The sequence below is a fragment of the Macaca thibetana genome, chromosome 2 (assembly GCF_024542745.1).
Source record: "Macaca thibetana thibetana isolate TM-01 chromosome 2, ASM2454274v1, whole genome shotgun sequence".
NCBI lineage: Eukaryota > Metazoa > Chordata > Mammalia > Primates > Cercopithecidae > Macaca > Macaca thibetana.
In genome coordinates this window covers 110958686-111102864 of record NC_065579.1, presented here as the reverse complement: position 1 = coordinate 111102864, position 144179 = coordinate 110958686, and the positions used below count along the sequence as shown (strand labels likewise).

Genomic DNA, 144179 nt, shown 5'->3' with positions numbered 1-144179 from the left:
AGTATATATTTTGTCATCTTATATATTTTAATCTATGTGTACATATGTATGTATGTGTGTGTATATATATATTTTGAGACAGAGTCTCAGTCTATCACCCAGGCTGGAGTGCAATGGCCCAATCTCAGCTCACTGCAACTTTCATCTCCTGGGTTCAAGCAATTCTCCTGCCTCAGTCTCCCAAGTAGCTGGGATTACAGGCACCTGCCACCACGCCCAGCTAATTTTTTGTATTTTTAGTGGAGATGGGGTTTTACCATGTTGGCCAGGCTGATCTCGAACTCCCGACCTCAAGTGATCCGTCTGCCTTGGCCTCCCAAAGTGCTGGGATTACAGGCTTGAGCCACCACGCCCAGCCTAATATATATTTAAATAGATTTATTGCAGACAGCATATAGACAGCATGTATATGAGTCTTGCCTTTTTTTTTTTTTTTTTTTTTTTTTTTTTTTGAGACGGAGTCTTGCTCTGTCACCAGGCTGGAGTGTAGTGGCATGATCTCGGCTCACTGCAACCTCTGGCTCCCTGGCTCAAGCGATTCTCCTGACTCAGCCTCCTGAGTTGCTGGGATTACAGGCACATGCCACCAGGCCCACCTAATTTTTGTATTTTTAGTAGAGACAGGGTTTCACCATGTTGGCCAGGATGGTCTCCATCTCCTGACCTTGTGATCTGCCCACTTTAGCCTCCCAAAGTGCTGGGATTACAAGCATGAACCACCGCGCCTGGCCTCTTGCTTTTTTTTCCCTAATGTAGCCTGACAGTCTCTTTCATTTGGAAACTTTATACCCTTTATGTTTAATGTAATTAATAATATAATTCATTTTAAGTCTGCCATCTTGTTAGTTGTTTTTTGTATGTTCCATTTGTTTTAGATTCCACTTTCTCTCTTTCCCAACTTTTTTGGGATTAATTACTTTTTTTTTGTTTTTTGAGACAAAGTCTCGTTCTGTCACCCAGCCTGGAGTACAGTGGCAAGGGAACCTCAGCCTCCCGGGTTCAAGTCATTCTCATGCCTCTGCCTCCCAAGTAGCTGGGATTACAGGCACATGCCACCGCGCCCGGCTATTTTTTATATTTTTAGTAGAGACAGCATTTCGCCATGTTGGCCAGCTGGTCTCCAACACCTGACCTCAAGTGATCTGCCTGCCTTGGCCTCCCAAAGTGCTGGGATTACAGGCGTGAGCCACTGCACCTGACCAGATTAAGTATTTTCTAATACTTAATCTATATATATATATATATATACACACACACACACACACACTTTCTAATACTTTATATATATATACTTAATCTAATACTTAATACTTAATTAAGTATTTTCTAATACTTAATCTGCCCTTTAGTAGTTACTCTCTTTGGGCTTTTTTGTTTTTTTTTTTGTTTGTTTAGTGTTTGTTCTTTAAATTATCACCATCTACCTTCAAATAATATCATACCGGCTGGGCGCGGTGGCTCATGCCAGTAATCCCAGCACTTTGGGAGGCCGAGGCAGGTGGATCATGAGGTCCAGAGTTCAAGAGCAACCTGGACAATATGGTGAAACCCCATCTCTACTGAAAATACAAACATTAGCCGGAAGTGGTGGCAGGCGCCTGTAATCCCAGCTACTTGGGAGGCTGAGGCAGGGAACTGCTTGAACCCAGGAGATGGAGATTGCAGTGAGCTGAGATGGCACCACTGCACTCCAGCCTGGGTGACAGAGTGAGACTCCATCTCAATAATAACAATAATAATAATATCATACCGTTTCATGTATAACGTAGAATCTTACACCAATATACTTCCATTTCCTTCACCCCTTTCTCTGTGGTAGTGTTGTTACACATGTGTCTTCTCATGTTTTAAGCTCCAAAATTTATTATTATTTTCACATAATAGAGATAGAGATATTTCTTTTAAAGAAATAAAGCAATTAGAAAAAATTGTTATATCTGTGAAAATATTTACCTTTTCTTTTTTTTTTTTTTTTTTTTGAGATGGAGTTTCACTCTTGTTGCCGAAGCCAAAGTACAATGGCACCATCTCGGCTCACTGCAACCTCCACCTCCCAGGTTCAAGCAATTCTCCTGCCTCAGCCTCTGGAGTGGCTGGGATTACAGGCATGCACCACCATGCCTGGCTAATTTTGTATTTTCAGTAGAGACACGGTTTCTCCATGTTGGTCAGGCTGGTCTCAAACTCCTGACCTCAGGTGATCTGCCCGCCTTGGCCTCTCAAAGTGCTGGGATTACAGGCGTGAGCCACTGCACCCAGCCGTATTTACCTTTTCTAGTACTCTTATTTCGTTTGTACAGAAAAAAGTTTCCATTTGGTATCATTTTATTTCAGTCTGAAGAACTTTCTTTGAACATTTTTTATATTGGAGATATATACTAACAATAAACCTCTCAGCTTTTATTTGAAAAATCTTTAATTTTGTTTTAATTTTTAAACAGTATTTTCACTGAAAATAGAGTTTTAATCTATAATTTTTTTTCTCTCAGCACTTTAGAGATATTACTTCATTGTCTTATGTTTTGCAGTTTCTAACCAGAAGCCTGAGAATAATTCTTATCTTTGTTCTTCTGTATGTAATGTGTATTTGGGGTTGAGAGGGGCCTGCATGTAAGATTGTATCTTAATCATTGGTTTTTAGTGATTTTAATTATGACATGCCTTGGTGAGGTTTGTATGTGTGAGAATTTTTTTTTTTTTTTTTTTTTTTTTTTTGAGACGGAGTCTCACTGTGTCTCCCAGGCTGGAGTGCAGTGGCGTGATCTCGGCTCACTGCAAGCTCCGCCTCCCGGGTTCACGCCATTCTCCCGCCTCAGCCTCCCAAGTAGCTGAGACTACAGGTGCCCGCCACCACGCCCGGCTAGTTTTTTGTATTTTTAGTAGAGACGGGGTTTCACCATGTTAGCCAGGATAGTCTCGATCTCCTGACCTCGTGATCCACCCGCCTCGGCCTCCCAAAGTGCTGGGATTACAGGCTTGAGCCACCGCGCCCGGCTGAGAATGTTTATCCTACTTGGCATTCAATGAATTTCTTGGGTTTCTGAGTTTGTGATTTCCATAAAATTTGCAAAACTATAAGCCAATATTTATTAAAATAGTTTTTTTGTACTATCCTTCCTTAAGAGACTCCAATTATGAATATGTTAGACCACTCCATATTTTTCCAGAAGTCAGTGAGGCTCTGTTCATTTGGTTAAAAAATATTTTTAACATTTGTGCTTCATTTTTAAAAACAGATTATATTGCTAGGTTCTTAAGTTTACTGATTTATGTTTTAGCAGTGTCTAATCTCAATACCTCCAGAGAAACTTCCATTTTCATTTGATAATATATTTTAATCTTTGGATATTCCATGTGTTGCTCTTTTGTAGTTTCATTTCTTTGCTCATGATATTCATATTTTCACTTAACTGTGTTTACACTCTTATAATAGTTATTTTAATATTTGTATCTGCTAGTTCCAGCATCCCTATCATTTCTGTCTGTTTTCGTTGATTGATTTTCTCTTGGTTATAAGCTAGCACTTTCTGGCTTCTTGGCATGTTTAGTAATATTTTATTAGATGCTGGACATTGTGAGCATCTGAATTTTGTTGCTGTTGTTATCTTAAGGATATTAGGCCTTTTTACTTTTGTTGAGCACCTTGATAAAAAAGAAGAATATTAGTCCGGCCATGGTGGTTTATGCCTATAATCCCAGCACTTTGGGAGGCCAGGAGGATCAGTTGAGCACAGGAGGTCAAGGCTGCAGTGGGCCATGAGTGCACCATCATACTGCAGTGGTGCAATCACAGCTGGAAACAAGAAGAGAAGAGAAAGAAGAGAAGAGAAGATCAGACTTTGTTATGGCAGGCAGGTAAGCTAATTATAGATTAGTTTGATACTTTCAAGGCCTATTTTAATTTTTGCTATGGCAAATATAGATTAGCCTTTACTCAAGGATTATTTCATCTAAGCATGATCCCCCTGAATATTTGTCACATGGCTCAGTTAATTATTGAAGACTTTCCATTGGTTATTCAGGACCTTGGCTAATTGAAGTTCTCACTTCTCCTCACCCAGTTTGAACACTGAGTATTATTCAGTTTACAATTCCCAGTCTTTATTTTCTCAGCCCTGTGAAGGTTTTACCTCACACATGCATGGTCAAGGGGACTTGCTATACAGTCTTCTGAAACTTTTTTTTTTTTTTTTTGAGGCGGAGTCTCGCTCTGTCGCCCAGGCTGGAGTGCTGTGGCGCGATCTCGGCTCACTGCAAGCTCCGCCTCCCGGGTTCCCGCCATTCTCCTGCCTCAGCCTCCCGAGTAGCTGGGACTACAGGCGCCGCCACCACGCCCGGCTAATTTTTTTGTATTTTTAGTGGAGACGGGGTTTCATTGTGTTAGCCAGGATGGTCTCGATCTCCTGACCTCGTGATCCGCCCGTCTCGGCCTCCCAAAGTGCTGGGATTACAGGCTTGAGCCACCGCGCCCGGCCATTCTGAAACTTTTTCTACAAAGCTTCCAATTCTCTAGAATTTTGCCTGGCAACTTTCAGTTACCTTCTGCTCCCCAAATCTTAGAGAGATTGCTCAGCTTCACTTGCATTCCCCTCCCTGCATCCACAACCTCGAAATTGCCTTCAGACAAAATTCTGGTGTGGTTTTAGGGTTTACCTTCTTGTTGCCTTTCTTTTAGGGATTACGATCTACACTGCCTATTGTCTGATTTCTGAATATAGTTGTTTAGAGTATTTTGGCCAGTTTTCTAGTTGTTTATGGGGGATCAGTAAGACTGGAAGCAGGAGTCTCAAAGTCATTTTTTAAATTTCTGTTTTAAAATGTAACAGCTCTGTATACAAACAATGGAATATTATTCAGCCTTAAAAAGAAATCCTGACATATGATACAACATAGATGAACCTTGAGGACGTTATGCTAAGTGAAATAAGCCAATCACAAAAAGGCAAATACTATATGATTCCATTTCTATGAGCTACTTAGAGTAGTCAAATTTATAAAGACAGGAAGTAGAGTGATGGTTACTAAGTACTGCGGGGAGAGGGGAATGGGGAGCTGTTCTTTAATTGGTATAGAGTTTCAGTTTTGCAATATGAAAAGAGGATAGATTATTTGTACAACAGTGTGAATATGCTTAACACTATTGGACTGTATGCTTGTTTTCTCCCATATATATTCTGCTTATGTAGACTGTATACTTAAAATGGTTGAAGCCAGGTGCAGTGGCTCACGCCTGTAATTCCAGCACTTTGGGAGGCCAAGGTGGGCATATCACCTGAGCTCAGGAGTTTGAGACCAGCCTGGCCAACATGGTGAACGTGCCTCTATGAAAAATACAAAAATTAGCCAGCCAGAGAATCACTTGAACCCAGGAGGCAGAGGTTGCAGTGAGCCTAGATTGCACCACTGCACTCCAGCCTGGGCGACAGAGTGAGACTCCGTCTGAAAAAAAAAAGGTCGAGATGGCAAATTTTCTGTTATGTATTTTACAATTTTTTTTAAAAAAACAGCTAACAGTGTTCCAGTGATTTTACATTACACTTAATCTGTGCAACAACCTCTTAAGATGTAGGTGTAATCATTTTATTTTGTTTGTTTTGAGACATGGTCTTGCCCTATTATACAGTGTGTGGTGCAGTGACATGACCATAGCTCACTCTAGCCTTGAACTCCTGGGCTCAAGCAATCCTCCTGCCTCAGCCTCCCGAGTAGCTAGAATTGCAGGCATGCACCTCCATGCCCAGCTAATTTTTAATTTTTTTGTAGAGATAGGGTCTTGTTTTGTTGCCCAGGTTGGTCTTGAACTCCTGACCTCAAAGGATTCTCCCCCTTTGGCCTCCCAAAGCACTAAGATTGCAGGTGTGAACCACTGCAGGTGCTGGCCTAGGTGCCATTTTCTTTTTTTATTTCCGAGATGGAGTCTCGCTCTGTCGCCCAGGCTGGAGTGCAGTGCTGTGATCTCTGTTCACTGCAACTTCTGCCTCACAGGTTCCAGCAATTCTCCCGCCTCAGCCTCCCGAGTAGCTGGGACTACAGGTGCCCACCACCACGCCCAGCTATTTTTTTTTAATTTTTTAGTAGAGATGGGGTTTCACCATATTGGCCAGGCTGGTCTCGAACTCCTGACCTTGTGATCCACCCACCTCAGCCTCCCAAAGTGCCGGGATTACAGGTGGGAGTCACCACACCCTGCTGGTGCAATTATTATCTCAATTTTACAGATGAGAAAACTCAAGACACATAGTTACAACATATATATGTTGTAACTGTTATTATAAATATATATACACATGCTTAAACAACTATAAAATATGTGTGTATATGTGTGTGTGTGTATATATATATATATATATATGCATATATATGCATGCTTTTATAAATGCGGTCTCACTATGTTGCCCAGGCAGGACTCCTAACTCCTGGGCTTAGGTGATCCTCCCACCTCAGCCTCCCCAGTGGCTGGGACTACAGGCATGGGCCACCACACCTGCAGTGACAACATATTTTTTAAAAGAATCCCATTGTACCTTAAATCATGACTCTTTGTAAAAGAGTTGGAAAACCACCAGGCAGATGACCCCACTAAGACATTGTGGCTCATCTTTATTCCCTCTTGTCATTGCCCCGGGTCCTATCCATCTAAGAGCCTTCCACAGTCTTTGAACTCTGGGAAGAATTCTGTCCTGCCTAAATATAAGTATGATAATACTGTAATTCCACAACTACTATGAGATTGTAGTTGTGGAACTACAGAACTCTCCTGGGGAATATTTTTTAACTGCTGTTAGGTAATACAGAAAAGCTGCTAGGGTTTTGAAAACTGCTTAGTGAAGTTTTGCTGCCCTCTGCTGGAATTAAGCTGTATGCTCTTGAACGTCTGGTTTTCAACAGAAGGATTATAAAGCATTTAGTATGCAGTGTTAGAATTTCATGGAGGTGTCTCAGGCATTCTGCAAGGGTCTGGCACAATTTTTTTTTTTTTTTTTTTGAGACAGACTATCATGTTGTTGCCCAGTGTGGAGTGCAGTGGCAAGATCTCAGTTGACTACAACCTCCGCCTCCTGGGTTCAAGGGATTACAGGCATGCGCCATGATGCCTGGCTATATTTTGTATTTTTAGTAGAGACAAGGTTTCACCATGTTGGCCAGGCTGGTCTCGAACTCCTCACCTCAGGTGATCCGCCCGCCTTGGCCTCCCAAGTCCTGGAATTACTGGTGTGAGCCACTATGCCCAGCCCAAATTTTATATTCTAAACGTATTTAAACTATTTTCACAATAAAAACAACATTGTGTCTTTAAATGTTACATATCTTAGTTTGACATACCAGATATTGCCAGAATCTAGTCTTGGAATGGAAAGGGAAAACCTTCCTAAGCCAACCATTCACTCTTCTTATCTGTTCTTATATGTTTGTGTTCCATCACTCCATTTCAAGCCCTGTGGCCTTCCACTAAACCATTTCAATAAGGAAAACACTTATAATGTTTTATAGGTGATGTGATTTTTAGCTTGAAAATTGTTAACTATTGTAAGGTCCTCCGCATCTGAATTATGAATTGGAAGTGTTTATATCCCTTATTTGGCTTTTTTAAAACACCTGTAATTCTAGCACTTTGGGAGGCCAAGCTGGGTGAATCGCTTGAGCTCAGGAGTTCAAGATTAACCTGGGCAACATAGTGAAACCCCATCTCTACAGAAAATACAAAAATTAGCTGGGTGCGGTGGTATGCACCTGTAGTTCCAGCTACCTGGGAGGCTGAAGTGGGAGGGTTGCTTAAGCCCAGGGGCCAGAGGTTTCAGTGAGCCTAGATCTTGCCACTGCACTCCAGCCTGAGAGACAGTGTCTCAAAAACAAAACAAAACAAAAACAAAAACAATTAAACACCTTGGTGCGGTGGCTCACGCCTGTAATACCAGCACTTGAGAGGTGAGGTGGGCAGATCACGAGGTCAGGAGATTGAGGCCATCCTCGCCAACATGGTGAAATCCCATCTCTACTAAAAATACGAAAAAATTAGCTGGGCATGGTGGCGCATGTCTGTAATCCCAGCTACTTGGGAGGTTGAGGCAGGAGAATCACTTGAACCTGGGAGGCAGAGGTTCAGTGAGCCAAGATCGAGCCACTGCACTCCAGCCTGGGCAACAGAGTGAGACTCCATCTCAAAACAACAACAACAACAACAAAAACACATAACAAAACACCTGGCATCATCATTTTATGGTTTATTATTTGGTCCTTTCAGAAAATTATAAATTACTAACATGTTTAAAAAAGGAATGTGGTGGGGCGTGGGGGAAAAATGGCAGCGTCCTTTAGTAACTGTGATTACTAATACTTTAGTAAAACCCATCTCTTTACTTCTTTCCTTCTTCTATGAAATTCTCTCACACTGTAGTGCAACCTCAGTTTGTATCTAGGCTGACAACTACCAAGGATGGAGAAGTTCTAAGCCATCCTTTCCTAGATTTCTGCAACAATGTCCTCACTAGTTTTGTTGACTCCAATCCACCTAAAATTCACCTTCTATAACAAGAACCACAATGCTCACACCTATAATAAAGCACTTTAGAATACCAAGTTGGGAGGACTGCTTGAGCCCAGGGGTTCGAGACCAGCCTGACAACACAGGTAGACCCCTGTCTCTGCAAAAAATAAGAAAATTAGCTGGGTGTGGTGGCACACACCTGTGGTCCCAGCTACTTGGGGCTGAGGTAGGAGGATAGCTTGGGCCCTGGAAATTTAGGCTGCAGTGAGCTGTGATTGTGCCACTGCACTCCAGCCTGGGTGACAGAGTGAGACCCTAAGAAAGAAAGGAAGAAAGAAAGAAGGAAGGAAAGAAGGAAGGAAAGGAAGGAAAGAAAGAAAAAGAAAGGAAAGGAAGAGAAAGAAAAAAGGAAAGAGAGAAAGAAATGAAAAGTTAAAAACAACAAAGAAACTCAGAATGATCTGTCTAAAATGCATGACTGATTGGGTCAGCTTCTACCTAAAATCCTTAACTTCTTATATTTTGCATCAGGATTAAATCCAAATCCCTTAACATGGCATATGTTCTCTGATTCAGCTAGAGCCTTCAGAGGAGCCTGCCTCTCCACTTGCTGCCTCATCCTGTATACCACAACAGCCAACTGTGCTTCCCTGCTGCAGAAATCTTTTTGTTTCTCACATTGGTATCTGTTCTTTTTTCCCCTCACTGTTTCTCTACCTGGAATTCCACTCATGCCACTTCCCTTCCTCCTCATCTCTGACATTCACTGACTCAGCTAGTCTCTACAAGATAGTCTTCATCTCTTCTGCTAGTGTATTTATAAGCAAGAACTGTGTCTTATGTTTTATTACCTGGGTCAGATATAGTTCTTTCTTTTTTTTTTTTTTTTTTGAGACGGAGTCTCACTCTGTTGCCCAGGCTGGAATGCAGTGGCGCGATCTCCACTCACTGCAAGCTCTGCCTCCTGGGTTTACGCCATTCTCCTGCCAGCCTCCTCTGTACTGGGACTATAGGCGCCCGCCACCACGCCCGGCTGATTTTTTTGTATTTTTAGTAGAGACGGGCTTTCACCGTGTTAGCCAGGATGGTCTCGATCTCCTGACCTCGTGATCCGCCCATCTTGGCCTCCCAAAGTGCTGGGATTACAGGCGTGAACCACTGCGCCCGGCCCCAGATATAGTTCTTAGCAAACACAAATTGTTCAAGAACTGATTGCTGGCCGGGCGCGGTGGCTCAAGCCTGTAATCCCAGCACTTTGGGAGGCCGAGACGGGCGGATCACGAGGTCAGGAGTTCGAGACCATCCTGGCTAACACGGTGAAACCCCGTCTCTACTAAAAAATACAAAAAACTAGCCGGGCGAGGTGGCGGGCGCCTGTAGTCCCGGCTACTCGGGAGGCTGAGGCAGGAGAATGGCGTAAAAACCCGGGAGGCAGAGCTTGCAGTGAGCCGAGATCCGGCCACTGCACTCCAGCCTGGGTGACACAGCGAGACTCCGTCTCAAAAAAAAAAAAAAAAAAAAAAAAAAGAACTGATTGCTAAGTAATTGCAGGTGTTTACTAAGTGGGTGCCAGTGATGTCAATGTAGTACGCTCCAAATTATCAGTGTCTCAGCATGAGGGTATGAGGCATTCTCCTGTCTTTTGAATGTCCTAGGTAATTGTAGACAGACTGTGGTTAAAGGTGCTTGAGGCATTGAGGCAGAACTGTATGCTATTATGTCTTTTGGGTTTTTTTTTTTGTTGTTTTTTTGAGACAGAGTCTCACTCTGTTGCCCAGGCTGGAGTGCAGTGGCGTGATCTTGCAACCTCTCAAGGCTCACTGCAACCTCTGCCTCCCAGGTTCAACCAATTCTTCTGCCTCAGCCTCCTAGGTAGCTGGGATTACAGGCACACACCACCACTTCCAGCTAATTTTTGTATTTTTAGTAGAGACAGGGATTTCACCACGTTGGTCAGGCTTCTCGAACTCCTGACCTTGTGATCTGCCTGCCTTGGCCTCCCAAAGTGCTGGGATTACAGGCATAAGCCTCTGCGCCTGGCCTCTTACATTTAAAAGAAAGTAAAACTTGCATTTGACCCCATTTCAAACTCCTTTAGGTAAGAAATAGATGTCTTAGTCTGTTTGGGATGCTATAACAGAGTACCATATGCTGGTGGCTTATAAACAACAAACACTTATTTCTCACAGTTCTAGAGGGTGGGAAGTTTGACATCAAGTCACCGGCAGATGCAGTGTCTGGTGAGGACCCACTCCCTCATTCATGGACAGCCATCTTTCCACTGTGTCCTCACATGGCTGAAGGGGTAAAGGGGCTCTCTGAGGTCTGTTTTATAAAGACGCTAATCCCATGCATGAGGGCGCCACCCTCATGACCTAGTTACCTCCCAAAGGTCCTACTTCTTTATCTGACAATTATCAAGGATGGTGAAGTCCTAAGAGTTTCAACATATGAATTTGGGTGGGACATAAACATTTAGTCTGTAGCACTAGGGAAGTGGAATTTTGCTTATTATCAGGCTGGGCATGGTGGCTCACACCTGGAATCCCAGCACTTTGGGAGGCCAAGGTAGGCAGATCACTTGAACCCAGGAGTTCCAGACCAGCCTAGGCAACATGGCAAAATCCCATCTCTACAAAAAATACAAATTAGCCCTGGTGGTGGTGCATGCCTGTGGTCCCAGCTACTCGGGAGGCTGAGGTGGGAGGATCACCTCAGCCTGAGACGTCAAGGCTGTAGTGAGCTGTGATCTCACCACTGCTCTCTAGCCTGGGCAAAAAAAAAAAAAAAAAAAAAGTATATACACACACACACACACTCACATATATATACACACACACATACTCACATGTGTCACATATATAGTGTCTTTATACTTATTTAGTATAAGAGATCTGGAACAACTTTGACAAAATTAAATATCTTACATTGCTTGTTCTATTTCTAGTAAACAGAAATTCAACAAAGCGCTATAGGACCTATAATAACAGATTGATTAAGAGAGTGAAGAGTTCTTGAGCACTGAAAGAAAGAAGAGCATTGGCCGGGTGCAGTGGCTCACGCCTGTAATCCCAGCACTTTGGGAGGCCGAGGCAGGTGGATCACCTGAGGTCAGGAGTTCGAGACCAGCCTGGCCAACACAGTGAAACCCCATCTCTACTAAAAATACAAAAATCAGCTGGGCGTGGTGGCACACACCTGTAGTCTCAGCCTTGGGAGGCTGAGGCAGGAGAATCACTTGAACCCAAGAGGCGGAGGTTGCAGTGAGCTGAGATTGCGCCATAGAACTCCAGCTTGGGTGACAAGAGGGAAACTCGGTCAAAAAAAAGAAAAGAAGGAAGGAAGGAAGGAAGGAAGGAAGGAAGGAGGGAAGGAAAGAAGGAGAGCATTATCTGGTGAGTGTTAACTACTCAACATCTCTAACAGGAATGTGGATAAGCATCTTCTAAAGGAATTACGGATTTATACTATTTCAATACTATTTTTATCAAGAAAATGTGTATGAATAGTATTTTATTTTTAATATGTATTTTGAGTTGTTGCTAAGTAAAGCAAAACTGATTTTTTGAACCATTATTATCATATATTCTGTCTCTAGAGCAACTCAGATTCTCAAGAGAATGGACTAATCACCAAATGGCACAAACGGCTAGTAGAATTCCTCTAGATAAGTAACTGAACACCACATTTTCTTCAATTAGATAAATGTCTGGTGTTACGTTTCTATAATTTATGTAAATTGCAACCATAGACCTACCAATTACCCTATTTAAACTTGGCTGGTTCCCCAAAGATTTCTTAGGAAAAAACTTATAACAATTAATTGCCTATCTTTTCAGAGCCACTGGGCCAGGGGGTAGGGGGAGGGGAGGGTACTGAAACTTGAACTCATATTTTTTGTAAAGCTCTATTTTTGAGAATCTCTTTTAACTAGGAATGTTTTACATTAAATGAAAAAATAATTAGGAAAAAATATTTTTTTCACTTGGGAGTATTATGGGGAAGGCATTTAAGGCCAAACCATTATCTAATTTTTTGTTTCAAAGAGTTGAAATGGAATTTTTTGGGGAAAAGAATCTGGAATATTTAATGTTGCTGAGTCACTGGACTTTAGGTTTAATGTTCTTTTTGAAGAGGGTTAATATTAATTAACTCTAATACAAATCATTAAAATATAAAAATCAGGAAAACAGCCAGGTGTGGTAGCTCACGCCCGTAATTCCAGCACTTTGGGAGGCCAAGGCGGGTGAGATCATATGAGGTCGGGAGTTCGAGACCAGCCTGACCAACACAGAGAAACCCCTGTCTCTACTAAAAATACAAAATTAGCCAGGTGTGGTGGCGCATGCCTGTAATCCTAGTTACTCTGGGGGCTGAGGCAGGAGAATCGCTTGAACCCGCGAGGTGGAGGTTGCAGGGAGCTGAGATGGCACCATTGCACTCCAGACTGGGCAACAGGAGCGAAACTCCATCTCAAAACAAACAAACAAGTCAGGAAAAGACACAGCCAGCACTTTTACATATTCACATCATGGCTGGATACAGACATGCATAAGGTGTAGGGTCCAATGTCAATTGCTGGTGCTTTAATTGACCCAGGCCATATCCCATTGTAATATTTGCATTATCTTGCTATTATTGTATTGGTCAAATTTAGAATTTTTTCTTTTCTTTTTTTGGTGGGGGCAGGTGGAGAGAAAACAGGAAATGATTTATTCAGTTCTTTCTACACAATTAACGTAAATTTAAGTACTACTTGCCTGTCAACTTCCTGTATTATATACTTGAGAAAGAATTTTCCCCAAGTTATTAGTGGAACACTATATCAACTTCCTTTAAAAAAAAAAAAACCAAAAAACAAAAAACAGTTTTAGGCTGGGCATGGTGGTTCACACCTGTAAGTAAGCCCAGCACTTTGGGTGGCTGAGGTGGGAGGATCACTTGAGGCTAGGAGTTGAAGTTTGCAGTGAGCTATGATCATGCCAGCCTGGGCTACAGAGCAAGACTCTGTCTCAAAAAAGTTAAATAAATTTAAAAAATTAAAATAAATAAAAAACCAGTTTTAAATCTTTTGGTAATTCATAAATGTCAGCACATTACCCGTCAGACATGAAAAAAAAAAGTTTCATTGATATAATTCATGCACCACACAAATTCACTGACTTGAAGCATACAATTCAATTGTCTTTAAGATAATCACAGAATTATGCAACTATCACTACAATTAATTTTAGAACATTCTCATCACCTTAAAAAGAGCCTATACCCTTTAGCTATCTCCCCAAATTCCCTCATTACCCTAGCCGTAGGAAACCACTGATCTAATTTCTGTCTGTATTGATTTCCCTGTTCTGGACATTTCCTATAAACCGAATCATACCATATACAGCATTCTGTGACTGACTTCTTTTTCTTAGCATAATGTTTTCAAGGTTCATCCATGTTGCAGGATGTATCAGTTCTTCATTCCTTTTTATGGACAAATAATATTTCATTGTATGAATATAAGATATTTTATCTCTTCATATGTTGATGGATTTTTGCTAATTACTCTTAAAATCAGCATTTTGTAGCACCAACCATATAGCAGAAGGTCATGTCAAAATTTTTTTTATTACCAGGCTTTTATGGACTGGGAGAAAATGTCCCAAATTAAGTCTGAATACCTTTCTGGTACTACGAAGCACCAAATAATAAAAACAATAACCTGAATCATGTGATTTAAAAGGGAAGCAGCTCTCAATTTAGTTATTGGTCAGCCAAAGAAATTGGATGACTTGATTACTTCTGTCTGCCCAGAAATCATCTACAAATCTGTAGGAGCTATGAGAAATGAGTGAAGAAACTTGTGTTTTTAAGGGAGTTGGTGGGAATATTCCTATTCACTCAGAAAAATAAAAGGACAAAACAAGGGAGAGAAATGATACATAGATGAATGATTAAAGTGCCCAGTGGTGTAACTTTGTAATTTTTCTTGATTTCCATTGAGAGTCTTGATTAACAAAGTAGCCATCCCAGAGACCTACAAGCAAGTAGAATTGGGGTAGTTGTAAGGGTTTGCAATTAAATTTAGGAGGCAAATCTGAGTTCTGTTCCATCACCTATTGGTGATGTTTCCTTGAGCAAGGCAGTTAAGTTACCATTTCCTCATCTGACAAATGTAACAATGTTTTTCTGACAATGCTGGGACGATTAAATGAGGCAATGGGTATGGAAGCATCAGAAAACAAATAGGGTCAGGATGGATCTACTTGTTTACAGCTATAACCTGGAAGCCCAGCTTAGGGCCTGGTAGCAGGTTGAGAGAATAAGTGAAGCATTTGGTAAATTGCAAGGTGTTATTTACATGTTCTCTCTGTATTGTTACTTCTTTTCCTCCAACTTGTTCACTGTCTTCCAAATTGAGTGCTGAGATGGATTATCTTAAAAATATGAAGTTCCAGACAACTTTCTTTTGGCCTCTTTTATCATAAAAACATAGAATCGAAGACACTTTTAATTTGAAAATTTTTTTTTTCACACATTCCACCTACGTTTGCACTTTTGTAGTGTACCACTTCCTCTTGAGCATTTTTTTTTCCTTTTTGTGTAACTTGGATTGTTGGCACCAGCCTCCTTCTTACTTACAGAACTCCACCAACCACAACGTGAAGTTAGTATAAATCTAGGTCTTTGTTCAGATGACAATGGCAGTGGTGTAAATGACTCTATGACTACGTCTATACTGGCCAGTCAGCTGATAGAAGACAACCATCACTTCAAATTGTCAAATCCTATTGATTTCAACTAGTCTTGAATTTGGCAAATTGAAGCTCATCTATCTTCTCAAATGCAGTAAAAAACACCTGGAACTTGTATAAATCATGTAACAGGCATTTACAGATGCACTCTAATTTATATTTTGGATAAATACAGATTTCCATATAATGGATTCAGTTTGCTTAAAGCAAGATATACCAGTAAACATTTAATGGGGATAAATCCAAATCACATTATGTGAGACATCAGCAATTTTCCTGCCAGAGAATATCAGATAGTCACTTTATCCTCAGGAGTCAAAAACATATTTATTTATTTAGTTTTTGAGACAGAGTCTAGCTCTGTCGTCCAGGCTGGAGTGCAGTGGCGTGATCTCAGCTCACTGCAAGTTCCGCCTCTCGGGTTCATGCCATTCTCCTGCTTTAGCCTCCCAAGTAGCTGGGACTACAGGCGCCTGCCACCACACCAGGCTTTTTTTTTTTTTTTTTTTTTGTATTTTTAGTAGAGACGGGGTTTCACCCCTGGATCTCCTGACCTCGTGATCCAAAGTGCTGAGATTACAGGCATGAGCCACAAAGCCCAGCCCAAAAACATATTTAGTAAACACCTACTGTGTTTCAGGCACTATGGTGAGCCCTGGGGATAGCACGGTAAGCAAAACCCAGACATTGACCCTCAGTCCATGGAATGGCACAGAGTCTAGTGAGAGAGACAGATTTAATTAAATAGTCCCACAAATGAGGGAGTAATTACAAATTGAGGAAATTGGGAGGTAAATGGTCTGAGTCAAAAGGAGCAAAATTCTGTAAGAGCATCCAATGGGGAACCCGACCTAGAAAGGGGGTAGATTATGAAGGAAGTTCACACAAGGAAGTGAAGCTTCAGCCAAAGGAAGTGCAGCTTCAGCCAAAGGAAGTGCAGGAGCTTACTGGAACTGCAGAAGAGGGTGGCACGGGGAAAAATAACATCCCATACAGGGCAAATATCATGTGCCGAGGTCGATTGCATGGCCAGGGAGTTTGGCAAGCGTGCCAGACATAGGAAGCACCAAGGAGGAGCTTAGGGAAGTGAAGTGCAAGATGGAAAGGCAGGTAAAGGTCAGAATCAGTAAGGCTCCATGGCCCACATAAAGAATTCTTATTTTTGTCCCTGGAATAATGAGAAATTTTTGTTTTTGTTTGTTTAATTGAAGAATAACACCATACAATAAAATGCAACTCTAAGCATGCAGTTCAATGAATACTTATATGTTTATGCCCCGTCTGTATAACTACCACCCAGATCAAAATACAAAGCATTTCCATCATTCCAGAAAGTTCCTTCATGTCCCCTTTGAGTCAATTACCTACCACCCCCACCCCCACAAGGGAACCACAATTCTTTTATTACCATAGATTATTTTTGTCTGTCCTTGAACATCATGTAAATGGAATCATACAGTATGTCTTTCATTTAACATTATGTCTATGAGATTAATCCATGGCATTGCATGTAATAAAGTCTTAGAAGTATTTCACTCAGAAATGAAACAAAACTTAAGTGACAGCTCTTGACTTCTGGGTTTAGCTGAGGTTTGTGGTTACCAGAGTCAGCTGTGTTGGTGAGAGGATACTTGCTTCTTGTTCGTTGCTAACTATATTCTTATTTTCAATTGAATTTCTCCCTTTTGCTGCTTGTCCTCATTGCATGGAAGTTTTTCTTCCAGTCACTAACCATGAATCAACTTCAACACAGTTTCTTGCCAAACTAAGTGGGTCTTTCTCAGGCTTCCCTAGGACACACCCAAGAAATATTTGCTCAATGAGTAACCAGACAAGCCCTTTGGGGAAAGAGGATGACTCCTTGGAAGTCATCGATATATGGAAGGAATGACAATTTCACATTTTTTAATGCATCTGAACGGATAATGGAGTTGTAACCTTGTAATATTTTCTTCATCCATAAAATGAATCAAACTAATTAATCTCTAAGATCCTTAAAGTTCTATGAATTAGATGCTAGTGGTACTTTTTTGTTGACTGGACTTTATTATCTTTACTACTGTCTTTTAATGGAAATGTTAAAAAACAAAAAGCCTCCTAGCTGTGTGACCTACAAGGCTCAAGATATATGTGAGCATCAAAAATCACATCTTTTGGCCAAGCACGGTGGCTTATACCTGTAATTCTAGCACTTTGGGATGCTGAGGCAGGAGGATTGCTTGAGCCTAGGAGTTCAAGACCAGTCTGGGCAACATAGGAAGACCCCAGTATCTACAAAAACTAAGAAAATTAGCCAGGTGTGGTGGTACATACCTGTAGTCCCAGCTCCTTGGAGGCTGTAGCAGGAGGACCAATGGAGCCCACAAGGTCAAGGCTGGAGTGAGCCATGACATGACAGAGTGAGACCCTGTCTCAAAAAAAAAAAAAAAGAATATATATATATTTATATATGTATTTTTTTAACCTGTCTTTTACATGAAAAGTATAAAAGGATATAGAGGGAAAAGTCTCTCCCATCTCTACCTTCTAGCCCCTGTTCCCTTTCCATAGGCAAACAATATTGCTAGCTACTTATGTAGCCTTCCACTAAAGTTTTATGCAAATAGATGTAAATATTTGTATATATTTAACTGTATTTTCCATTTTTTGATATAAATACTAACACACTATTCATCCTGTTCTGCATGTTGGGTTTTTTTTTGTTTTTTTTTTTTTAGACGGAGTCTTGCTCTGTCACCCAGATTGGCGTGCAGAGGTTTGATCTTGGCTCACTGCTATCTCTGCCTCCTGGGTACAAGAAATTCTCCTGCCTCAGCCTCCTGAGTAGCTGGGACTACAGGCGCATGCCACCATGCCTGGCTAATTTTTGTATTTTTAGTAGAGATGGGGTTTCACCATGTTGGCCAGGCTGGTCTTGAACTGCTGACCTTGTGATCCACCTGCCTTGGCCTCCCAAAGTGCTGGGATTACAGGTGCAAGCCACTGCACCTGGCCACTTTTTTTTTTTTTTTGAAAAAACACTAGTACCTTATGAGCTTCTTTATTAGAAAAATAGGAATAATGTGAGTACTTACCTCATAGCATTGTTGTGAAAATCAAATGAGTTAAAATATACAAAGCACTGGCCCGGTGCGGTGACTCATGCCTGTAATCTTATCACTTTGGGAGGCCGAGGCGAGCAGATCACCTGAGTCAGGAGTTCGAGACCAGCCTGGCCATCATGGTGAAACCCTGTCTCTACTAAAAATACAAAAATTAGCTGGGCCTGGTGGCATGTGCCTGTAATCCCAGCTACTCGGGAGCCCAAGGCAGGAGAATTGCTTGAACCTGGGAGGTGGAGGTTTTAGTGAGCCGAGATTGTGCCACTGCACTCCAGCCTAGGTGACAGAGCAAGACCTCTCTCAAAAAAACAAGAAAAAACAAAACAAAACAAAACAAAACAAAAAGAAAAGAAAAAGAAGATGCCAAATGCCAGGCATATTGTAACCTCTGTATTAGTTTTCTATTACTGCATAACAACTTACCACAAACCTAGTGGCTTAGAACAAAACTGTATTAGCTCGCAGTTTCTGCAGGTCAGAAGTCCAGGCATGGCTTAGCTGGGGTCTGTGCTCAGAGTCTCACAAGGTTGAAATCATGCAGCTGGACTGCATTCTCACTTGGAGACTTAACTACAAAAGGGGTTTGCTCCCAAATTCCTTCAAGTTGTTGGCAGCTATAAAACTCATGGCAGCTTATTTGTTCAAACTCAGCAACAGGAGAGAGTTTCTGCTGCTTGGAGTCTCTGACCTCAAGGAATGCCTAGTCCTCCCCACCACCTTGAGATATAATTCATATATTATAAAATTCATCTTTTTAAAGTATATAGTTTAGCCAGATGTGGTGACTCACGCCTGTAATCCCAGCACTGTGGGAGGCCGAGGTGGGTGGATCACGTGAGGTCAGGAGTTTGAGACTAGCCTGGCCAACATGGCAAAACCTCATCTCTACCAAAAATGCAAAAATTAGCTGGGTGTGGTGGCAGGCACCTGTAATCCAAGCTACTTGTGAGGTTGAGGCAGTAGAATCACTTGAACCCAGGAGGCAGAGGTTGCAGTTAGCCAAGATGGCACCACTGCATTCCAGTCTGGGTGACACAGTGAGACTCCATCTCAAATAAATAATAAAGTATATAGTTCAATGGTTTTAAATATATCCACAAAGTTGTGGAATTACCACCACTATCCAATTCTAGAATATTTTCATCACCCCAAAAAGAAACCCTGTACTCATTAGCAGTCAGTCCCCATTCCCCACTCTCTCTGGTCCTTGGTAACCACCAATCATTTTTCTGTTTCTGTGGAATTTCCTATTTTGAACTTCCATATTAACAGACTCTATAACATACTGCTTTTGTATCTGGCTTATTTCACTTAGCATAATGTTTTCAAGGTTCATTCATGTTGTAGCATGCATCAGTGCCTCATTCCTTTTTATGGCTGTATTCCACTGTATGGACATACCGCATTGATAGATAAGTTATTTCTAATCCTTTGCTATTATAAACAACACTGTAAAGAATATCCTTGAATACATATTTAGAATGTGAATGAGTACATCTGTACCATATACATTTCTAGAAGTAGAATTGCTAGGTAAAAAGGTTATGCATCAGTAATATTGATAGTTACTGCTGAGTTATGCTATTTATATCCTGTCTTTTAAAGTACTGTTTGAGGAAGGGAGATGAAATGGCATAGTGGAAAATGCACTGAGTTTTGGACTTTGTTTCAAGAGAAGTTTAATATATTGTGGTTATTAAGGGCATGGGGCTTTGGAGGCACACTGCCTGTGTTAGAATCTTGGTTTTGCCACTTACACTCTAAATGACATTAAGTTAATTAACTGCTCTGCCCCAGTTTTTTTCATCTGTAAATGGAAATAACATTAGTACCTTCTCTGGGGATTGATGAGACTACACATGTAACACTCTTAGAACAGTGTCTAGGCTTGGCGCAGTGGCTTATGCCTGTAATCCCAGCACTTTGGGAGGCCGAAGTGGGTGGATCACCTGAGGTCGGCCGTTTGAGATCAGCCTGACCAACATGGTCAGAGAAACCCTGTGTCTACTAAAAATACAAAAATTAACTGGGCATGGTGGTAGGTGCCTGTAATCCCAGCTACTTGGGAGGCTGAGGCAGGAGAATCACTTGAACCCGGGAGGCGGAGGTTGCGGTGAGCAGAGATCATGCCATTGCACTCCAGCCTAGACAACAAGAGTGAAACTCCATCTCAAAAACAAAACAAAACAAAAAAACAGTGTCTGACATACAGAAAGTACTCAATAAATGTTCACTCTTTTTACTAGCTTGCTATATGATCTTGGGTCATTGTCTTTTCCTATTTTTATTTTTTTACATTTCTGAGACAGAGTCTCACTCTGTCACCCAGTCTGGAGTGCAGTGGCGCAATCTCGGCTCACTGCAACCTCCACCTCCCAGATTCAAGTGATTCTCCTGCCTTAGCCTCCTGAGTACCTGGGATTATAGGCATGTACCACCATGCCCAGCTAATTATTTATTTATTTTTTTGAGATGGAGTCTAGCTCTGTTGCCCAGGCTGGAGTGCAGTGGCACGATCTCAGCTCACTGCAACCTCTGCCTCCTGAGTTTAAGCGATTCTCCTGCCTCAGCCTCCTGAGTAGTTGGGATTACAGGTACCCGCCCCCATGCCCAGCTAATTTTTGTATTTTTAGTAGAGATGGGGTTTCACTGTGTTGGCCAGGCTGGTCTCGAACTCCTGACCTCATGATCTGCCCGCCTCGGCCTCTCAAAGTGCTGGGATTACAAGCGTGAGCCACTGCCCCCAGCCTTAACTTTTGTATTTTTAGTAGAGACAGGGTTTTACCATGGTGGCCAGGCTGATCTCAAACTCCTGACCTCAAGTCCACCTGCCTCGGCCTCCCAAAGTGCTGGGATTATTATTATTGTTTTTAAAAACAGAGACAGAGTCTCACCATATTGTGAAGGCTGGTCTTGAACTCCTAGGCTCAAGTGATCCTCCACCCTTGACTCCCAAAGTGCTGGGATGACAGGTGTCAGTCACCACACCCAGCCAAATTTCACTAAACTTTTTTTTTTTTTTTTAAATAAATGTTGATTTGGAATGGGAAGCAATTTTTATCTTCACAAAATTTAAGATTCAACCTCTGTGGAGGGCTAATGATTCTGTCTAGCCTTAGTTTTAGGTACTCTTTACTAACAACCTGTGGTGCTTTATGCATAGCCTAGGAGCTTCCAAGTAGAGTTGCCTTTTCTTGAGTGGATGAGTGGTGGCATTAGTATGCAATTAGTTGTTTTGTTTTAATAGAGACAGGGTCTCACTGTATTGCCCAGGCTGGTCTTGAACTCCTGGGCTCAAGTGATTCTCTTGCCTCTACCTCCCAAAGTAGGATTTTGACGTGAGCCACACCTGGCTGCAATTAGTTCTTAGTTTTGAATTTGATAAAAATGAGCTTTTAGGTATACCTTCAATGAATCAACAAAAAAGCGAGTTACCAATTTGGGACTGCAATGTGAATTTCTGATCTTCTGTACTCTTTTTTAAATCAAGTAAAGCGCCTCCCCCAATTAAAAAAAATTTACTTAAAATAATGTAGCATTTTTCCCTCAACCTAGACCTCAGTTTTTCATTTAAACATATTTTAAAATGTGTGTGTATGTTTTGAGACAAAGTCTCAGCCCAGGGTGGAGTGCAATGGTGCCATCTCAGGTCAGTGCAACCTCCGCCTCCCGGGTTCAAGTGATTATCATGCCTCAGCCTCCTGAGTAGCTGGGATTACAGGCATGTGCTACCATGCCCGGCTAATTTTTGTATTTTTAGTAGAGATGGGGTTTCACTGTTGGCCAGACTGATCTGGAACCCCTGACCTCAGGTGACCCGCCCGCCTCGGCCTCCCAAAGTGCTGGGATTACAAGCATGAGCCACTGCGCCTGGCCTAAAATGTGTTTTTAAACTATTTACTAATAATGGATGTACACTCTTTCGTATGATTTACTAAATTGATTCCAATAGGTTGGCAATTCATGATTAATTTTTTTAAATATCAGCTGTTAAACAGTGGTAATATTTATTAGAGGACAAAGGAATCCAACTTTCGTGTTGCCCTTGGGAATGCTCTTTAAGCCTGAGGCTTTATTATGAATAATTTGGTCTGTAAACTCCTTGGGAGGTAGTTTGGGATTAGAGATCTGGGTCTCAAACCTGATCCTGCTGCTTGGCGACCCTCAGCAAAATGTCAGCCCTCTGTCGCTTCGTGCATAAAATGAAAAAAAGTGCACAGCTGCTGTGAAAATTAGGTCTTAGAGAAGCAGTCAGTGCAGTGCTTAAGTACTTACTGGGAGAGTTAAATAGACCTGGTTTCAAATCTTGGTTTTGTTACCATAATTTGTCCCGTCTTGCAACGCTTATTTTAAATTGTGCAAAACAGTATCTCCCTCATATCTGTTGCTCTGAAGATTAAATGGAGATAATGCACGTAAATCACTTGTCCAGTCAGTGTCTAGCACATAGAAAGCACTCAGTAAATATTGGCTGTACTCACGATAACCCATGATAGTTTATACTGACAAGGTAGAAATTACTATGCAAACGGTTCTTCACTATGAAGTTATTCCCTTTATGGGACAGCGACCACTGCTGTATATTTTTTAATGTAACCGCAAGTTTATTTTTTCTTTAATATACATTTAATATAGGAAAACGTGGAGGGGGGGTGCGACCAAAGAAAAATGGTAAAAGTTAACAGCCTCCTCCTCTCAAACTCCCCAGAACCAAATCCTGTTAACACTAGGTTGTTAAGTACCATCAGAGGATCTCAGGTTAAAGTGCTTGCTGGCGCTGTGACACTGGGTCACACCCTCTGAGATAAAAGAGAAGGCCGGGTGCGAGTCATCTATCATAAAGATACAAGATCCGGTGAGAACAGCAGGTCGCAGAGGCCGCACGCTTTTAGGCTATTACTGCGTAGCCCATTCTCTTATTTCCTCTCCAGGTCTCTGTACACATGCAAATAGTTCATAAAGCCGAGATCGTCCCGCATCCATGCGCTGAAGCCCGTTTGGGCCGAGATAACTCGTACACTGAGGAAAGTTCTTGCCCACAAATGGGCCACCCCTGCGATCTGGAAACAAGGCCAAGCCCGTCTCCCTCGCCTGCAGCGCGGCGGGGGATCCCCGGGAACCCGAGGATCGCCAGCGCGGCATCGCCAGGAACCCGAGAATCGCCAGGGGCCCACACATTCTGCAGGCCACGGCCGCGGCGTCGAGGCCCTCGCCGGGCGTGGCAGTCGCCCCTTTTGGCGGGCTCGGGCGCCTCAAAACTCCGCCCCCCGGCGCAGTATATCCGCACTCGCGGAGGCGGGTTCCGCACTCCCATTGGTAGAGTGGCCCGCGGTGGCCCCGCCCCCTCCCGGCCCCGACGCGCGCACGTTGAGTGGCGGGGGAAGGCAGGAGAACTGCCCGAGCGAGGAGCGGCTCCGAGGGCCGGGCAGCACAGTTGGGGTGCCCGCTTCGGGGCCCCCAAGAGGCTGCCGGGTCGGAGTGCAGCCTGAGACCACGGGGGGAAGGGGGTGGGTGGGCTGAGAGCAGTTCGGCGGCGAGGCTGGCCCGCCGCCCCTTCCCCCCACACCCGTCGACCTTGTGGGCAGAAGCTTCCCAGAGCTCCTTACGCCGGCGCGATGGCGACTGCTGTGGAGACGGAGGCCTCGCAGCCGACGGATGCGAGCTGTGAAAGTGGCGGCGGCGGAGACGACGAGATGAAGCAGGCGCTTCCGGAGCTTGAGTCCTCCCCACAAAATGGCGGCGGCGGCGGCGGCCTCAACATCGCTGAGCCCGGCGGCGGCGCTGGGCCTGAGGAGACCGCGGGGGCCGAGGCCGCCCAGAGCTTCAGCCACGAGCAGCCTCAGGACTCCTCTGAGGCGGGCGCGGCCGCCCTGCTCAGAGGCCCCGAAGAGCCCGAAAGGCCTCTTAGGAGGAGTTTTCAGATCCCCAGGAAGAGCAGAGAAAAGAAAGGTGGTGCCTCCCCTTCTTCTCAACCCCCTCTCTCTCTCCCCTCCATCTTTTCATTAGAACCTTTCTATCTCCTCTTCCCACACCCATCTGAGATACGTAAACACGCATGCAGCGCCGGCTGCCTCTCCCCTCACCGCCACGGCCGCCCAGCTGCCGCGCTTGGTGCGAGAGAAAGCGGTGGAACCACGCTCCCCTGCTGCCCCTCCCCGCGGAAGTTGGAAGTAGCTCAGGTTTGAAGCTTGTCCATAAGGCTGCAGCTCCCAGAGAGGAAAGATGGTGCTCGGCGCCCCTCCCTCCCAGCCCCCGAAGGCAGAGAAGCTGTTGTGTCCTCCTAAGGATGCTTCTGAGAAGTCTCGCTATGGAAATAGCCCGTGGCCATGGATTCTGGGGCTTTCTCCAAGGCCATTGCCAATGTTCTGAGGACCATGAGTGCTTCTCCCCGTGGAAATTCTTCAGCTCTGTGTGTCTACTTGAAATGTGCTTGATGTCAGCGTCCTCCCTTATTTAGAAATCTCTATTAGTAGATGTGATCCATGCACACTGCTATTTTCCATCACACTTCATTTCCATTTAGTTTTTTCCCCCTTGTTTTTGAAGCGTTAAATAGGTCTCTCTCTCTTTAAATTTGAATTTAGTATTGTTTTTCTTATATTTGAAAAGAATGGCAAGGTAGGTTCTTGGCGCAGTAATTTCCCAATGGAAAAAGATTAATGAGAAGTTACCTTATCCTCAAGAGTCACCAAGTTGGTCTTCTAGATGGTAGAACTTCAGATTAGAAAAAAGTCTAGTCTTAGTTTTTGGAACCCATATGGAAACAGTTACATTAATTACTTGTGCCTTTAAAAAATCTTAATGCCATATTGTTAATACGGAGACAGAATTCCTAATGGACATAAAAATTAGTATTGTTTTTTGTTATTGGGGTATAATTTTTTAACTATCCAGTAAATTTTGGATATTCTGGATTTAGACAACTTCCTTTTTGCCCTATTGTGTGGTTAGGTTTTCATTATTTACTTTGGAAAATAATAGGATTTGGTTTTTTCCCGTATAGAAAGCTTTTCCATTTATTTGATTATAGAATCTTGGCTGTAGCCTTACACTGACTTTCCATAAGCATCACCAGTTCCATTTGCACTACTGGAATTGTTTGAGCCTTTTATTGGGAAAGTACAAATAAAGTTCATTTCTGTTTGAATGGCAAAGCCAAGAAAATACTTGGTGTGAGAAACCGTGTTGACAAAGATGAAGTTAACCTTTGGAAGTTAGCATGAGGAATGTTTCTAGAAATATCTTTTGAGTTAATGTAGTTTAGGGTTCAGAAAGATACTTTTAAAGGTCAAGACTGTCAGTTTTTTTGGTGTATTTAGTTAAGATTTGAGATGTATGATTATAGTCTATATGAGAAAAGTTCCCAGTGTAATCAGTTGGTAGAGAATAGGTTGGAAGTACATTCAGATGGGCTCTGGTTATGAGGTAGGAGGTGGAACTATTTTTTTCTTCACAGCTTGATAAAAGTCGGTTGGAGTCTTTTTTTTTTTTTAGGTTTAAGTGCCTAAGAATATGGACAAACCACGATATATATTTTTTTTTACTGTTAGGACCAGAAAATTGGCCTAGAAACTTAAAATTTTGTTTGAAATGTGGGAAGGCAGTAGGAACTGGAAAGGCACTGTGTTTGTGTGTTTTTTAAATAAAACCCAGAGATTGTTGTAAAATAGACTTAAGTTGAACACACTAAAAGTGGAAATAATTGAGGGATTAGGAAATACAAACCTTGCTGTTGTCCCCCATAGTCTTGTACCTCTTGGGTAAAACTTGTATTTTCCATTTTTACTTGAGAGACAAAAGTTGTGAGGAAAATATATCGCAGTGGGCTTTTTCATTATTAGTGAAAATGAGCAATTTTTAACTTGTGTAATTATTTATACCCTGAACACCAGCTGTTCAAATAGTAAAATAGCTAAAATAGCGATTTAAATAGAACTTTAAAAAATTAAATAAGCAGCTATTTTACCACCGTGAATTTTATCTTGTTGAAGCTGAGAGAAGTTAGTAGTTGGTGATAGAATTCAATACATAAATTCATCTTTATTTAAAAAAAAATTCATCATAAACAGTACAGGTGCTGCTAGTTTTACTCTTCATACTCTTCATCGCAACGCCATCTCTTGGAAGGCTCTAAAGGTAAAGATATCACTTTGTATAGGATTTGGCTAGGTATTACTAGTTGTGGTCATCTGAGTCTTTTAATCAAGAATATTAGATGGTTTTCAGTAGGTATGTCTGCTTGAACTTTTCAGTATGAAGGGTTCTGTTGCATTCATGTTTTAATACGGCAGACCTTTTCTTGTGACTGTGCTTTTCCAGTGAAATTTAAGATTAGTACTTAAATATTTTAATAACTTAAAGGTCATTACTATGGAAGTATAACTTGTTGACTCGAAGTTCTTTCTTTGGTCTTGCCAATAGTATGACATCCAAAATAACTGCCATTGTAATTGAGTAATAATATTGGCAAACACTTGTATAGTGCCTAATAAGTTGTGGGCATTGTTCTAAGCAATTTACATACATTGACTAAATCTCAACAGTGTTTTGTGGTAGGTACTATTCCCATTTTACAGATGAGACTAAAGTACTGAGAAGTTAGGTAACTTGCCCCAGATGACCCAATTAATAAGTGGTGGAGCTGGAATTTGAAGATAGGTGTAGAGTACTTTTACTACTATAAAAAAGAAAAATCTTGCTACCCAGTTTGAATAATCTAAGGTTTTAAGTTAGCTGCTTTTGATCTGACCTGTTAGTAACAAAAACTGTTTTTATCCCCCTATTAAATATAGAAATACTTAATATGTTTTCATCCTTGGGGAATTTTGACATTCAGAGATTATGTTCACTATCAACATTTGATTGGTACTGACAGATTAAGTGCCTCTTTGACTGGAAAGGTATACATTTTACTGTTTTTGATGTATGTTATATTATTTATTGGCTGAGGCATGATTCTTATATTTAACCAAATTGTAGAATTGCATTTTGTTGGTAGATGTTTCACTATCGCCGCCTTTAAATCTAGTAAGTCATAAAAAGTAAATTAAAATTGGTAATTGCATTTGATGTAATTTTTCCCTCCAAAGTTCTTGGGAAATGGAGTAGTGATGATTGACTATCTGGAAAATGTTTATTGGTTAATGTTTTTGTAGGGTCCAAGGGAGTCTCAAAAATTAATTGCTCTCATGCACTAAGTTTCCATACTGGTTTAGTCCAGAAGTAATGGCTAATTCTGCTAACCTCCATCTTCCCACACAAAATTTGCACTTGCGTGTTGGAAGCCATTGGAGCCAAGTCTCATTCTTAAGGAAATTTCGGTGGTATTTCATTAGTTGTATATGGATGAGTGGGTTCTGAGAACAATAGGTCTCTCCATACATAATAGCAAAGTAATCGAGGTAAAATTTACTTTGACCTATCCTCAGTGCAAAAAACATTGTTTTGTATTTGTACTCTCTTGATTCCTGCCAGCATATTCATTTCTAATTGTACGCTATGTTCAACCTTGATGATTTAGAGATGAAGTACCCACTCCTAAAGTATTGTCTGTGGTAATTTTTTTTAGACTGAAGAAAAGTGATTTTAAAAAAAGACCTTACTGTGAAGAAGAAATGGATGGAGAGTGGTTGTATTATAATCATTACACATCAGCGATGAATTCAGAGAAAATTTCAGATCCCTAGCCTCCTCTTGCTAATTATTTCGTCATCTTCCATGAATTAGTTACTTTAAATCAGACAATTGTTTATTTATACCTCATACTACCCATTTTTTTTTTTTTTTTTTTTTTTTTTTGGAGGCAGAGCCTCTGTTGTCCAGGCTGGCATGCAGTGTTGCAATCCCGGCTCACTGCAGCCTCCGCCTCCTAGGTTCAAAGGATTCTCCTTCCTCAGCCTCCTCCGAGTAGCTCGGTTACAGGCGTGCGCCACCGTGCCCAGCTAATTTTTGTATTCTTTTTAGAGACGGGATTTCATCATGTTGGCCAGGCTGGTCTCGAACTCCTGACCTGAAGTGATCCGCCCTTCTTGGCCTCCCAAAGTGCCGGGATTATAGGCATGAGCCACCATGCCCAGCCCCATTTGTATGTTTTGATAGGAATGGTCCATCTTTTAAGTTTAGCTTTTTAAAATTTACGTATATACGATAATATTTTTTGCGACTCATATATACGTAATACAAAAAGATCTGTCTTAACACCAAATTGGTAAAACTGATGAAGATGTTCTTTTGATTAAGGAACAAAGCTGTTTGATGATTTAAATTATATATCTATGCTGACTGCCTTTATAAATATAACCTTCAAATCTTGAGTGTGGGCCAGGCATGGTGGATCATGTCTGTAATCCCAGCACTTTGAGAAGCCAAGGTGGGCGAATCACGAGGTCAGGAGTTTGAGACCAGCCTGGCCAACGTGGTAAAACCCCGTCTCTCCTAAAAATACAAAAAATTAGCTGGGCCTGGTGGCGGGCTCCTGAAATCCCAGTTACTCAGGAGGCTGAGGCAGGAGAATCACTTGAACCCAGAAGGTGGAGGTTGCAGTGAGCTGAGATCGTGCCACTGCACTCCAGCCCGGGCAACAGTGCGGGACTCCATCTCAAAAAAAAAAAAAAAAAAAAAAAATTTGAGTATGTTTTAATATGATGCTACTAATAAAAAATATTTGATGATAGTATGGCTAAGAGTCAGGATATTTGAATTCCAGTTCACATTCTATGTTACTGTCAGTTTCCTCATTTAAATTATAAATCTCCAAGTGCCCTTCTAAATCTGTGCTCTTCAGTCTCGTAAAATACATCTATAATTAGTTTGTCAATAGGGAAACCTAGTATGATCAGTAATCAACTCAGCTGTTTTTCTGACAGGCATTTAATGGAAATCCATTAAATAAGCAAAATTACACATTTCTTAATGTGTGAAAGAGCCTCTATTGCTACTGCTGTTAACCTTTATAAAACAAAGGGCTTTACAACTCTTGGCCCTGTTATCTCTAGAGGAAGATTAAAATCAGAAAAAATTAAGAGATTTGAGAAAGGATATGAGGGTAGAAAGAGCAGTATTAGAACCAAATTCTTTGTTCTTTTATAGCCAACTTCCTGTGCCTAAGTGTTCTATATGATTTATGGTCTATAAAATGAGGAAACAGTCATTTTTCCAGCTCTTGACATGATTGGATATTGTACGTCTAATATTACCACACACACGCACGTCGTATATTTCAGGATACAAGATAGGGAGCCTGATCACTTGAATTTGAATCCCAGCAGCTTGATCCATTCGTTAATCCTGTAACCTTGGGCCAACTCAAAGGCTACTTGTCCCAGTTTCAACTGAGAAATGGGCATGTTGAACTTCATAGCATAGTTTGGATGATTGAAATGATACATGTAAAGCTCTTAGTACAGTATTGAAGGTGGTACTTAACCACTAATGGTTAGACAGTAACTGTCATAATCTAGAGAACAGTATGTTGAATACTGAGTTCCCTGAGTGAAATGGATGGTTCATATATATAATGCTTTCCCTGTTTGGATAGACACAGGGTTGTTTATTATTACTACCTCAAATAGTGACCCATATTTGAGATTTTTGACTTAAGTATTTTCTTTAAAAGGAGTGACAAGACACATTGATCAAGATACATGTAGTGTTAAACGACCTCTGAGGACATAAAATAGACTACCAGAGAATGTACATTCAGAAGATGAACTTAATAAATTTTCTGAACTGCTATTACCAGCAAGTTGACTTGAAATCCTTAAAAATAGTTGCAGGGTAATTTTATTATTTTAGAAATTATCACCAGAAAAAATGAGAAATTATAACCGGCCTAATGAAGCCACTGAGGCATTTACAAAACAAAATCATTAGGATACAGATATTTATTGTTAGAGCTAAAATGCTTTTTTCTTTGCATTAAAAAAATTTTTTTCCTGTCAGCTGTCATTTTTAGTACATTGGACATGACTCTTGGACATTGCTTTAGAGTGAACTGGAAATGTTAAGTACTTTGAGAATAATTTGGATGTGAGCTTTTATGCAGATTTATGATTTGACTAATTTTTTACTTATGATTAGATTAATGGTATAAATTGTATTGGGTAGCTTAACTAATGAAAATCTATGTAGACTATAAAATTTCATAGAAATTGGCAGCCATGTGATATCTTTTTTTGTGTAAATTTTAGATATCCGAAGTCATTTTGTTTAGAAACAAAATTATGTAAATTTAACCCAGCTTTTACAATCATGCTTGGCCCACTTTAGATGTGAAAGCTATAAAGACCTCCATATGCTGCGTTCCTTGCCAAGTTTTTCACAGTTTAATTGGGGACAGTCATCACAAAGATAAGATGTTTTTGTCCTACATTCCGTAACACAGGTTTGAATGAAGACAATGTATGCCTCCTACCCTCTTCTGAGCTTTCATTTGTGTTTTGTATGTTACTGAATTGTTGAATTTGCGAATGAGTCTTAATTTTAAATAACAGTCATTTAGTAGTAGAATATATTGTTACCATTTTTAAAACGACAAAATTTCTCATTTTCTTCACTTTACTGTTCAATATTTTTAGGGCTAGCACTCACAGGTCTAGCTACTGGAATACAGGAAAGATGAGTAATGAGCAAGGCAGATACAGTTCCTGCTCTCATGGAGCTTACAATCAATAGGTTACTGAACATATTCGTCTGCTACAAGTTTGATTACAGTACACTTTGTGTTGAGTAGTCTTGTTCTGTTTGAGTACTTGTTTGAGCTTACTCCTGTTTATTAGTTGCATAACTATAACTGTGTTGTCTATTTTTTTAGTGTGCAGTTCCAAAATAGTGGTAACCATTTGTTTGTACACATTGTGCCATTGAAAACTGTGTTTTTACAGTCACTTCTGTAATATAGACATGGTTGGTAAATAATCATGTATAGAAAAGACAAAAGTTCGCTGCATCTGTCACCTTTAGGAGTATGTAAAAGTGGAACATTATGTTTTCAGTAGTGACCTGTTTTGACTATGACATTTGTTGACCCTTATTAAATAGTGTCTTGAAAGAAATTAAGGTAATAGAGAATAATATAGTTTCTATGAGTAGTTCTCTCTACAGTGAAAAGTGGTTCCTTTTTGATTTGGGGAAATATATATATGTATAGACTTGCATTAGTAAATTAAAGTATTTTGTGCATAAGATGGAAATTCGAGGTTAATAGACCAGTAATTCTCAAGAACGAATTGGATATTTGACTTAAATATTTTAAAAATTAAGTGGGGGCCAGGTGCAGTGGCTCACGCCCGTAATCTCAACACTTAGGGCGGCTGAGGCAGGTGGATTACCTGAGGTCAGGAGTTTGAGACCAGCCTGGCCAACATGGTGAAACCCCATATCTACTAAAAATCTAAAAATTAGCTGGGCGTGGTAGCAGGTGTCTGTAATCCCAGCTACTTGGGAGGCTGAGGCAGGAGAATCACTTGAACCTGGGAGGCACGGAGGTTGCAGTGAACTGAGATCGCGCCACTGCACTCTAGCCTGGGTGACGAGCAAAACTCCATCTCAAAAAAAAAAAAAAAAAAAAAAAAAAAAAATTCAGTAGGATGTAGAATGGTTGGGGATGTGGAGAATAAAAACTTAATGTCCTGGCCAGGCACGGTGGTTCATGCCTGTAATCCTAGCACTTTGGGAGGCTAAGGCAGGCGGATCACGAGGTCATGGGATTGAGACCATTCTGGCTAACACTGTGAGACCCCATCTCTACTAAAAATACAAAAAAAAAAAAAAAATTAGCTGGGCGTGGTGGCGGGTGCCTGTAGTCCCAGCTACTCGGGAGGCTGAGGCAGGAGAATGATGTGAACCCAGGGGATGGAGTTTACAGTGAGCCGGGATTGCACCACAGCGCTCCAGCCTGGGTGACAGAGCAAGACTCCGTCTCAAAAACAAAAAAATAACCTTAATATCCTACTATGTGTTGGATGCTATGTTTAGAGCTTTTTCCACGTGTTGTCTTATGTATGGCGTGTGGCATATAGTGGTTATTAGGGCTGCTGGAGTTTGCTGTTTTACATATGAGAGAGCTGAGCTATATAAGTAATTTATTTACCCGCATCTTATTCCAAGCCAGTAATGCTGGGTTTGGTATTTGTGTCCAGGTTTGACTCCAAAGCCTGACGTGTTTTCATTTTACTAAGTTGTCATAATAAATGTTCTACTACTTTTTATGGATTATACAAGAAGCCACATGAGTGCAGCATTTTATTTTTTATTTTTATTTTTGAGACGGTCTTGCTCTGTCTCCCAGGCTGGAGTGCAGTGGCATGAATATGGCTCACTGCATCCTAGAACTCCTGGGCTCAAAGGATCCTCCTGCCTCAGCCTCCTAAGTAGCTGGGACTACAGGCATGCACCACCATGCCTGGCTGATTTTTTTTTTTTTTTAACGGTTTGTGAAGACAGGGTCTCACTATGTCGCCCAGGCTGCTGTCGAACTCCTGAGCTCAAGCAGTCTTGCTGCCTTGGCCTCCCAAAGAGCTGGAATTACAATCATGAGCCAGCAAGCCTTTTTTTTTTTTTTTTTTTTTTTTTTTTTTTTTTTTTTTTTTTTTTTTAAAAGACCAGTGTGTCAGTAACAGCATATAATTTGTTCACATAATGTCTTAAATGTTTTTATGTTCTCATATATGATATAGGTATTTAGTTTGCGGAAATACACAATCTGAGACATACTTCAGTGTAACATAAAATAGGAGCTGAGACAAGTTGAGTATAAGCACAGATTCTTATAAGAGTCTTTAAGCAATTTAGGTTGCCTGATGTAGCATGCCTAAGGTTGGCAAAGTTGCAACTTCCTTGTCTGTGTATGTAATGCCAGATCCTCATTGTTGAAGGAACTGGTATATGTAGGCAACTAGTTTTACATTTTTTTCAATGAGTTAGTATCTCTTTTGCATATCACAAAGTAAGATAGCCTTCATGCCTTTTTTCGTGTTTAAGGTTACATTAGCCCACAAAAATATAAGAAGCTATATTTAAGATGGAGTAATGTTAAACATTTTAAATGTTTGTTTTTTTTTATTTTAGCACTTTTCCAGCCATTAACTCCAGGCTCTCGAGAATTTGAAGATGTTGTAAATATTCTTCATTCTTCTTACCTTGAACCAACCTCAGTAACAAATTTTAACTACAGACGTGCTTGCTTGATACACAATGAGCTTTTGGAAAAGGAGGTATGTTTTAAATTATACTTACTGTAAGATTGTTTTCAGAACCAGTTAACAGCCTGGGAAAAAAATTTTCTCTAGAAATACTAAAATTTTTAGGAAAACCAAATTACAAAGGGAAAACAAGTTGTTTTTTGTTTTTTTTTTTTTTGAGATGGAGTTTCACTCTTGTTGCCCATGCTGGAGTGCAGTGGCGCGATCTCCGCTTACTGCAACCTCCGCCTCCCCAGTTCAAGCAATTCGGCCTCGGCCTCCAGAGTAGCTAGGATTACAGGCATGTGCTACCATGCCTGCCTAATTGGGAAAACAAGTTTTAAATGATATCTCTTTTTCCCACCAAATGTTGCTGTAGCATTACATTTATCTGCTATGTTAAATTGTTATTAATAGCAATTGTGTAAAATAACTTTTTAACTGAAAATCTTAAGTATAGCGATAGCTTACTAGCTAATGGTTTAATTGTAAATTCAACTGAGCATTGTGGCTCATGCCTGTAATCCCAGCACTTTGGGAGGCTCAGGCGGACAGGTTGCTTGAGGCCAGGAGTTTGAGACCAGCCTGTCCAATGTGGCGAACCCTGACTCTATAATAATTAGCTAGGCATGGTGGCACATGCCTGTAATCCAACTTCTTGAGAGGCTGAGGCACAAGAATTGCTTGAACCCATGAGGTTTCAGTGAGCCGAGATTGTGCCACTGCACTCAAGCTTGGGTGATAGAACAAGAACTCTGTCTCAGATAAATAAGTAAATAAATAAACTGAATTCGTAGGGCTTTTTGCTCTTTTTGAGTATTGTACATGTTAATTAAATGCCTAAATTGGAAGGTAATTAATGAAATTAAATATGTGGGTGTATTCGTTTTTAGAACATGCTTAATTTTTTCCACAATTATTGCCTGGTGGCTATATGATGATTTTATCATTAGTGGATATTCTTAGTGAAAAAGTTCAAACAAAGAGGAACAATTAAGCATGTTAGACAGTGAACTTAAGTTTCCTGTACAAATTAGAATATTTGAGTTTTGATTTAGGAAAAGCCAGCATGTGTAGATGTTTCGAAATATTTGATGCATAATGCTTTCTGATGGGCCTGAAATACGAATTTTTTGTTTTTGCAAGTTGGTTAACCAAGGGATACCAGGATTTAATTTTGAAAGGTTCCCTAAAGGGCACTAGTGTTACTGAATCCCAGAGAAAATTAAAATCTTAGTAGTTTGAATTGATGTGGCTTCATGGTATGATAGCGATTATTTGTTAATTTTATGTGAAAATTTAGTCTGAAGATTCATTAGTTATGTTATTGAAGAGCAGTAATAGCCTGAATATAAAATGTTAGATATTTTATATTTTAAATGTATATCTGTTTTATAGATAGGAAAGCCAGCAGTTTAGGATAACTTATAGTTCCGACGACTAAGATGAAGTCACTCTTCCATCCTGTAAATATTTATGGAGCACATCTTATGTGCTTGGCATTGAGAATACAGTTACAGAGAAAAGAAGCATTTTTTTTGTCCTAATTGAGTTTATAGTCTAGAAGTTGGTCATTCAGATTTATTAAACCACCTATTGGATGCAGTGTACCATGTTAAGTAAATGGGAGATACAAAGATAACTAAAGCATTAATTTATAATCTGTGGGAGAGTTGTAATGTGGTAAAATTATAAGAGAAATTAGGCCGGGCGCGGTGGCTTATGCCTGTAATCCCAGTGATTTGGGAGGCCAAGGCGGGCGGATCACAAGGTCAGGAGATCGAGACCATCCCGGCTAACATGGTGAAACCCTGTCTCTACTAAAAAAAACACAAGAAATTAGCCGAGTGTGGTGGTGGGTGCCTGTAGTCCCAGCTAATCGGGAGGCTGAGGCAGGAGAATGGCGTGAACCTGGGAGGCGGAGCTTGCAGTGAGCCGAGATCGGCCACTGCACCTCCAGCCTGGGCGGCAGAGCGAGACTCCATCTCAAAAAAAAAAAAAAAAAGAAAAATTATAAGAGAAATTTAAAGATTGATGAGCATTAGATGTTTATTTGACTATATTAATATATATAAAGAGCCAGTTAAAATAGGGGAAAAACTGAAGGACAGAGAGTATAGAGAGATAGAGATTTTTTTTTTTATTTTGGAAGGTATGAGATTTCTTGGGGAAAAAAATAAAACTTGTAGCTTGAAAAACATAATCACATGCTAAGGCGTTGTCATAGATTTAATTTCATTTAGTTTACAGAAAAGCGAAGAGAACTGAAGTTTGATGGTCGCTTAGATAAGGAACTTTCAGAATCCTATGCATTTCTGATGGTTGATCGATACCAGGTGAGTTAATGCATTTTATAAAGAACAATTTGAGATTGTTTCCATTGTAAGTTACTAATTTTGTGATTATTCAACAATATACTTGACAATTATAGACTTTTTTTGAAATATAAGTGGAATGCATGATTTAAGGGGGCAAAATGTTTATTGTTTGTAATTTGTTTTTCAAATGTACTCAGTTTTTTCTCTGACCAGTCCTATTTTCTTACCCTAGAATGTGCTTGATAATAATAGTTTTCTCTTTATTTATTTATTTTTTTTTCTAAGATGGAGTCTTGCTCTGTTACCCAGCCTGGAATACAGTGGCGTGATCTTGGCTCACTGTAACTTCTGTCTCCTGAGTTCAAGCGATTCTCCTTCCTCAGCCTCCCAAGTAGCTGGGGTTACAGATATACCCCATGAGGCCTGGCTGACTTGTATTTTTAGTAGAGATGGGGTATCACCATGTTGGCCAGGCTGCTCTTGAACTCCTGACCTCGTGATCCATCCACCTCAGCCTCCCAAAGTGCTGGGATTACAGGTGTGAGCCACTACCCCCGGGCTTTTCTCTTTATTAAAAAGATTGTCTTCTATATTGTTGATTATATGTGAGATTATCTTCTATATTGTTGATTATGTGTGGCTGGAACCATTTTTCCTTTTTTTTTTTTTTTTGAGATGGAGTCTCACTCTGTCCAACAGCTCGGGCTGGAGTGAAATGGTGTGATCTCAGCTCACTCACTGCAGCCTCCTTCTCCCAGGTACAAGTGACTCTTGTGCCTCAACCTCCCGAGTAGCTGGGATTATAGGATGCGCCACTGCACCTGGCTAATTTTTTTGTGTGTTTTTAGTAGAGTTGGGGTTTCCCCATGTTGGCCAGGCTGGTCTTGAACTCCTGACCTCGAGTGATCTGCCTGCCTTGGCCTCCCAAAGTGCTATTATTACAGGCGTGAGCCACTGTGTCTGGTCTGTTTTTTCCCCTTTTAATTGAAGATATTTAGGTGGAATGATATTTTGCTGTTTCTAATTCTCTTTGAAAAGTAATGGTTATATATATTGAGTGGCAGGAGTTAAGAGTTATCTGTCACCCTTGGCATAAAGAAAAATGATTGAAAACTAGCCAGGCATGGTGGCACGCATTTGTAGGCCTAGTTACTCAGGAGGTTGAGGTGGGAGAATCACTTGAGCCAAGGAGTTCAAGGTCATGCCACTGCACTCCGGCCTAGGGGGCAGACAGAGACCCCGTCTCTAAAAAAATTAAACAAAGAAAAATGGATTCTAGATATGGTTACTTTGAGAAGTGTAAGTCAGTTTTACATTAATATTTATAAAGTGGCAAATATATAACTTTTCTGTGATTTAGAATGATATCTAGTTTAGAAGCTTTGTTTTTATTTAAAACAAGTTTATAAAATTATTTTTTCATGTTTTAAATGTTATTATGACTGCAAGATGAAGTAATTTTTTTTTAATTTAGGTTCAAAGCATATGTGAAAAAGGATTACATGTGGGTCAGTCCAAAATAACAATTCTTGGCAGTCCTTCCATGGGTAATCTTTTTTTCTTTTTAAATATAAATATCTACTATTAAGTTGCTGTCTAAAAATATATTATCTCATGTAATTTCACTGCAGTTGTTATTAAATTCATGCTTTATTATGTTTCCAGAAAAAGAGACTACTCATAGGTTCTGAAATGTAAGATCAGTTTTATCTTTTGTTTCTGACTTTCTGCACACTTCAAATTGATCAAGGATAGCTTTTTAAAAATGTCTTTAGTCCTAGTGATTTTGAAAAATATAATCAGTTTCCTTAATTTTTCCCACTTTTCTAGGTGTCTATCTTTCTAGGTATGCTGATTTATTACAAGCGAATCCTTTGGACACGGGGGCAATGGGTGATGTTGTTATTTTTAAAATAATGAAGGTAATTTAAACTTACACATTTCATAGATGAAAAACTACACTTGATTTGGATTTTAATTTTTAGATGATGCTAAGTCTTTAGAAGATTGTTTAAAAGTTCATGCTTGCTAGTGTTTGGTAGTTAAAGATTCTTTTGAAAATGGTTTATTTGCCATCTTTTTTGTGTGTGTGTTGTTTTTTGTTTTTTGAGACGGAGTCTCGCTCTGTCGCCCAGGCTGGATGGAGTGCAGTGGCACCATCGTGGCGTACTACAAGCTCTGCCTCCTGGGTTCATGCCATTCTCCTGCCTCAGCCTCCCTAGTAGCTGGGACTACAGGTGCCCGCCACCACGCCTGGCTAATTTTTTGTATTTTCAGTAGAGACGGGGTTTCACTGTGTTAGCCAGGATGGTCTTGATCTCCTGACATCGTGATCCCACCCGCCTTGGCCTCCCAAAGTGCTGGGATTACAGGCGTGAGCCACTGTGCCCGGCCTGTTTGCCATCTTTGATCTAAGCTAACCATTCTTAAGAGTTTGTTTTCCTTTCCAAAGAAAGGAATGTAGAGAGTAATATGTTGGTAATATAATTTATGTTAGTGGAGAGTATTATGAATGGAGTTTATATTTACTTGTTATTAAACAAGTTCAAATGATTTTTTTTTAGTGATTAACTTTTTCTTACTCCTTCAAATTTGGTAAAAGTGTTCTGTGAGATATTATTTTATTTATTTTTTGGAGATGGAGTCTCACTCTGTCACCCAGGCTGGAGTGCAGTGGCACAATCCCAGCTCACTGCAACGTCTGCCTCCCAGGTTCAAGCAGTTCTGCCTGCCATAGCCTCCTGAGTAGCTGGGATTACAGGTGTGCACCACCATGCGCTGCTAATTTTTGTATTTTTAGTAGAGACAGAGTTTCGTCATGTTGGCCAGGCTAGTCTCAAACTCCTGACTCCAGGTGATCCGCCTGCCTTGGCGCCCACCTGTTTTGTGAGATATTGAAGGGAAAAAATGGTTGGTATAGTTGATCTATATTCAAAGAAGTATTTCATAATATTAATGTTATATAGTCAACAATTAGGTTTAGGTAGACACTTAAAAGGTTTTCTCTATTTTAGGGTAAAATAAAGAGTATATATGACCCCATGGGTGTAAAAAGTTTGGAATCTATGTTAAATAAAAGTGCTTTGGACCCCACACCAAAGCATGAATGTCACATGTCGAAGAATGCCAATCGAATTACATCACTTTTGGCTTACAGAGCCTATGAGCTTACTCAGGTAGGTGCCAGGATCTGTTGTAATTTTATGACCGCATATCTGTTTGTTAACAAATCCTTTAAAATGTCTCCCTTTCAGTTCTCTCTGTCCCCACACCAGTCTAGACTCTGGTTTCTGCATATCACTTCCAGACTCCAGTGTCTGTTGCTGCTGTTTGTTCAGTGTTTTCTGAGATGTCTCAGAAACATACAGTGGCTCTTCAAGGTTACAGGGTAATATTTATAGACTGCCTAGTCTAGCTCTTCCTGCCGGAAGACTGTGGCCTGGTTTTTGTATGATCATTGCCCTCAACACATCTTACTTCATTTTGAAACCTTGGCATTTCCTGGCCTAGAAAGGTCTCCTGCCTAATACGATATTACTTATCTTTCAAGGTAAAGTTGAAATCCCTTGAAATATCTTAAGTCATAACATTTCGTATTATTGATTTATTTGATAGATATTTTCTATCTTTATTAACATTTTTAAAGATGCAAACCTAGACTTATTTTTAAAGCCTTATTCAAGTATAATTGACATACAATAAACCACACATAAATAAAAGTAACATTTGATGAACTTGAGTGTTAAGTTTTTATATGAGGTTTGACTATAAAGCAATGGTTTTTTGTTTTTGTGTTTGTTTAAATAGAAATGGGGGTGTCACTGTTTTGCCCAGACTGGTCTGGAACTCCTGGGCTCAAGTGATCTTCCCACTTCGGCCTCACTATTCTTGTTTTTTTTAATTTTAGTATTTTGTTATTTTATTTTGAGACAGAGTCTCGCTCTGTTGTCCAGTCTGGAGTGTGGTGGCGTGATCTTGGCTCACCGCAACCTTCGCCCCCAAGGTTCAAGTGATTCGCCTGCCTTAGCCTTCCGAGTAGCTGGGATTATAGGCACCTGCCACCTCACCTAGCTAATTTCTTGTATTTTTTTTAGTAGAGACGGGGTTTCACCATGTTGGCCAGGCTGGTCTCAAACTCCTGAGCTCAGGTGATTCCACCTGCCTCAGCCTCCCAAAGTGTCGGGATTACAGACGTGAGCCACCGCACCTGTTCTTTTTAACATTAAAAAAATGTCTATAACCAAATGGACTGTTTGTGAAAAGTAGTAATGTTAACTTCCCTGGAAATGTTCTTTCTTTAATTATGTAAAATAAAATTTTAAGAACTATTGTTGTGGGCTTTCAGCAAAAATTATATTCACCAAAGTCATTTGGAACTGACTCATTTGATTACCTTCTGGACAGTAGCAGTATTGGTAGGTGTGAAGTATACATGTAAAATAGTTACTGGCTTTTCTAGAAGGACTTGCAAACTGGCCTTATGTTTTTTAAAAACTCCAGGCATTTTTAGAGCAATAACAATATTATTGAAATCAGGTTTCCCAGGGGAATGGACTTTGAAGGACAATACTACTGTGTTCATAAACTCAGGCATTCTTAAAGTGAAAATCACTAGTCTGCAAGTTACAAAACTGTACTATACTGGATGTGGTGAAGAGGTGAAGGGAAAAGGCTGATGCGTAATGAGAAGAGGGTCAGCTACCTTTGTCACCTATGTTCATATTCTTTTCCGTATCTCCTTTGCTACTTTATTTGCAATTGGAGCCCAGGTGTGTTTTTCTTTTGAAATAGCAAAACCATAGTTTGGTTTAGTTGAGATTGTGTTCTTAGTATTTTGCTTTTTGTATTAGATTGGCTATTCTGAGCTGACCTGCGAGCTTAGGCTCTGTTTATAATATTTTTATTAGGAAACTCCCAGTAGTCAACTCTTCAGAAGTAAACTTTTGGAATACTTAGTAATACTGTGGGATCTTACACACTTAGATGCAGAATATTTTATATCACAAAACGAATAAAAAGTACTAATTATTTTAGTTAATTTGGCAAGCAGAGCTTAAAGACATTTTTTGTCAGAGGTGCATATATGGTTTTCTGTTTCTCAAAAATCAGGCAGATAAATATAAGGTTTCATCTTGCCTTTTTAAAGAAGTTAATTTTGCATTTTCTTATTTTTAGTATTATTTTTATGAGTATGGCTTTGATGAGCTAAGGCGAAGACCAAGACACGTTTGTCCATATGCAGTTGTGTCTTTTACTTACAAAGATGATATACAAACTCCGAAGTTTGTACCTTCATCAAGGTAAGACTTAGGAGTTTTAGACATCATCCACAGTGATACTCTACTACAGATCCTGCACTGCTGAGTTAGGAGGACCATTTTGTTTCTTTCCCATTTTTTTTTTTTAACTTCCCTTGAAGTTAGTTGGAGACTGAAGTGTTTACGATGACTTTTAAATGGTCAGTGTGAAGAACAGTTAGTTTACCATGTGGAAATAAATACAAGCTAAAATTTAAACCTCATCTGGTTAATCTCTTCCTTAGAAATGAAGGTTTGTGTAGTTGAGTAAGTGGCAGGTTTTTTTGTTTGTTTGTTTGTTTGAGACAGAGTCTCACTCTGTCTGCCAGGCTGGAGTGCAGTGGCACAATCTGGCTCACTGCAAGCTCCGCCTCCCGGGTTCACGCCATTCTGCCTCAGCCTCCCGAGTAGCTGGGACTACAGGCGCACACCACCATGCCCGGCTAATTTTTTTATATTTTTAGTAGAGACAGGGTTTCACTGTGTTAGCCAGGATGGTCTCCATCTCCTGACCTCGTGATCCACCCACCTTGGCCTCCCAAAGTGCTGGGATTACAGGCGTGAGCCACCATGCCTGGCCAGTAAGTGGCAGTTTTAAAAAGTGAGATTTTGGCCGGGCGCAGTGGCTCACGCCTGTAATCCAAGCACTTTGGGAGGCCGAGGTGGGTGGCTCACCTGAGGTCAGGTGTTCAAGAACAGCCTGTCCAACATGGTGAAACTCTGTCTCTACTAAAACTACAAAAAACTTAGCCGGATGTGGTGGCCTGTAGTCCTAGCTACTTGGGAAGCTGAGGCAGGAGAATTGCTTGAACCTGGGTGGCGGAGGTTGGTAGTGAGCCGAGATCGCACCACTGCACTACAGCCTGGGCGACAGAGTGAGACTCTGTATTTTTTTTTAAAAAGTGAGATTTTGTGTGTTAGCACTCTTGGAAATGGGGAGCTTCTACAAAGGATGCTCATGCCTCACCACAAACCAATCAAATATTTAGTGGGCAGTCAAGGCATTGATAGTTTTTAAAAACTTCCAGGTGATTCTGATTTTCAGCCAGTGTTGAGGACCATTGGTTTCTTTTTTTTTTCTCTTTAGAGACAAAATCTTGCTCTGTTGCTCAGGCTGGAGTGAAAGTGGTGCGATCATAGCTTGCTGCAGCCTCAAACTGCTGCATGCAAGCCATCTTCCCAAGTAGCCAGAACTACAGGCGTGCACCATCACGTCTGGTTTATTTTTAATTTTTGTGGAAATGGGTCTTGCTGTGTTGCCCAGGCTGGTCTCAAACTCCTAGCCTCAAGCAGTTCCCCTGCCTTGGTATTCCAAAGCACTGGGATTATAGGCATGGGCTGCCACACCTGGCCTGATGATTTCTTTCTTTTTTTTTTTTTTTTGGTTTTCTGTTCTTGTGTTATTGAATATTTCTTACAAGCTCTAGGATAAGGTGACCAAATAGGAAGCAGTTACCATTTTTTCCCCATGTGGTGATTCTAAAAATGTTTTAGCCAAATGGAGTAAGTAAGTTTATAGGGATGTAGGTGAGATGGTCAAATGTCTGCTGGTTTTTACTTTGGGTGTCTGTACATAGTTGAAGTCATGTATGATATCAATTAATTTGGAAATACTACTGTTTTAAAACCATATATTGTGAAACATATATGTACATTTTTGAGGTTGACCTCTTTGTCAGTTTTCCAGATCAAATTATCTTCTCTCTCGTTTACGGTCCTTTTTTCATGTAGGTGAATAATCCTTGAAAACCATCTGTAGCCACGGGTACCAGTTGACATAGTATCAAGACAGTTGTGGCTTTCAATTTTTGTGGCTCTAAATTTATGATCACTCTGATATATACTTCACTATAGTGTTTTTCATAAGTAGTCTTTAAAAGACATCTAGCACTTATAATTATGAGGTCATGCCCCCAGGAATAATGACTATTAATTTCTTTGCCGCCTCTTTTGATTCCATCTCTTGACCTCCATATCATTTCAAAGGAGCATTGATTGAACATCCATCCTTGTACCTTGAATATTCCATGAATGCTCCTGCTTCAGGGCCTCTGCATTTGCTGTTCTCTCTCTTTCCCCAGTAAGCTGCATAATTCATTCTGCATTTCTTCGGGTATCTCCTTATCATTGAGGTTTCTCTGTTTTTTTTTTTTTTTTTTTTTTTTTTTTTTTTTTTTTAACCTCTGTACTCTTAATGTCTCTTTTTATAGCACTTAAAACCATCATGATCTCTTACATTAACATTGTTTTCTGTCTTCCTCATTAGATTTATGTACATTGGAACTTTGTTTAATATTATTACCTAGAACTGTGCCTGGTAAATAATAAGAGTTTAGTACATATTTATTGAATGATGAATTAATGTATTTATGTATTGAGGCTGTGTCTTCTAATGTCACCAAAATAATTGACAAGAGACTTTGGTGGACACTGTTCTCTCTTGATTAATATTTTTGGAAAAAACAGCTCCTTTAAATTTGGGTAAATGTGGTAAAATGAGCAAAGTAAGTACTTCTGTTTTCTCTAAGTAGACTTGGATTTACTAGATTTTGTAATGAGTAGTTTCTTTGTTCTTCCCATCTGGAGGAAGGACTTAGCTGTAGTATGCCATTAAACATTGCACTTATATCAAAGTCTTATATGTTAATTTTTATGATTATACTAATGAGTAATTTTTTCTTTCCTTTTAAAAAATTTGTAGATCTAACAGCTTTAATGCAGATAGAAACATAGGTAAGAGATTTATGTTTCTTTAGTTTTATAAATGGAAAGAATAAGTACATATAGCAAAAGATTAAGTGCTTTGTATTATTTTTATAATGAATGAAAATCTGCAAAGTATGAAAAAAGTTGTAATGTAGCATCAGCATTTGGTTGTCCAAGCATAAGATCCCCTTTGAAAATCTGCTGCTGTGAATAGAGCAAAAGGTTTTAGCACTTTAATTGAAAAAGATAAAAAATAAAACATGTTTCATAACTCAGCTTTTTAAAAGTATTAAATTCACCAAAGGTACAGGATTTAGAAGAGAAGTAGAGAAGATTGAAAGTAGCATTGATGTTAAACTATTTTAAAGTTTCTTCTTTTTTTTTTTCCTGAGACGGAGTCTCACTCTTGTCCAGGCTGGAGTGTGGGGTGGCATGATCTCGGCTCACTGCAACCTCTGCCTCCTGGGTTCAAGTGACTCTCCAGCCTCAGCCTCCTCCTGAGTAGCTAGGATTACAGCCGCCACCACACCCGGCTAATTTTTTGTATTTTTAGTAGAGACGGGGTTTCACCATGTTGGCCAGGCTGGTCTCGAACTCCTGACCTTAAATGATCCACCCGCCTCGACTTCTCAAAGTGCTGGGATTACAGGTGTGAGCCACCGTGCCCAGCCTATTTTAAAGTTTCTTTATAAGGAAAAGACAATGAGTAGAAGATACAGGACATTGTAGGCATTCATATAATCAACCAGATCTAATACAGTGTCCGTTTGGAGGAAATAAGAGATGAATAATTGTTTTTGTCCACAACTTTTCTGATAATGACATTTAGACAGATACATTTGTTATTCTTTGCAACTGGAATGATTTTGCCGGGGGATAAATACCTGAAACAAAAATCCTAATATTTGAACTCTTAGTAAATAGAAGTGTAGAAGTATCACTTTTTTTTTTTTTTTTTCCTCCTACTTAAACCTTGTTTCAGATATTTTCCCTCTCATTTCTAATAAATGTGCACTCCTCTGGGCTGCCAAGTGACTAAGCTGTGTCATTATATTCTTTTTATTTAGATAAATATAACTATACCTTGTGGAAAGGACAGCTTTTAAATAAAGGAAAACTTTTGTGTTATATTTCTCTGAGGTCAGCCACTCGTGCTTTTTTGCCTATCAAACTGTAAGTATAAGTAAAGAGCAGTTCGTGGTTGCTAATTTTATCACTTTCTTGAGCTTTTTTCCTTATTTCTTTTTCATATTTAAATTTTATTTTGGTTCATAAGAACTTCTATATAAATGTTGGTTTGTTTTTTAAAAGGTTGATTTGAAATTAGGTCATTTGGCAATATGAGTCCTCTACCTCTCTGTCTTGATTTGAGGATAGGCTAGTCAGTACATTTACGGCATAAAATTTTTTCTTTATCTTTTTTTTTATTTTGAGATGGAGTTTCGCTCTTGTCTCTCAATCTGGAGTGCAGTGGCGCAATATCAGCTCACTGCAACCTTCGCCTCCTGGGTTCAAGTGATTCTCCCATCTCAGCCTCCTGAATAGCTGGGATTACAGGCTCCTGCCACCATGCCCAGCTAATTTTTTTTTTTTTTTTTTTTTTTTTGTATTTTTAGTAGAGATGGGGCTTTGCCATGTTAGCCAGGCTGGTCTAAACTCCTGACCTCAGGTGATCTTCCCGCCTTGGCCTCACAAAGTATTGGGATTACAGGTGTAAGCCACCGTGCCCGGCCTAAAACTTTTTCTTAGTGATTTAAATCTAAAATATAATTTTTTAGTTTTATCCTAAGTAGTAGATATATATTTTTTATTTAGCATTTTGAATATAGTAGACTTAAAAGTTACCCGTTCTTTGTTGGGAAGAGCTTTGATTTGGTGAGTTGAAATATACAGGCTGTTTTCAGTCCTATGCAGCATATGTTGGTATAGAAAGGTCTAAAATCTTTTGCTTCCATCATTGTGAGCCTTCATAAATGTGTGAAGATTAACAGTTTATATTTCAGTTGTCCTTAATAAAATGACAGCCTTTTAGTTTCTGGCTTAAGGATGGAAGGTTGGAAATACTGCCTGGCTAGCTAGCTACCCATGTATATATCTGGACTTCCAGTATCAAATCCCCTTTACTGCTGGGCATAGTTTCTCACTCCTGTAATCCCAGCACTTTGGGATGCTGAGGTGGGAGGATCACTTGAGACCGGGAATTTGAGACCAGCCTGAGCAACGTAGGGAGACTTTGTCTCTACAAAAAGACCCAAAAAAAAACCCCAAAATTACCCTTGCGTGGTGGCACATGCCTGTAGTCCCAGCTACTTTCCAGAGGTTGAGGTGGGAGGATCACTTGATCCTAGGAGGTTGAAGCTGCAGTGAGCTATGATCGCACTACTGCAGTCCAGCCTAGGTGACAGAGTGAGACTGTCACAAACAAAACAAAAGATCTTTAGAATAAGGTAAGATGTTAGTAGATACGCTCTTTTTTTTTCCATCAAGTATACTTTTTTGTGTATGTGTTAAGATTGCTAGAGTTGAAAATACGGATAAGGCAAACATGCTTTTTAAATTTTCTTTCAGACCTGAGAAGTTAGATGTTGAAACAGTTATGAGTATTGATCATCTGAAACAGAAAATCCCTCCAGCACTGTTTTATAAGGAAACATACTTAGGTCCAAATGAAGGTAAGGTAATTTAATTTTATTGAAATGCATTAGAAGCAGACTTGATTTGGATATTTACTATGTATTTTTTTTATGTCAGTTTTGAAGAATGGAATGTATTGCAGCCTTTATGAAGTTGTAGAAAAAACAAGAATTGGAAGTAACATGGAGAGTTTACTGCAAAAACTAGACAGAGAAAAACTTGTGAGTGAAAGGTTTTTTGATGTTTCTCATTCTTTCTTACAAATATGCATATTCATGTATGATCATATTAGTGTTTCAGTTTATTTTTGCCTCTGAAAGTACCATGAGGTGTCTGTCTGTTGCTACTGTTTAATTAACAGTGTTTTACTGTGGCTTCTGGTATTCTTTTCTTTGGGCCATGGTGTCAGAGCTTATGCAAACCAGTCTTTCCCATGGAATATCTTTTTTTTTTTTTGAGACGGAGTCTCGCTGTCTCACCAGGCTGGAGTACATGGGGTGATCTCAGCTCACTGTAATCTCTGCCTTCCTGGGTTCAAGCAATTCTCCTGCCTCAGTCTCCCGAGTAGCTGGGATTACAGGTACACGCCACCACACCCAGCTAATTTTTGTATTTGTAGTAGAGACGGGGTTTCACCGTGTTGTCCAGGGTGGTCTCCATCTCCTGACCTCATGATCTGCCCGCCTTAGCCTCCCAAAGTGCTGGAATTACTGGCGTGAGCCACCGTGTCTGGCCCCCATGGAATGTCTACTTTGTGACTAAGAATGTGATTATCAGGCCGGGCGCGGTGGCTCATGCCTGTAATCCCAGCACTTTGGGAGGCCGAGGCGGGCAGATCACGAGATCAGGAGATCGAGACCATCCTGAACAACCTGGAGAAACCCTGTCTCTACTAAAAATACAAAATTATCTCGGTGTGATGTAGTCTCAGCTACTCGGGAGGCTGAGGCAGGAGAATCACTTGAACCCAGGTGGCAACGGTTGTGGTGAGCCGAGATCGCCACCATTGCATTCCAGACTGGGCGAGTGAAACTCCGTCTCAAGAAGAAGGAATGTGATCATCACCATATATTTTTTGAGTATCATTTTCTTACGCAGGGTATATAATATAGTTCAGTAAAGAAAGAGAGAGTTTCTGTTTTCTCCTGTTATAGAGTGATAGAGTTATTCAGATAGCTGTGGTTTGTTCCAGTAGAGACAGTGGCATATTTGAAAATCCAAGAAAAACAAACATGGTGAGATTGAAGAGTTAAACGAACACTAGAGTAGTTGGGGGAAAGTAGTAGGGACCTGTGTCATACAGCGTCATTCAGGCAGTGTTCAAGTGTTTGGAAATTTGGATTTGATCCTAAGAGCAGCAGATTTTGAAGGCTTTTCAAGGGTGTGCATTGAAACTTTGAAAGTGTATGCAACATAAGATCTGTTTTGAATAATTACATTAATTACTCTGTAGAGAACAAATTGGAGAGGGGAGAGATGAGGTAGAAACTGTTAGATTAGAGGGTGATGGTGGGTTGGATGAGAAAGATAATGATATAAAAGGAGACTGATTTATGGGATATTTTTGAGGTAGGGTCCAATTTAATACTGAAGTGTATCTAGTTTGAGGAGAGGGATTGGGTCAAACATCAGATTGTGATGGGTTGAGCAGTGAGTGGAAAATGAATGTGATGCCAATATGTGTGGTTTAGCTGAAGGTGAGGAGGTGGTTGTAGAGAACGGAAGTGGCTGTTACAAGGTTTCTGTCTTGCTAAATGTTGGTCGAAAGTTCCAGGAAAGAGGGATACAACTTTTTTGCACAGGTGTGCCATTTAATACAAGTTTTAGGACAGTTGACTTTTTACTTCTCACTTTGTTGAGCCTCAGTTTCCAGGTAGTCGAATGGCAGTCAAATATCTTTGAGTTTCAGAACCTGCAGCTTCATGTTTAATGGCTATGTCGAATTTAATTATTTTCATGTATATGTGCTTAATCAGTCTCTTGTTTATAAATGGGATGGTCAGATTGCACATAAAACTTACAGGCAGAGTTGTAAAACTCTTACAAGTCTGACTTACAGGCTAGAAACCTGTCAATTAAATGTTCTAGAATGAAAACACACACACACACTCTCTCTCACTTTCTCTCTTTCTCTTTCTCTTTCACTGTCTTTTTTTTTTTTTTTTTTTTTTTTTTTTTTTTTTTTTTGAGACAGAGTCTGCCTCTGTCACCCAGACTGGAGTGCAGTGGTGCAATCTCAGCTCACTGCAACCTCCACCTTCCGGGTTCAAACGATTCTCCTGCCTCAGCTTCTTCAGTAGCTGGAATTAGAGGCATACGCTGTGACACCCAGCTAATTTTTGTATTTTTAGTAGAGATGGGGTTTTATGTTGCCCAGGCTGGTCTCAAACTCCTGACTGACCTCAAGTGATCCACCCGCCTCGGCCTCCCAAAGTGTTGGGTGAGCCACCGTGCCTGGCCCTTTCTTCTTACTTTCTCACTGCATGTGAACATAATTTTATGTTTATATTACATTGCTTGTTTTCCTCTGAAAGCCTGACTACAATGCAAGCATTCCTTATGATCAAAATCTATTCAGATCCCGAGTTCAGAAAATGAAAGTTGAGATAGTAGGTTTGGATATGGAGAGATACCAAGTTATTCAAATCTATTTGGTTCTTGTGTTTCAGAGAGTGAGTATTGAGAATTCGGACAATGAGGGGTGTATCAGAAAATTACAATATCTTTTCAGTTACCGATAGTGAGGATCAGGAGAGAAAAGATGGCATTTCGTTCCTCACCTGACCAAGTATTACATTATGTTCATGGAATACTGGGTCTTTTCCAGAATCAAGAAGTAAAGTAAAATCCTAGATCTTAAAAGTTACTAGCATTCCACAAAGATACACTCCCAGAATCTAATGTACCTAGGAATTTTGTGTTGCTATCCCTTTTCCAGCAGGCCTCACTGGGATTATTCCAGCTGTAGCTCCTTTATTCATAGTTCTCTTGATAATGAGCAGTGCATTGAGGAATACTGATATTTTAAATTTTGTCCAAGATATGCACACAAGGTTTTCTGAATCGGAGACAGATTTTGTGAATACCCCACAGTGAGTAAAAATGTATTGGCCCTCCTTTGCCCTAGTCCTTGACTCCCTAGGGCATGCAGGCCTAAGCCGCTTGTCCTGAGTAACTGCATCCTTCATAGGTAAGAGATGAGGACAAATACTTTCTCTTTGCTTATAAAGGGGGAAGAGACAGCTATTCCCTCCTATGCTGAATGTGTTTCTTTGAAATGTTACGAATATTAACACCAACTCTTTGGTATATAAATAAAATCTCTTCAGGAGCCATTTATTTAGCCCTCTTGGACCAAGAGTTATTTCCAAATTCCTGGGAACTCATTCCGTACTGAAATGTAAATACCTAGGGAGATCTCCATAGTCTTCTTGGCACCTCTGGACTTAACCGAGGAACCTCTCTTTGCTGTAATCTCTTAATCTACCCCACTTGATGCTCTCAGGGAGATAAAATAAGTTTTATTATTGGGGAGCAGAGCAATTAACTAGATAAATGGCTACAGATCTAAATCTTAAGGTATGCGAAGAGTAAAATATTTGGGGGGATATGAAATTAAACATTCCCTTATCTTTATATCATATACATTTTTGTATATTAGCAGGCTAGGACTTTTTGCAGTAGTGCTTAGAAATCCAGGGAAGTTTTTTCACCCAGGGAGACGATAAACGAAGTAAGATTATATTGACTTTATTTTTTTTGGGGGACAGAGCCTCGCTGTGTCGCTGCACTGGAGTGCAGTGGTGTGGTCTTGGCGCACTGCACTTTCCGCTTCCTGAGTTCAAATGATTCCCCTGCCTCAGACTCCAGAGTAACTGGGATTACAGGCGCCCACCACCATGCTCGGCTAATTTTTGTATTCTTAGTAGAAATGGGGTTTCACCATGTAGGCCCGGCTGGTCTTGACCTTGTCATCTGCCTACCTTGGCCTTTGAAAGTGTTGGTATTACAGGCTTGAGCCACCGTGCCTGGCCATCTTGTCCTTTCTTTAGTGTATTTTTTATTTTTGTCGGGGTTTCGCTCTTGTTGCCCAAGGTCCGATCTCAGCTCACTGCAACCTCCGCCTCCTGGGTTCAAGCAATTCTTCTGCCTCAGCCTCCTGAGTAGCTGGGATTACAGGCATGCGCCACCACACCTGGCTAATTGTGTATTTTTAGTAGAGATGGGACTTTCTCTATATTGGTCAGGCTGGTCTTGAACTCCTGACCTCATGTTCTGCCCACCTCGGCCTCCTGAAGTGCGGGGATTACAGGTTTGAGCCACTGCACCCGGCCTAGTGTATTCTTTTAATAGAGTTTTAGAATTTTCTGGATACGAGTCTTGCTCATTTTTTGTTAGATTTATCTCCAGCTGTCTTACATTTTTTGATGCCTTTGTAAATAGTATTTTCTTTCTTCTTTTTGCGGGCAGGGGGACAGAGTCTCACTCTGTCACTCAGGCTGGAATGCAGTGGTGTGATCTCAGCTCACTGCAACCTCTGCCTCGCGGGTTCAAGGAATTCTCCTGCCTCAGCCTCCCAAGTACCTGGGACTACAGGTGTGCACCATCATACCTGGCTAATTTTTTTTGTATTTTTTGTAGAGATGGGGTTTTGCCATTTTGGCCAGGCTGGTCTCGAACTCTTGACCTCCAGTGATCTGCCTGCCTCAACCTCCCAAAGTGCTGGGATTACAGGTGTGAGCCACCACGCCTGGCCTGTGAATAGTATTTTCCATGTTAGTACATTTTCTGTTTCTTGTATACATAGAAATGTAATTGATATTTACATATTGATTTAATGCAGATCAGTGTTAAATTTGAATAACGTTTGTTCATTTTTATACATTTTTGGGGGTTTCTATATAGAATTCATTATCTGGAAGGTAGATTTGTTTTATTTTATTCCTCTCATCTTTATAGCAGTCCCCCATTATCCTTGGTTTTGCTTCCTGTAGTTTCAGTTACCTGTGGTCAGCTGTTGTCTGAAAATACTATATGGAAAGTTCCAGAAATAATTCATAAGTTTTAAATTAGTTTTCAGTAGTAGCCTAATGCTGCATCACAATGTCTGTGTCATCAGCCTCACTTCCATCTCATCACATAGGCATTTCATCATCTCACGTCATCATAAGAAGGGTGAGTACAGTACAATAAGATTTTGAGAGAGAGACCACATTATGTAATTCTTATTATATATTGTTACAGTTACTCTATTTTTTTGGTGGGGGGACAGTATCTCATTCTGTTGCTCAGGCTGGAGTACAGTGGTGTGATGTGATCATAGCTACTGCAGCCTTGAACTCCTAGTCATAAGTGATTCTCCCACTTCAGCCTCCCGGGTAGCTGGGCTGTAGGTGTATACCACCATGCCCAGCTAGTTTTTAAAATTTATCTATTTTTTTAAATTTTTGTTAGAGAATGAGGTCTTACTATGTTGCCCAGGCTTGTCTCAAACTCCTGGCCTTAAGCAACCCTCATGCCTCAACCTCCCAAAGTGCTGGTATTATAGGCATGAGCCACCATGCCCAGCCTGTTCTATTTTATTATTAATTATTGTTGTTAGTCTTTTAGTATGCCTAATTTAAAAGTTAAACTTTATTATAGGAATGTATACATAGGAAAAAACAGGGTTTGTTACTGTCTGTGGTTTCAGACATTCACTGGGGGTCTCGTAACATACCCTCTGCAGATAAGAGGGAACTACTATATATTCTTTTCCATGTTAATGTGCAGTCTAGGATTTGTAGTAAGAAGCTGAATAAAAATGGTGATTGTGGGCATTCTTGCCTTCTTGATTTAAAGAAAAAAAATTCTTATAACATTTTACCATTAAGTAGGAAGTTCCCAGTAGTTTTTTATGTTGTAAACATTGCTTCTTTATTTTTTTAACCATGAGTGGATTTTGAATTTTAGCAGATGGTTTTTGTTTTGGGTCGGGGGTTGGATTTATCAAGCTGGTCACACAGTATTTTAGGGTTCTGCAGAGAAACAGAACCAATAGTGTATGGTAGGGGGGGTATGTAAAAAGAGATTTATTGTAAATAATTGGCTCACACATTTATGGAGGCTGACGTGTCCCAAGATCATATCTTCAGTTAGCAAGCTGGAGACCCAGGAGAACCAGTGGTTTAGTTTCAGTCTGAGTATGCAGATGTGAGAACCAGGACTGCCAATGGTATAGTTCTAAGGCTGGCAGGCTCAAGACTTAGGAAGAGCCAATGTTTCAGTTCAAGTCTGAAGGCAGGAAACAGTTGATTTCCCAACTTGGAAGACAGACAGGAGGAATTCTCTTGTTGTGGGGCTTAGAGTTTGCCTTTTGTTCTATTTAGGCCTTCAGCTGATTGGATATGGCCAACCTACATTAGGGAGGTTGGCCTGCTTTACTCAGTCTATTGATTATAAACTCATCTGAAAATAACTTGACAGGAACACCCAGAAAAATATTTGATCAAATACCTGGGCACTACATGACCAAATCAAGTTGACATAAAAAATTAACCATCACACATGGTATTTATTCTGTAGACCTACTAAGGTGAGTTATCAGTTTTCCAATATTAAACTACCCCTGCATTGCTTGTATAAAAACTACCACCCTACCCCCGCCACAGCTTTTAAAGTAAATTGTGGGGTTTTGCTTTTGTTTAGGAATTTTGTATCTGTGATCATAAATGAGATTGACCTGCAATTTTCCTTTCTTATACCATCTCTATCTTGTTGTTGTGTTTTTTTTTTTTTTTTTGAAGACAGAGTTTCACTCTTGTCCTCCAGGCCTGAGTGCAGTGGCACAATCTCAGCTCACTGCAACCTCTGCCTCCCAGGTTCAAGGAATTCTGCCTCAGCCTCCCAAGTAGCTGGGATTACAGACATGCTCCATGGCACCTGGCTACTTTTTGTATTTTTAGTAGAGACGGTGTTTCATCATGTTGCCCAGGTTGGTCTCAAACTCCTGGGCTCAAGTGATCTGCCTGCCTCGGCCTCTCACAGTGCTGAGATTACCGGGGTGAGTCACCAAGCCTGGCCAACTTTTACTTTTTTGAGATTTGTTTTGCTATTTCTGTCTTAAGTCAGAAAAATAGTAAATACTCAGTTGTAAGTACTGCTTTAATTGCATTTCACGTTTTAATGTGCAGTATTTTCATTATTAATTTCTGAGAAATTTTTATTTTTTAGTTTCCAATTTTTGTTTTTAAACTTTGATATATGATGTAGAGGTATGTGTATAGGGAAACATAGATACTTTCGTCTTTTTTTATTTCTAATTTAATTGCATTGTAATCAACAGTGGTGGTGATTATTTGAAATTTGTTGAGACTTTAAGATCTAGGTAGTTAATTTTTGTACATGCTCCTTCTGTGTTTGAGTTCTGTGTTTGAGAAAAATGTATAACCTATAATTGTTGGGTGCTGGCTACACAATTCTGGGTTGACAGCTATTTTCTTGCACTTTAACTATGCTGCAGTGTCTTCTGGCTTCTGTTTTTATTTAGGGGTTAGCTCTCAGTCTAATTGTTGCTTTGTAGGTCCCCTGCCACCCCCTGGCTACTTTTTAAACCTTTTTTTTTTTTTGTCTTTGATGTTTAGCAGTTACAGTATCTAGGTGTAGATTTCTGTTTATCCACCTTGGTATATTTTTCCTTTCATACCTGTGGATTTACATCTTTTTTTCTGGAAAATTAGTTACCTCTTTTATTGTACTTCTCCCTCATTTTCTTTAGCCTGCCTTTTTTTTTTTTTTTTTTTGAGACGGAGTCTCACTGTGTTGCCCAGACTGGTGTTCTGTGGCATAATCGTGGCTCACTCCAACCTCCACCTCCTGGGTTCAAGCAATTCTCCTGTTTCAGCCTCCCAAGTAGCTGGGATTATAGGTGTGTGCCACCATGCCTGGCTAATTTTTGTATATTTAGTAGAGACAGGGTTTCGCCATGTTGGCCAGTGGTCTCTAATGCCTGACCTCAGGTGATCCACTGGCCTTGGCCTCCCAAAGTGCTGGGATTACAGGCATGAGCCACCGCACCCGGCCTGGCCTGGCCTGTCTTTTTAGGACTCTGAAGAGGCATATTTTCCATGTCTGTTAACCTCGTCTTACGTTTTCCATCTATTTGTTTCTCCGTACTGCATTCTAATTAACTTCATCGTAACTATTTTCTAATTTAAAAATCATATATTTAGCTGTGTCTCATTTGTTGCTTTATTTATTGTGTTTCTAATTTCACAGCGCATGTTTTTTATTTTTAAAAGTTATATTTGAATTTTTTTGGATCTGCCTGGTTATTTCATAGCAAGTTCTTGTTAATTCTTTCAGAAGTATTTAGTGAGTACCTATTATATGCCAGGCAGAGTTCTAGGAGGTGCACATTATATTCTGGTATTCTTTGCTAATATTTTTTTAAGTGAAATAAAACTCACGTAACATAAAATTAACCATTTTAGCCTTTTTTTTTTTTTTTTTAAATGGGCAGGATCTTGCTTTGTCATCCAGGCTGGAGTGCAGTGGTGTGGTCCTGGCTCACTGCACCCTTGACTTTCTGGGGTCCGGTGATCCTCTTACCTCATCCTTCTGGGTAGCTGGGGCTAAAGGTACATACCATCACACCTGCCTAATTTTTGTATGTTTTGTAGAGACAGGGTTTTGCCATATTGCCTGGGCTGTTCTTGAACTTGGCCTCCCAAAGTGCTGGGATTACAGGTGTGCACCACCGTGCCCAGCCATTTTAGCCATTTTAAAGTATATAATTCCATGGTTTTTTTAGTGGATTGACACTGTTGTGCAGCTATCAACACTGTCTAATTCCTGAACATTTTCATCTCAGAATTCACTGTACATTCCCCCTTCCCAATCCCTGACAGCCATTAGTCTACTTCTGTCTCTATGGATTTATCTGCTCTGGATATTTTATATAAATAGAATCAAGCAATATGTGGCTTTCAGTGCCTGCCTGGCTTCTTTCACTGAGCGTAATTCAAGGCTCATTGATGTTGTAGCATATATCAGAACTTCATTCTGTTTTATGGCCCAGTATTCTTTCATTGTATAGATAATACCACATTTTGTTTGTTCTTTTATCAGTTACTTCCATTTCTTGGCTGCTATGAATAATGGTGTTAGGAACATTAGTGTAAACATTTTTGTGTGAAAATGTTTTTAATTCTTCCAATTATTTTATGTCTTTAAACATTTCATAGTGGACTATTTTACATTTTGCATCTGATAATCCAATTTTTGATGCCTTTGAGTGTTTGAATCTTTTTTTTTTTCTGCTCAATCTTACTTTAGTATAGCTTATTTCCTTCTAAGCTTTTTTTTTTTTTTTTTTTTTTTTTTTTGAGACAGGACTTACTCTGTTGCCTAGGCTGAAATGCTAAAGCGTGTGGCACAATCACAGCTTCACAGCTTGAACTCTCAGAATCAAACAATCCTCCTCCCACCTTAGCTTTCCAAGTAGCCAGGACTATAGGCACATGATGCCACACATGGCTACTTTAAAAATTTTTTTTGTAGAGATGGGGGCTTACTGTGTTGCCCAGGTTGGTCTTGAACTCGTGGCTTCAAGCAGTCCTCCCACTTCAGCTTCCAAAAGTGCTGAGATTACAGGCATGAACCACTGTGCTTGGCCCATTGTACGTGTGGTTTATACTAACTCTTTTTTTTGTGGGGGTTGGGGAGTGCCATAGTACCTTTAATGTTATCTGGAAATATATGATTTTTTTTTTTTTTTTTTTTTCCTGAGACGGAGTCTCGCTCTGTCACCCAGGCTAGAGTGCAGTGGCCAGATCTCAGCTCACTGCAAGCTCCGCCTCCCGGGTTCACGCCATTCTCCTGCCTCAGCCTCCCGAGTAGCTGGGACTACAGGCGCCTGCCACCTCGCCCGGCTAAGTTTTTGTATTTTTAGTAGAGACGGGGTTTCACCGTGTTAGCCAGGATGGTCTCGATCTCCTGACCTCGTGATCCGCCCGTCTCGGCTTCCCAAAGTGCTGGGATTACGGGCTTGAGCCACCGTGCCCGGCCTTATCTGGAAATTTAAAATAGTAGAATCAACTAATTAAAAATCCCACAGATTGGATTAATACTTTTTTTTTTTTTTTTTAAAGAATAACCAAACAGTTAAAATAGAGGCAATAGGAGCACAATTTCCAGGATTTTTCTTTTCTGCAGAGCTGAATGGATTTCTTTGGGCTGAAGCCACAGATACAACTGCTGAAGGCCTCTGTCTACCTTAGTGTTATTTCTGATTATAGATTGCCTATACTCCATGGATTTTTAGAAACATTGGGACCCCTTAAGTACAGGAATCTTTAGGTTACTAGTAGTGGAATTTATAAAACCTAGTATTTGGAGTGAGTGAGAGGTTAAAGGCATCTAATTGGTTTTCGTCAGTGAGCACAAAACATGAAAATCTTACTTGTGCTTCCTAACTTTTTATTTCATCAACTAGGAGTTTGGGCAAAATATTAAAAGAAGTATATTATCTAAAATATTTTAAATAAAAGTATTTGTGTCTGAAACAAATTTTTCAGGTACGTTGTCCACTTGTAGTATACTCTAAGAGACTTAGCGTGGCTATAAATGGTAGCCATAAGACTCAGTTAAATGTCTTTCAGAGCCAATACTGTATGTCAGCAGTATGATGTAACTTGGCCTGAGGATTTTTTAACCTTGGCCCTGGGAGTTTTAGGAAACAAGGCCACCTCAGCACAGATGTAACTATTAGAAACCTTACAACAAAGTTTGCCCTTACAAGATTATTTAAACTTCCTTTATAAAAGGAAGACCTGGTAACTGACCCTCACGGAATACAGGCAGTAAAAATGGGGAAAGATGCCCCAAAGTTTAGAGTGATCTTCAGATGGAGACCTTCCTAGTCATTTGGTCATCTGACCCCCTGACTGTATCTGGCCCATGCCACCAGCCTGCTTCCACTAAAATAAACTCTTTGAGCAACAGGTATCTATGACTGATTTTTGGCACAGATTGAACTGAAGGAGAAGTTGACCCTGGAGAAGGTGATCAACTAAGACTACCTGAAACCCCCCAAACACAATACCACTTTACTTTTGAGTGTTCAGTGTTTTTATTAAATGTGAATTAGTAGCACAGTTACTTTTTGTCCTCTGAATTATTAGTTTTTATACAGACATTGTTTACTGGAATTGTTTTAGTAGGAATTTAGGTAATACAAGTTTTCTTTCAGAACTCAGGTATCCTTTTGGTGTTCAGTTGCCTTGCTCAGTTTCTCATTTACCCAAAACATTGTGAACTATTGCAGTAGCCCCTGAAATGAATTCTTTGCATTAGATTGTTTTTCTGCCGCCTCCTGCACAGTGCTGTCAAGTCTTTTTTGTTATTGTTGTTTTAAGGAAACACTAGCTCAAAGGCGTATGCTCTGAAGGACATTCTTGGCCAACCTGGCTTCTGGTCTTTTTACAGCTAACCTATGATCTTTCATTCCAGACTTGTCTTACACATTTATCCTAGTCTGTCCTCACCCTCTTGCCAGTGATAAGTAACTGTGATGTTTGTAAACTGTCCATTATAACTCACCTTTGCTCATGGTGTTTCCTCTACTGAAATGTCCTTCCCACAATCTCAGGCTCTTGTCAGTGTACCCATCCTTCAAAATCCACTTTTGATACACTTTCAGTAAACCTTTCTTGACCATCTTTTACTACTGTAAACAAACTGTATTTTTCTATTTCTGTTATTTTGTAAATCTCTTAGGGAACTTTTCTGTCTTATGTAGTTACTGGTATTTCTTGTGTTACTCTCTATACCTAATTATAAACTTCTTGTGATCAAGGATCTTGTGTTGCTTGTATTTGGTTATCTCTGGGCAAATTGCCTTACATGTGAAAGTGTTCATGTAATATGTGTGCAATTCGATTATGGAAACACATTGGGTTTGCGATTAGTCTGAACTCTTGCAACGCAGTGTTTCAAAGCCTGTTTTATATCTAGCATCTAGCACATTACTTTGGCCACTAATAAACATATCTTTTGAATTGATGACGAAAATATTTGAAGTCTTTAGTTTGGTCCATCCTTGTATTTTAGCTTCAGGGAAAAATTAACGTGGTTTTGCAGTTAGGGGAGTTCTTTCAGTAACATTTTCTCGTTAATGTTATGAAAACCAAGGAATTTTTATTTGATTGGAATCCTGTTAGCAGAGTTGGTAGAAAGAGTTAATTAATTCATTAGCAATATTTTTTTCTTAAAAGATGATTAAGAACTCTTTTTCTTTACAATTAGTAGAAAATGCTGTGTGTCTGCCTTATGGTGAATAATAATAAAGCAGATACAACTTCTTCCTTCCCCTCAAAATACAGGTTCTTGTTAAACCTTTGGGAGACCGAGGATACCTTTTTCTTCTCTCCCCTTATCAGATGGTTCCTCCATATGGTAGGTGGTCTCTCTTTAATTTTTACAATTCTTTCTTAACTTTTTAGTTAAAACACATTGCTAATGAGTTTGGCTTCTGTTTTTTAGAATATCAGACTGCCAAGTCTCGAGTCCTACATGCTTTGTTTCTATTTCAAGAACCTAGAAGCATAGTTACTTGTAAGTTCTTTGAATATCTAAATCTAGTTACTTATAGATACTTAACATTTCATTGAAATTTTCCAGATAACTCACTAAACATTTTGCCTTTCTTACATGATGTTTCAGGAAATACTGGTGGTTAAGAGGTAACTAGCAATAAAAGACACAAATTATATGACTTTTTTTTTTTTGAGACAGTTTTGCTCTTGTTGCCCAGGCTGGAGTGTAGTGGCGTGATCTCGGCTCACTGCAACCAACGCCTCCCGGATTCAAGTGATTCTCCTGCCTCAGTCTTCTGAGTAGCTGGGATTACAGGGCATCCACCACCATGCCCGGCGAATTTTTTGTATTTTTAGTAGAGATGGGGTTTCACCATGTTGGCCAGGCTGGTCTCAAACTCCTGACCTCAAGTGATCCACCTGCCTCGGTCTCTCAGAGTGCTGGGATTACAGGTGTGAGTCACTGTGCCTGGGCAACAATTTTTTTTTTTAACTGTGAGAAATTAATTTGTGTATATCAGTGCTCTCATAAAGCTTGATTATAATTGTTATAGTACTGTAGCTTAGTTATGAGGGTTACTTATTTATTTATTTTAGATATAGGGTCTCACTCTGTTGCCCAGGCAGCGGTGTGATCATGGCTCACTACATACAGCCTTGCCCTCCCTTCTAGGCTCAAGCAGTCCTTCTGCCTCAGCCTCGAGTAGCTTGGGATTACAGGCGTGTGCCAGCACACCTAGCTAAATTAATTTTTTTTTTTTTTCCTTTAGAAGCAGGATCTCACTATGTTATCCAGGTTGTTCTTGAACTCCTGGCCTGAAGCGATCCAACTATCTCAGCCTCCCAAGCTTTTGGAATTACAGGCATGAGCCACTGTGCCTGGTCTGTGAGGGTTTTGTATGATTATTTTTTAGCTTAGTTTAATTTTGCATTCAAATTTTAGTAACTCTAAAGAATAATTTGCCAGGATAAATATTAGACCATTCAAAATTAATAAGAATTTTTGGCGCTGATATAAGACAAGATTTGTTAACCACCTTTTCTAAGAATGAACATTAATACTATGTATTAAGATAAAGTTCTCACTAATGGCTTTATTTCACTGTTGGATTAAGGATGAGTTTCTCAATTGTGGCTACTCAGCATCTGCATATCTGTTCATGTGAAGTTAGTTATTACTTTATACGAGGAAGGGATGACGTGCAGGACTGTTTTGCTTGGAGCCTCAGATCTTGTTCTGTCTCTATTTCTTCTTACATGTTGCTTGCCACTATTTGAATTTCCTGGGGGCAGTAGGAAGTGAAATCTTCAATGAGTGGGTGATTTTTCCTTTAAAAATGTGTTCTGCTCTTTCGTTTGTTTTAGTTTCTTACTGGCCTATTACAGGTTCCTGGACTTTTAACAAGCATGCTATTCATATATTTGCTATATTGTATGTATATACTAGGGTACATACTCGTCTGGTTCAACATTAATGTATAAATGTTTTTACACTTCTTTGGCAATATTTAGATCTGTATTTGATTAGTTTCTTGATTGCTAACATGGTTTGCTTTTTTTTGTTTGTTTTATTTACAGCACAAAAAGGTTCAACCAATGCAGCACCAAAGGAGAGGCATGAGAGCATGCCAGATGTATTAAAAATAGCTCAGTTTTTACAATTTTCTTTGATTCAGTGTCGAAAGGAATTTAAAAATATAAGCACTATAAATTTTCATTCTGTTGTTGAAAAGTATGTAAGTGAATTTTTTAAGCGAGGTTTTGGTTCAGGTAAACGAGAGTTTATTATGTTTCCATATGATTCACGATTAGATGATAAAAAGTTCTTATACTCAGCTCCCAGAAATAAATCCCATATTGATACTTGTTTGCATGCCTATATTTTTCGGCCTGAAATGTATCAGTTACCTATTTGTAAATTAAAAGAACTATTTGAAGAAAATAGAAAACTTCAACAGTTTAGTCCACTTTCAGATTATGAAGGTCAAGAAGAAGAAGTGAATGGTACAAAAATGAAATTTGGAAAACGAAATAACTCAAGGGGTGAAACCATTCTATCTGGAAAGCAAAGATCATCTCATTCTTTGGATTATGATAAGGATAGAGTCAAAGAATTGATTAATTTAATTCAGTGTAGGAAAAAGAATGTGGGTGGGGACTCAGACACCGAAGATATGAGAAGCAAAACTGTCTTGAAGAGGAAGCTTGAGGATCTACCTGAAAATATGAGAAAGCTCGCCAAAACCAGTAATTTATCTGAAAATTGCCATCTGTTTGAAGGTAAAATATCAGATTGCTCTTATAATAACAACCAAAAATAAAGTAGTTCTGTTCTTTCCTGTAGTAGAGGGGCATATAAATTAAAGTCTGAGGGCCAAATTCAGCCTGTCCACTATTTTTTTAAAGAAAGTTGTATTTGAATACAGCCATATGTATGTAGCTGCTTTCATGCTGTAATGGCAGAGTTGGCATTGGCACTGAGACTGTATGGCCCACAAAGCCTAAAATATTTGCTACCTGGCCCCGTACAGGAAACACTTTACAATTCCTGCACTGGAACATCAGATTTCTAAATTGTTTGGTTTATGTTAACATGACATAATAATACTAATCAGAGCTCTTGTCCTTTTATATTCCTTAATTTGTATTTTTTAATGGTTATTATTATTGTTTTTTGAGACGGAGTCTTGTTCTCTCGCCCAGGCTGGAGTGTAGTGGCACGATCTCAGCTCACCGTAAGCTCCACCTCCCAGGTTCACGCCATTCTCCTGCTTCAGCCTTCCGAGTAGCTGGGACTACAGGCGCCCGCCACCAAGCCCGGCTAATTTTTTGTATTTTTAGTAGAGACGGGGTTTCACCATGTCATCCAGGATGGTCTCCATCTCCTGACCTCGTGATCCACCCGCCTCGGCCTCCCAAAGTGCTGGGATTATAGGCGTGAGCCACCACCCCCGGCCATATTCGTTTATTTTTATAGTTGAAGAAGTATAGTATTAGAATATTAGTATCTTTTAGGCTGTTGCATAATGAAAAGGAACCTTCTGAATTTGAAAATAAAATATGCATACACGTATTCTTTTATACCCCAAGAATCTAGGAATATCTTTGGGTTTTTCTTTTTTTGTTGTTCTTTTTTCCTTTGTTTTGTTTTGGTTGACAGAAAAAGATAAGACAGTAAGGTGCTTGTTTTAAGTGTGTTTGTTTCAATATTGCAAGTCAGCTAAAACACTTTTATCTGGATTTTTAAGATCTTAACACTACTAGTTCATAAGCACGAAATGAGTTCTTTTGCATTCAGAGAAAGTTGACCTAACAATCCACATTTCCTGCTGCTGTTGCTCCTCTGAGTGATTATGGCAGAACTGAGTATTCTTAGGTTTTTTATTAAGCAACTTGTCTTTTCAAATTCAATGTGTCTTAGTCTAGGTTAGTCAGATCAGTGTCTTTTCACACTTTTGCTCTTAGCAATCTGTATTTGTATCCTCACTTTTCACTTTCCTGCTCTCTTTATTTATTTGTTTTTGCGACAAAGTCTTACTCCATCACCCAGGCTGTAGTGCAGCGGCTCCATCTTGGTTCACTGCAACCTCTGCCTACCTGGTTCAAATGATTCTCATATCTGAGCTTCCCTAGTAGCTGGAATTACAGGCACGCACCACTGTGCCTGGCTACTTTTTGTATCTTTAGTAGAGACGGAGTTTTGCCATATGGGCCAGGCTGGTCTTGAACTCCTGACACCAAGTGATCCGCCTGCCTTGGCCTCCCAAAGTATTGGGATTACAGTCGTGAGCCCCCACACTCAGCCTGCTCTTTTTTAACTTTTTTATTTATATGGTATTCAATATGGTAGCCACTAGTCATATGTTGTTATTTAAGTTTAAAATGAAATAAAAATACATTTCAACAACCACACCATTGTATTAGTATAGAGAGAGAACATTTCCATTATTGCAGAAAGTTCTATTTGACATTACCGTTCTTTGCAGTAACTATCATGTTTTCATTAGTTAACCTGTGTGTCTCTCTTTCCAATGTTGTTATTCCTTGTCCGTGTTCTTTATCTCTTTGGTGGCCTTCCTGACTTACGACCTTCTTGCATCCGTTTCAGTATCATGTTCTTCTCGGTATTGCTTTGCTAATTTACTACCAATCTCATCTTATATACTTGCCTTTTAAAGCTTTGTTATAGACTATCCATGTCCACCCATGTTTCCCACTCTTCTCTCACATGTGTTGGTTAAGGGTCATCTCTCTCTGCCTAGAGTATGTCATGGTCAGTCTTTTATTTCCCTCTTTTTTTTCCTGAAGTAGCTTCCATTTCTTTCAAGCCTTACATCTTTGCAGTTCATATTTCTCCTCAGCTTTCTGTCTGTTCTCCTTAATGATCTCCTCCTTTAGTTTATGCTGGATTTGCAATCTGCTGAACCCGTTAGCACTTAATTGTCTTATCTTGTTGACATGTCTTGAGAGTTTTGTTTACTGTGTGCTAGGTACTTTATGTATATGAACTCATTTATTAATAGTTCTTGAGTAGTAGGCATTATTATCCTAATTTTGCAGATGAGAAAATCATCTCAGATAAGTTAAATAACTTTACCAAAAGTTATGAAGTTAGTGGCACAATCCAAAGTCAGTTCTGACTGACTCCAAAGCATTGTTCACAAACTGCTGCGTTCCCTGTCACTGAGCACGTAATATGCACTGAATAAATAAGATACTTATTTTTTGGTACTGTTTTTGTTGGTAACCAATTCTGTGTATGTGGAAAAAATAGTTGTGGGTAAAAATCAGGCTTCATCAATAATTAAAATGATGAGAAAGCCATACTAATTATAATAGGTCAAATGAGAAATGTGGCAGAAGAAGGGTATATAGCTTAACTGAAACTAGTGACTGTCAGACTTGCATTTTTAGGTGTTTCTCACTTATTTCTTTTCAAGTAATTTTGTATACTTTGTTTCTGAAGGTAGAGATTTCAAAGTTGTATTCTAACTTTTTTTTTTTTTTTTTTTTGAGACGGAGTCTCATTCTATTGCCCAGGCTGGAGTGCAGTGGTGCGATCTTGGCTCGCTGCAAGCTCCGCCTCCTGGGTTCACGCCATTCTCCTGCCTCAGCTGCCCAAGTAGCTGGGACTACAGGTGCCCACCACCACGCCTGGCTACTTTTCTGTATTTTTAGTAGAGACGGGGTTTCACCGTGTTAGCCAGGATGGTAATCTCCTGACCTCATGATCCGCCCGCCTCGGGCTCCCAAAGTGCTGAGATTACAGGCGTGAGCCACCGCACCCGGCTGTATTCTAACTTTTAAAACACCCTGATCTTGATTTGGTGGTGAGCCCATTTTATGAGGTAACGTCCTAACCCATTCCCACCACCCCTTATAACTTTTAACATAAACTGTTTTGCGGTACAGTTTATATCAGTGTACCTATTTAAGCGCACAGTTTGATGAGTTTTGACAGCTGTGTAATCACCACTCCAGTATATAGAACTTTTTTTTTTTTTGTGATGGAGTCTTACTCCGTCTTCCAGGCTGGAGTGCAGTGGCCTGATCTCGGCTCACTACAACCTCTGCTTGCTGGGTTTAAGTGATTCTCCTGTCTCAGCCTCCCGAGTAGCTGGGATTACAGGTGTGCGCCATCATACCCAGCTAATTTTTGTATTTTTAGTAGAGACAGGGTTTCACTATGTTGGCCGAGCTAGTCTCGAACTCCTGACTTCAGGTGATCCACCCTCCTCGGCCTCCCAGAGTTTTGGGATTACAGGCGTGAGCCTATAGAACTGTTGTTTTTTTTTTCGGAGACGGAGTCTCGTTTTGTCACCCAGGCAGGGGTGCAGTGGCACGATCTCGACTCACTGAACCCTCTGCCTCCTGGGTTCAAGTGATTCTCCTGCCTTAGCCTCCCGAGTAGCTGGGACTACAGGCGCATGCCACCATGCCCAGCTAAATTTTTGTATTTTTTTAGTAGAGACGGGGTTTCACCTTGTTAGCCAGGATGTTCTCGATCTCCTGACCTTGTGATCCCCCCGCCTTGGCCTCCCAAAGTGCTGGGATTACAGGCGTGAGCCACCATGCCTGGCCAGAACGTTTTTATATGTTGCTTTGTGTTCTTTGTTAGGTAGCTCACCCCACTCTGCTGCTGATCTGCTTTTTGTCTTTAGAGATTAGTTTTGCTTGCTCTATAAAAAGTTGACATAATTAGAATCATACAGTATGCACTCCTTTGTTTCTGACATTTATTTTTGTTGTGGTACATTACACTCAAATTAGAAATCCTAACTCAGGCTTCACCCAATCCCTACCCCAACCCAACATTAAAGCACATGACTTTCTGAATGTTTGCTCCCTTTACAAGTTTTAAAATATATTAGTTGTTACAGATTATACAGATTTATAGTGCATGCATGGAACCATGTCTTAACGTATGTGCATGGAACCATGTCTTAACGTGTTTCCTCTTATAATGCTTTTTCTTGATGCAAATTTCGTGGAGATTTCTTCAAGATGATTTTATGTCTGTAATATCCTAGCTTCATTATGAATTTAAGTAATCTAGTCATTCAAGATAAGGTGTAGATTTTAAGTGTGTCTGCCAGTGCCTTAAGGACAAAATATAGTAGGTATGGAAAAGATAGAAATCAAATTAAGTCATTTTTTTATTAGCCTAGTGTAATACGCATATAATCCTAACAATTGGCAAAATAGCAAGTACAAATGTTTCATCTCTTGTCAGGCATCTGGTTGACTTTGAGATTTTGATGGTAGAGTTATTAATACACATATTTAAAACCTGATGCATGAGCTTATTTTCCTATTGATAGAATGCTTAAATTACAATGAAAATTAAACTTAAATAGCAATTTTGAACTATGTGCAAAATTTTACAATTCTGTTTGTAAAGTGATGCGGATATTTGTAAAGTCTAAGCAAATTGTTTGGTTGAGTTCCTGACCATAAATGCTTTACGATAATTTTTTAGGTATATTTGATTTCAAAAATTTTATGCTGGTTTTTAAACTTAACTTCAACCAATGACTTTTCTTTCCTTTTTCTCAGAGTCTCCACAGCCTATTGGCTCACTTGGACATGATGCTGACTTGAGGCGGCAGCAGCAGGATACCTGTAACTCCGGCATTGCTGACATCCATAGGCTGTTTAATTGGTTATCAGAAACACTAGCAAATGCGCGCCATTCTGATGCATCTCTGACAGACACAGTCAACAAAGCCTTAGGATTGAGCACTGATGATGCCTATGAAGAGCTGAGGCAAAAACATGAGTATGAGTTGAACTCTAACCCAGATAAGAAAGAATATGAGCAGCCTACTTGTGCAAAAATTGAAAATGCACAGTTTAAGGGTACTCAGAGCTTATTACTAGAAGTTGATGCAACATCTAAGTATTCTGTTGCTATTTCTACCACCGAAGTGGGCACTGACCATAAGCTGCATTTGAAAGAAGTAAGCATATAGCTGTTGGTTATCTTTGTGTTTGTGAGTGTGTGTGTGAAAGAGGTGCTGTGAGTGTGCTTCAGGGAATGATTTTTTTCTTTGAAAAAGAAATAAAATGCACTTTTGAGTAAAGGTGCCTGTCTAGGATGGTACTTCCTAAGTTATTCCTTGTTACAAAGAGATAAATGCTGAAATAGTTTTCCTTCCTTCCTTAGAAGCTTAATATATTGTCTACAGTTTACTTGTGATAAAGCTAAGGTGGAACAATCTATTAATATTTGTCAGAAATGGCTTATTGGGAGTTAATTCCTTATTGTTTCATAATAAAGTTGAATTATCAAAACATTGGCTTTCTGCTGGCACTAACAGAGAACCCAAAGGTGAGACAGGTGAGGATACCAGTCTCAATACAGCAGTGTAACAAAGTTAAGTACTTGGTATTTCTTATGCAAATAGGAATGGGACATAAGTAGCCTTTAGGATTACTTCTGAAGTGACTCGCAGCTTTGCTTATTGGAGTGTTCAGTATATTTATGATATATGTTCGGAGTGCTGGTTTGTAGCTGAGAAGTAGCCTTATCTCCCTTAAGTAGTCACTGCGTCACTGGGGAATAGTTCTAGGATGGCACCATATTCCTATGGGCTTACTTCTTCATTTACTGTCTCCATTTTCTGTTCCCTGCCTTTGTTTAAAAGTTGTATGCATGTCCCCATTCTTTCTCCATGTCGTTTTGGGATATTTATTTCAAGGGGAAGATGATGACAGGAAGCTTATTTGTTGGGGTATGTAAGGTAGGCACTGAGGAACTAACCTGTATTAATATTTTCCTGATAACTTTTGTATTTTAAATCAAGTTGATGGGGGGCGGGGGCACGATGCGCACCTAGCACACCACCGATTTTTATAACTAAAGTTTTAATGGAGCACAGCTATGTCCATTTGTTTAGGTATTGCGTGGTAGACTTGAGAGTCTGGCCTGCAAAGCCTAAAATATTTACTGTTTGGCACTTTAGCATAAAAGTTGACCAATCCCTGTTCTAAATTAACATAAAATTAAGTTTTGAGGGAAAAGTTATGTTTTGAGACTAGAGTGTAACTTTACCATGTTGATTTTACACATTTGTAATATTTAGATTGAAGCACATGAATTTACTGTGGAAAAAAGTTTATTCTTGACATTAAAATGAATTGAAAAGAAAGCTATTGACTGTGTACTTTGATTTTTAGGATCCAAATTTAATTAGCGTGAATAATTTTGAAGATTGCAGTTTGTGTCCCAGTGTTCCCATTGAACATGGATTTCGTAGACAACAGTCTAAGTCAAATAATGTTGAAGAGACTGAAATACATTGGAAACTGATACCAATTACAGGTAAGAAAAGTATACTTAGACTTCGGTTTGCTTCATTTTACTTTGAGACCAGTTTCCTGAAGGTTTCCATCTGTTCTGGATTTCACTCTTGGGTCACTAGGTGCTTCATCTTACTTGGCGCTGATACCTTCAGTGTCTTATTTAAGTAATACGATGTAATACTTAAGTAATACGAAGTAATACTGAGTGTTGCTGTTCTTGGTCAGCATCAGCAAGCACCGGCAAAATCACCTTAAAAACAGGGATTTAAGACACACTGTCTCTGTGGAGTTTAGCATGCAGACTGCTGAATGAAGACTGTTGGCAGAAACTGAGTTTTTGATAAGCTGAGGTAGCTGCAGAGATAAAATGGTGCTCTTTGGACAATCAATTAAATGTTGTCTTCTCAAACTTACTGAACTTCACTGTAACAAGCTGTCATCTAGTAAGTGATAATGTTGAGGTTCATCTATTAGAAATTTGATTTCTTAATGCTGGATTATCTTAAATAAATTGGATTATCTTAGAGAATGGCCTTAATGATCACATGAAAATGTTATTGAACTATGAGGCAAAAAGTTTAGCAGATGTTGAAATATTTTTTTTTTGGTAGCATCCTGATTTCTCTGTGCAAACACGCACATACAAACACACAAATACATACACTTAATATACCAAGTTCTTTTTCTTAAATATTTTTGGAAATATTTTCAGGGTATATGTCTTTTCCAGTCTTACATCTTTAACCTTTTAGATGTAAGCAAACAACTTTTTGTTACAAAGTAGACTGGCCTATGAACTAGACTAGAACCTGCTGAGACTTCCGAGGACTCAGAAGAATTTATAAAACTTTATGAGTTCCCATGGGCTTTAGCAGTATCTTCTACTTAACACCTTTCTGGAGGGCAAGCGGCCTGTAGGTGATGATAGAAGGAACCTAGTATTGTTTTATGAGGTGGAAATACCAGCTTGAGTGGGAGAAACAAAAGAAGTAGTTGATACAAGAAGGTTATCCTAACCGTTTCTCATTTAGACACCTTCATACTTGGTGTTGGGTCATTTGAAGGTACAGTGTCTTAAGTGTTGATATTCCATCATCACAAGTATGACCCTTCAGATTATTTTAGGCAGAAGAAGGAATGCTTGCATTTGTTATCACTTGGGGTTGTCTGAAAGGTGCTTAGTAGGTATCACTAATGTCTGAAGAGAGTCTAATGGATGCTTTCCCTCAGGAGGGAATGCAAGAAGCCCAGAAGACCAGCTGGGGAAACATGGTGAGAAACAAACATCAGGTGAGAAGGCTTGCTTTGCTTTTCTTCCCAGTGTGCCCTTCTTCAGAATTGCTACTTGCATTTCTGATACTCCATCAATAAGGGCATTGACTTAAATTTTTTTAATTACAGAAAATTTGGACACTACCATATTTATTTTTATGTAAATCATTACTTGAATTGTATCCAATATTCTTACTATAGTGTTCAAATAAGTCACCGAATATTTATATAGATTAAGTTTTCTTCACACATAGTAGAGTCTATCTTACAGTATGATTTGGAAAGACCGGAATACATTCCTAAACCATTTGTGCAGTATATCTTATGAGAAGCTCTTTTTTTTGTTTTTTTTTCGTTTTTTTTTGAGATAGAATCTTGCTCTATCACCCAGGCTGGAGTGCAGTGATGTGAGCTTGGCTCGCTGCAAGCTCTGCCTCCCAGGTTCAAGCAGTTCACCTTTCTCAGCCTCCCAAGTAGCTGGGATTACAGGCGCATGCCACCATGCCCAGCTAATTTTTGTATTTTTAGTAGAGACGGGGTTTCACCATGTTTGCCAGGCTGGTCTCAAACTCCTGACCTCCGATGATCCACCCGCTTTGGCCTCCCAAAGTGCTGGGATTACAGGCTTGAGCCTCTGCGCCTGGGTTTCTTTTTTTAAAATTTTTCAAAAATAGCCAAGAGGGGAAGCCATTTATATTTGAGGTATACTGTTCATAGTCTTAACCTAGTTGTTCTGATTGTAAAGCTGATTTCTGCAGGTACTTTAAATAAGAGATTAAGAAACTTGGATTTCAGAAACAATTGCAGATATTACTGATTAGCTAGTTGGCAGTGGGTACCTAGGAGATAATCTTTGAGCTTTGTGGATTCAGCTTCTCTGCAGATGGTCTTGCTTATAGTTTGGTGGTGATATTTTTTATATTTTCTTTCAGTTTTACTGTATCTGTCTCAGAAATTAAAGTGTTGTTTTTTTATTTGAAAGAAATACGAAATGATTTTCTTACTACATCTTTGTAGTAATTTCTTTGCTTTGGGAGTTGTTTCTTCCCTGACCCCCCGCCAATTAAAGTTACTAGCTTCCTTCAAGAAAATCTTTACCATCTCCTAGGAAAATTATGGTTTAAAAAAAGAAACCATGAACAACAGATATATAACATAGAGGAAAGTTCACAAATCTTTTTTTTTTCTTTTTTCCTCTGATACAGAGTCTCTCTCTGTCGCCCAGGCTCTAGTGCAGTGGCATGATCTTGGTTCTCTGCAACGTGTGCCTCCTGGGTTCAAGCGATTCTCCTGCCTCAGCCTCCCAAGTAGCTGGGATTACAGGCATGTGCCACCACACCCAGCTAAGTTTTATATTTTTAATAGAGACAGGGTTTCACCATGTTGGCCAGGCTAGTCTCGAACTCCTGACCTCAAGTGAGCCACTGAACCTGGCCACAGATCTTTATTGTACAGCTTTTTGAAATTTTACATATGTATATGACCACCACCCAAATCAAGGTATAGAACATTTCTAGCATCCTAGAAGATTTTCTTCCGCATTCTCCTAGTTAGTACTCTCCTTATTCCCAAGTAATTGCTAATCCAACTTCTTTTACCATATATTAGTTTTGCCTGCTGTTGAACTTAGGGTAATTAGAGCCTACTCATGTCGTCTCTCATGTTTGGTACTTTCATGCAATATTATGTCAGGACGTGATCAATGTTTTGCATCTATCAATAATTCTTTTCTCATTAAGAATAGTAGAATAGTTTTTTTTTTTTTTTTTTTTTTTTGAGTCTTGCTCTGTCACCCAGGCAGGAGTGCAGTGGCGTGATCTCGACTCACTACAACCTCTGCCTCCTGGGTTCAAGCGATTCTCCTGCCTCAGCCTCCCGAATAGCTGGGAATACAGGCGCGTGCCACCATGCCCAGCTAATTTTTGTATTTTTAGTAGAGATGGGGTTTCACCATGTTGGCCAGGATGGTCTCGATCTCTTGACCTCGTGATCTGCCTGCCTCATCCTCCCAAAGTGCTGGGATTACAGGCGTGAGCAACCGTGCCCGGCTAGTAGTAATCTTTCTTATGCTTCAGAATGTGACATCTGACTGATGCTACCTTTAGAGAACTCACTACTCCCCTTTCACTTAAAAGTTAAAATACTGCAATTATTTAATGGCAGTAAGTTAAAAAAAAACAAAAACAAAAACGTGGTGGCTCATGTTTGTAATCCTAGCACTTTGGGAGGCCAAGGCGTGCGGATCAGGAGGTCAAGACATTGAGACCATCCTGGCCAACAAGGTAACAACTTGTCTCTACTAAAAATAAAAAAGTTAGCTGAGCGTGGTGGCTTGCACCTGTAGTCACAGCTCCTCGGGAGGCTGAGGCAGGAGAATTGCTCGAACCTGGGAGGCAGAGGTTGCAGTGAGCCGAGATCGCACCCCTGCACTCCAGCCAGGTGGCAGAGCGAGACTCTGTTTAAGAAAAAAAAAACAACAAAAGCATTATTATAGATTGACATGTATGGTGTTTTCAATCACTTATAGATGGAGATCTTTTCAAAGTAATTACGTTTTTTTTTCCTTTTTTTTGTGCAACAGAATCTTGCTCTGTTGCCGAGGCAGGCTGGAGTGCCGTGGTGCAATCTTGGCTCACTGCAGCCTTCGCTTCCTGAGTAGCTGAGATTACAGGTGCCCACCACCACGCCTGGCTAATTTTTGTATTATTTTTTAGTAGAGATGAGGTTTTACCATGTTGGCCAGGCTGGTCTCGAACTCCTGACCTCAGGTGATCTGCCTGCCTTGGCCTCCCAAAGTGCTGGGATTACAGGCATGAGCCACCGCACCTGAGCAGTTAAGTTCTTAATAAAATCATACAGGGAAATTTGTGCAAAATAAAATTAGGTTGTGATTATTTATATTTTATAAAGGGTTATATTTGGTTTAGAGGTTTTTAATTATGGAAAATTCTCCATGTAGATTTAAGTTACATTGCAGGTTAAAAATATTCCCTTTATTTGTAACCCTTCAGGAGTAAACTTACTGGTTGGTTGTTTAGCTGTACATTTTGGGAGCCACTGTTTCATTTAAAGTAATAAATAGCCGGATGTGGTGGTATGCACCTGTAGTCCCATCTGCTTGGAAGACTGAGGCAGGAGGAATTGAGGCCAGAAATTCAAGGCCAGTCTGGGAAACATAGTGAGGCCCCATGTCTAATAAATAATTCAGAACTTTTTAAATTAAGGTAGTTCTCCCCAACCCATATGTTTTAGGAGATGCAATTCAACATTTTTTCTTTGAATATATCAGATATTTGACATGATACATAATTCAAGAAGTCTAAAAATACTTCAGAAAGTAATACTACCCCAGCCCAGGTCACTTAGATTCTAAATCCCTGTATATTAGCCATGGTTACCAATTTCTTGTGTATCCTTCCAGACACTTTATATGTACTAAACCACATTTTAATGTTGCAGATTTAAGATATTCAGGATATTTAGTATTCCTAATTATCTTATGGAACTTGGATTTTCTGGTTTATCAATTTCATACAGTTCTAATTCTTATCCTGGCACGTTGGATATTTTGTTCCCCTCTCACCTCCGCCTACAGACCCACCTTGGGTCTTTTCTCTGTGCTGACAAATTGCCTTTGCAATAGTTAATGAGTGTACTGGTTCAGGATAACCACCAGGATTGGTAGAGAATGTCATAAGCTGACTCCTAGTGAGTCTATTTAAACCTTTTCTAGTGTGATGAGTGTGAGCAAAATCTTTACTGTAGGTTTGAAAACTACCTGTACCTGGACTTCCTGATTTAGAGGCACCATTTCCTATACTACAGCAGCAATTTGTTAGGGAATGTTGGCCAAGGCTTAAGGAAAATCAGTAATTTTTTAGCAGGTAAAATTGTGTATAGGTCTTCTAAGCAAAGATCATGAGTTTTTTCTTTTCCTAAAATATAACACTAAAATTGAAGTTAAATGTTTTTCAAACCCTTGTTGCTTAAAAATGGAATTTGGGTTCCCTTTTTCAAACATTTCAAAAACATACTTTGTTTGAATTTAGGATTTTTTTGGGGAAAGTTGATCTTTTGGGTTGAGCTATTTGTCAAGAGTGAAAGGTTTTAATCCCATTAGTATCAGCTAACCATAGTATCAGCCAACCTCTGTATCTCAAATGAGGTATAGCTATCCTCTTTTCTCTTAGAATTATTTCCAAACAAAAGGAAAATATTTATGAAAGGACTGTCAAAAGTGTGCAGCTGTGAAATATATTCTTCTCTTATTATTATTTGTTTTATTTCCTGATAAAATGAAGTCCCTGACATTACAGGAAGTCTACTTAGCAACCTCATAAATGAGAACAAGTCTGAAAGCAGATACAAAATTAATTATCCTAGATCCTAGATGCAACTTTTAACTTGACAGTTATTCCCACAGCATTTCTGTTTGGTATTCTTAAAATTGTCTTACACTCAGAATTCTCACTAAGGGGCCATTACCATAGTAGATATTACTTGGCAAATAATAAATACAGGGATTGAGCAAGCTGATGCAACTGACCATCTTGATTAAAACGTGTATTAAACTTAGATCTACAGAATGGTAGGGAGGCAGAAATAAGCAAATGACTTAATTTGTATTGATGCCAAATTGGTGTTTGCTTGAACACTTCAAAATGGCAGAGTTGTTAACACTAGCTACAACTCTTAAGGACCATCCCATAAGTAGGGCACATAGGGCATAGAATTCATACCAGAATTTTAGGATTTTATTTTACTTTCTAATATATAATTAGTTCTTAATGTGTGTTAACCCTTTTTTTCCCTCCAATTTAAGGGTCTGTGTTTTCATATGTTATATTTTTGGATTGCTCTTATAATAATGAACTCTTCCTGTATAGGTATGAAATCACCAGAAGAACAACTGGTGTGTGTGCCACCACAGGAGGCCTTTCCTAACGACCCCCGGGTAATAAATAGACAGAGAAGTTCTGATTACCAGTTTCCATCCTCTCCATTTACAGACACACTAAAGGGCACCACTGAGGATGACGTGTTGACAGGTCAGGTGGAGGAGCAGTGTGTGCCAGCAGCAGAGGCAGAGCCGCCTGCAGTGAGCGAAACCACAGAGAGGACAGTGTTAGGAGAGTACAATCTCTTTTCTAGGAAGATAGAAGAGATTTTGAAGGAAAAGAATGTTTCATATGTCAGTAGAGTTTCCACACCTATCTTTACAACACAAGAGAAGATGAAACGGCTTTCCGAGTTCATATATTCTAAGACTTCCAAAGCTGGTGTGCAGGAGTTTGTAGATGGTTTGCATGAGAAGCTAAATACTATTATTATTAAAGCATCAGCCAAGGGTGGGAATTTGCCACCAGTCAGTCCTAACGATTCTGGTGCTAAGATAGCATCGAATCTTCTGGAAAGGCATGTCATACCAGTTTCCTCAAGTGACTTCAACAATAAACATCTCCTTGAGCCACTGTGTAGTGATCCTTTGAAAGACACCAACTCTAATGAGCAGCATTCCACTTCGACTTTGAGTTTAACTGAAGTAGAAATGAACCAGCCTCAACATGCCACAGAGTTAACGGTGACTTCTGATCATACTGTACCTGGTGATATGGCCCGGGAACCAGTAGAAGAAACAACAAAATCCCCCAGTGATGTAAACATTTCTGCTCAACCGGCTCTTTCAAATTTTATAAGCCAGTTAGAACCTGAAGTATTTAATAGTTTGGTTAAAATCATGAAAGATGTCCAGAAAAATACTGTGAAATTTTATATTCATGAAGAAGAAGAGAGTGTGCTCTGTAAAGAAATAAAGGTAACTAAACGAGAAGGTAATAGTAATGCTGTACAAACTTCTCTTGTTGGTGTGACCTGTATAAAATGGAAGTTTTTTGTGTTTAAATGTTTACCATAGGCCAGGCATGGTGGCTAATACCTGTAATTCCAAAACTTGGGAGGCTGAGGCAGGAGGATTGCTTGAGGCCAGGAGTTCATGACCAGCCTGGGCAACATAACAAGACTTTGTCTCTTAATAACAAAATAGGTGTGGTGGCACTCTACTGTAGTCCCAGCTGCTTGGGAAGCTCAAGTGGGAGGGTCAGTTGAGCCCAGGCATTTGAGATTACAGTTAGCTATGATTGTGCCAGCTTAGGTGACAGAGTGAGACCCTGTCTCTCAAAATAAATAATAAAAATAAATGTTGATTGTATATCTTCATAATTTAACTCAGGGTGGAATAAAACAGTGGTAAGTCCAAGTAAATTCAGAACTTGGGGTCTAAATATGTTAGAATTTAGAATCTTGTTTTACAGTGTCATTTATGCACATACCTTTTAAACTGTTGATTTGAAGGTTTGAAGTATTTCTTGGAATTATTTTTTTATTTTTATTTTTTGAGATGGCGTCTCCCTCTGTCGCCCAGGCTGGAGTACAGTGGTGTGATCTCGGCTCACTGCAACCTCTGCCTCCCGAGTTCAAGCAGTTCTCCTGCCTCAGCCTCCCGAGTAGCTGGGATTACAGGCATGCAACACCATGCCCAGCTAATTTTTTTTTTTATTTTCAGTAGAGACAGGGTTTCACCATGTTGGTCAGGCTGGTCTGGAACTCCTGACCTTGTGATCCACCCGCCTCAGCCTCCCATAGTGCTGGGATTACAGGCGTGAGCCACCATGCCTGGCCATTTCTTGGATTTTTAATGAAGAGGAAGGAAAAACACAGAGAGGAAAAATTAAGTTGCCAGGGTTTATCTCATGGGATTTGATCAATCACATAGAAAAACAAACTGCCCAGGGTTGGCCTAATGATAAACTTTTGGTATTTCTTGATACCTTAGCCATGTTACATTCCCTTTATCCTTTATTGATCAAGAAACCTGATAATCTTGAAAGACTACTCAGTCACGAAAGATTTCTCACTGTGAGGTGTATTTTTTCTACCGAAGCTGCAGACTAATATTTCAGATATTTGGTTGAAACACACAGATGGCCAGGCGCTGTGGCTCACGCCTGTAATCCCAGCACTTTGGGAGGCTGAGGTGGGCGGATCACGAGGTCAGGAAATCGAAACCATCCTGGCTAACACAGTGAAACCCCGTCTCTACTAAAAGGACAAAAAAATTAGCCGGGCGTGGTGGCAGCTTCCTGTAGTCCCAGCTACTTGGGAGGCTGAGGCAGGAGAATGGCGTGGACCCAGGAGGCGGAGCTTGCAGTGAGCCGAGATTGCATCACTGTACTCCAGTCTGGGCAACAGTGCAAGACTCCGTCTCAAAAAAAAAAACAAACAAAAAACCACACATGCCTTTCTGTGTGTCTGTATGATAGAGATAGATATGTAAGTTTGTTACCAGTAGGTAGGTAAATGGTAACACATTGGAGCAATTGTATTAGTGGTGTAATATTAAAATTAATACTCAATAAATTATGGGATTTTAATTCCTCAAGGGAATGCCTAAGATTTTGAAATAAATGCCTGCTCTCATTTATGGAGTTTACTTACCATGACTGGAATTTCATTAGAGGAATCAGAGGGACCATGGGCTTTATAGCTACTAACATGTCCTAAGCCTTTTGTCAGTTTGGGCATCTCTGAGGTCAGCGTGTTTCGTGTGACGTCACCTGGTCAAGACCTGAAGAACATAGAAAGGACATGAGTCAGAGTACTCTGTTGGGCTTTCCTTACTGATTCCTAATGGTTTCTTGGGAAAATGAAATGAGACTTCTAGGAATTCCTTGGTTGCATTGACTGAATGTAGAGTTTCTCAACTTTTCCCCACCAGCCAGCAATAAGTTCCCAAGCACAGTACTCTTTGGGGGCATAGCTGCATATTGGTTTGGGGCTAGATGACAGAATAGGTTGCGCCCAGTTCCAAGCGTGCTTAGCATAATTCCAACTCCCTCCACCCCTATACCCCCAACCCCCTGCTCCTTTTTAAAAAAGATTTGTAACACACCTATTTGACATTTTAAAAAATTTATTTAGTGAGATGGAGTTTTGTTCTTGTTGCCCAGGCTGGAGTGTAATGGCACTGTCTTGGCTCACTGCAACCTCCACCTCCTAGGTTCAAGCAATTCTCCTGCCTCATCCTCCCAAGTAGCTGGGATTACAGGCACCCACCACAACGTCCAGCTAATTTTTTGTATTTTTAGTAGAGACGGGGTTTCACCATGTTGGCCAGGCTGGTGTTGAACTCCTGGCCTTAGGTGATGCGCCCGCCTTGGCCTCCCAAAATACTGGGATTATAGGCGTAAGCTATCGCACCCAGCCGTGACATTTAGATTACGGGGATAGGAGATGCATTTCCTAATGAAATGTGCTTTTAATTTTTTCTGGCATAGAACAAGTCATTTCTGTCATTTATATAGAATAAAAGAGCATTCTTTGTTTTACGAATCTGATAGAAAACCAGGTTGAAACCTTAATTCTTTTAATCAATATCCATTGGAAATATTCCAGCAAAAATACTACAGTAAAAGACTTTATGAATAAAAATGGAAACTTTAAATATTTCTGGAGTCAAACTGATTTATTATATGAATTAAACTCTCTTATTTTAAATCAACTTAAAGCTTCTTAATGTAAGAAGACATCAAAAATTACCAGGAGGGAGGCTGAGGCACGGGTGGATCATGAGGTCAGGAGATCGGGACCATCCTAACACGGTGAAACCCCATCTCTACTAAAAATACAAAAAATTAGCCAGGCATGGTGACGGGCACCTGTAGTCCCAGTTACTGGGGAGGCTGAAGCAGGAGAATGGAGTGAACCTGGGAGGCAGAGCTTGCAGTGAGCCAAGGTAGCGCCACTGCACTCCAGCCTGGGTGACAGAGTAAGACTCCATCTCAAAAAAAAAAAAAAAAAAAAAATCAGCAGGCATGTCAGATGGTAATTTACCTTTTCATTAACTGACTAAGCTGGTCTGAGATCTGCCCAAAAGTTCCAGAGCTTGGATCAAAATCAATGTAGAAGGTGCTGCTTTAGCACAACATCCTCCTCTTTGGGGTGACACTTTAGGCAGCTGTTGAAAGAGCAGTAGACAGGTTGTCAGGTGAGCTGGGTTTTTATTATAGCTGTCTGACCAGCTGTGCTGACATTAAAAGTAATCTCTGAAATGAGGAATATGACCTCCAGGATCTTGCAGTTTACTTCAGTGTTTCAGGATTCCACCAGCAAGCAGAGAGCAAAGGGAACTCTGCATGGAAGTCTGCCTGTGTCTTGTGAAAGGCAGTACCATGTTCACCAGCATGGAGGAAGAAGAGCTATTAGTTGGGAGAGTCTACTTTGAAGACAGAAACTTGACAGAAATGGCCTATTAGTATGTCAATACCATTGTACATAATGAAGGTCTATATAAATGCTTTTTGAGCTGTTGTGAATTAAAGGAGCTATGGTTGTGAAAGTTCTTAACTCTGAAGGCGTTTATCCCAGTTAATACTGCTGCAAATAACCAAGGGCCTGCTTAGAATGGAAAGGAAAATGGGAGCTAGGGAGTGGTTAATGATTAGACTCTAGGTTGCCTTAAAGTGTTTCTAAGGTATTACAGGCAACCTAGAGTCTAATCGATTATTAATCTCTATAATAACTAAAGGAGCTGGGTTAAGAACCTGGCCTAATTAACAGTTCTTTCTGTTACTCTCACACTGTTAATTAGCTGGCTTTGCATAGTGCTGTAACATAGTGACCATGTGATTGGTGAAGCTCTGTAACATTGTGACTGTGATTGGTGAAGCTCTGACCTTTAGATTGCTCTTCTAGAAAATAAAAGTGGATTTGGGCCATGTGCAGTGGCTTATGCCTATAATCCCAGCACTTTGGAAGGCCAAGGCAGGAGGATCATCAAACCCAGGAATTTAAGACCAGCTTGGGCAACACAGCGAGACTCTCTTACAAAAAAAAAAAAAAAATTAGCCTGGTGTGGTGGTGTGAGCCTAGTGCCACGTATTCAGGAGGCTGAGGTGGGAGGATTGCTTGAGCCTGGGAGGTCAAGGCTGCAGTGAGCTGTGATCATTCCGCTGCACTCCAGCCTGGGAAACAGTGATAGCCTGTCTCCAAAAAAAAAAAAAAAAAATTGATTTGATGGTCTGTAAGGTCTCTTAGAGTGTAAATTCATTCATTGTTAATAATGTCCTAGTAGTACTTAAGCTTATCAGTTTATCTTGCATTTCTGGTATTAAATTGATGTTTACAAAAAAGCATTTTAATATTGATTTAGTTGTTTTTCTTTAACAGGAATATCTTATCAAATTAGGCAATACAGAATGTCATCCAGAACAGTTTTTGGAAAGAAGATCAAAATTAGATAAACTATTGATTATTATTCAAAATGAAGACATTGCAGGTTTCATTCACAAGGTAGACTATTAAGTCAAATTCACTACTTACTTTGGTTTTAAAAACTCCCTTATTTTAAAATCTTGCTGTCTGGCAGACTAGTGTTTTTAAAATAAGCTTTAAAGGAGAGTAAACTTAAGGACCCATCTATGAATCAGCTTGTGAGATTCAAGTTTGTACCTCTGCAAAGTTTTAAATTGCTGCACATCACGGATCTTCCCTGTCACTCAAGTAGTCAAGACTAATAAGAGTACTGAATCCTTGAATGCCATTGGGTCTGCTGACTGACTACTTAATGTTTTCATCTTCATTTGTATGTCCTAGGAAAAACCTATTTGTGCTCCATCTTTGTCAGACCAGTCCCCTTTTCCCTTATATTTTGAGGTATCCCATCTAGTCTTAGGAGCCCTATCTCACATCTTACATCTTGGATGCCTTTCCTGATTGACTGTTCCAGCACATAGGCTTTTTCCTTCATCTGAATTCTGACTGTACTCACAGGTTATAGAGAGGTCAGCTTTTGTCCATTTTGTGTTTTCAGGTCTATTGTAAGCTGCTTTAGTGGTCTCTGATAGGTCCCAGTACATAAATGTTGGTTTATATATTGGGAAATAATGTTGAGAATATTATTTGTGTGTGTGGCTTTCCAGAGGCAATCTACTAATACAGATGAGCCATAATGCATTCTGTTAGACTTCTTGTAGGTTCCTTCACACTTGAGTCTATCACTTCATTCCCTCATCCATCTGTTTCTCTTTTTATTTTGGGATTTAAACAGATACCTGGCTTGGTGACTTTAAAGAAGCTCCCCTGCGTTAGTTTTGCTGGTGTTGATAGCCTGGATGATGTTAAAAATCATACATACAATGAATTATTTGTATCTGGAGGTTTTATCGTATCTGATGAATCAATTCTAAATCCAGAGGTTGTCACAATTGGTAAGGTGTGATGTTCTTTTGAGCACATAACTCCTCTTCTGACTCTAATACTTTTTAATGTACTGTCCATTTATTCTGCCATTCACAGATAACTAGTACATTTCAGTCTTTTCCTGAGCTTTTATTACCTCAAATTTCTTTCCCCTTCTCTTAGACCAATAATTTTCTCTAAATCTGGTGTAAAGCAAGGCTTTCTGCCCCTGCTGCAGTTGAATCACTTCTTGTATTACTGTCATCAACATGTTCTTTTGTATGTAGATGTTATATTCTTAGAGCTTTAGGCATGTATAGATGTGTCTCCCTTAGACAAAGAGAAATGAAAAGAGTACATAGGAAAGTAGGTATTTCTACATAATATGAAAAAGCACTTCTTGCATAATTCACTTGTGGAATGATTATTTATTGAATTAAAAAGGAACTTCATTATTTCTAACAGAGAACCTTAAAAATTTTTTGACATTCCTTGAAGAACTTAGTACTCCAGAAGGAAAATGGCAATGGAAAGTCCACTGTAAATTTCAGAAGAAACTAAAGGAACTAGGCAGGTAAGCTTTGAAACATAACTATATAATGGTTGTTGATTTTAACATTGTACTCATATTTCTCTATTCCCATGTTTGTAGATTATGGATGTTCTTCATTTTTCACAGATGTCCATAGCCAGTCATAATGGAGTATAGATACTAAATTATTCTTGCCTTTATAAGAGGAAGCAGTATTTTTATGTAGAAGTTTGGTGAAGTTCTTGTTATGTGCATAGGTAAAATTTGTTTAATCTTTGCCATTTGTGGATTTAGAGTAATCATCCAAATGGAATGATCAGCATTTTTCTCTTTTTTCTTTTTTTTTTTTTTTTTTGAGATGGAGTTTTGCTCTTGTAGCCCAGGCTGGAGTGCAGTGGGGCAATCTCGCCTCACTGCAACCTCCGCCTCCTGGGTTCAAGCGATTCTCCCACCTCAGCCTCTCAAGTAGCTGAGGTTACAGGTGCCTGCCACCATGCCCGGCTTATTTTTGTATTTTTAGTAGAGATGGGGTTTTACCACATTGGCCTGGCTGGTCTTGAACTTCTGTCCTCAGGTGATCTGCCCGCCTTGGCCTCACAAAGTGCTGGGATTACAGGCGTGAGCCACTGTGCCCGGCCAGCATTTTCCTTTTTTAACTGAACTGTATGTTCCAACTACATCAGACCCTCTCTGAGCCAACTGACTACTTTGTAGGTAGCTAATAAAATTACATATATTTGGACAAGGATTAATCTTGACCTGGTGAAGTGATTTGTGAGTAGGACATCAATTCATGTATATATAGGTAATTTCTAACATGCATGGGAGTCACTTCTTCAAGTGTGATCTTTGGAACACTAGTCACTTGAGAGAGTCCATAAATGATTGTGGTAATCAGGCACATTTGGGACACTATATCCTACTAGTAAAGTCTATAAAATGTATTTACACATTAAAGGATATGAAGAACTCTAGTTAAAAGAATTGTTTTACATTGTGTTAATCATTATTTCCTTAAACTTAGACCACAAAATTTTATTTCTTAAAGTATGACATTCCATGGTATACTTTTCAGGAAAGTTAGGCTTAAATAAGTTTTGAGTATTTAATTCTTTGTAGCAATTCACTTTTAAAAGCTTATCTCCACTTGTTGCTTGTCCCTTGCAATATAGAAACAGCTTAGAGCCGGCCGGGCATGGTGGCTCATGCCTGTAATCCCAGCACATTGGGAGGCTGAGGCAGGCGGATTACGAGGTCAGGAGATTGAGACCATCCTGTCCAACATGGTGAAACCCCGTCTCTACTAAAAATACAAAAATTAACTGGGTGTGGTGGTGTACGCCTGTAGTCCCAGCTACTCGGGAAGCTGAGGCAGGAGAATCGCTTGAACCCAGGAAGTGAAGGTTGCAGCAAGCTGAGATTGCACCACTGTACTCCAGCCTGGCGCCAGAGCGAGACTCTGTCTCAAAAAAAAAAAAAAAGAGTTTAGAGCCATAATAGTGTACTTTTTTTTTTTTTTTAAGAGACTTTAGTTCTTGTTGCCCAGACTGGAGTGTAATAGTGCAGTCTCAGCTCACTGCAACCTCTGCTTCCTGGGTTCTAGTGATTCTCCCGCCTCAGCCTCCCAAGTAGTTGGGATTACAGGCATGAGCCACCTCATCCGGCTAATTGTATTTTGAGTAGAGATGGGGTTTCACTATGTTGGCCGGGCTGGTCTTGAACTCCTGACCTCAGGTGATCCAACTGCTTTGGCCTCCCAAAGTTTTGGGATTACAGGCGTGAGCCATCAGGCCTGGTCTGTATATTGTATTTTTTGAAGGAAGGATTTATACTTTTTTTGTCCTTTTAAGTCCTTCATTAAAGTTCAAAATTGATAGAGGTAATCATACTTTAAGTAAGTAGAATAATCAGCTGAGATTTTAGCCTAAGCTGTATAGCTGGCCCTGAGGCCTTGCGACCAAGAAACCCCTTTCTTTCTTTCCAAAGAAGCACGCTCGTACATCAGGCAGAGAGCTAAAGCAGTGCAGTTGTCATTAGTTGCCTCAATGGAAGAAATTGAATTTTAATCTACAGCAGAAATTTCCATACTAAATTTTAGAAGTACAGATCCAGATACTGAACTGCTTAATTTCACAGATTGAATGCTAAAGCTCTAAGTCTGTTGACGCTTCTGAATGTCTATCAGAAGAAACATCTGGTTGAAATTTTGTCATACCACAATTGTGATTCACAAACTCGAAATGCTCCAGAATTGGATTGCCTTATCAGACTTCAGGCTCAGAACATACAGCAACGACACATAGTCTTTTTAACAGGTAAAGAGAGCACTCCTAAGCTTTCTATTATGAATATAGGAATGTGGATGAAAGGATTTTATGGGGCTGTGGTGGGTATCGCTAAGCTTTGATTCTGAAAATGTGAAGGAAAGGATTTTGTGAGGGCTGGGGCTGTCTACATTTTGAAGGGTTTCATACATGAAACGTTTTTTCTTAATTTAGAGAAGACCATCAAGATGCTTTCCAGTTATACAGATAATGGAATAGTGGTTGCAACTGCTGAAGACTTCATGCAAAACTTTAAAAATCTTGTGGGCTATCACAACTCAATCACAGAAGAAAACCTTCCACAGCTTGGTGCTAATGAGAATCTTGAGTCCCAGTCAGGTAACTTTTCAGTGGTTTTCATTTTCTTTAACGCAGACAGTAAAAGAGGAATGGTTTTGTTCTGTTACCAAATAATGAAATGACTGTTTTGAAACCACTCGCCTCAGTATAAACAGTCATAGGGAAAGTGTTTGAAGACATTTATCATTCTAATACTTAGCATGCACAAGATCTGCTCATTTATTATACTGTAGCCAGTCTAAGTTGTTAGTTATTATAGATTATGCATTTCTATCTATATTGTAGACAATGCATACTATGGAGTATGCATTTTCTCTTCGAGGGTTTGTAAGCATTATTGGTTACTATTGTCAGCAAAGGGGTTATATTAATAAAAAGGTAGGAAACCATATATGGCGATTCAGCATTGAGCTGCTAGACCTCCCCACATGTATAAAGCAGTTTAATTGCAAGATAGTAGAGCTGTCATAGCTTTAGTCTTTCGTGAGATGGCCTCTGCTTTGGTTCCAGGTTCTATGTGAAATGAAAGATGTACTTTTGTTTTGGATGAAAAAAAGCAGAAATGATCATTCAGTAGTGCTAACCAGTTTAGTAATCCAGTGAAGCTAGATGTCAAAAAATTTTATTTTATATTTGTCTTGTCAAATACTGAATTACCGTATAACTTTAGATGCTGTTTTGACATTAACCCCTTTGGAGCTGGGAGTTGGGATTTCCCAACATTAAACGTGAACACATTTCGCAGAAGCTTTTAGCATCGGATTATCTGGACATTCACATCTAGTGTGAGTGTTGTGACTAAGTGAACTTGTGGCAGAAGACCAAGCTTTAAGGGATTGTGGACTTGCAGACCCTGACGCGTTATATTGTGTGAGTAGTGTATAATTTTAAAACGTAAACAAACTGTGTATTTCAATAGAGGAGGACTTTTTGTTTTTTAAATGTAGCTCTTTTAGAAAACGATGAAAAGGATGAAGAGGATATGTCTCTGGATTCAGGGGATGAAATCTCACATATAGAAGTATGCAGCAATTTTCATTCAGAAATATGGGAGAGAGAGACCAAAGGATCACGTGGAACAGATCAAAAAAAGAATACTCAAATTGAGTTGCAGTCGTCTCCTGATGTGCAAAACAGTTTATTAGAAGATAAGACTTATCTTGATTCTGAAGAGAGAACTTCTGTTGATATAGTATGCTCTGAAGGAGAGAACAGCAATTCAACAGAACAAGATTCATATAGTAACTTTCAGGTTTATCATAGTCAATTAAATATGTCCCATCAGTTTAGTCATTTTAATGTTCTCACTCATCAGACATTTTTGGGGACACCATATGCCCTTTCATCAAGTCAGTCTCAAGAAAATGAAAATTACTTCTTATCTGCTTATACTCAAAGCTTGGATAGAGATAAATCTCCACCTCCCTTAAGTGGAGGGAAAAGTGATTCTTCCAGGCCATATTCACAAGAGAAATAACTATAGTAACTTTTTTTTTTTTAAAATAGATTGTTGTGGACTTTGTTTATTAACAATTTATATTTCATTCTCTAAACAAAAGGTTCTTGTTCTTTCTCAAATGTTTTTTCTTTTATTTAAATCATGATGGTCTGTAACAGTTGAAGCATCTAAAAATTGAAATAAATATATATTTTTAACATATATTGTACTTGAATTATCTCATGTTGGCACTTCTGAGTTTTACTTTTGTATGTTACCTGTAGTTAGGCTTCAAATTGAAGCCTGTTTTATGTGTAAAATCAGATGCTTGCAGGAGGACGGTAAACAGCAAAGGCTTTACTTCTTTTGCTCTAATGTCACCTGATACAAAGTACTTTTGTTGAAGTGAATTATTTTGATTTAGGCTTTTGTATAGTGTTTTTACACAGGTATAAGCCAGTAATAGCAGTGTTAATATTTACAGGATTTTGGCTCAATACCTCAAGATTTAACAGTGCAGTTTCATTTAGATAATAAACTATGTACATAGGACACATTTTTTATCTCTAGGCTTAGTCACGTAAAAACTGCCTATTGCTAAAATTCCGGTAACTTCGAGAGCATTCGATTTTTCAGTACTTGTGCAATCCTTGATTTAATGAAATTAACGTTTATATTTCAAAAGATAGGCTTCTGTTTATCAATGGCATTGAACAATTTGATTTTTAAATTAGTTTTAGCAATATTGAAGTATAATGGAAATATATTTTTGAGGTGGTCTTAGTAGTAATTACCATTTGTTGAACACATTAGTGCTATACTAGAAAGATACAGTGGAGATAGCTTTCAAACCTACATCTATTCCTAACTACTGCCTCTAATACTAATTACTAACTTGTTGCTAATGCTAACTTATAAAAATGTTTTTGAAAATTGCAATTTCTACAAATGTCATAAAAGCAGGATTTAGAGAAGAAAACAATTTCCACAGAAGCTTAAATTGAATTTGTTATTTTAGTAAAGTTATATAGAGTTATGGGTCTAGACGTGTTAATAAGTTAGATAGAACTTTGGCACTTTAGAACAAATGCATGAGTGGTATTTCACTTAATAAGTTACATAAAAAGTGTGAAAGAACACTGTGAGGTCCCAGGAACGCCAGACTATATTAAGGTAAGTAGTGTTTTTTTTTATAGGGCTTCAATACTCAGGTGGTGACAGAGCAGAAGAACATGTTTTTTTTACTACTAAGCTTTTACAAAAGTATCTGTTTTATTGTATAGAACAAGTACAGCATTTTACTACATAGTATACAAGTTTTTAATGAGCATTTAAAAAAATAAAATCTAGGCTATTTGAAAAATACCGTTGAGCCAGTGAGCACATTTTATAATTTGGAAGACACAAATCAAATGTGAATGATTTGATTTTCTACATTTAAAATGAAGAACCAAAATTATCTTCTTGATTTTCAGCTAAAGGCAGGAGACTACTTTCCAACTCCTTTTGCTTCTGGAGAAGGCCCTGAAATCACATTGATATATGTTAGTAAAATGTGCACACCTGACTTGCAATGTTGTGTTAAACTAGAATTCTATTCACTTGGAAAACATATTGCTTAGGATAAAATTGTCATTCAACAATTTTTCAGAAATGCTTGTACTAGACCACTTCATTTGGATATATAGCTATCACATTTGTAAGATTGTATTTTTAGCATAAAAATCAGTAGGGATGAGAATTTTCTTAAAAATCAAGCCTCCAAAACTATGGGGGTAAATGAAGTCATTCCCTCTCCCCCAATCCACCCCCAACTGCTCTTAGATACTAGGAGGCGTCTCTCTTAACATACATACAGTGTTTGTTTTTTTTGTTTTGTTTTGTTTGAGACGGAGTCTTGCTGTGTTGCCCAAGCTGGAGTGCAGTGGTGCGATCTCGGCTCACTGCAAGCTCCGCCTCCCAGATTCACGCCATTCTCCTGCCTCCCAAATAGCTGGGACTACAGGCACCCACCACCACACCCAGCTAATTTTTTGTGTTTTTAGTAGAGACAGGGTTTCACTGTGTTAGCCAGGATGGTCTCGATCTCCTGACCTCGTGATCCACCTGCCTCGGCCTCCCAAAGTGCTGGGATTACAGGCTTGAGCCACACTGCGCCTGGCCAGCATCCAGTGTTTATCTTGACTGTCCTAACCTTACCTTAGATGCTAATAGAAGGGTCCTGCTGAAATAACACTGGGCACTATATTTGTGGGTAAATGTGTACATCATATTCCTTTCTCTTTATCTCACAATTTTTGTCTCCACTAAGCAAGAAGTAAATTAACACTTTGTCACTCTAAAGAAATAATTTATGTAAAACTCTTAGTAATCCTGTTTGTCTTCAAATGAGTAAATAGACCAAAGGGGACAATTTTCTAGTTCTGTAGAGGGAAGACATCTGAGTCAGCATTTTGAAATGCAGAGGGTATTGGTACATGATGACATGGAAAAGGGCACTTATAAACAACACAGCTTATTCTTCCCTGAGTACAGAGTATATAGTGAATCAAAGCTAACTACAGCCATTCTTTTTAAAGCCCAAGGGATGGAGCAAAGATTGTAAGGATGTCACCCGTTTTAATCAGAGAGTAAAATAATGAGAAGTCACAATAGTTTGGGAGAAAAAGTAATCTGGTGAGTAAGGTTATACGTATAATTTCATACTGAATTTATTACTATTTGGGATGTACGTCAATATTCTAAACACTGCCAACACGTCAAGTTTTTTTAAAAGCCACATATTGCTAAGAATTTGTTAAAGCGTAACTGTATTTTTTGTTTTAGGGACTTATTGATGTTTTGCCGTTCCAATGTATGCATTTTTTTTACTCAATAAACTTGTCTTAATTTTGGAACTGTCTCATGATTTCGTACTGGAAAGAACTACTCAAAGACGGCAATGTAAAAGCAAGTCCAAGGAAAGTCCCATTTTATTTGTGTCCAACATACAGGAACTGAAATACTTGTTAAAACCTGGGATGCATCAAAGTAACTTAAAACAGCCATTCAACATGTTCCCCGAACCGCCCACGCCACATAAAGAACAGACACATCTACACTTGAAAAAGCTCATACCTGTCTCAGTTCTGAAAGTCCCTTAAGGATTGCTTGCTGTCGATCCCTATTTTTCACCATGTTAGGATTAAGAAGTGGATCCCTGACACAGTCAGAATCAAATAGCTGTCGTTCTTGGCCACAGTCTAAAGCGAGATGAAAGTAACAAATCAGCCAATTACATTAGTAAAATGATACAGCCCTGTGCTATATAATATTCTAAGGAGTCATTAATAAATATGTATCCTAGGAAAGTACTAAGCAAAATTTAAGACATATTCAAGAGAAAATTCCTTCCTCTCTCCAGGAGCAAACATTGTAAGAAACTTTCTAGAACTAAGTGCAGGAATTACTAATTTGGAATTTAAAGTTGGGGGTTTACATGGGTCAATTTTTACAGTTAGAATGCTTATATTTACTTACCTTGTGAATTTTGGTACTGAGGGTCCTGGGTTGAAGGCTGAGACAATGGTGCATCGGGATCAAGGTAATAGATCTCATTTGTTCGAACATAGGGAATAAAATGGGATGATTCAGAAATTCCAGGTGATAATTCTGTTTGATTACCTCCTGAAATCAAATTCTCTCTCTCATAGCTACTGTTTTTTAGTGGTAAGTGTAATGTATTTTGAGTTTGTTGGGTTCTGTTTTTCACTGCTGGAACTGGTGGTGATGGAGACCTATTAAAAAAAGAAAAATAGGAGCCTTAGTAAAAAATTGTGTATTTAGATTAAGTATCTCTCTTTGATCACATTTCACTTTATGAAACGAAGTCTTGCTCTGTTGCCCAGGCTGGAGTGCAGTGGTGTGATCTGAGCCACTGCAACTTCTGCCTCCTGGGTTCAAGCAACCTGTCCTGTCTCGGCTTCCCAAGTAGCTGGGATTACATGCGCACGCCACTGTGCCCAGCTAGTTTTTTTATTTTTAGTAGAGACAGGGTTCACCATGTTGGCCAGGGCTGGTCTTGAACTCCTGACCTCAGGTGATCCACCTGCCTTGGCCTCCCAAAGTGCTGGGATTACAAGCGTGAGCCACATGCCTGGCCCATTTCACTTTATTCTAAATGTACCTGTAACACCTTTGGGAATATATGCATAGAAGCCTGAGCTCTATAATATCATTCCATAAAACAGGGGAAAAGAATGGTATTTATTTGTGTTTTTACTAGCACTAGCTATGGTATGTGTACTGTAGCACAAGGGAGAAATTTAATTACTAGATCCTGAGGAACACTGCTGGTTTGGTTAATCTGAGCCTACTGTTTTGTCCTTAGATAATTCACCATATAATAATATACTCACCATCTGAACGAAACTTGTTTTTAAGCCCCATTCTGAGACAACTAAACCAGCTGGTTCATGCACAAAGACAGAATAAAGATTCTAATTCCTAAATCTCTCATTGACTGAATTTCTCATTGTCCTTATCAGTCATTTCTTCCCATTCACCACTCCTGGCCATCCCTCCTCCCAAAGCAGAATGCCTATTCTGCTAGTGACATACCTGGAATATCAAAATCACTTAGTTAATTAAGTCTAGAGATAAAAGTAAATGTTATCTACATTCCTGCCTAGGCCCAGTCCAACACGGGCCTTCAAGCTCCAGCTAAAGTGCCACCCTATCCCTTAATCCTCTAACCCTTACCTGGAAGCCACACCCTTTCTGACTGTTCTCTATATATAACTATATGCCTCATGCCGTCCAGATCTTGAATCCCTTTTTTGTCCCACACAGAAAGCACTAAATAGCTGCAGAATTAATCTGATGCATACATACCTTTCCTTGCTGAATGAATGAATATTCAGAGGCTCTTCTTCCTAAAAGATGGATAAATGCAGAAAGGAATATATAGCATTTTCACATGTCCCCACAAATATTTTTAGAGCTACTTATTGAAATAATCTGAGGGTAATATTTGAATAACAGGTACCAACTGAGCAACAGAATAGATAGATTCAGTATTTTTCCAGAGTCAAACTAATCCAGTAGTTCCTAATCTCCCAAACTGACCTCTGTCTATATGGACTATAAACAAGGGTTTTAAAGGAGTATTTGAACACATAGCATTCATCTATAGAAGTTGTGTTAAATGTAAAGGACTCAATAAGAAAACCTTTTCAGCTTTGTGGGCCATATTGTTTCTGTTGCTAGTCTGTTGTGTGAAGTCAGCCATAGACAATTCATAAAAGAATGAATTGACTATGTTCGTATAAAATTTTACAAAAGCGGGTAGCAGCCTGGATTTGCCCATGGGATATAGTTTGCTGATCCCTAATGTAAACGGAAACAGATCAGAACAGCCTTACCAAAGCATACATGTGAGAAACTGTTTTGAATCTAGAAATATCGACACATCTTCTAAGATGGAAGAGCTTTACCTTTTTGACTAGATGCCACCTGAACTTTGACTCAGTTTCTTGATGAGATGAATGAAAAATTTCTGGTGAAATGCCTCTGTTTTGAGAGATGTGCCCAGGATTATTTTTTTCTACCAAATGAAGCAATTCCATCTGCCTCCTTACTTTTTTTTCTTCTCTTTGCTTTTGAAGCTGTTTAGGGTACTTTTCTGATGCTGGAATATACCTTTTAGGTGGCTTATTTATATTCCAATCAGGCCTTTTAGGATATTTCTTCATGTGTTTTGTTTGTTTCTCTATTCTTGTGAACTGATTACGCTGGTCATTATACCGATTGTTTTCTTTTTCTAAGCTGGCTCCTTTATCCTGAGTTAGTTCTTGCTTGTTTTTCTTGGTGCTAAACTGTCCAATAAGTTCTGCCGAAATCTCAGGAGATGAACAATTTGTGATGTCCCTCTCCATTAATGATCCACAATGTGATTCTGCATTGGTGAATATTCCTATATTTAAGTCATCTAAAAAAAAGTTTCAAATGATTTTTAAAAATTATAAACAAAATTTTTAATTTTAAATAACTTTCCCCAAAACATTAAACAATTACTGCCCTCTGAGACTTTTTTCTTTCATTGATTTTCAACAAAACCAAAACTCTATTATACTCATTAAAGAACAACCCCTCATACTCCCAACCACTGGCAACCACCACTCTAATTTCCATCTCTATGAATTGATAATCATGAAAAGATGCTCAACATCATCAGTCACTGGGGGAAATGCAAACCAAAATCACCTAACACTTCACAATAGTAGAATAACAAGGGTTGGCAAGAATATAGAGAATCAGAACCCACATGCACTGATGGTGGAAATGTAAAATGATACCACTGCTTTGGAGAAGAGTTTGGTGGTTCTTCAAAATGCTAAACATAACAGTACCTGTTACTCATGACTCAGCAATTCTACTCTTCTCTCAAAAGAACTAAAAATGTACAGCCACAAAAATCTATATATGAATATTCACAGCAGCATATTAATAGCCAAAAAGTGGAGATAACACCAATGTTCATCAACTCATGAATAAAAATGTGGTATTATAAATGTATTTATTCAGTGACAAACAGGAATGAAGTACTGACACATGCTACAACATGGATAAACCTTAAAACATGCTAAGAGAAGCCAGAGAAGACTGTGGTCTAATTCCAGTTACATGAAATGTCCAGAACAGGCAGAAATATTCAGAGACAGAACGTTAACTGGAGGAGAAAGAAGAAAGAAATAGAAAGTGACAAGTAATGGGTACAGTGTTTCTTTCTAGAGTGATCAAAATGTTTTAGAATTGATTGCGGTAATGGTTGCACCACTGAATACCAAAAAAAAAACTGTAGGGTAAATTTTGTGGTATGTGACATATTTCAACAAAGCTGTTATCCCTTTATTTTGTAACTTACTGAAAACCTCACCTTTCATTAATTTTTGAACTTTTAAATTGAACTTAATTCTAATTGCTTTAATTATGACTTTAAATTTTAAATCAAACCACAGTTTCTACACAAATACCTGTTTGCACACCAGTATCCTTCTTAGAAGTTGTATAATTCGTGTATGTATTCATTTTACCGCTGACTTCATCAGAATCATGTCTTGAATTTGAAATGTTAGTAGATGCATTATATTCCATTTGTATTGTATCAACTGGCAAAGAGAAATTACCTGATAAAAGAACACTTAAGGAATATTAATAAAAATTATGTATGTATAGCAGCAACTAAATACAATAATTTTCACTTAATCAGGATGAACACTGCAATAAAAATTTTCTTACAAAAAGTTACCCACATTCCTATCGGTTACTGAATTTAGGGAGATCATTTCATAATTGTTCTCTGTAAAAACAGACACAAAAAGTACACATTTTACCTATTATTTTAACATTATTTAACACATTTTAACATTATTTCTTTTATTGCAATTTTCCACATAAATTAAGCATTCCTATTTATAAAATTACACTAGTTTAAGGTCTGAAATTCCTACAAAAATAGTAGGTATATTAAAGGTATTAAAAATAGGCAATCATTTAGGCTGGGTGCAATGACTCACACCTGTAATCCCAACACTTTGGGAGGCCAAGGTGGGAGGGTCATCTGAAGGCAGTAGTTCAAGACTAGCCTGGGCAACAAAGCGAGATTCCATGTCTACAAAAAATACAAGGTTGCAGTGAGCTGTGATGGCACCACTGCACTCTAGCCTAGGCAACAGAATGAGTCCTTTTCTCCAAACACAGAAAAAATGAATTATTTAAAATCATCTTCTAAAAATATTATAAATAAAGTTCTGGTTAAGCCCTTACCACCAAGATTTTTAATCAATCTAGAAGTGTCATGTCCCTTTTGCGCCAATTCTCGGATTCTCTGTTCTTGTTTTAGTCTCTGTGCCAGTTCCTGCGCTCGCTGCATTGTCTGGAATAGCTCATTTGTCTTGACAGTCATGATTTCCTGTCAATATTGATGTGTTATTAAATACAACTATTAAACATACAAAGACTTGACTATTTCCTCTCAGTAAATATTTTCTAAGCTTCTCCTATGTGTCAGGCACTTGTTTACATACTAAGGTTAGAACAGTCAACAAGGCAAAAGTTCCTGCCCTTCTGGAGCTTACATTTTAACATCTTTTTCTACAGCCGTATTCAATCACAAATACGGTAACTCTTTTTACCCATTTCAAATCTATACTAAAAGTTTTCAAAGTTTTAAAAACTGTTCTATTACATTTAAAAATATATTTTAAAAGGTAAACACAAGGTTTATGACCACTTCTTGCAGTTCAAATGATACTTTACTGATTTCCTCATGTTACATAGGGGTAACCGGCTCAGCCTATTCAACTCAATGAAACTGGAACCCAGACCATGTGTCCCTTTACTAGCCAATTTTGGAGTGAAGGTTGCCAAGGGGGAAAACTGCAGCAAAAAGCAAGAAAACGTTTAAAGTGCTCTACATTTTAAAACTTTAGCAAGTGAGTATTTTTGTTAGGTTAGCTCAAACATGGTACCACCACCATACATACCTATCTTGTCTACACCACTTAGGGTTCTCCTAGTGGTGCAGACAAGATAGGTATGTATGCATACCTATGTTGTCTCCTAGTATCTACTTTTAAAAAGGCCATTTAGGCCAGGCGCGGTGGCTCACGCCTGTAATCCCAGCACTCTGGGAGGCCGAGGTGGGTGGATCACGAGGTCAGGAGATCGAGACCATCCTGGCTAACACGGTGAAACCCCATCTCTACTAAAAATGCAAAAAATTAGCCAGGCGTGGCAGCGGATGCCTGTAGTCCCAGCTACTTGGGAGGCTGAGGCAGGATAATGGCGTGAACCCAGGAGGGGGAGCTTGCAGTGAGCGGAGATCACGCCACTGCACTCCAGCCTGGGTAACTGAGCGAGACTCTGTCTCAAAAAAAAAAAAGTCATTTAACACAGAGATCTCTAGGACAGTCACAAATTGTATCATCAATCCCAGCCAATTATTCTGCAAATGTATGTTCCTGTTCATAAGTGGATACTGATAGGTCAATCATTTCTCTTAACATACCTAGAATAATTATTAATAATTATTGCTTAGAAATGAAGCAAAGAAACTAGGAGTAGATAAAAATGAAGTGCATAGGTAACACCTGCTTTGTGCTGTGACCTCCTCTACAGAAAAAGCCAAACCAGTATAACATTTGAGAACTATTATCATGTGAAATAATGAAACTTTCTCAAGCTTCCCTCTTTCCTAACTTTATGTGAAGGTCTGACATGTCCATACATAGCTTCACAATTTCAAAATAATAGAAATGTTCAACTTCTGGTTATTTTTCCTTTAAAAATACATCCATTTTTATTCTAAAATGTTAGGAGGCCAAACATGGTAGCTCACACCTGTAATACCAATACTTTAGGAGGCTGAGGTGGAAGGATCGCTTGAGCCCAAGAGCTTGAGACCAGCCTAGGCAACATAGTGAGACCCTGTCTCCTCCACACACCAACAAAAAAATCAGCCAAATGTGGTGGTACATGCCTGTAGTCCCTGCTACTGAGGAGACCAAGGTGGAAGGACAACTTGTACCCAGAGGTCAAGACTGCAGTGAGCTATGATTGCACCACTGTACTCCAACCTGAGCAGAAGAGTGAGACCCTGTCTCAAAAACAAAATCAAAAATCAAAGTTACAATTAGAATGTAAATACCTACTTCCTTTTGTTTTTGCTTAAGTATGTCTTCTTCATACTGTTTCTGCATCTCTTCACGTTCCTGTGCTAAGCGAAGCTCCTCTTCTTGTTCTTCCTTCTTTCTTTGCTCTTCCTCCAGTTGTTTCTTCCTGCGCTTCTCTTCTACCTGGGCAGTGATGGCTTTCTAGTCATAAGCAATCACATAAATCATTGTCAAAAATAAAAATCTGTGAAGCAGGAGGGACTTCAAGCAAGATGGCTGACTAGATACATTCAGTGCTCACCTATTCCACAGAGGGGAACCAGAATAATGAGCAGACAATCATACTTCACGTAGATCTAACAGCGAATAGTGGAATTCAAAATGACAGGAAGCATCAAAAGCAAGGAATGAAGCGAAGCAGCCTGTCTTGACAGGATTAGCTAGGAGTCTACAGAGGCTGCCTAACTGGAGGAAAAGGAAAGTGAGCAATCCCCAGCAATCCACATTCCCACCAAGGACTCCTACAATCCTAATCACCAAATAGCCCCTTGACCCTTGTGGGTCTCAAGACTAACAGGGCATTACCTGGAGACCACATGAAAGCACTGCTCAAGAGGGAGCTCACACTAGGTACCACAAACACCCAAGACCTAAGGAACTGTAGCATGGCACTATTTTGAGAGCCCAGCTCCTAGTGGACCTGCATCTTGCCCTGGGGCCCGGCCCTACAGCCCCTGCATCTCCACATCCCTAGAGACCCACTGACATTCACCATCTGCAAGAGCAACTCACTGAAAGCAAACCCAACCTCCCTAGCAGCAGAGCTACAATGCAGCTGCTACTGCCCCAACCTAAGCATTCTGCTGGTGGCCTGGAAATCATCCCACCCCTGCCTACAACAGCCAGCACCTGCACACAACACCTTGGGAACCTGGGGGCAGATCTGCCCAGCCCTGCTTCATCTCCACCAGTAACCAAGCACATGGTCCAGAGATATGGGGATTGCCCTGCCCAGGACACCACCATTGGCACCTGAGCACTCCTCCCAGAGTCTGGGCCCAATCAACCTGCCATTACCATCACAGCTGGCACCCACCCACATATGCCACCAGCAAGTCTGAGGACTGGCCCACGCAGCCCATCATAGCCACCGCCAAAACCACCGCTGACTGCTTGGATCCCAGAGGGTTGTCCCACTACTACTACTGCCATTGCCCATGTTTGCTGCCCAGTGGCTTGAAAACCTACTCACCCACCCAACCCACTGCCACCATTCCCAGAACTAAATGAAACTGAAACAAAAAAATACAATAGACAAATGAAACAAAAAGGTGGTTATTTGAAAAGATAAATAAAATGGATAGATCATTAGCAAGATTAACCAAGAAAAGAACAGAGAAAAATCCAAATAACCTCACTAAGAAACGAAACAGGAGATATTACTGACACCACTGAAATACAAAAGATCATTCAAGGCTACTATGAATACCTTTACACACATAAACTAGAAAATGTAGACGAAACAGATAAAGTCCTGGAAAAATACAACCATCCTAGCTTAAATCAGAAATAATTAGATACTCTGAACAGACCGATAGCAAGCAGTGAGACTGAAATGGTAATTAAAAAATTACCAACAAAAATGTCCAGGACCAGATGGATTCACAGCAGAATTCTACCAGACATTCAAAGAATTAGTACCAATCCTTTTGATACTATTCCACAAGATGGAGAAAGAAGGAACACTCCCTAATTCATTCTGTGAAGCCAGCATCACCCTAATACCAAAACCAGGAAAGGACGCACCCAAAGAAGAAAACTACAGACCGCTATCTTTGATGAACACAGACGCTAAAATCCTTAACAAAATACTAGCTGAGTCTAACAACATATTAAAAAGATAATCCACCATGATCAAGTGGGTTTCAAACCAGGGATGCAGGGATGGTTTAACATACTCAAGTCAATACATGTAATAAATGTAATTCTTAAAAGAAGAACAAAAATCACACGATCATCTCAATAGCTGCAGAAAAAGCATTTGACAAAATCCAGCATCCTTTATGATTAAAACCCTCAGTTAAATCAGCATACAAGGGACATACTTTAATGTAATAAAAGCAATGTATGACAAACCCACAGCCAACATAATACTGAAAGCATTCCCTCGGAGAACAGGATCAAGACAAAGATGCCCACTCTCACCACTCCTCTTCAACATAGTACTGGAAGTCCTAGCCAGAGCAATCAGACAAGAGAAATAAATAAAGGGCATCCAAATCAGTGAAGAGGAAGTCAAACTGTCCCTGTTTGCTGATGACACGACTGTTTACCTTAGGAGTCCCTAAGACTCCTCCAGAAAGCTCCCAGAACTCATAAAGGAATTCCGCAAAGTTTCCGGATACACAATTAATGTACACAAATCAGTAGCTCTTCTATACACCAACAGCGACCAAGCAGAGAATCAAATCAAGAACTCAACCCCTTTTACAACTGCAAAAAAATACCTAAAATACTTAGGAATATACCTAACACAGAAGTTGAAAGACCTCTACAAGGAAAACTACAAAACGCTGCTGAAAGAAATCACAGATGACACAAACAAATGGAAACACATCCCATGCTCATGTATTGGTAGAATCAATATTGTGAAAATGACCATACTGCCAAAAGCAATCTACAAATTCAGCATAATCCCCATCAAAATACCACCATCATTCTTCACAGAGTTAGAAAAAACAATTCTAAAATTCATATGGAACCAAAAAAGAGCTCACATAGACAAAGCAAGACTAAGCAAAAAGAACAAATCTGGAGGCATCACACTACCTGATTTCAAACTATACTATAAGGCCACAGTCACCAAAACAGCATGGTACTCATACAAAAACAGGCACATAGACCATTGGAACAGAATAGAGAACCCAGAAATAAACCCAAATACTCACAGCCAACTGATCTTCAACAAAGTAAACAAAACAAAGTGGGGAAAGGAAGCCCTTTTCAACAAATGGTGCTGGAATAATTGGCTAGCCACATATAGGAGAAAGAAACTGGATCCTTCTCTCTCACCTTATAAAAAATCAACTCAAGATGGATTAAGTACTTAAACCTAAGACCTGAAACTATAAAACTTCTAGAAGATGGAGGGTTGCTGGCAAGATGGCCGAATAGGAAGAGCTCCAGTGTGCAGCTCCCAGCAAGATCGATGCAGAAGGCAGGTCATTTCTGCATTTCCAACTGAGGTACCTGGTTCATCTCACTGGGGCTGGTTGGACAGTGGGTGCAGCCCACTGAGGGCGAGCCAAAGCAGGGTGGGGAGTTGCCTCACCCAGGAAGTGCAAAGGGTCAGGGAAATCTCTCCCTTACCCAAGGGAAGCAATGAGGGACTGTGCCATGCCATGAGGAATGGTGCATTCTGGCCAGATACTGTGCTTTTCCCACAGTCTTCGCGACCCACAGACCCGGAGATTCCCTCTGGTGCCTATGCCACCAGGGCCCTGGATTTCAAGCACAAAACTGGGCAGTCGTTTGGGCAGACACCGAGCTAACTGTAGTTTTTTTTCCATACCCCAGTGGTGCCTGGAACGCCAGTGAGACAGAACTGTTTACTCCCCTGGAAAGGGTGCTGAAGCCAGGGAGCCAAGTGGTTGGGCTTGGAGGGTCCTACCCCCACAGAGCTCAGCAAGCTCAGATCCACTGGCTTGAAATTCTCACTGCCAGCACAGCAGTCTGAGGTTGACCTGGGACTCTCGAGCTTGGTGGGGGGAGGGGCATCCACCACTGCTGAGGCTTGAGTAGGCGGTTCTACCCTCACAGTGTAAACAAAGCCGCCTGGAAGTTCGAACTGGGCAGAACCCACCACAGCTCAGCAAGGCCGCTGTGGCCAGATTGCCTCTCTAGATTCCTCCTCCCTTGACAGGGAATCTCTGAAAAAAAAGGCAGCAGCCCCAGTCAGGGGCTTATAGATAAAACCCCTACCTCCCCGAGACAGAGCACCAGGAGGAAGGGGTAGCTGCAGGTGCAGCTTCAGCAGACTTAAACGTCTCTGCCTGGTGGCTCTGAAGAGAGCAGTGGATCGCCAAGCACAGCATTCGAGCTCTGCTAAGGGTCAGACTGCCTCCTCAAGTGGGTCTCTGACCCACGTGTATCCTGACTAGGAGACACCTCCTAGTAGGGGCTGACAGACACTTCAAACAGGAGAGCTCTGGCTGGCATCTGGCAGATGCCCCTCTGGGATGAAGCTTCCAGAGGAAGGAACAGGCAGCAATCTTTGCTGCTCTGCAGCCTTCGCTGGTGATACCCAGGCAAACAGAATATGGAGTGGACTTCCAGCAAACTCCAGCAGACCTGCAGCAGAGGGGCCTGACTATTAGAAGGAAAACTAACAAACAGAAAGAATTGGCATCAACATCAACAAAAAGGTCATCCACTCAGAGACCCCATCCAAAGGTCAACAACATCAAAGACCAAAGGTAAATAAATCCATGAAGATGGGGAGAAACCAGCACAAAACCCAAAATTCCAAAAATCAGAATGCCTCTTCTCCTCCAAAGGATCACAACTCCTTACCAGTAAGGGAACAAAACTGGACAGAGAATGAGTTTGAGGAATTGACAGAAGAAGGCTTCAGAAGATGGGTAATAACAAACTCCTCCGAGCTAAAGGAGCCTGTTCTAACCCAATGCAAGGAAGCTAAGAACCTTGAAAAAAGGTTAGACAAATTGCTAACTAGAATAACCAGTTTAGAGAAGAACAAAATGACCTGATGGAGCTGAAAAACACAGCACGAGAACCTTGTGAAGCATACACAAGTAACAATGGCTGGTGTATCAACAGATGAACTGATTAAGTGGAAAAAGGGTATTAGTGATTGAAGATCAACTTAATGAAATAAAGTGAAAAGACAAGATTAGAGAAAAAAGAATGAAAAAGAACAAACACAGCCTCCAAGAAATGTGGGAGTATGTGAAAAAACCAAATCTACATTTGATTGGTGTACCTGAAAGTGACAAGGAGAATGGAACTAAGTTGGAAAACACTCTTCAGGATATTATCCCGGAGAACTTCCCCAACCTAGCAAGACAGGCCAACATTCAAATTCAGGAAATGCGGAGACCACCACAAAGATACTCCGCGAGAAGAGCAACCCCAAGACACATAACTGTCAGATTCACCAAGGCTGAAATGGAGGAAAAAGGGTTAAGGGCAGCCAGAGAGAAAGGTCAGATTACCCATAAAGGGAAGCCCATCAGACTAACAGTGGATCTCTTGGCAGAAACCCTACGAGCCAGAAGAGACTTGGGGCCAATATTCAACATTCTTTAAAAAAAGAATTTTCAACCCGGAATTTCATATCCAGCCAAACTCAGTTTCATAAGCGAAAGAGAAATAAAATCCTTTACAGATAAGCAAATACTGAGAGATTTTGTCACCACTAGGCCTGCCTTACAAGAGCTCCTGAAGGAAGCACTAAACATGCAAAGGAACAACTGGTACCAGCCACTGCAAAAACATACCAAATTGTAAAGACCATCAACACTATGAAGAAACTGCATCAACTAATGAGCAAAATAACCAGCTGGCATCATAATGACAGGATCAAATTCACACATAACAATATTAACCTTAAATGTAAATGGGCTAAATGCCCCAATTAAAAGACACAGACTGGCAAACTGGATAAAGAATCAAGACCCATCAGTGTGCTGTATTCAAGAGACATCTCACATGCAAAGACACACATAAGCTCAAAATAAAGGGATGAAGGAGGATTTACCAAGCAAATGGAAAAAAAGCAGGGGTTGCAATCCTAGTCTCTGATAAAACTGACTTTAAACCAACAAAGATCAAAAGAGACAAAGAAGGCCATTACATAATGGTAAAGGGATCAATGCAACAAGAGCTAACTATCCTAAATATATATGTGCCCAATACAGAAGCAGCCAGGTTCATAAAGCAAGTTCTTAGAGACCTACAAAGAGACTTAGACTCCCACACAATAATAGGGAGACTTTAACATCCCACTGTCAATATCAGACGGATCAAAGAGACAGAAAATTAACAAGGATATTCAGGACTTGAACTCAGCTCTGGACTAAGCGGACCTAATAGACATCTACAGAACTCTCCACCCCAAATCAACAGAATATACATTCTTCTCAGGACCTCATAACACTTATTCTAAAATTGACCACAGAATGGGAAGTAAAACACTCTTCAGCAAATGCAAAAAAACGGAAATCATAACATAGTCTCTTAGACCACAGTGCACTCAAACTAGAACTCAGGATTAAGAAACTTACTCAAAACCGCACAACTACATGGAAACTGACCAACCCGCTTCTGAATGACTACTGGGTAAATCACAAAAGTAAGGCAGAAATAAAGATGTTCTTTGAAACCAATGAGAACAAAGAGACCATGTACCAAAATCTCTGGGACACATTTAAAGCAGCGTTTAGAGGGAAATTTATAGCACTTAATGCCCACAAGAGAAAGCAGGAAAGATCTAAAATCGACACCCTAACATCACAACTAAAAGAACAAGAGAAGCAAGAGCAAACAAATTCAAAAGCTAGCAGAAGACAAGAAATAACTAAGATTAGAGCAGAACTGTAGGAGATAGAGACACGAAAAAGCCTTCAAAAAACTCAATGAATCCAGGAGCTGGCTTTTGGAAATGATCAACAAAATAGACCACTAGCCAGACTAATAAGAAGAAAAGAGATAAGAATCAAACAAATGCAATAAAAAATGATAAAGGGGGCCACGTGCAGTGGCTCTCGCCTGTAATCCCAGCACTTTGGGAGACCGAGGTGGGCGGATCACAAGGTCAGGAGACTGAGACCATCCTGGCTAACACAGTGAAACTCCATCTCTACTAAAAAATACACAAAATTAGCCAGGCATGGTGGTGGGTGCCTGTAGTCCCAGCCACTTGGGAGGCTGAGGCAGGAGAACGGCGTGAACCCGGGAGGCGGAGCTTGCAGTGAACCAAGATCTCACCACTGCACTCCAGCCTGGTCAACAGAGTGAGACTCCATCTCAAAAAAAAAAAAAAAAAGATAAAGGGGGTATCACCACTGATCCCACAGAAATATGAACTACCATCAGAGAATACTATAAATACCTCTATACAAATAAACTAGAAAATCAAGAAGAAATGGACACATACACCCTCCCAAGTCTAAACCAGGAAGAAGACGAATCCCTGAATAGATGAATAACCAGGTCTGAAATTGAGGCAGTAATAGCCTACCAACCAAAAGAAGTCTAGGACCAGATAGATTCATAGCCGAATTCTACCAGAGGTCAAAGAGGAGCTGGTATCATTCCTTCTGAAACTATTGCAAACAATAGAAAGAGAGGAAATCCTCCCTAACTCATTTTATAAGGTCAACATCATCCTGATACAAAAACCTGGCAGAGACACAACAACAAAAAAAGAGAATTTCAGGCCAATATCCCTGATGAACATCGATGCAAAAATCCTCAATAAAATACTGTCAAACCAAATCCAGCAGCACATCAAAAAGCTTATCCACCACAATCAAGTTGGCTTCATATCTGGGACGCAAGGCTGGTTCATCAAACGCAAATCAATAAACATAATCTATTCACATAAACAGAACCAATGACAAAAACCACATGATTACCTCAATAGATGCAGAAAAGGCCTTTGACAAAATTTAACATCCCTTCATGCTAAAACCTCTCAATAAACTAGGTATTGATGGAATGTATCTCAAAATAATAAGAGCTATCTATGACAAACCCACAGCCAATATCATACTGAATAGGCAAAAACTAGAAGCATTCCCTTTGAAAAACAGCACAAAACAAGGATGCCCTCTCTCTCCACCCCTATTCAACATAGTATTGGAAGTTCTGGCCAGGGCAATCAGGCATGACAAAGAAATAAAGGGTATTCAAATAGGAAAAGAGGAAGTCAAATTGTCTCTGTTTGCAGATGACATGATTGTATATTTAGAAAACCCCATTATCTCAGCCCAAAATCTCAAGCTGATAAGCAACTTCGGCAAAGTCTCAGGATACAAAATCAATGTGCAAAAATCACAAGCATTCCTATACATCAATAACAGACAAACAGAGAGCCAAATCATGAGTGAACTCTCATTCACAACTGCTACTAAGAGAATAAAATACCTAGGAATACAACTTACAAGGGATGTGAAGGACCTCTTCAAGGAGAACTAAAAACCACTGCTCAAGGAAATAAAAGAGAACACAAATGGAAAAACATTCTATACTCATAGATAGGAAGAATTAATATTGTGAAAATGGCCATACTGCCCAAAGTAATTTATAGATTCAATGCTATCCCCATCGAGCTACCTTTGACTTTCTTCACAGAATTGGAAGAAACTACTTTACATTTCTTATGGTATCAAAAAAGAGCCCACATAGCCAACACAATCCTAACCAAAAAGAACAAAGCTGGAGGCATCACGCTGCCTCACTTCAAACTATACTACAAGGCTACAATAACCAAAGCAGCATGGTACTGGTACCAAAACAGATACACAGACGAATGGAACAGAACAGAGGCCTCAGAAATAACACCACATATCTACAACCATCTGATCTTTGACAAACCTGACACAAACAAGCAGTGGGGAAAGAATTCCTTATTTCATAAATGGTATTGGGAAAACTGACTAAGCCATATGCAGAAAACTGAAACTGGATCCCTTCCTTACACCTTATACAAAAATTAACTCAAGATGGATTAAAGACTTAAACGTAAGACCTAAAACCATAAAAACCCTAGAAGAAAACCTAGGGCAATATCATTCAGGACACAGGCATGGGCAAAATGACTAAAACACCAAAAGCAATGGCAAAAAAGCTGAAATTGACAAATGGGATCTAATTAAACTAAAGAACTTCTGCACAGCAAAAGAAACTATCATCAGAGTGAACAGACAACCCACAGAATGGGAGAAAAGTTTTGCAATCTATCCATCTGACAAAGGGCTAATACTCAAAATCTACAAAGAACCTAAACAAATTTACAAGAAAAAACACCATCAAAAAGTAGGCAAAGGACTATGAGCAGACACTTCTCAAAAGAAGACATTTATGCAGCCAAGAAACACATGAAAAAAAGATCATCATCACTGGTCATTAGAGAAATGCAAATCAAAACCACAATGAGATACCATCTCATGCCAGTTAGAATGGCAATCATTAAAAAGTCAGGAAACAACAGATACTGGAGAGGATGTGGAGAAATAGGAATGCTTTTACACTGTTGGTGGGAGTGTAAATTAGTTCAACCATTGTGGAAGACATTGTGGCAATTCCTAAAGGATCTAGAACCAGAACTACCATTTGACTCAGCAATCCCATTACTGGGTATATACCCAAGGGATTATAAATCATTCTACTATAAAGATACATGCGGCTGGGTGCGGTGGCTCACGCCTGTAATCCCAGCATTTTGGGAGGCTGAGGCAGGCAGATCATGAGGTCAGGAGATTGAGACCATCTTGGCCAACATGGTGAAACCCTGTTTCTACTAAAAATACAAAAATTAGCCAGGCATGGTGGCAGGTGCCTATAATCCCAGCTACTTTGGAGGGTGGGGCAGGAGAATCACTTGAACCCGGGAGGTGGAGGTCGCAGTGAGCTGAGATTGCACCACTGCACTCCAGCCTGGCAACACAGCCAGATTGTCTCAAGGAAAAACAAAAAAAAAGATACGTGCACATGTATGTTTATTGTAGCACTACAGCAAAGACTTGGAACCAACCCAAATGCCCATCAATGATAGACTGGATAAAGAAAATGTGGCCTATAATCCCAACGCTTTGGGAGGCCGAGGCAGGCAGATCACAAGGTCAGGAGATCAAGACCATCCTGGCTAACATGGTGAAACCCCGTCTCTACTAAAAATACAAAAAATTAGCCGGGCGTGGTGGCAGGTGCCTGTAGTCCCAGCTACTCAGGAGGCTGAGGCAGGAGAATGGCATCAACCCAGGAGACAGAGCTTGCAGTGAGCCGAGATCACACCACTGCACTCCAGCCTGGGCAACAGAGCAAGACTCCATCTCAAAAAAAAAAAAAAAAAGGAAATGTGGCATACATACACCATTAATACCATGCAGCCATAAAAAGGGATGAGTTCATGTCCTTTGTAGGGACATGGATGAAGCTGGAAACCATAATTCTCAGCAAACTAACAAAAGAACAGAAAACCAAACACTGCACGTTCTCACTCATAAGTGGGAGTTGAACTACGAGAATATATGGACACAGGGAGGGGAACATCACACACTGGGGCCTGTCAGCGCGTGGGGGCCTCTAGTGGAGGGATACCATTAGGAGAAATACCTAATGTAGATGATGAGTTGATGGGTGCAGCAAACCACCATGGCACGTGTATACCTATGTAACAAAACTCCATGTCTGCCCATGTACCCCAAAACTTAAAGTATAATAAGCAACAACAAAAAAAGATATGGGAGAAATAATAAATAACCATAAATACAAAAAAACAAGATAACATTGGAGAAACCCTTCTAGACGTTGGCTTAGGCAAAGACTTCATGACCAAAAACCCAAAAGCAAATGCAATAAAAACAAACATAAATAGCTGGGACCTAATTAAAGAGCTTTTGCATGGCAAAACAAACACTCAGCAGAGTAAACAGATAACCCACAGAGTGGGAGAAAATCTTCCCAATCTATATATCTGACAAATGACTAATAACCAGAATCTATAACAAACTCAAATCAGTAAGAAAAAAAACAAACAATCCTATCAAAAAGTGAGCTAAGGACAGGAATAGACAATTCTCAAAAGAAGATATACAAATGGCCAATGAACATATGAAAAAATGCTCAACATCACTAATGATCAGGGAAATGCAAATCAAAACCACAATGTGATACCACTTTACGAATTGCCATAATTAAAAAATCAAAAAACAGTAGATGTTGGTGTGGATGTGGTGATCAGGCAACACTTCTACATTGCTGGTGGGAAGGTAAACTAGTACAGCCACTATGGAAAACAGTGTGGAGATTCCTTGAAGAATTAAAGTAGAACTACCATCTGATCCAGTAATCCCACTACTGGGTATCTACCCAGAAGAAAAGAAGTCATTATTCAAAAAAGATACTTGCACATGCACGTTTATAGCAGCACAATTCACAATTGGAAAATCATGGAACCAACCCAAATGCCCATCAATCAACGAGTGGATAAAGAAACTGTGACACACACACACACACATATATATATATATATATACACATATATATATAGAATGGAATATTACTCAGCCATAAAAAGGAATGAATTAACAGCATTTGCAATGACCTGGATGAGACTGGGGACTATCATTCTAAGTGAAGTAACTCAGGAATGGAAAACCAAACATCGTATGTTCTCACTTATATGTGGGAGCTAACCTATGATGATGCAAAGGCATAAGAATGATACAATGGACTTTGGGGACTTGTAGGGAAGAGTGGAGGTCGGTGGGGGGGGTTAAATAAACATATATGATGCAATGTATACTACTCGCATGATGGGTGTACCAGGATCTCACAAATCACCACTAACTAATTTATTCATGTAACCAAATACCATCTGTACCCCAATAACTTATGGAAAAATAAAAATTTTTAAAAAGGAAACAGGACACCTCCAAAGGAATACAATAATTCTCCAGCAATAGATCTCAATCAAAAAGCAAGTTATGAAATCCCAGAAAAAAATTCAAAATTTCAATACTAAAGAAGCCCAATGAGGTACAAGAGAATACTGAAAACCAATACAAAAAAGTCAGAAAAACAATTCAGGGTATGAATGAGAAATGTACCAAAGAGGTAGATATCAGAAAAACAACCACCAAACAAATTCTGGAAATGAAGAAATCATTGAATGAAATACAAAGCATATCTGAAAACTTCAACAATAGATTAAATAAAACACAAGACTTGTAGAGCCTAAAGATAGGTCTTTAAAAATAACACATTCAGAAAAAAAAGCAAAAAGAATAAAAAAGAATCAGGCTAGCTTTTGTGACATATGGGACAACAAAAGGGACCAAATATTTGAATTTTCAGCGTCTGAGAAGGCAAACAGAAAGGATAGAGTTAGAAAACCTATTTAATGAAATAAAAGATGAAAACTTCCCAGGTCTAGCAAGAGGTTTAGTAATCCAGATACAGGAGGCTCAAAGATCCCCAAATAGAAACACTGCAAAAAATTCTTCTCCACAGCATGTTATAGTCAAACTGTTAAAAGTAAGAGACAAAGAGAAAATTCTAAAAACCATGCAAGAGAAAAGCATCTCGTCACCTATAAAGGAACCCCCATCAGACTAACAGCATATTTCTCAGCAGAAACCTTAGAGCCAGGAGAGAATTATATCTAAAGTGCTGAAAGGGGGGGAGAAAAACCTGCCAAAGATACTACACCCAGCAAAGTTATCCTTCATAAATGAAGAATATATAAAGTCTTTCGTAGACAAGCAACAGCTGCGGGAAGTCATCACCACTAGACCGGTCATACAAGAAATGCTAAAGTTCAGGGAGTCTACACCTGGAAGCACAACAGCGATTAACTACCACCAAGAAAACACTTGAAAATACAAAAACCACGGGTAGGGCAAACAAATAAAGAGGAGAAAAAAACCTCAAATGTTACCACTACAGGATGCCACCAAACCACAATGTTAAACAAAAAGAAAGAAACACACTAAAGAGAAAAAGAAAGGAATCAAACATTTTCACTACAGAAAACTACCAAGCCACATTGATAAATAATGAAAGGAATAAAGGATATACAAACTACAAAAAAAAAAAAGACAGGATTAAGTCTTCATATATTAATAACTTTGCATGTAAACTAAGTAAATTAAAAGGTATAGACTGCCTGAATGAATAAAAACCAGCCAAACAAACAAAACATATTTGCTGACCATAAGAAAGTCACTTCATCTGTAAAGACATAAAAAGACTAAAAGGGAAGAAATGGAAAAGAAATATTCAACACAGCCAGAACCAAAAGCAAGCAAGAATTGCTGTACTTATTTCAGATGAAAAAGACTTTAAGTCATGAACATTAAAAAGAGACAAAGAAGGTCATTCTATAATGATAAAGGGATCAATTCAGCAAGACGATATAACAACTGCAAACATATGTACACAACACCAGAACACCTAGAAATATAAAGCAAGCATTATTAGATCTAAAGGTAGAGATAGACTACAATACAATAATAGTTGGGGATTTCAATACCTCACTCTCAGTACTAGATAGATCATCTAAAAAGAAAATTAACCAACATTGGACTTAAACTGTACATTAAGCCAAACAGACCTAACAGCCTTACACAACATCTCATCCATCAGTTAAGAGAACACACATTCTTTTCATTAGCACAAGGATTATTCTCCAGGACAGATTATATGTTAGGACACAAAACAAATCTCAACAAACTTTAAAAAACTGACTTCAAATCAAGTACCTTCTCAAACTACAATGGAACAAAACTAATAATCAGTAACGGGAAGAACACTGGCAACTGTACAAATAGACAAATTAAACAACATGCTTCTGAAAAAGCATCCAGTCAAGGAAAAAATTTTTTTAAAAATTCCTGAAAAAATGAAAATTGAAACACAACATACCAAAACCTATGGGATACAGAAAAAGCAGTGTAAGAGGGAAATTTTCGCAATAAGTGCATTTATCAAAAAAGTGGAAACATTTCAAAAAGCAATCTAATGATGTACCTAAAAGGAACTAGAAAAGAACAAACTCCAAATTAGTAGAAGGAAAGAAATAATAAACACTACAGCAGAACTAAACAAAATAGAGACAAAAAACACAATACAAAGGATCAAGAAACAAAGATTTTTTTAAAAGAAACCAATAAGCTACTTGTTAGACTAACCAAGAACCAAAGAGAGAAAACCCAAATAAAATCAGGAATGAAAAAAGGAGAAATTACAACTGATACCACAGAAATACAAGAGATCATCAGAGGCTATTATGAACAACTACACACAAATAAACTAGAAAACCTGGAAGAAATGGATAAATTCCTGGACACACACAAGAATGAATCAGGAAGAAATAGAAAACCTGAACAGACCAATAATGAGTAATGAGACTGAATTGGTAATAAAGTCTCCCAACAAAGGAAAGTCCAAGACCAGACAACTTCACTAATGAATTCTATCAAACTATCAAAGAACTAACCAATTCTTCTCAAACTATTCCAAAAAAGTCAAAGAGGAGGGAATTTTCCCTAACTCATTCTGTGAGGCCAGCATTGATTGCCCTGATACCAAAGCCAGAGAAGGACAGAACAAAAAAGAACAAAGAAAATTACAGGCCACTATTTTTGATGAACATAGATGCAAAAATTCTCAACAAAATACTAGCAAACTCAATCCAACAGCACATGAGAAAACTAATACCCAACAATTAAGTGGGGTTTATCCTAGCGATGCAGGGAGAATTCAACATATACAAATCAATAAATGTGATACATCACATCAAAAGAATGAAAGACAAAAACCATATGATCTTCTCAGTAGACAAGAAAAAACATTTCACAAAATTCAACATCACTTAATAATAAAAACTCTCAACAAACTAAGCACAGAAGGAATATACCTTAACATAATAAAGACTATATATGACAAACCCACAGCTAACATCATAGTTAATGGGGAAAAGCTGAAAGAAAGCCTTTCCCCTAGGAGCTAAAACAAAATAAGGACGCCCACTTTCACCATTCTTATTCAACATAGCAACAGAAGTCCTAGCCTGAGCAACCAGGCAAGATAAATAAAGGGCACCTAAATTAGAAAAGATAAAATAAAAAGTCCCCTATACAAAAATTACCCAGGCATGGTGGTGCACACCTGTAATTCCAGCTACTTGGGTGGAATTGCTTGAAGCCAGAAGGTGGAGGTTGTAGTTAATGGGAATTGCTTGAACCCAGAAGGTGGAGGTTGTAGTGAGCCAACACTGTGCCACTGAAGTCCAGCCTGGGCGACAGCTGTCTCAAAACAAACAAAACAAAACAAAACAACTAAAATCAAAACGTCCCCTTTGCTGATGTTATGATCTTATAGCTTAAAAACCCTAGACTCCACTGGCGCACTGGCTCATGCCTGAAATACTAGCACTCTGGGAGGCCAAGGCGGGTGGATCATCTGAGGTCAGGAGTTCGAGACCAGCCTGGCCAACACTGTGAAACACCATCTCTACTAAAAAAATACAAAAATTAGCAAGGTGTGGTGGCACACGCCTGTAGTCCCAGCTACTTGGAAGGCTGAGGCAGAAGAATCGCTTGAACCCGTGAGGCAGAGGTTGCAGTGGGCCGAGATCACGTCACTGCACTCCAGCCTAGGCGACAGAGCGAAGGCTCTGTATCAAAAACAAACAAACAAACAAAACCCAAAAACAAAACCTAGACTCCACAAAAAAACTCACAGCTGATCAATACATTCAGTAAAGTTGCAGAACACAAAATCAACATACAAAAATCGGTAGCATTTCTATACACTAGCTGAGAAATAAATAAAGAAGGCAATCCCACCTACAATAGCTCCAAAAAATAAAATACCTAGGAATAAATTTAACCAAGGGGGTTACACATTTCTACACACAAAAAAACTACAAAACAGATGAAAGAAACTAAAGAGGACACAAACAAATGGCAAGATATCCCGTGTTCATGGATCAGAAGAATTATGCCTAAAGCAATCTACAAATTCAATGCTATCTCTATCAAAATACCACCTTCATTTTTCACAGAAATAGAAACAATTCTAAAATATCTATGAAACCAAAAAAGAGCCGTAATAACTAAATCAAGGTGGATCACAAGAACAAAGCTGAAGGCATCACACTACCTGACTCAAAATATATTACAAGAATAGTAACCACAACAGCATGGTATTCGTATAAAAACAGACATATAGATCAATGGAACAGAATAGAGAATCCAGAAATAAATCCATGTACTTACAGCCAACTGATTTTCAACAAAAGTGTCAAGAACATAGTTGGGGAAAGTACATACTCTTCAATAAATAATGCTGGGAAAATTGGATATCTATATTCAGAGGAATGAAGCTGGAGCCCCATCTCTCACCATATTCAAAAAAACAATTCAAGGGCCAGTGTGGTGGCTCATGCCTGTAATCCTAGCACTTTGGGAGGGTGAGGCAGGTGGATCATTTAAGGTCAGGAGTTCAAGATCAGCCTGGCCAACATGGTGAAACCCCATCTGTACTTAAAAAAAAAAAATTAGCCAGGTGTGGTGGCATGCACCCGTAATCCCAGCTACTCAGGAGGCTACGGCAGGAGAATCGCTTGAACCTGGGAAGTGGAGGCTGCTGTGAGCCGATCACGTCACTGCATTTCAGAGTGACAGAGTGAGACTCCACCTCAAAAAAAAAAAAATTCAAGATGGATTAAATAGTTAAATGTATGACCCCAAAATGGAAATCTACTAGAAGAAAACATACGGAAAACACTTCAGGACACTGGTATAGAGTTTATGGTCGAGACCTCAAAAACACAGGCACCAAAAACAGACAAATAGGGCTAAACTGAACTAAAAAGCTTCTGCACGGGAAAGGAAACAACCAGAGTGAAAGAGACAGTCTGTCCACCAGTTTGAATATTCAGTAGTTTGAATATTCAATAGCTTGCATATTCAGTAGTTTGAATATCTGCAAACTATTCATCCAACAAGGGGCTACTATCCAGAATACATAAGAAACTCAAACTCAACACACACAGACACCAAAACCCAAATAATTCCATTAAAAAGTAGGCAAAGAGTATTAATAAACATTTTTCTAAAGAGGATATATAAATGGCCAACAGGTATATGAAAAAATGCTCAACATTACTAATCACAGAAATGCAAATCAAACCCACAATGAGATATCATATCGCCTCAGTTAGAATGGCTATTACTAAAAAGACAAAAATGCTGGGCCCGGTGGCTTAGGCCTGTAATCCCAGCACTCTGGAAGGCTGAGGTTGGAGGACTGTTTGAGGAAAGGAGTTCGAAACCAATCTGGTCAACACAGTGAGACTGTGTCTCTATAAAAGAAAAAATTTAAAATTAGCCTGGCATGGTGGAGCATGCCTGTAGTATCAGCTACTGGGGAGGCTCAGGCAGCAGGATTGCTTAAGCCCAGGAGTATTAGGCTACAGTGAGCCATGATCATGCCACTGCATACCAGACTGGGCAGCAGAGCAAGACCCTGTCTCAAAAACAAACCAAAAGACAAAAAATAACAGATGCTGCCAAGGAAGTGGAGAAAAGAGAATCCTTATACACTGTTAGTGGGAATGTAAATAAATACAGACACTATGGAAACAGTAGGGAGACGTCTCCAAAAACTAAAAATGGAACTACCATACGATCCAGCATTCCCAGTACTGGATATTTATCCAAAGAACATGAAATCCGTGTATCAAAAGGATACCTGCATTCTTGTCCTAATTGTAGCACTATTTACAATCTAAGTGTCTATCAATGAACAAACAGATAAAGAAAATATGGTATATACACAATGGGATACTATTTGGCCATAAAGAAAAAATAGTCTTGTCATTTACAGCAACACAGATGCGACTGGAGGTCATTATGTTAAGTGAAATAAGCCAGGTATAGAAAGATAAACATCACATGTTCCTACTCACGTGTGGGAGCTAAAAAAGTAGGTCTCAAGGAGCTAAAGAGTGGAATGATAGGTATTAAAGGCTGGGAAGGGTGTGTGTGAGGGTGGTGGTGATCAAGAGAGGTAGGTTAACGGGTACAAACATATGGTTAGATGAAAGGAATAAGTTCCAATGTTTGATAGCAATAGTAAGGTGACTATGGTCAGCAACCATGTATATTTCAAATTGGTTAGTAAACCTGAAATGTTCCCAATACAGAAATGATAAATACTCAAGGTGATAGATATCAGAATACTCTGGCTTAATCATTACACATTCTACACATATAACGAAATATCTTATGTGTCCTATAAATATATAAAACCTTATATATCAATTTTAAAAATCCATGAAGCATTTGTTTGGTGACTGTAGAAATAAGTTTTATCAGCATACTGAAAGTATTATTTATGTAAGTGAAGTGGAAATGTCAAATTTCCAATGCACTTCTCCCATCTCCCATTTGTACTGTCAAGTTCTACATGCCTTTTCTTCAACCCTAAGAGGGCTACTGGAGGAAATGATATTAAAAAAACTGAATAATCTCAGTGCTTAGCATAGTGCCTGGTAAGTAGCAGATGCTCTGCAAATGTCTGCTCACTGACTAAGCGTAACATTAATGATGCCAAATTCATGTATCAAAGGATTTGAAGAATTATGCAGATATTAAAGTCCCTTTACCAGTAGGCTAAAATCAGGAGAGGAAGTTTTAATTTTAGCCTCTTTTCTTATATTATGCATTAGATTTCTTAATCATAATTCTAGTTCAATCCCTATTCAAAGAATGAATTCTCATCTTAAACAGAACTCAGGAGAAATAAATTGATGGAAAAAAAAAAAAAAAAACCAGTACTAACCTAAGACAATACAAATTCACATATACAACTTATATATTAAAGACCTTCTCTACTGGAAGGCAGGTGGCTGTAGTATGTGATACTGTTGGGTTCTTAGCATAAGTATAATTCTAATATTACAATGCCAGTTGGGGTAGGGACTGGATTCATGACACAACTGGACAGGACCTATGCTGTAAAGTTACATCAGAATTTAAATTTCCATTTACTTAGGTATATGTTCACCATGACTGTTACTTATTAAGGTAAAGAACAATGTTTAACAATGCAATACCTGATGCTCTAATTGTTTTTGTCGTCGTCTGTCTCGTTCCTCAATCTGAGCTGGGTCCAAGAGAGCAGTCATGGAACGGAAAAAGCTGGAAAGATACATATATTAGCTATTAAAAACCTCAAAAAGGTAGATTCAACAAGCTAAATCATTTTTGTTTGGGATAAATCTACTGATTATTTCTATTTTAAAGACAAATACCAAATCTGAAACCAATGAGACATTAACAAGTCTTACTAAAGCACAGAGACTTTCTTAAAAATCAATAAATACATAAGCATGAACTTACTTTGTTTTCTTACTGTTTGCCATAACCACATCCTTAATAGGTTTTGCTCTATGCTCCACCTCTGAAGGTTCAACCTGGCTTCCAGTTGTAGGTGTACAAACACTGCTGACATCAGCCAGCTCCTGAGTGTCAGGAGAGACACAGAAGTACTCAGGTTGTTTGTGTGTTGACCGAGAGGACAGTTGAGATTGAGAACCAGGGTAACTCTTTAATGAATCAAAGTGCATTGCCCATCTGTCATGTTCCTCACCCTAATGATGACAAAAAATTCTCATATATAATTCCAAATGACAACCAAAGATGATTTCTAAAAGTCACCTTAGAGCAGAATAAGCATCATAAAAATTAACAAAACTGTACTGTTTAGAGTCCTTATACATAGATAACTAGCTTCGAAAATTTGAGAAATTCAAAGAATTAGGAAATTTCTAAAAAGTTGTAAGAAGCTATGCAATGCCACATAATGCATTCAATGAAACAGGTTCACATGGGCAAATGTGGAATAACTGGAATATTCTGGTCTTGTCAAGAAGTTTCAGAATACTTCTAGTTTTAATTGATTGAAGACTTTGATTTTATTATCATTTTCTTTTATAGCCATAAAACCTCATAAGTTACCTTTGAATATATAATTTTTTCCTCTATTTTTCTTTGACGGTCATCTTCTATTTGCTTATTCAACTCTTCAATCCATTTTCTCTGCAGTTCTTGTTTCACAGCACTGAAAGGGTGCTCCAGCAGTACTGTTTCCTAAACAACAGTCATAAAAGCTATCTAAAGTTCAGTTCTCTTTTTCTAATCATTTAATATGGGCAAATCTTGCTAAAGTAACTTATACAGATTTAATCCAGTGAGGCATTTATCTGTAAGAGGAGCAATAACTTCAAATGAATTTGAATTCAAACAAATAATTAAGTAGATATATTCTGATTCTCAGAATCATATTTTAAATATATTAGAGCAGAGAGATATAATAAGATATCTAAGTGTAAGGAAAGGGAATTTTCTAATAAAAAACAGAAAATTCTTTCTCCAAAACAATTAAAAGACTCAAAATTCAGCTGGATGCAGCAGCTCATGACTATAATCCTAGCATGTTGGGAGGCTGACATGGGCAGATCACCTGAGCCCAGGAGTTCGAGACCAGCCTGGCCAACATGGCAAAACCCCATCTCTACTAAAAAATAAAATAAAATAAAATAAAATTAGCCAGGTGTGGGTGCATGCCTGTAATCCCAGCTACTTGGGAGGCTGAGCACAAATCACTTGAACCTGGGAGGTAGGGGTTGTAGTGAGCCAAAATCATGCCACTGCACTCCAGCATGGGCAAGAGTGAGACTCTGTCTCAAAAAAATTATTTTTCAAAATTCAAAGTCTCTTTTAGAGGCTGAAAGAGTTATTAACAATTTAAAACGGATGACTATTGTTTTACATTTGGCTTTGAAATACAACAAATACTGCCTTTAGGAAAACAACAAGGAGAATATAGAAAGATGTGTGAGAGCAAGAGACTTTCCCTACTGAATCATGTCTCTCTCTAGGAGACCCTCTGTCTTCTAGGTTTCTGCTACTACAGCTCTATCACAGCCTATGATGTTTCAATAAGAAAAATATACTGTGTCCAGAACAAGTCTTTGAATCTTAAGGAAAAAGTAAAAAACGAAAACAGTAGCATAAAAGTTTGCCGCCACTTTAACTGATGAGTTTAGGATACTCTTAAAAATATATATCCTACTCAAATTGTTCTGAAATGCAACAGGCAAATAACAAAACATTTCATTACATGAAATAACTGCAGGACATAATTAAGAAAAATGGTTTGACAGAATCCTACAATGACAATATACCTCACAATGTTACTTTCTTCCCTTGTTTTTACCAGAAAAGATCACAAAGGTCATAGTTTACAACTCACTGTTTTGATCAGAAGAAATATTTATACAAAAAGTAAAGATCCTTATATCTCGTCCTCCTACATTCTAAACAGATTAAAAACCATCAAACTTATTTAAGCCTAAAACAATCACTTCAAAAGGAACATTATCTTTAGGTAAAAGAAAGTATACCTCAAGAAATGTTTTAGAGGTCAAAATGGGAAAAGAAAAACAAGCATTGTCCAACCTGTGGGCCAAGACAGCTTTGAATGTGGCCCAACACAAATTTGTAAACTTTCTTAAAATATTATGAAATTGTTTTGCAATTTTTTTTAAGTTCATCAGCTATCACAGTGTTAGTTTATTTTATGTGTGGCCCAAGACCATTTTTCTTCTTCCAGTGTGACTCAGGGAAGCCAAAAGACTGGATACCCCCAAATTGCAAATGGACCCTTTGAACTCCCTAAAGAAAATTTTCAACAAGGTAACTCAATAGTCTTAGAATGCTGTGTATTTGTTTGAGTCTGATGTAACGAGATCTGATTCCATATTCTAGTGTAGTGGTACTGCAAATTATTCACGGATTAGACAAAAGTTAAAATTACCCTTAAAAATTCCTTAAACACTCAAAATGTTTTATATATATTTATAACCCTAAGACAACTGAACAATCAGATCTCTCAGTTTAGTCTTTAATTTCTTACTCAAAGATATCTTACAAAGCTACTACGACTTACCTGCATTTCATTTCTGTTGTTGACTGGGAAAGCCTTTAAATTATTCTTACATTCTTTTTCACAAGTCTCTCCCAATGTGCATTCAGTTAGAAGAATGAAAAACATGGGGGTGGGAGATGGGGAGAGATGTAGGTAGAACTGCATTCCTTTTGGTTTACTGCGTGCATTTAGTTGAAGGTGAGTAAGGAATATTTGTGTGTAACACAAGACATACTGTAACAAGTGTTGTGTTTTGACCTTCTTCTAGCATTCCCTCTTGCTAAATCCTCCATACAGTTAAAGAAGCCTCTTTTCCCAGGCTGACTTTTTCACTGTATCTCCCTATTACAGACCTGAGACTTCCCCTACACAAAAACTGATTTCCTAAATATGTTTTGAGCCTATTCTTTTTTTTTTTTTTTTTTCAGGCAGGGTCTCACTGTCACCCAGGCTGGAGTGCACAATCATGGCTCACTGCTGCCTTAACATCCCAGGCTTAAGTGATCCTCCTGCCTCAGATTCTCAAGTAGCTGGGACTACAGATGCACGCCACCACACCCAGCTATTTTTATTTTTCGTAGAGACAGGATTTTACCATGTTGTTGCCCAGGATGGCCTTGAACTCCTGGGCTCAAGAAATCCACCCGCCTTGACCTCCCAAAAAGCCACTGCATATGGCCTATTCTCACGTGACGGCCTTGTGTGAAAACTCATAGGAAACCCACTACAACCTTCCCCTCAAATAGTTCCTGATGTTAGAGTCCTAATGTAATTATTTTAGTCTTCAAATTATTCTGTTAGGAAATGTTAGTCTCACTCCTGATTCAAATGCTGTACAAATGGCAGCTGGTAAGTCAGAACTGAAAATAAAGGGCTTTTCAGATGGTCCACTATAGATGCCTGTTTCCATTTCATGTAATTCTCCCCTTAAAGCAGTCTATAAAAATGCAGCTTTGGGAAAGAACACTCAGTGTTGACTTTGCCAAGGGCCAGAAGAGCCCTTCTTGCCAGTTCATGATTCCCCAATTAAGATGACAACATCCACCTGCCTACCTTGTCTACTGGCCACGCAGAAAAGGCATTCATGTGGGTGGTAGGGATGTCAGGACACTGGATTACAAAGACCATTACCTTACAGGAGGAAGGGCAGCAAAACACAGAGCTGAAATCACTTTTTAAAAAACAAAATTACTCTGAACTTAAAAATTATTTAAAATCCCTCTGGAACCAGAAGGCCCATAGAGTAAACGATGGCTAAAAATCCGTTTCTCATGTACTTATTTGCCATATATCCTCTTTGGAGCCACATCTATTAAAATTCTGCCAATTAAAAAAATTGGGTTGTCTAATTACTGAATGTTTAGTTTTTAAAAATATATGCTGGATGTAAGTCCTTTTATCAAGAATTAATTTGCAATCATTTTCTCCCTCTATTTTATAAACTTAACTTTAACCTAAGAACAGAACTTTCGATGAGGTCATTCATCAATTCTTTTTTAAAAGATCATCCTTTCAGTGTTGTACTAATGACACTGGTACATTAATTCTTGTGTCTAGCCACCTTTATTAAGTTTACATATTATTTTTATAAATATGATGATCATTGATTTGTGAACGTTAAACCTAGCTTGCTTGCATTCCTTGAATAGACCCAACTCATCATGATTTATTACTCTTTCTTGTATTTATTTTTCTTTCTTGTATTTCCTGTCAGGTTTTGGTATAAAGAGTTAGTTTTGGGTATCAGGTTTACTACCCTCATAAACAACCTAAAAGGTTTTCACTTCCACCTTAATTGTTGGGAAGAATTCACCAGTAAATACATTTGGTTCTGGAGTTTATTTTGTTGGGTTTTTAGTAATGGGTTCAATTTCATTAAAGTACCATTCTGATTTACTGCTTCTTGTGTCAATTTTAGTAATCTGTGTTTTTCTAATAATTTGCTCATTTTTAAGTCCAAATTAACTTGAAAGTGAAGTTATTCAGAAAATCCCCTTCTCTTTCTAATGTCCATATTCTCTGGTGATGTCTCCTTTTAAATTCATCTCAATTTTATGAGGGGTTTATCAATTTAAATAACTTTTCAAAGAATTAACTTTTGGCTTTGTTAATTCTATTGTACATATTTCTAGTTTTACTAATACCCACTCTGACCTACTTTGGGCTTAAATTTTGCTGTTCTTTCTCTAACCTCTTGAGATGAATACTTTAGGTCACTGATACTTGATTTTCAATCTTTCAAGAGATGCATTTAAGGTGAAAAATTTCCCCCTCAGCACAGGAAACCTACATTTTGATATGTAATATTTTCATTATCACTCAGTTAAAAATATTTTCTAATGTGAATTTCTCTTTCACTCAGAAGTATACTGCCTACTTATCAAACATTTGGGAATTTTCTAGTTACTATTTGTTACTGATATCTAGCTTAATTCCATTATATGGTTTGATTCAGTGTCCCCACCAAAACTCATGTTGAATTGTAATCCCCAGTGTTGGAGGTAGGGCCTGGTGGGAGGTGACTGGATCACAGGGGTGGTTTCTCATGGTTTAACACCATCCCCCTTGGTGCTGTCATTGTGATGAGTTCTCATGAGATCTTTTTATTTTTTAGGTTGGTGCAAAAGTAAATTGCAGTTTTTGCCATTGAAAGTAATGGGTAGGCCGGACGCGCTGGCTCAAGCCTGTAATCCCAGCACTTTGGGAGGCCGAGACGGGCGGATCACGAGGTCAGGAGATCGAGACCATCCTGGCTAACACGGTGAAACCCCGTCTCTACTAAAAATACAAAAAAAAAAAAACTAGCCGGGCGAGGTGGCGGGCGCCTGTAGTCCCAGCTACTCAGGAGGCTGAGGCAGGAGAATGGCGTGAACCCGGGAGGCGGCGCTTGCAGTGAGCTGAGATCCGGCCACTGCACTCCAGCCTGGGCAGCAGAGCGAGACTCCGTCTCAAAAAATATATAAAAATAAAAATAAAAATAAAAAAATAGAAAGTAATGGGTAAAACTGCAATTACTTTTTTAAAAAAATTTTATTTCCATAGGTTTTGGGGGAAGAGGTGGTATTTGGTTACATGAGTAAGTTCTTTAGTGGTGATCTGTGAGATTCTGGTGTACGCATCACCCGAGCAGTATACGTTGAATCCACTTTGTAGTCTTTTATCCCTCAGCCCCCTCCCGGCCTTTCCCCACAAGCCCTCAAAGTCCACTGTATCCTTCTTAAGCCTCTGCATCCTCATAGCTTAGCTCCCACTTATGAGTGAGAACATAAGATGTTTGGTTTTCCATTCCTGAGTTACTTCACTTAAAATAATACTCTCTAATTCCATCCAGGTTGCTGCAAATGCTATTCATTCATCCCTTTTTATGGCTGAGTAGTATTCCATCATATATCTATATCTATCTCACAGTTTCTTCATCCACTCACTGACTGATGGGCATTTGGACTGGTTCCATATTTTCCCAATTGCGAATTGTGCTGCTATAAATGTGTGTGCAAGTATCTTTTCCATATAATGACTTCTTTTCCTCTGGAGAGTTAACCAGTAGTGGGATTGCTGAATCAAATGGTAGTTCTACTTTTGGTTCTTTTTTTATTTTTTACTTTTATTTTTTGAGACGGAGTCTCTGTCACCCAGGCTGGAGTACAGCGGCGCAATCTCAGCTAACCGCAACCTCTGCCTCCTGGATTCAAGCAATTCTCCTGCCTCAGACTCCTGAGTAGCTGGGATTACAGGCACCGCCACCACGCCTGGCTAATTTTTGTATTTTAGGAGACAGAGTTTCACCATATTAGCCAGGCGGGTCTTGAACTCCTGACCTCAGGTGATCCGCCTGCCTCGGCTTCCCAAAGTGCTGGGATTACAGGCATGAGCCACCATGCCCAGCCTAACTTTTAGTTCTTTAAGGAATCTCCACATTGTTTTTCATAGTAAGATCTGGTTGTTTAAAAGTGTGTAGCCCTCCCTGCTACCTCTCTCTTGGTCCTGTTTGTGCTGTTAGATGCCTGCTTCCATTTTGCCTCCCACCATGACTGAAAGCTCCCTAAGGCCTCCCCAGAAGCAGAAGCCACGATGCTTTCTGTACGGTCTGCAGAACTGTAAGCCTATTAAACCTCTTTATAAACTACCCAGTCTCCAGATATTTCTTTACAGTGATGAGAGGACAAACTAATAAAATCCATGATAACAATCTATGTAATGTGAACCTATGAAATTTGTTCAGACTTTTATAGCCTAGTAAATTATTAATTCTCACTTTTTATTTTGAATATTTCATCTATAGATTCTTTGGGGTTTCTATATACATGACTAATAACTACACTTTCATTTTTTCCTCTCCAATTCTTATGACTTGAAATTTCTTTTCCTTGTTATATTGCCTAGAACCACCAATACAAACAGTAATAATATATTGGCATCTTATCTCTTTTCAGAGACAGGGTCTTACTCTGTGGCCCAGGCATAATCATAGCTTACTGCACCTCTAACTCCTGGGCTCAAGTAATTCCCTCACCTCAGCCTCCAGAATAGCTAGGACTATAGGCACATCCTGCCACGCTCAGCTAATTTTTTGTTTTTTGTGTGTGCTGTGGAGACAGGGTCTCACTATGTTGCCCACGCTGGTCTCAAACTCTTGCCTCAAGGCAGCTACTCTTCTGCTCTGGCCTACCAAAGTGTTGGGCTTATAGGCATGAGCCACTGTATCTGGCCCACAATTTTTAATAATGTATAATTTTATTGTAAGTGTGTCTCTTTTAAGCATCAAGTCTTTGGAGTTTTCATACCTCTGCTTTTTAACAAAGGATTTTTGACTTTTCAGAGTTGATTCTTGTTATCTTGCTATTACTATTTATCTTGATGTTTACTGTACAAACTATGTTGGCAGATACTCTTTATAATTATACTAATGGTTACTTTTTTTTTTTTTTTTTTTTTTGAGACAGAGTCTTACTCTGTCCCCAGGCTGGAGTGCAGTGGCGCGATCTCGGCTCACTGCAACCTTCGCCTCCCAGGTTCAAGCGATTCCCTTGCCTGAGCCTCCTGAGTAGCTGGGATTACAGCCGCGCGCCACCACACCCGGCTAATTTTTTTGTATTTTTTAGTAGAGACGAGGTTTCACCACGTTGGCCAGGATGGTCTCAATTTCCTGACCTCGTGATCCGTCCGCCTCGGCCTCCCAAAGTGCTGGGATAACAGGCGTGAGCCACCACGCCTGGCGAGTTACTTTGGTTTTCTACATTCTTTAACTTTTATCTGATTTTCACAATCATAATAAACTCTGCCTTTATGGAGAGATCACACAACAGCTAAACACTTTGCACAATATTCTAGCAAAGCAAATGCATAAAGAACTAGAAAGTTCTCCTTGTTTCCTTCCACTATCCTTCACCAGAGTGAGACAATACCAACATTCTGCTTTTCGTGTGTGTGTTTGTGTGTGTATGTATGTGCTAGTCTTTTAAAGTATTTCTTTAAATATAGATATGGTTATAGTATATGCATTATTCTGCAACTTACTCTTTTCATTTCACAACGTCTTAAGAGACTTTTGTGTCAGCTACTCATTACTTTTTAACCATAAAATTCTTGTAAACTGTTTTAATTTTTACATTTTTCTGATCCATTTTTCTGATCCAGAAATGGTCTTTAAGAACTTTTCTATTAAAAGAAATATTTGGGAGAAATATTTTATATAATTATTCAGGTCTGAGTATGTCTTTATGTTCTCTTTATGTATGAACATCTTGTCTAGGCATTAAATATTTTAGCCCCACTATCTATTAAACCTTTATAAATACTGCTATACTATCTACAGAGGAGAAATCTAAGATCACTTTGATTTTTGTTGTCATTTTCTCATATTTAAATGCTTGAAGAAGTATATCCTTATTCTTGATATTTGTAAACTTATTACCATATGCCTTCAAATTGGCCTCTTTTCATTCATTCAGCCTAACTTTCTTCTGGATCTAGAAAATTTTTTTCTATGAAACTTGATATATCATTACTGCTGTTTTCTTCTTTAGGAAAGCCTATGATTCAAGATTGTATTTTTATAAGCTATTTATAATATCTTTGATATCAGATTTTTCATCTCTTTTGAAACTTCTTCCTATATTCTGGGAGTGTTCCCACAGCAATTTCTTCTTTTTCTTCATTGTAATTTAAATTTAATGTTTTACCAAGTATTTTTTCTTTCCTGTGATTGTATGTATTGTTTTCTTCCACTCACCTTATGTTGGGCCTATTCCTGTACAAAGACTTCCTGGACCAATTCAATTCCTTAAGATATGAGTAGATAAAAACTAAGTGAATGTTTTCTTAAAAAACTCTTAACTATGCTATACGAGGGGCTCTTCCTAAACTTGTATGACATGACAGAGGTGTATTTTATACTATCTTTTATGTTTTCTTGCATTTCACAAATATATATAATATTTTTAAAAGTCAGAAAGTTGGCCAGGCACAGCGGCTCAAGCCTGTAATCCCAGCCCTTTGGGAGGCGAAAGCAAATGGACTGATTGAACCCAGGAGTTTGAGACCAGCCGGAGCAACCCTGTCTCTACAGAATACAAAAAAGTAGTCAGTCATGGTGGGATGTGCCTGTAGTCCCAGCTACTTGTAAGGCTGAGATGGGAGGATTGCTTGAGCCCAGGGAGGTCAAGGCTACAGTTAGTTGTGACTGTGCCAGTGCACTCCAGCCTGGGTGACAGAGTGAGATGTTATCTCAAAAACTAATAATAATAATAATAAAGTTGAGAAGTCAAAAAAGGGAAAGATATGTAGAATTAAGTTATGATTATGCATATATGAGTATCTTGAGCATTAAGGTAGATCAAAGTTTATGTATCTACTCATCCAGAAAGCAAAATAGTACCAGAAGGATCCACATCAAACTCTTGCACTGGACAATGACCATCACTAAGATTCTACAAAAACACTTATAGAATAAATTCAGCAAAGTTGCAGTATATAAAATCAACACACAAAAATAAGTTGTGTTTCTATATACTAATCTATATACTAAAAAGAACAATTCTTCAAGGGTATTTAAAAATATTCTGGAGGAGGTTCCAAGATGGCCAAATAGGAACAGCTCCAGTCTGCAGCTCCCAGTGTGAGTCAATGCAGAAGACAGGTGATTTCTGCATTTCCAACTGAGGTACCAGGTTCATTTCACTGGGGCTTGTCAGACACTGGGTGCAGCCCACGGAGCAGGGCGGAGCATCGCCTCACCAGGGAAGCTCAAGGGGTCGAGGAATTCCCTTTCCTAGCAAAGGGAAGCTGTGACAGATGGTACCTGGAAAATCGGGACACTCCCACAGTAATACTGCACTTTTCCAACGGCCTCAGCAAATGGCACACCAGCAGATTATATCCCACGCCTGGTTCGGAGGGTCCCATGCCCACAGAGCCTCGCTCACTGCTAGCACAGCAGTCTGAGATCAAACTGCAAGGTGGCAGCAAGGCTGGGGAGGGGCGTCCACCATTGCTCAGGCTTGAGTAGGTAAACAGAGAGGCCTGGAAGCTCTGGGTGGAGCCCACTGCAGCTCAAGGAGGCCTGCCTGCCTCTGTAGACTCCACCTCTGGGGGCAGGGCATAGCTGAACAAAAGGCAGCAGAAACTTCTGCAGACTTAAATGTCCTTGTCTGACAGCTTTGAAAGGAGTAGTGCTTCTCCCAGCACAGAGTTTGAGATCTGAGAACGGACAGACTGCCTCCTCAAGTGGGTCTCTGACCCCCGAGTAGCCTAACTAGGAGACACCTCCCAGTAGGGGCTGACTGACACCTCATACAGCCACGTGCCCCTTTGAGACAAAGCTTCCAGAAGAAGGATCAGATAGCAAATTGCCGTTCTGCAACATTTGCTGTTCTGCAGCCTCCGCTGGTGATACCCAGGCAAACAGGGTCTGGAGTGGACTTCCAGCAAACTCCAACAGACCTGCAGCTGAGGGTCCTGACTGTTAGAAGGAAAAGTAACAAAGAGAAAGGACATTCACACCAAAACCCCATCTGTACATCACCATCATCAAAGACCAAAGGTAGATAAAACCACAAAGATGGGGAGAAACCACAGCAGAAAAGCTGAAAATTCTAAAAATCAGAGCGCCTCTTCTCCTCCAAAGGAACGCAGCTCCTCACCAGCAACAGAACAAAGCTGGACGGAGAATGACTTTGACAAGTTGAGAGAAGAAGGCTTCAGACGATCGGTAATAACAAGCTTCTCCGAGCAAAAGGAGGATGTTCAAACCCATCACAAAGAAGCTAAAAACCCTGAAAAACGATTAGACAAATGGCTAACTAGAATAAACAGTGTAGAGATGCCCTTAAATGACCTGATAGAGCTGAAAACCATGGCACGAGAACTAAGTGATGCATGCACAAGCTTCAGTAGACGATTTGATCAAGTGGAAGAAAGGGTATCAGTGATTGAAAATCAAATGAATGAAATGAAGTGAGAAGAGAAGTTGAGAGAAAAAGGAGTAAAAAGAAATGAACAAAGCCTCCAAGAAATATGGGACTATGTGAAAAGACCAAATCTATATCTGACTGGTGTACCTGAAAGTGACAGGGAGAATGGAACCAAGTTGGAAAACACTCTTCAGGATATTATCCAGGAGAACTTTCCCAACCTAGCGAGGCAGGCCAACATTCAAATTCAGGAAATACAAAGACCACCACAAAGATACTCCTCGAGAAGACCAACCCCAAGACACATAATTCTCAGATTCACCAAAGTTGAAATGAAGGAAAAAATGTTAAGGGCAGCCAGAGAAAAAGGTCGGGTTACCCACAAAGGGAAGCCCATCAGACTAACAGCAGATCTCTCAGCAGAAACTCTACAAGCCAGAAGAAAGTGGGGGCCAATAGTCAACATTCTTAAAAAAAAAGAATTTTCAACTCAGAATTTCGTATCCAGCCAAACTAAGTTTTGTAAGTGAAGGAGAAATAAAATCCTTTACAGACAGACAAATGCTGAGAGATTCTGTTACTACCAGGTCTGCTTACAAGAGCTCCTGAAGGAATCACTAAACATGGAAAGGAACAACCGGTACCAGCCACTGCAAAAACATACCAAATTGTAAAGACCATTGATGCTAGGAAGAAACTACATCAACTAACGAGCAAAATAACCAGCTAACATCATAATGACAGGATTAAATTCACAGATAACAATATTAACCTTAAATGTAAATGGGCTAAATGCTCCAATTAAAAGACACAGACTGGCAAATTGGATAAAGAGTCAAGACCCATCAGTGTGCTGTATTCAGGAGACCCATTTCACATGCAGACACACACATAGGCTCAAAATAAATGGGTGGAGGAAGATCTACCAAGCAAATGGAAAACAAAAAAAAAGCAGGGGTTGCAATCCTAGTCTCTGATAAAAAAGACTTCAAACCAACAAGCTCAGAAGAGACAAAGAAGGCCATTACAACAAGAACAGCTAACTATCCTAAATATATATGCATCCAATACAGGAGCACCCAGATTCATAAAGCAAGTCCTTAGAGACCTACAAAGAGACTCAGACTCCCACACAATAATAATGGGAGACTTTAACACCCCACTGTCAACATTAGGCAGATCAACGAGACAGAAAGTTAACAAGGATATCCAGGAATTGAACTCAGCTCTGCACCAAGCAGACCTAACAGACATCTACAGAACTCTCCACCCCAAATCAACAGAATATACATTCTTCTCAGCACTACTTCACACTTATTCCAAAACTGACCACACAGTTGGAAGTAAAGCACTCCTCAGCAAATGTAAAAGAACAGAAATCACAACAAACTGTCTCTCAGACCACAGTGCAATCAAACTAGAACTCAGGATTAAGAAACTCACTCAAAACCACTCAACTGCATGGAAACCAAACAACCTGCTCCTGAATGACTACTGGGTACATAACGAAATGAAGGCAGAAATAAAGATGTTCTTTGAAACCAATGAGAACAAAGACACAACATACCAGAATCTCTAGGCCACATTTAAAGCAGTATGTAGAGGGAAATTTATAGCACTTAATGCCCACAAGAGAAAGCAGGAAAGATCTAAAATTGACACCCTAACATCACAATTAAAAGAACTAGAGAAGCAAGAGCAAACACATTCAAAAGCTAGCAGAAGGCAAGAAATAACTAAGATCAAAGCAGAACTGAAGGAGATAGACACACAAAAAACCCTTCAAAAAAATCAGTCAAACCAGGAACTGGTTTTTTGAAAAGATCAACAAAATTGATAGACCGCTAGCAAGACTAATAAAGAAGAAAAGAGAGAAGAATCAAATATATACAATAAAAAATGATAAAGGAGATATCACCACCGATCCCACAGAAATACAAACTACCATCAGAGAATACTATGAACACCTCTACGCAAATAAACTAGAAAATCTAGAAGAAATGGATAAATTCCTGGACACATACATCCTCCCAAGACTAAACCTGGAAGAAGCTGAATCCCTGAATAGACCAATAACAGGTTCTGAAATTGAGGCAATAATAGCCTACCAACCAAAAACAGTCCAGGACCAGACGGATTCACAATGGAATTCTACCAGAGGTACAAAGAGGAGCTGGTACCATTCCTTCTGAAACTATTTCAATCAATAGAAAAAGAGGGAATCCTCCCTAATTCATTTTATGAAGCCAACATCATCCTGATACCAAAGCCTGGCAAAGACACAACAAAAAAAGAGAATTTTAGACCAATATCCTTGATGAACACTGATGCAAAAATCCTCAATAAAATACTGGCAAACCGAATCCAGCAGCACATCAAAAAGCTTATCCACCACAATCAAGTTGGCTTCATCAAGGCTGTTTTAACATATGCAAATCAGTAAACGTAATCCAGCATATGAACAGAACCAAAGACAAAAACCACATGATTATCTCAATAGATGCAGAAAAGGCCTTTGACAAAATTCAACAGCTCTTCATGCTAAAAACTCTCAATAAACTAGGTATTGATGGGACATACCTCAAAATATTAAGAGCTATTTATAACCTTACACCATATAGAAAACTTAAAATAGATCAAAGACCTAAACATAACAGCTAGAACTAGAAAACTCTTAGAAGAAAATACAGTCTGATTATCAGACTTGGCAATGATTTCTTTGATAAGACACCAAAAACACAGGCAACAAAAGAAAAGAGATAAAATGGACTTCATCAAAATTAAAGACTATTATCAAGAACGTGAAAAAGTAACTCACAGAATAGGAGAAAATAGTTGTGAATCATATATCTGGATAAGGGATTATCATACAAAATATATAACTCCTACAACTCAACAACAACAAAAAAAACCCCAAAAAACCTGATTAAAATGGGCAAAGGATCTCAATAGGCATTTCTCCAAAGATGTGCAAATAGCCAATAAATATGTGGGAAAATGTTCCATATCAGTAATCATTGGGAAATGCAAATCAAAACCACAATGATACCATTTCACAACCATTGGGATGGATACTGTCAAGAAATCAGAAAATAAGTGTTGGTGAGGATGTGGAGAAATTGAAACACAGTGCACTGTTGATGGCAACATACAATGGTACAGCTGCTGTGGAAAGCAGTGTAATCCTTTAACACAAAATTACAAAATTAAAATTGGTAAAAATTTAACATAAAAAATTTAAAAATTACCATACAATCTAGCAATTCCACTTCTGAGTACATACCCAAAAGAACTGAAGCAGGAACTCAGAAAGATTATTTATACACCAATGTTCATAGCAGCATTATTCCCAATAGCCAAAAGGTACAAACAATCCAGATTTCTACCCATGGATTAATGGATAAAGAAAACATGGTATATACATACAATAGATGTTATTTAGCATTAAAAAGAAATGAAATTCTGACACACACTACAGTATGGGTAAACCTTGAGGACATTACGCTAAGTGAAATAAGCCAGTCAGAGGCTGAGACAGGAGGATCACTTGAACCCAGGAGTTTGAGGCTGGAGTGCAACATGACTGCACCTGTTCAGCCTGGGCAACAAAGTGAGACCCCCAACTCTTTAAATTATAAGTAGAACAAAACTTCATTAGCACTTGTTCTGTTGTCAGTCACTATTCTAAGCACTTTATATGCATTACCTCATGTTTTAACAATCAAAGCTTTGGTGACTGCCTACAACCAAACTTCTTTCCTTCCCAATTATATAAAGAGGCTAACTAGATTATTCAAATAGTATAAATAGTTGTGGCTACAGCTGGGATTTCTGAAAACAACTGCTCTAAGGTATTTGAGAAGAGGGCTTTTTTGTTACACAGCAAATTCCTTTTCCCTCAATAACATCTCTCCAATTTTGTACCACAATCACATACAAATACATAAAAACTGCATTTAAATAGTAAAAGAAATGAGCCAGTAATCATACTCTTTTAACTCTTGGTTGTCCAGTCCTGGATATTGCATGTGTTTCATTTTCTAGTCCACCCATCATAAACCCCCACAACTTTTGTTTCCAAAAATTTTTTAAATAACTTTACTGGGATTTTTTATTATTAAAAAAAAGATACACATGAGAAATAAAAGTAAAATTCTAAGTCCCCCAACTAACTGAATGGATCATCTCTTGGCCAAGGGGACCCAAAAGTGCCTTGAAAACTGAGTTCTTGGCCATGAGTGGATGGGGGAATCAGACACACCACATTATACCTCCTCCCTCCCTGGCTAACCACTATTTAGCCTAAAGGCTAAACAGAAACCAGCCCTTCAAAAGATGCCAGCACTGACACCAACCAACATGCTTCTGGCCAAAAGGTTTGTGTCCTCTGCTTCGCTTTTTGATGTCAGAGGGCTGAAAACTCTACCCTTGGATCATGCCAACGCTGCCATTTTTTGTACATGGGACCCATGAAGGGGCATAAAACTCAATTGTGTATGCGTGTTTCTCCTTTCATAAATATTCATGACTCCTCGTATAGCTTATTAAATATGTATATTCAGCCACTTCACTCAGCATAAATTCCTGTTCCCTTCCCCACCACCTTGAAGTTTTTGCCTCCTGGCCCGCCAAAGGCTATGCTTCCCAGCCTGTCAGAATGGCCATGCTGCAGGTTGCAACCACTGATGAGAAATACAGTTCTCCTTTCCAAATTCATGAGCTTCATCATTTCATCAGCTGACAAATACTATCATTGAAAAATATATACGAAATATTTTAAAACCTAAAAGTCACCTCAAATGGTTCTTTACTTGCATTAACAATCATGATATGGATTATCCCCAGATAATAAATGACTTAAAAAGCCATGCAAAGTAAGAAATAATAAATTATATATTGACATTTCAACTGAAAATTTGGCAACTGAAATTAACATTTTTAGCATTACAGATTTTTTATCCTGATGTTGAAAATAAAAGCCAACAACTGATCCTCACCAATTTCATGAAAACTTAGTTTTAGCTACAGTTTTTAACGGTGTCTGCATACAACTTCTAAACTTTACACACTTAAAATTATCACCCAGAGCTATAGAATTTTCCAAAATGAGTTCTACCAAGACAACCTTATTGCCTTTTCAGTCAAAGTGCTTTTGGGATTGTGGGCAAATGCAATTCAGATTTCATTCCTTTTGTTAATGTAAAATTATCAACAGACAACAAAAGTATTCAATGTAGGCAAGTCAGCTCTACACGAAGCAGAACAGACAGCCATGCAAAAAAATTAACTTGAAGGGGTTCTATAAGAAATTTACCTAATTAGGCCACAGTGCCAAAAGTATCTACCACCAGAATCATATCTTTAGGAGAACCATCCCTTTAGGTCACTGCATTATTTTCAGAATACATTTGCTAACATGTAAATGTTCACAAGGAGGAAGGGAAATAAATGTAAAAAAGAAATGAAGGCGAATGAAGCATAATCCACTCAAGTAAAAATTAACTGATAACTAAAAATAAGTAGGACTTAAGATTCTCTCCTTCAAGGAAAATAGGTTAGAGGTCAAACACTAAAAGGTTTAAATATCCAAAGTACTGACACTTAGGACTTACCGCTAAAGTCTGACTAGCTCTAAGTAGTGAATGCCCCATCAGCTTGGCCCACCATCACCTGGCTAGGAGACTGTGATAGAATGCTTGAAGAGCTAGCAGAAGTATAAAAATCAATAGAAAAACAGTGACACTGTTTCTTTACCCAAAATTACCACAGATAAAATTTAAAAATCACAAAAGCACTACACAAGGCACACTTGGCATATGCGTATATTTGATAGCTAAACACTTACACATAGTTAGTGGCAGAGTTTTGTATTCACTTCAAAAATTGCAGACCTCCTTTATAAGACTCCAAAGGAGGTGCTTGGGAGCCTCTACACTCAACTAATGACAACGAGACAACTTAGAGAATGTAAATGGAGACCAGTTGAGGTCATAATTAAATTCAAAATAACACTGTTTTAAAATACCATTATGAGCCAGGCCCAGTGGCTCACACCTACAATCCCAGCTACTCAAGACGCCAAGGTGGGAGGATCACTTGGGGTCAGAAGTTCGACACTAGCCTGGGCAACACAGTGAGACCCTGTCTCTAAAAAAAATTTTTTTTTAATTAGCTGGGCATGGTGGAGTGCACCTGTAGTACCAGCCATTTGGGAGGCAGAGGCAGGAGGATCCCTTCAGTCCAGGAGTTTAAGGCTGCAGGGAACTACGATTTCACCACTGCACTCCTGCCCGAGCAACAGAGCAAGACCCTGTTGCTTAAAAAAAAAAAAACACACACACACACACACACACAAAAAAAAACCCAACAATATGACAAGTTTTTTAAAATAGGCTGGGCGCGGTGGCTCATGCCTGTAATCCCAGCACTTTGGGAGGTCGGGGCCAGCAGATCACATGAGGCCAGGAGTTCGAGACCATCCTGGGTAATGTGGTGAAATCCCATCTCTACTAAAAATACAAAAAATTAGCTGGTCGTGGTGGTGAGTACCTGTAGTCCCAGCTACTCGGGAGGATGAGGCAGGAGAATTGCTTAAGCCCGGGAGGGGTAGGTTGCAGCAAGCTGAGATTGCCACTGCACTCTAGCTTGGGCAACAAGAGATAAACTCCGTCTCAAAAAAAAAAAAAAAAAAAAAAAAACTTTTTTTTTTTTTAATAAGCTTTAAAAATAAATTCTGTAATATGAACACTGCTTAGCATTTTAAAAATTGCAATTAAGATGTCTTACCCTAGATTGGTCAAGAATTTGAAGTTTTTCCCATATTATTTTATCACTTTCAGATTTTTTCCAAGGATCATTCCATTTTTCAGAAACTTCTTTTTCTTTCTTCTTTAGAGCAACCTGTTCATCTGTAAATAATGTCCTTTTTAAAAACATGTACAAAAACTGTAAAAAAAGAACCATGTAAACAAATCATGACTTTCTTAATGCAGATACCAATACGGATCTAATCAAAACTTTTTTTTAGGAAGGAGACTAACTCACGAAGTAGAGAATAATTTTTTAGGGACACAGAATAAGAAAAAATTTAATCAGAACCAAAGTTAAGTATGGTACAATTTCATTATCACAATTACCAATAAGGAGCAATTTTTTTTGGAATAACTTATTTTATATTTTGTCAATTATCATGAGGTTCTAGTTTCCTGTAATGTTCATTCAATTATTATTAAGAGAATTAAAAGCTAGAATTCTGAAGTAGAGAACTATGGGTTAAAATTCAAGTTCAAGAATTTCCTAGCTATGTGACTGTTAGCAAGCTGCTGGTAAGCTTTTTTTTTTTTTTTTTTTTTTTTTGATATAGAGTCTCATTCTGTCACCAGGCTGGACTGCAATGGCGCGATCTCAGCTCACTGCAATCTCCGCCTCCCCAGGTTCAAGCGATTCCCCTGCCTCAGCCTTCCAAGTAGCTGGGGCTACAGGAACACATCACCACACCCGGCTAATTTTTTGTATTTTAGTGGAGACAGGGTTTCACTATGTTGGCCAGGATGGTCTCTATCTCCTGACCTTGTGATCCACCTGCCTCAGCCTCCCAACATGCTGGGATTACAGGCGTGAGCCCACCGCACCCGGCCAACTGCTGGTAAACTTTCTAAGCCTTGGTTTCTTCTATAAAATGGGGATAATGCTAGTGCCTATCTCAATATAGGGCTTGGCACAAAGTAAATATTCAATAAATGTTAGCTATTATTTCTTAATTGCTGACAAGTAAAAAACGTAAAACCCTGTGTCTGACGGATATAGTCAAAACTAAACCCCCAATGAACAGTTCTTTAAATACAAAATTCAATGATATATAAATTTAAATTCCAAGGATGTTACTGGAAGCATGACTTAAATAGAGGCGCTTTACTGAGACAAATTTAAAAAAAAAAGTAAACTGAGTTTTAAAATAATTAAAGCATAAGGCCGGGTGTGGTGGCTCCTGACTGTAATCCCAGCACTTTGGGAGGCCAAGGCAGGCCGATCGCCTGAGGTCAGGAGTTTGAGACCAGCCTGGCCAACATGGTGAAACCCCATCTCTACTAAAGATACAAAAAGTAAGTTGGGCATGGTGGTGGGCACCTGTAATCCCAGCTACTCAGGAGGCTGAGGCAGGAGAATCACTTGAACCCAGCAAGAGGAGACTGCAGTGAGTTGAGATGGCGCCATTGCACTCCAGCTTGGGCAACAAGAATGAAACTCCATCTCAAAACAACAACAACAACAAAAATGATTAAAGCACAAAACATTCCAGTCATTTCCAAGTACTTCTTTTTCTTTTTTTTGTAGAGATGGGGTCTCGCTCTGTTGCTCCAGCAGGCAGATGCTGAACCCCTGGCCTCAAGCAATCCTCCCACCTCGGCTTTCCAAAGTGCTGGGATTACATGTGAGCCACTCACCTGGTTTTGTTTATCTGTTTTTCTGTGTCACCCATCCCAGCCAAGTTAGTGATGGCCTCACAAGACTTACTAGTTTTTCAACTAGAGTGAAGCCCATCTCATGCCTTTGGCATAGCTATTCTTAAGAAATACAACTGCTAGGTCACACATTTTGCAAATTGTGATATGCAGACCCCAAGTTTAGTCAAAGAAGTAATGGATATTTCTTAGTCACTAACGAAATTTCAAGACTATAACAGAAATCTGTAATTTCAAGCAATTCTCCTGCCTCAGCCTCTCAAGTAGCTGGGACTATAGGCGCACACCACCACGTCCAGCTAATTTTTATATTTTTAGTAGAGATGGGATTTCACCATATTGGCCAGGGTGGTCTCGATCTCTTGCCCTCCTGATCCGCCCGCCTCGGCCTCCCAAAGTGCTGGGATTACAGGTGTGAGTCACTGCGCCCGGCTTCAATACATATTCTTTAACCCAATAAAACTATAATAAAGGTATAAAAGTTACCTACCTAGCTCTTTCCTCCACTGGGCTTTTTTTGCCTCCAACGAACTTCTATCACATTCCCTTTCCCCCAGAGTACTGAATATGTCAGCTGGTTTCCATTCATTCTCTCTAAGGTAAAACACAAAAGATAATAGAAACTGTATCATACATTTCTATACAACTGACTCCATAAATATTAAGTAATAAGCTTTTAAATAGCTCTAAGTATTCAGAGTAACTATTTCACATGCAAGTAAAGGAAAAGCAAAACCATATTCCAAAGATGACCACAAAATAGTAACAGACAGGAGTTACATACATGGCAATTTTTTGCTCACACTGCTTAGATGTATCCTGATGTTCATTTAAGACAGATTTACTTTCAGCTGGGACAGATGAAACCATTTCAGTTTTTTTGAATAATCCCATAATATTCTCATCCTTTGGCTGATTAGAGATACTGTTTAAATGTAGACTATATTGACCTAGGAGGTAAAATACATGTTTTAAAATTACCACTAAATTACATCTATTATAATACTTGACATAGTGCTATACAGTTCTTACATGTCTTATACGTTACTTAAATTAACTCTCAAAACAATCCTTGAGGTGGCTTTAAGCTTCCCTTCCCATCAAAAAGGAAAAAAGGAAGCAGGGTGTGGTGGCTCACACCTGTAGTCCCAGAACTTTGGAAGGCTGACGCGGGCAGATTGCTTAAGCTCATGAGTTAAAGATCAGCCTGGGCAACATGACAAAACCCCGTCTCTACAAAAAATACAAAAATTAGATAGATGTGGTGGCACGTGCCTGTAGTCCTAGCTATTTGGGAGGTTGAGGTGGGAGGATGGGTTAAGCCCAAGAGGTGGAGGTTTCAGTGAGCGGAGATTGTGCCACTGCACTCCAGCCAGATCCCACCTCAAAAAAAAAAAAAGGAAACTGAAGCCCAGAGGTTAAATGGCTTGCTCATGACCACAGTCCTACAGTTTCTTATATCAAATAAGGAAGAAAATAAGCTAGCAACAACAGAAAACAAATCTCCATTTCCTCTTGCCAACATGCTTTTAAAAATAAAAACTGGCCGGGCGCAGTGGCTCACTCCTGTAATCCCAGCACTTTGGAAGCCCGAGGCGGGCGGATCATGAGGTCAGGAGATCTAGACCATCCTGACTAACAACGTGAAACCCTGACTCTACTAAAAATACAAAAAATTAGCTGGATGTGGTGGCGGGTGCCTGTAGTCCCAGGTACTTGGGAGGCTGAGGCAGGAGAATGGCGTGCACCCGGGAGGCAGAGCTTGCAGCGAGCCAAGATCGCGCCACTGCGCTCCAGCCTGGGCGACACAGCGAGATTCCGTCTCAAAAAATGAATAAATAAATAAAAATTATAACACAAATCACAATCTAAAGGGGAATAAATACAAATATCTTGATAAATACTCATTACCTTGACATTACTTTCTTATTTAGCTGTGAAATCAGTGGAAAACCTTTTCATGAATTGTCTCTATGTCCCAGCCATAATATCAAAATCACATGTTTTACAGAGGGCTCACAGGCTGGCTCAAGAAATGTTCTGATTTCTTTTGAATGTGCTAGTGCTCCCAATGAAGAGAAAGCATACTTAATATGAATGTCTATATGATTAGGCAAATTCTGCTTTTAACTTTGTTGATATGATCTCTCATTATGCCTAATAAGCAGGTTGTGGCTAGAATTTTAGCCCTAAAGACAAAATCCAGCTCCCTCATTTTACCAAGAATAATCTATAACAAGAGAGTAAAGAATTCCATCTTGAGTATCATGGGAATATATAGGAGTTACTGGGTCCCCAAACCATTTGTGGGGCCTCTCCATGTGAACTGTTAATTTTTTATTTATTTCACTATTGCCTAATAAAATTTTAGATATTTCTATTGTCTTCATATTCGCAATTCCTTATCCCAAAGTGGAAATTAGAAGGCTTTTAAAAACATGATGCAATGCCAGGACTTGTGAAAGAGAAAGCTTGTAACACTACTGTTCGTTCCAAATCTGTGTTAACTTTGTTTTTTAAAAAAAAGTACTGCCAATTCTTAGCATGGAATGAGGAACAGGAAGATTAAATGCAGCAGCCAGGAAAGCAGTGTTTTTCAGCAACTCAAGTCAAATAGTCATAGTAAAGTTTCCTTAATTTTCACTGGAAATACCATAATGGGTTTTTTTCTTAACAATGTTTCATATAACTATTTTAAATATGAGTAAAGCTTCCTATATTCTAAAATAAATAGTTTTTTGTACTAACATTTTTTCTAAAATCCACAGAAACTGGGTTTCTTAATATTCTGAGCACTAACCTTAAAATATGGCACAACTATAAAAATAATTTTGCACATCAGAGAAAGTCCTCTAAAAGAACAATTATTTTAATAGCTTGACAGGTTAAATTAGAATTTAAGAGTCACAGTTACATAAAACCCAATGAATCTGACATTCTAAAACACACATTGAAAAAATCAAAATTCATGAAAACTTTAGAAAAATCTTACTTTTTGCCTCCTTTCCATTCTCAGTAAGGGAAAGAGATCTATTTCCTTGGTTTACAGTCATCAAAATCTGTTGTAGTTGGTCTTGTGTTAGACACACCAAACTGCTCTTCATGTTTTCAGCTGTGATGTGTTTTTTGTGAGGCTTCTGTTTAGCTACTAGAGATGTATTTACGGTGTTTCTAGTCTTCTGTATATTAGGGGTTGCAGGTGAAATCTCTTTCTGGATACGAAGACAGTCTTTATCTACACATTGTTTACATAAATCCTTAATGGATGAAAAAGTCATTCCATTTTTTTCACCTTTTGCCTGTGATGTTTCTGAACCAACTGTCTTCTTTTGCAAAAGCTTTTCACTTCCTATACAAGTATCTTGTGTTGATTTTAGAATGTGCCCAGTTTTTGTTCTTAAAGGACATTTTGCAATCTTGGTCTTATTTCCCATCTGTTAAAACACCAGAAGCTTATTCTTTATAACTGTCCAAGAAAAATCAACAATTATCTTTATTTATATGATCTGTGATAAATCAGTCCTCTAAACTTTTTTCCATTTTGCTATTTAGGTAATATAACCATAAGAAACTAACTCTTAATACTTCCAAATCTTCATCAACAACTAGAAATTATCTTACTTCAGGAACTTTTATTATAGTTGTTATAGTACAACTCCACTATACTCCAGCTTTGAATCTAGTGTCATTAGATTATACCACCTACATTACCTCTTCTTTTTTTTTTTAATTAAAAAAATTTTTTTTAACTACTTTCTTTTGACACAGCCAGGCTGGAGTGCAACAGCACGATCTCAGCTCACTGCAACCTCCACCTCCCGGGTTGAAGAATTCTCCCGCCTCAGCCAGCTGAGTAGCTGGGATTATAGGTGCCCACCACCACGCCTGGCTAATTTTGTATTTTTAGTAGAGACGGGATTTCTTAGCCAGGCTGGTCTCAAACTCCTAACCTCAGGTGATCCACCCGCCTTGGCCTCTCAAAGTGCTGGGATTACAGGCGTGAGCCACTATGCCCAGCCATTTTTCATTATTATAAAGACAATGTTCAATGGATTTGTTTAATATCAGCTGACTTCACAATTTATATGGGGCCAGGATCCCAAGACCAGTACAAATCAGAGAAAAGTAACATTTTTAAATATAAAATGTGGACTGGGTGCAGTGGCTCACACCTGTAATCCCAGCACTTTGGGAGGCTGAGGCGGGTGGACTGCCTGAAGTCAGGAGTTCAAGGCCAGCCTGGCCAACATGGTAAAACACCATCTCTACTAAAAAAAAATATACAAAAAACATAGCTGGGCGTGGTGGTGGGTGCCTGTAATCCCAGCTACTCAAGAGGCTGAGGCAAGAGAATTGCTTGAACCCAGGAGGCGGAGGTTGCAGTGAGCCGAGATCACGCCACTGCACTCCAGCCTGGGCAACAACAGCGAAACTTCATCTCTAAAACAAACAAAAAATATACAAATAAAATGTGCTACCTAGCACTAATATTACAAATACCTTTTAGTATGTCACTGATTGTCACATGCAGACATACTCATAAAAATTTTTTTATTGTTTTATAGTTCAACTAATCTTTGAGACTATTTTAAGTGTAAGAGTTTTAGAATCCATTATTTTAATAAATTACTTATGACACTGGACTATGTGTAGTTTCCCATTTCTCTTCCTATAAACCTAAGAAATTAGGCAAGTAACCAAGTTTACTTCATTACCATGGACTGAAGAAAAATGTAGGAGAGGCTAGGCACAGCAGCTCACACCTATAATCCCAGCACTCTGGGACGATGAGGCAGGAGGATCGCTCGAGCCCAGGAATTTGAGACAAGCCTGGGCAACACAGGAAGACTCCCGTCTATACAAAAAATTTTAAAAAATTAACTGAGCATGGTGGTGTGGGCATGTGCCTGTAGTCCTAGCTACTTGGCAGGCTGAGGCAGGAGGATCCCTTGAGCCCAGGAGGTTGAGGCTGCAGTGAGCCATAATTGTTCCACTGCACTCCAGCCTGGACAAAGAGAGAGAGCCTGTCTCAAAAAAGAAAAAAAAAGAAAAAAGAAAAATGCACAGATTTTGATAGAATTAGGAAAGCACTTTGACCACATATATGTTAAACTTGATGATAATGAGATAGAGTTCAGCTGTGTTTAAAGAACACACTATGGAGATTACAATAATTCAACCAGTGGGAAATGGGAAAAAAGAGAAAAGAGACTTTTGGCGTTGTAGTAACTCAGGCGCTTACCCCATTAGAAGGAACAAAGAAAAGCACTATGCAGACAGAATTCATGAATAACTTGCAGAAAAGAGAATTCAACATCTAGCTGCCGAACTGTGAAATTTGGGAAACTAAAAAACAAAACAAAAAAGGAAGAAAATACTCCTGATTTTGGTGTTTATAGTCTGTGAAGAGCAAAAAGAAACGAGAAGGATCTCTGTAACCTCTATCAATATGGGAAGATAAACTTGAAAACAATCAATACAGAAGGGAAACTTAGGTTGCATCAGTATTTTGAAGTCCCAAATGCAATACGGATAAACCCAATTTGCTTTAAAGCAGTAAACAATTTAGGCTCAACATTAGTTGAGAATATATTAGTTACTCTTAAAAAAAAAAATCCTAAAACACCTCTTGACAGCTGATAGAATTTCTTAATTAAAAATTAAAAGTCTAGTAATCAAAAGTCCAAGACTAGTAACTTTATTATAGGCCTACCAAAAATCCAAGACTAATAATTCTGTTCATTATAGGCTTATAAAAGGGATCTTCAGATGTTTTGAGTTGGTTAAAATGACAATAAAATGTCTTCACAAATGTGGCTTCTGTAACAAATCAGCCTGGAGAAGATAAAAATCAACCATTACAAATAGCTTTTCATCTAGGTACTTGATAAAGGCCACTGTATTTGTAAATGTGTTTCAAATAACAGCAGTTAGTTGCAATTTTTAATAGGGAAAGGGGTAGGAATAACATACAATCTGTAGTCTGTGATTAGGGGAGCATACAGGGTATATAACTATATGATAGAGAAAGAGAAACAATTTTTATATGTAGCTTGTGGAATTGTTCTGATCATCTTCACCTATTTATTGAGGGATATTTTGGGTACTCCAGCAACTTCTTCACCTTGATTAAACCTGCAAGTAAAGCCATCAAGGGCTTAGAGTTGAAGGGCAAAGTGATACATCATCCAAACTGGGTTCTATCCACAGACAAGTAAAGACTTTAAGACATTGTAAAGATAAAAGAAAAGGGGGCTGTAGTAAATTATGGAAGAGGAGAAGATAAATTCCTACTGATATTAATCTAAAAATTAAAAAAGAAATAGGTAACAAGAAAAGTAGAAGTATCAAAAAAGTTGGCTTTTTTTGTTTTTGTTTTTTGAGAATGAATTTTGCTCTGTTGCCCAGGCTGGAGTGTAGTGGTGCGATCTCGGCTCACTAGTGGTGTGATCTCGATCTACAACCTCCATCTCCAGGGTTCAAGTGATTCTTCTGCCTCAGCCTCCTAAGTAGCTGGGACTAGCACCACCATGCCTAGCTAATTTTTGTATTTTTAGCAGAGATGGGGTTTCACCATGTTGGCCAGGCTGGCCTTGAACTCCCGACCTCAGGTGATCCACCCACCTTGGCCTCCCAAAGTGCTGGGATTATAGGCGTAAGCCACCATGCCTAACCTCAAAAAAATTTTTTTAATGATAATTCCAGCCTGTGCAACATAATGAGATCCCATCTCTACTAAAAATTTAAAACATTAGCCGGGCATGGTGGCTCATGCACATGGTCCCAGCTACTCAGGAGGCTGGAGGAGGAAGATATGCAGCCATGATTATGCCACTACACTCCAACCTGGGTGACACAATGAGACTCTGTCTCAAAAATTAAAATAAACATAGTGATAATGTATTTTGCAGAAGAAAAGCACAATAGATTCCTGATAAGGGAAAATAATTTAAAAGGAAAACTACCCTTAAGCTCAAGTGCAACCTTTTAAAGGAAAAAGCTAAATGCATGCTACAATTTGTGAATTAAATTTCCCCTTTGGTGTGGGCAAATGGACTTTGAGTATGAAAAGAAAAAACATTTGCTTAAAGTCTGAATATCTATTTTTAAAGATCTCTGGAGCTGCACTGTCCAGTACAGTCCATTATCCATTAAATTTCATTAAAAATTAATGGAAATTAGAAATTCAGTTGCTCAGTCATACTAGCTACATTTTAAGTGCTCAATAACTACACATGACTAGTGGCTTCCATATTCGATAATACTGACTTTATTAATGAACACTTCCATTAATACAGACGCTTTACTGAATAGCACTTATCTAGAGGAAGAGGTTCTATTGGGCTTTTTAAACCTAAAATGATTCAATTTCTGTGAAAGGACCAATCTGAAAGCAAGAAAATAACTTCTCACTATAATTCCAAATCCCTCACAACACTTGATATTTCCCAGGAATTATTTTCTAACCACTGTAAAGAAAACTGCATTTTACATTTGAAAACAGGTCAGGTCAAAGTCATATGGCTTACCTTCACAGAAATTTTTGATTTACGTTCTACAAAAGAAAAAAAAAATTACTAAACTGTCCACCAAAAACATACTAAGGTGGTCATGCAAGAAAACTGTAATTAATATTGTTGTAAGATTTTAAAGTGGCAACATTATCCTTGAAAGCACTAACTTTAGATCTTGACTGAGTGTTCTTTCCTAATCCAGTTCAAGTATTTACTTCTATTTTATTTTTGTTTTTATCTTTCCAAGGAAAAATATAAACAGAAAAAAATGCGAAGGAGAAGATACCAAAGTACACTGAGATTAAAAACGAATACTAAAAGTGACTTTAGCATTTTACTGTGGTCTTATTATAAACTTTTCTCAAACGATACATTCTTTACGTGCAAAGAACATAATTACATAAATTTCACTTGTATTATTCCTCAGGCAATAAGGATATTAGCTATATGCAAATATAATGAACACGCACTACACTGGGACATTAAATGTTATGAGTCCGAATACTGACAGTAGTAAGCAGTGTTGTAATCCGATTTGGCTAGAAGTAAATTTGAAGAAGTTTGAGGAAACAGCTTTTTTCAAAATATTTAAATATCACTCTATTACAAGCAAAAAGTCGGTTGAACTAATATAAATTTTATTTACGAATTTAAAATTTAACATTTCAGATTTCTGTAACATAACATACCATATGGAGACAATATTAGCTTGGTTTTTCCATCCAGTAATTCAGTTTCAAGCTTTAAACCATCTCTGCAATAAAAAAAGAAAGTTGTCTCTCATTTTTAACAAACCGCAACATTTTAAATAACCAGAAATTTTCATTTGAACCTTGACAATAAATCCATTATTTTCAAATTTATGCAGAAATCTTGTACACATCAAACCAGTTTTTTTATTAAAAACGTTTTGCAATCCAAGATAAAACCCACAACTACAGGGAAAATTCTTGAAACTCTTCAATAATACAAGCATTGTTATCATTAACCTGAAACCTCATTTTGTTATTGGTAAACTATCAATTCAGTTATACCACCTTTTTTTTTTTTTTATAATTCTAGACTGGAAAAAATAATGCTGTTAGCAAAACGCCTCACATAAGTTAAAGGAGCAAGATATATTTAACCACCATTCATTAGTTTCATAATGAACTCAAGACTAACACATTCTATGGAGTGCTGGAGCATCGTAAATGACTACTAACAACGCCACCAAGTTTAGTAACTGCTTGAGCAAAGAGTACCACTTTGAATATTTCAAATAATACATATTGATATTTAGTATGATATTTAGTACTGATATTTAGTATATTTATACGTGCATGTCAAAAGCAAAGGCATAAAGTAACAGCAGGCACTGCCAACAAAACTTGAATGTCTGTTAAGGTCCTAAAACTCCACTGAAAACAAAAATGGCAGCCCATACATACAGTCCATAATTCAGAGAAAATTAAATCCAGCAAGCCAGTCAAGGGAGAGAGAGGCTGGGAAAGGTCTGATTAGGAATGCGAAATTTGCGGTGCTGCTCAGGTAGGGGAAATCAAATTACCTCAACTATTAAAGGTAAAACACTGGAAAGAATAGGTTTTACGGCTTTCCCTATTGCAGGGTTATGAACAGATCATGTTTATGTTGGTGAAACGTCACCAAGAAAGAAAAGACCTTGAATGGTAAAGTATCTTCAATGACGCACTACACTGTATCTCCTTAAGGGACACGCTATCTTATTTATTTCCATATCCTCAGATTCTAAAACATAACAACATTTGCTGAACGATGTGTAGTTAAGTGTGAGTTTGGTGGTTTTTCATCTTCTTAAAATATCAAACCTGCGAGTGATTTAAGACCATGCACCAGTCCTTTTTATTTATTCACCCCTACGTAAGGAGCGCCTACTAGGTGTTAGGCACTGGTACTACATCGATTTCTTCAGAAGCCTCGGTTCCCCGCCTCGTGCACCTAAAACTAATCTGGGCGCTCCAACATTCTGCAAGACTCCAAAAACAAGGTGGCGAAGAACCCGGGGCGTGGGCCAGGAGTCCTCCCCAGGAGCCTCCACGCTTCCTCTAACTGTCTCGTCATTTCTCTCCTTTCCTCCTCAGCTCTCTTTCCTCCCCATCCTGAGGTAAATAAGGGACCGAAACAGGAATCACGGGCAGTTTTAATGCGAGTCATTAAGTGAAAACGTAAGGTCTGTGGAGTCGCTAAGGGCCGACCCGTCTACCTCGCTCTTCTACCCGAGAACTGGGCTCTGTCCCTCTCGGCGGCGCAGGTTGGGAACGTTCTCCGCTAAAGACTCCAAGGGACAACCCAGATACACATGGCCCCCCTTTCCGCTGACGACCACCTTCCTTTCCCCAGCTTACCCCAAGTTCATGGCCTGACCTCGCACTTTCTCCACAGAACGCTCCAGCCCCTTGTGTACGTCGGTTGCCGCCGCCGCTCAGCAAGCGCCACGCTAATTGGATATAGGGGTGCCGGCGAGCTGAGCAAGTGGACCAATCAGGATGGGGCATGCTGGCTGGTGCGCTGAGCTGGGCCGGGGCTCCCAGGGCTACGGCTGCCAGGTTCACCGTTTGTGCCCCAATTGTGCCGTTTCCCTACGCGCAGCGGAATTTGGCCTGACCCGGCTTATGAGTCTAAGGCTTCGGTGGCGGAGACCTACGCTTCTCGCAACTGTAACCTTGCAAAAGGTGCGCGCGCGCACACACAACACACACACATACACACCCTTTTTTGGGTCACCATTTGAAAGTAAGTTACAGACATTGTAACGCTTAACACTTTAACATTGCAGCATGTATCTCCTAAGAACAGATGTTCTGCTATATAACAACAGTACCATTATTATACCTAAGATCATTAATTTCATGATAGTATCTAATTTCCCTTCCCAATTTAATTTCCCCCACTTGTCCTAAGAGTATCTTATAGGCGTTTTATTTAGAAAGCAAGAGCCAATCAAGGATCACACATTACATTTGGTTGTTAAGTATCTTTGCACACTCTTTCCAGGAAAAAAAAAAATGAAAGGTATATTATTAAATGCTAGACAAACCTTTACTTTTTTTTATTGTAATATATGTGTTAAAATTTGCTATTTTTTGCCAGTTTCAAGTAGTAATTACATGATACAATGTTGTGGAATACACCAGTATGTTTTTCCAAAACCTTTTTAATACCCTTAAATAAAAATTCTGTGCCCATTAAGCAATAATTTCCCATTCTCCTCTCCCCTCAATCCTAAGAAACCTCAATCCTAAGAAATCTTATTTCTGTCGCTAGGAATTTGCCTATTATAAATATTTCATGTCATAAAAGTAAAATCAAACAATATTTGCCCTTTTGTGTCTGACTTCTCTCATGTAGCATAATGTATTCAAGGTGCATCCATGTGGTATGTATCAGAGTTTCATAACTGTTTATGATTGAATAGTATTCCATTCTATGT

The 144179-nt window shown here is 39.2% G+C and overlaps 2 protein-coding genes across 24 annotated transcripts; one reads left to right on the top strand and one right to left on the bottom strand.

Annotated features, from left to right (window-relative positions):
* The first annotated feature begins 23683 nt into the window (after positions 1 to 23683).
* Positions 23684 to 87834, top strand: TASOR (transcription activation suppressor). Of its 5 annotated transcripts, none has more exons than XM_050778505.1 (24): positions 23684 to 24275; positions 33393 to 33538; positions 35749 to 35841; positions 37298 to 37370; positions 37654 to 37745; positions 38838 to 38999; positions 40999 to 41123; positions 43822 to 43853; positions 44894 to 44999; positions 46395 to 46498; positions 46578 to 46681; positions 58823 to 58895; positions 58983 to 59054; positions 60614 to 61315; positions 66092 to 66495; positions 67715 to 67859; positions 69071 to 69130; positions 74122 to 74927; positions 79337 to 79459; positions 80217 to 80376; positions 80813 to 80921; positions 83016 to 83194; positions 83378 to 83542; positions 84451 to 87834. In XM_050778505.1, exons 1-24 carry the CDS (start codon positions 23942 to 23944, stop codon positions 84978 to 84980), a joined length of 4899 nt encoding a protein of 1632 aa, XP_050634462.1. In that variant the 5' UTR covers positions 23684 to 23941; the 3' UTR covers positions 84981 to 87834. The 5 variants fall into 5 exon arrangements, with proteins under 5 accessions (XP_050634462.1, XP_050634465.1, XP_050634460.1 ...); XM_050778508.1 differs by having other exon boundaries at positions 84174 to 87834; XM_050778503.1 differs by having other exon boundaries at positions 73999 to 74927.
* CCDC66 (coiled-coil domain containing 66) lies at positions 74953 to 143193 on the bottom strand. Of its 19 annotated transcripts, none has more exons than XR_007723138.1 (20): positions 143114 to 143180; positions 141418 to 141482; positions 140744 to 140769; positions 136207 to 136648; positions 133999 to 134164; positions 133705 to 133808; positions 131539 to 131660; positions 114370 to 114501; positions 113752 to 113873; positions 113466 to 113550; positions 94634 to 94795; positions 92748 to 92892; positions 91955 to 92089; positions 90416 to 90909; positions 89814 to 89854; positions 88461 to 88717; positions 88059 to 88183; positions 78002 to 78125; positions 76607 to 76736; positions 74956 to 75794 (listed from the first exon to the last, which is right to left on the bottom strand). XR_007723138.1 is itself a non-coding variant. In XM_050778509.1 (19 exons), the coding sequence occupies exons 4-18, from the start codon at positions 136646 to 136648 to the stop codon at positions 78009 to 78011; spliced, it is 2778 nt and encodes a 925-aa protein (XP_050634466.1). In that variant the 5' UTR covers positions 140744 to 140769; positions 141418 to 141482; positions 143114 to 143180; the 3' UTR covers positions 76597 to 76736; positions 78002 to 78008. The 19 variants fall into 19 exon arrangements, 5 of the variants coding, with proteins under 5 accessions (XP_050634466.1, XP_050634467.1, XP_050634470.1 ...); XR_007723145.1 differs by having other exon boundaries at positions 113752 to 114002; positions 136507 to 136648; positions 143114 to 143157; XR_007723137.1 differs by having other exon boundaries at positions 74957 to 75794; positions 113752 to 114002; positions 143095 to 143192.
* Between the last annotated feature and the right edge of the window lie 986 nt (positions 143194 to 144179).

Coding starts and splice junctions, on each gene's coding strand:
- TASOR (XM_050778503.1), top strand. CDS start 23,942: ATGGCGACTGCTGTGGAGACGGAGGCCTCGCAGCCGACGGATGCGAGC. Junction 41,124..43,821: donor AAGTTTGTACCTTCATCAAG/GTAAGACTTAGG, acceptor AAAAATTTGTAG/ATCTAACAGCTTTAATGCAG. Junction 83,195..83,377: donor ACACATAGTCTTTTTAACAG/GTAAAGAGAGCA, acceptor TTCTTAATTTAG/AGAAGACCATCAAGATGCTT.
- CCDC66 (XM_050778511.1), bottom strand. Junction 134,165..136,206: donor GAATGGAAAGGAGGCAAAAA/GTAAGATTTTTC, acceptor TTTACCTCCTAG/GTCAATATAGTCTACATTTA. Junction 86,466..88,058: donor GACTTTCAGAACTGAGACAG/GTATGAGCTTTT, acceptor ATGTGATTTCAG/GGCCTTCTCCAGAAGCAAAA.